Raw genomic sequence first — 144,179 nt, 5'->3', positions numbered from 1 at the left:
TTATAGTATAGCGGTGGAGATAAACGTAGAAACAGAATAATTTCAATACCTTGAGATAAAAGAACGTGTGTTATGGGAAAACAGTGGAATTCACTCTTGATAATGTGTAAGTATGAAGCAGAAAGTGTGAGAAGTATGGGGTGAGAAGTTAGGCACAACCCAGATCGTGGAAAAACTGTCTTATAGCAGAAAAGCATTTCATGTAAATTAATACAACATATATGGGGGGGGTTGAGTAATATACAATATGCAGTAGTTACATCCTGGGCATGTTGGATGGACATACTGCTTTTATGAATCTGAAGCTCAGACAAAAGTCAGGAACGGATATTCACATTTATGAGCTGGTGGATATGAATAATAGATAAATCATGAGAAAGAATGGATTGTGCAATATACTATACAGACAAACTGAAAAGAACAATGAGCCAAAAAGAGGAGTTAAGAACACATTTATTAAGAGTCAGAAGAGCAAAAAACCTACCAGGAGATAGTTTATAAGGGTAAAATCAGAAGACTCCTAGGGCACTGAAAAGGAATTTTTCCTTTTTTTTTTTTCTCCTGTATCACAGGATTCTTTAAAAATGTTTGATAAAAATATAAGGGTGCTTGTCCAGAAAAACACAAAAAAACTGCATAAAGACTAAATAAGGCATTGTGCTTATTTGATTTCTTTTAAAATAAATTTAAAATGTAAAATAAATATAAAGTAATTTAAAATAGAATATGTAAGTTTAACTAATAACATAGTATAATTAATATAATCGGTATCAACTTGTGGAGTTAAAACAGTTTGTATAATCAGTTATGGAATATAAAAGCAATATCAACTAATAGTTATATCCTCGCCACTCTAGTTTCATAGTTTCAAATACAGAAATTAAAGTTGGAAGCAAAAAATAAGACATATTTAGTGGAAAGGATATTATTTGAGTCTCAGTTTGCAAAGTAGACTTCTATGTGCAAAATAAATATTATATTTGATGGTAAATTAATATTTTTACTTTATTTTATTTTTTTTTCAGTGTTCCAAAATTCATTGTTTATGCACCACAGCCAGTGCTCCATTCAATGCGTGCCCTCCTTAATACCCACCACCAGGCTCACCCCCACCCCAAAACCCTCAATTTGTTTCTCAGAGTCTACAGTCTCTCATAGTTTGTCTCCCTACCCCGATTTTCCCCATCTCACTTCTCCTTTCCATCTCCCAATGTCCTCCGTGTTATTACTTATGCTCCACAAGTATTTTTATTTTAATTAATATTTACTCTTAAGAACTAAAAACTTTGCCTCACAAAATGACATAATTACATACGGGGGGGGGGGAACTATGAAGTCTACTTTGCCAGAAAAGCGTAGACAAGTGTAATATCACATCAGATTTTTTCGAAGACCTTAAGCAACACTCATTTCAAAGTCTGTCCTGCTAATGATATGTGCTCGCCACTTGGCAGCTGTCCTAGAAACCGAGGAAGGTACTTCAGGACTTCCATTTCTCCCATTTCATCTTCAACAAAAGCTGTAGACACGTACACTGATCTAGATGACTTCTCCAATAGATTTCACTGAATTTCAATATAATAAAAAATAAGACCATATAGGTAAAAATTAAGGAAAAAGCCAGTCAGTCTGTGAAAAACATGTTGACAATTAATGCAATCTGCAAGGAGTATGTTAACAAACTATGGCTGGTATGCAGAAAGATTCTAGCTCAGCTGGCGACTAAGTATTTAGAAATCCTTAGCTAAATGTTGTCTAAGACAGTCTCTCTGTCCTCCTAGATCTTCTATACTTGGCACGTTCACTCTGTCACCAACGATAAAAAAGTATATTTCATTTACTGTGCTTGTAATAACGACCCAACAATGACAGTATGGTAGGAATCACTGCTAATTAGTATTTACTAGTCATTATGCTCAATATTATACATACACCATTTTATTTCAGTTTTATATCAACTTAATGATAAGTGATTATATATTATTTCCCCTTTCAAGAGGATAAAATGAGCCTTAGCTATTTAATGCTATTTAAATGTAACCTTAGCTTAAGGTTACATTTAAACCAACACAATCAATGTCAAGAGCCTCAGCTCTTACTAATGAGATTAGGAGGTCAGGGGAGCAAATAGAGGAGATTGCTGGTACCCAGGCTTTCAGTGCAGGTAGGTTTGCTAGAGGTGATTTATTAGCAAACTCATAAGGGAAAAGGAAGAGTTAGTTACAAAAACAAGAGAAAAAGAGTGGGAGTATGAAGTCCATAAGCAATCTCTAAAATCCCTCATGATTTCGCAGAGTAATGTGTAATTTCGGCTTTTTCTGGGTGCACTAAATAAAGTTGCTGAGTTGATAAGATTGCATTATAGACCACATGAAAATAATAATACTAATAATAACAAAAGCCTCAGCCATTTATTAAACATACAATAACTTTAGGAGGCAGACATTATTATTATCCCCATTGTACAGATATAGGAGAGAGAGGTAAAGACAAGTTAAAATAAATTGCTCGGTGTTACCTAGTTGGTGAGCGGCAGGGCCGATTTTCAAAACAAGTCATTTTGATTCCAGGCTCATGCCCTTAATCACTGCACTGATTTGCCTTACATTGTTCCTCCTTGAGTTTAGTGTAATAAGTCTCAGAGCAATGGTGGCCTGGCCCAACTCAGTCCCTACCCAGGTGATTGCCCATGCCTTGAATTCAAACTCTCCAAAGGTGAGGACATAATGGGTTTACAGAATCAGCTTCTGTCTGCCTTGGAGCCTCCTGTGATGGAGCCCACTCCCCCAAGTTCATATATTGAAGACAATTGTGAGTGTGACTGTATGTGGAGGCAGGGTCTTTAGGAGGTAATTAGGTTAAATGAGGTCATAAGGAGATTTGCAGATGACTTCCTTCTCTCTGTGTCCTCATATGGTTGAGAAAGAGAGAGATCATTCTCTTCCACTTCTTACAAGGTCACAGACCAGATTATGGCCCTTCCATCCTGACCTCCAAGACAGCTCCAGTACCAGAGCACAAAGTATACTAAGCTATAAAATATGGCCCTCCTGTCCCACCCCCACTAATGGTCTATCCTAGTTGCCAGGCACTTGTTTGGGTTGAAGTAAAATACTTGCAGGTTCCAAGTTGTTGGCAATACTTGCCAGCAACTTGTAACCCATGAGCTCATGTCCACAGATAGAGCTATAGTGTTCTTTGGAGCTGGGGAGGGCCTCCTGATGGCCCCCAAAAACATCTTTCCAGCTAGTCCTGTAGCATCTGGGCAATCCACTGATGGTGTGGTATGAATTATGGACACAAGACTCAAATCTGTTTGAATTTTCCTATGAAATTCTGATATGAATTTTTCTATTGCATTTATTATAAAAATCCAACTTATGGGGGCACCTGGTTCAGGTCATGATCGCAGGGTCCTGGGATCAGGTCCCGCATCTGGTTCCCTGCTCAGTGGGGAGTCTGCTTCTCCCTATCCCTCTACTCCTCCTGCCTGCTTATGCTCTGTCTCTCTCAAATAAATAAGTAAATTCTTTTGTAAAAATTTCAACTTACTTTAAGGGAAAAAAAAAGAACTAAGCAAAAGATTTTCTATTGGGTTGAAGAACATCATGAAGTCAATGAGAAGATTAGATATCATACAGAGGACCAGGAAGCTCTCGTGATAGACGACAGTCCTCAGAGGGTACAAACTCTGTGTTTGGCAGCAACGCTCTGCTGTTTGTAAAGATGCAAACGGGTCTACCTTTTCTCTGGGGGATAGAGACCTTCACAGAGACTAAGAAGAGAGTCACCAAAAATTTCATTTAATAGAGTGATGATAGTTTATCTTTAAAGGCAGTCGCTATCTCACTCAAAGAGCCATCAAAATATTTCCAATTCCAAGTGACTGGGGCCAAGGACAATTTAAAGGCATCTCAGAAGCCTATAGAACTATGTCAGAGTTGATGGAAATGCTCAGCTTCAGGAAAGCATAAAACTCTTTGCCAGAGAAGATGCTGAATGGCAAGAAAGAATGTGGAAGGTAAAGAAACAGAAAAAAAAAGATACTTAAAAACTTCCACACACAATGGGAACTGGTCATAAATGATAAATCACCCTCTGACTGAAACTCTCCTGAGGATGATAAATGTGATTGTCTCTCATTAGAGAAGATCACATTGATGGGACCAACTTGAAATTAGAGAAAAAAGAAAAATGAGAATTTAAATATTAAAATACTTTAAAAATTACGTGAAGGCAGTCAAGCGAATGAAACAAAGTTCAAAGTTTCAAACTGGGACAGCATCTTTACAGTGTGAAATGCACACTTTGAAAATGTGATTCAAAAGCTTCAGCTGAGAGCCCCGCAATGGTGCTTCAACTATACCGTGAATATGTCAGGCAGCATCTCATCAATTGATGGGGAAATTTATACCTTAAGATGGAGCAGAATGCGTAGAAGAGAAAGCAATCTGAAGATGAAGGCAGAGATAGGAACAATGTGGCCACAAGCCACGGAATGCTGGCAGCCAGCAGAAGCTGGAACAGGAAGGAGGGAATTCTCCCCTAGAGCCTCCATGGAAAGCGAGGCCCTGCCATCTCCTTGATTTCTACCCAGTGATACTTATTTCTGACTTCTGGCCTCCAGAACTGTAAAAGAATACAATTTCTGCAGGTTAATGGAGAAAGGGGGCAGGGAAAGAAACAGAATAGAAACTTCCCAATCTTCTTGAAAACATCAACCTTACACATTGAACATTTGGCAGTAAGATGGCCAGAGACTTGGAGATAGAATTGGAAATATCTATTTCTCTTATGACAAAAAGTCTGAAGAACATTTGCCTAACAGCTCTGTTGACTGACAGAAAGCTCCATGATCTAAGGGAAGAAAATGGTCAAAATGACTCAGAGCTTAGGACCCAGCTTTTGCCAGTGACCTTTTGTATCTGCTAGTCCCCAGGCAGCCCTGGGCAGTGACCGGAGAAGATTAGGGAATTCCCCACATCCTCAGGTCCACAGGGAGAGGGAAGAGATCCAGGGTAACATATAGGTCTGAGTCACGTTTACAGCAGGTGAGTCTGAACATCCATATGCATGGGGGGACATCTCATGGGGTTTTCCTTTTTTTTTTTTTTAAGATTTTATTTATTTGACAGAGAGGGAGCAGGAGAGCACACCAGGGGGAGTGGCAGAGGAAGAAACAGGCTCCCCACCAAACAGGTAGCCTGATTTGGGCTCGATCCCAGTACCCCAGGACCACGACCTAAGCCAAAGGCAGTTTCCTAACCAACTGAGCCACCCAGGTGCCCCGGGGTTTCTTCCCTTTAAAGTAATTTTGATTACTTTAAATAATCAGTTCAGTTGGTTAAGCATTTGCCTTTGGCTCAGGTCATGATTCCAAGGTCCCGAGATCCAGTCCCGAATTGGGCTCCTTGCTCAGTGGGGAGAATGCTTCTTCTGCCTCTGCCCCCTCCCTCCTGCTCATACTGTCTCTTTTGCCCTCAAATAAATGAATAAATAAATAAAACCTCCTAAAGTAATTTTGATTCAGCTCTTTTGAGTGTTAACTGTTGCCCTATAGCTAATGATGCACATTCTCTTTCAAAGATTTTGTATACAATAACTCCTAAGACAGTGATTCCCAAATATAGATGATTGAAATATAATTCTTATCAATATATTATTTTCATTTCATTGGACCTTCTAGAATTAGATTATATAAGTATTGTATTTCTAAAGGAGTACATTGGCCCATAATTACTTTAGCCATACTTGAAGTTTGACATGACCAGCTGGAGGTATTTGCAGCATTAAAGTCTATTTCTCTATATATCAAGTATACTAAAAAATCTGTAACTTAGTATTTACTTTAATAATTGGTCATGGTTTAAAAGTAACAGAACCCCCTCCCCCGCAAAACACAAAACAGCAAAATCCTAGCAAAACTGATTAATGTTTTGTTTCTTCATTCTCTTTAAGAATTTTCCTCGTTTTGGGGGTGCCTGGGTGGCTCAGTTGGTTAAGTGTCTGCCTTCAGCTCAGGTCATGATCTCAGGGTCCTGGGATAGAGCCCCACATCAGGATCTCTGCTCAGTGGGGAGTCTGCTTCTCTCTCTCCCTCTGCCCTCCCACACCCCCTCCCTCCATGCTCAAATGTGCTCTCTCTCTCTCTCACAAATAAACATATAAAGGAATTTTCCTCATTTTTTAACATATGCTTATCTTTGGCAGAATGCATCCATTGTCATTTGGTTAAGTTTTTTGCCCAAGCCCCAGCAAAATATATTAAGTTGTTTATTGGTTTCAGTAATAATTTTATAGACCAATTTAGGGGAGTTGAGTCATAGCCGCAGGAGAACATACATATATATTTAATTAAGACTTCTTTTATATATTCTTTAGCATTTTTTTATCCATGTGCTCCATGTTTATTTTTAGACTTGCTTTTAGATAGTTTAACTTATCAATACTTATGAAAATATAATACTTTAAAATGTTAATCTTTGTTTCCTTCATTTGGGGGAAATTTTCTTTCCTTGACTTAGACTCTTTGTGTAATTTGGGATGTATTTTCTCATAGGTTGATATTAAAGAATGAAATTATTTGTGGCTTTGATTTTTACAATTTTATGAAGTTTACAAAGGGCACATATGGCACACACAGCTAGGTATAGGCATATCAGAAGTACCCAGTACACAGTAAGGAGGGCACTTGCTGGGATGGGCACTAGGCACTACAGACAACTAATGAGTCATTGGATGCTGCGTCTAATACTAATGATGTACTACTATATGTTGGCTAACTGAACATAAAAAAAAATTTTTTTTAAAAAGTACACAGTGACCATGTGAGGACCAAGGAACCTTTCCCTGTTACAGCACCTTAACCAGTAGAAAGACAACTGGGATCAAATCCTCCTTAACCTTCTTACCCTTTGCAGTGCTGGGAAGCTGAACCACAAATAAGATTTTGGTTCCTGGGTATCAATCACCAATGTGGCTGCTGCCCAAAGCTTTTGTATTTTTCCTTTTAAAATAACAAATTCCCTCCATTAAATGTACGCTCTTTGTGTAGAGCTCTGAGAGTTTCTATGACATGATGTGTGTACCTGCCTCTCTCAGCAAGGTACAGAGCAGGAATCTCACCGCAGAATGTACCTCTTGTTAATTTAAATTCAATGGATCCCCTACCCTTGCTAATCTGTTCTTTGGTCAGAGCGTATTTCCATTGCAGTAATGACATGTAAATGACATCTAACAGTGTGTAGCCATTTGAATCTGTCTTCCTTCACACAGCATAGTACTATTAAGGAGATTAATCCTTATAAAAATGCCATATTCACTTTATAGCTCTAGTGCTACCTGACCAGCAACATCTCTTTCCAAACACAGCCTGCCAGTGTCGCTTATTTGTAAGAAATAAATCATTTTTAATGTTGGAGCGAGACATATAAAGTTTATTAAAATACAGCTTGACAATTACTCTGCAAGTATGGATGAAGATTAATGGGTACGACGACGAAAGGGCTGAGAGCAGTGAATGTGACACTCTAGAGATGACTTCCTTTTCTTGGCATGGAATTTATAACTCCTTTATCACTTATTTCAGCTGAATCATGAAGAGGAACTTGTCCGTAAGAAACAGTGGCAAAGGCAGTTTAGGCAAAGAAAACAGTGTGAACAAGGGTATGGCATTGTGAGAACACGTAGTACATTTTGATGTCACAGTGCAATACAGCGTGGTTACAGAAAACAGTGAGCATCAATCTCAATTTCCTAAACCAAATACAAGACCTCTTTACCATCTGATGGTCTGTAGTCTGGATAGCCTATCACTGAGTTACATCATGCTAAGCGAGTATGTAACTGGAATTGTACTGTCACCTGAAAAACAATGACACATTTTTTGGTAATATAATTAATTACTGAGCATTTTGTTGACCTGTGTTGGTTCATAAATTGGCCTCCATGCAAAGAGGGCAAGGAGAGAGTGAAGAAAGAGGCAGGCCACTCCAGAGGGCAAGCTTAATAAGCAAGAGAACAAGGCTTGTCTTGGGTGTACCCCCTAGAATCTTAAAAGGTGATCGAGTGGTCTTAACTGGGTTCAGTCACATAGAACAGCCTGATTGTCTCAACAACACATTACTCCCTCAAGGCTGCGTCCTTGGGACAGTCCCAGCTATGGAAACGGCGAGTAGATCATACATTCTAAGGACAGAGGAAGAAGTGAGGAGCCACGGGTTCAGTACTCCTGTCAGCCAGTGGTCTGTCCTCTTGATGCCCCCCTCCAACAACTTCGCAGGCAGACAGAGCCGATTGGCAGTGATTATGTATCAACTTAGGGTTTTTCCTTTTGTTTTTAAATGCTTGAGGGTGGGGAAAAAAATAGAGGACTAAGCAGCTGAGTTTTCAAACAGGTTATCTGGTACCAAAGCCTAGTCTCTCTCAGCTGGGGTTGCAGAAGCAACTCTGTCTTCTGAGACCAATAAAGGGCCTTATTCCTAACTCTCATGAACCTACTGACCTACCGTTCCTCATCATTCTTCGTCAGCACAATTCATACTATTATCATTTCAATTTTATTTATTATTTGTTTGTTTGTTTAAAGATTCAGAGCGAGCCAGCACAAGTGGGGGAAGGGGCAGAGGGAGAGAAAGAAGCCGACTCTCCGCTGAGCAGGGAGCCCGTTGCGGGTCTTGACCCTAGTTCCTCTCTGCAATTTCTAGAACTGCTAAGGCATCCCCAAACAGCTGCATTCAGCGAGGTGCTTGGCGCTCAGCCCCACACGGGGAGCCTTCCCTGAGCTTGAGCGCGGGCCGTGGGGTGCGAGAGCGACAAACAACCAGCAGGAGGGGCTGGCGGGCGGGCTGCGGGCCTGCGGGCGGGGGTCGCGGGCAGGGGTCACGCAGGAGCCCCGCGCAGCCTCACTTGGCTGCTCCGGCCATGGGCCGATTAAACCGGGAGCCAGGACCCCTGGCCAACCCGAAATGTAGCAGGGACGGCGGGGAAGCCCGGAGGTGGATCCATCCTCCCTGTCTCCGCGGCCTGGGCTCTGTGACATCTTTGACTCCTGCCCCGGCCGCAGCAGCGATTGGCGGAGCCTGGCCGAGGTCACCGGCAAGGTCGGAGAGGTAGGAGACCGAGTGGGGCGCAGGGCGCCGCCTGGTGTGCAAATCGGGGGTTTACTGGCAGGCGACAGGAGGACTGTCACGGGGCGTCTTTTATGGACGGCTGGATGTTGAGATTGGTTTTGACCCAGGCGCCGCTCCTGCCTTTGCAGTGATCCCTTTGCCCTCGGTGATTTTAGTTTTCCCGGCGGTGGTGGTTGCCTCCTTGCGGTCTTGTGTTTTTTTCCTCTGATAGCCTACTCCTTAAAATCTCTTTAATAAAATCTGTGAGAAACTTCTGCTAGATCCTGAAGGCATCCTAGTGGCGGAACTTCTACTTCTCAAGAATAATCAGTCACTGATTCTGTTACAATCCCTTTTGCTACTGTAAATTAGATCTCTGTTGTGGAAAGACCCTCCCGCCCTCAACTCCTTTAAGCTAGCCAAAGAAAACCTGGCCTAATACACAGAGCAGCAACAGTGTTCCGTAGTCATTCCTACTTACTGTTCAGTAGTTATACAGAATATTAAAGTTACTTTGTAATTTTCCAAATACTTTTAGGTTTTACAAGTTTAAATCTGTCATGTATGGGAAGTATAATTATCTACAGCTTTAAAAAGGTTAAGTGCAAGACTTAACTGTTTAGGATATGATCTTGTCTTTTTATTGGCTTACTGATTTTAGTCTATTCTATTAAGGTCAGTTTGATTTGTAAAAATAGGAAGCGAGCCTCTAACCCACCACACAATTTAAAAATTGAATATTAAACCCAGTTTATTAGATCATATCCTGAAAAACCCCTGAGTACAAGTGCTTTCCATTTTCTCCAATAGAAATACCATGTCTTCATAAAGAATGTTTAAAAGTGGATTTATGTAATATAAAATATGCATTTATTGTAAATAGACAAAATATTTTGCAAGAAAATGTTTGACCCACGTTTAAAAAGAAAAGAGACGTTAAAGTTTTTTGTATTTTTACTATAGACCACATACCTCCTTTTCAGCGGTCACGTAAATAGTAATGGCACTCTCTAAGACAAATATTATCACCAGGTTCTAAGCGCCTCTGAAAGGAAAGTGGATAATATCCTTCTGTTTAATTGAGTAGAGATACAGGGGGAAGTGAGAAGAAAAATATTTATTGAGTACCTTTTATATTTAGCAAGCATCATAAGAGCATTAAAATATTCAATTAAGTGGGGTGCCTGGGTGGCTCAGTGGGTTAAAGCCTCTGCCTTCGGCTCAGGTCATGATCTCAGGGTCCTGGGATTGAGCCCCACATTGGGCTCTCTGCTCAGCGGGGAGCCTGCTTCCCTCTCTCTCTCTCTGCCTGCCTCTCTGCCTACTTGTGATCTCTCTCTCTCTGCCAAATAAATAAAATCTTTAAAAAAAAATAAAAAAAATAAAATAAAAAATATTCAATTAAGTAATCCTTATTAAACTGGGAGATAGTTTCAGTTAGAGTCATTTACAAGTCTCTAGCACCAGAAATATAGAAGATTTATCATTGAGATGTGTTATTAGAGAACACCTTGGTTTCACAGTATGTGCAAGCAATAATGGAGTCAATGTCTTTTTATATTGTGATAGTTGCTTTAACAGAGTATTATCATGGAATTATAACTGATACTTCCTTTTAGTATCAAAATAAAATAATAAAGATAATAAATTTTTATTGAAATCTCAACTCAGACCATTATGGGAACATTTGTATGGGGAATAAGCTATGTTTCATTTGTTCTCCTGCAGGAGAAGCTGCATAGAGGAATTAACTATAAGTCAAAAGAGGAGGAGTTAGTTAAAATGGTTAACATATTTCTAATTGTAAGACATATTCTGAAGACATACAGCAGGCACTGAGGAAAATTCTCTTACATGTTTTCACTTAAGATTTTTTTTGTTTTTATTTGTTCACATGTAAGGAGTTAATAGTGTTCTTGTCCTTTCTTTATTGTATATTTCTTATGGTTTTTTGAACAGTTAGCCCAAAAATAATATATGACATTATTAAGTATTTGCAATCATCACAATCCTAGTTTACACACTAGTACTATCTTAGAATTTATTCAAACATGGTCAGAACTAATAGAGACTTGAAAGCAATCTTCATCTATTTTTCTCCTCCCTTGTACATACCTACCACAATGAAGATGCAGTTAAAATATCCCAGATCTGAGGCTTTACATTAGAAAGTGAGTAGAATTAGCACAAAGATATTAAGTGGCAAACTAGTTGTTTTGCTCCCCTTTAAAAAAAATATATATATGTGTGTGTGTATATATATATATATATTTCTAGGTTATTTTGTACTATCAGTAACAAAAACATTTTCTCTCTTGTCTAATCTCTCATGTTTACATGTGGATGCCATTTGTAATAGAATATAAAATTAAGGAGCTATTTTGTTGTATTCCATAACGGGATTTTTTTGTATAAGTTTCTTCTGTGTCAGAGGGCACAGATGGGTCCTTTTTGGATATGTCGTAACAGTGTAACTATCCATGTGAAAATGTAGTTTTCCAAAAATGTAGATATTTTTGATGACTAGAATTATACTGTATTATATGATGAAAAGTAGAGTGTATTTAATGCTGCAAAGGAAGTTTACTTTTGGCATTCATTTATTTATATAATTTTACGTAGTATTAGAGTTTCTGTAAACTTGGCCATTAAAGCAAGCTTTTGAACCTTTTAAATTTACATTATATTTCACAAAGCTTTTGAGTCTCAACTTCCTGAAGAATCCCGACTGGTCTTACCAGAACAAAGTGCCAATGGTTTTGGTTTTGAACCCACAAGTTCTTATAAGTAGCAGTATGTTTGATACACTTTTTCTTCTTTATAGTTCTTCATCGTATTCTGTGTTCTGTGCATTTAGAGTTTGAATTTATGTCTTCTGCCATCTCAGTGAACTGAATGAACAAAATGCATTTATTAATTCCACTTGTATGTTGAGCACCTGTTGTGGATTTGTTCCAGAGGAAAATAGACAGGAATTGGGAAAAAAGAAAAGCAATGAAAATTATCCAAATGTTCTGTTTTCAGGAAAATGTATAGCTAAATGAGGAAAGTAAAATGATACATGTGACTATTGAAAAATTTGATATTGATAGTTTAGGACTTTTAATTTGTGCTCCTGTTGTTGCTGCTGTTTTAATGTTAGGGTTATTCAAGACAGAGCCCAATTTAAATGGAAAAGGAGCTGGAAAGAACTTGTGACAAGGGACACCTGGGTGGCTCAGTGGGTTAAGCCGCTGCCTTCGGCTCAGGTCATGATCCCAGCGTCCTGGGATCGAGTCCCACATCGGGCTCCTTGCTCAGCAGGGAGCCTGCTTCTCCCTCTGCCTCTGCCTGCCACTCTATCTGCTTGTGCTCACTCTCGCGCTCTCTCTTTCTGACAAATAAATAAATAAAAATCTTTAAAAAAAAAAAAAAAGAACTTGTGACAATTTTAGAGATAAGAAAACTTCTCAAATTCATATAGTGTGTTGATGTTGGAAAAGGGTTAGAATCATATGAACCCAGTAGTCTCAGTAAATGGTTGTTGACTGATTAATTGATTAAAATTGTTAATTTGTCAAATCTGTTAAGTAGCCAATCCAATTTGAGTGAAACAGATGAACATATGGATTTTTTTTGCAGTCTAATTTAGCCAGTCTACCTTTATTTATTTTCTTTTTTAAGATTTTATTTATTTATTTGACCCAGGAAGAGCAAGTGAACAAGAGGGAGAGAGAGAGACAGAGAGCAAGCACAAGCGGGGGCAATGGCAGGCAGGGAAGAAGCAGTCGCCCCGCTCAGCAAGGAGCCAGATGTGGGGCTCAATTCAGGGCCCCTGGGCTCATGACCTGAGCTGAAGGCAGGCACTTAACTGACTGAGCCACTCAGGTGCCCCCAGTCTACCTTTAGATAAAAAGAATGCTTATCACCATCTTAATATTGTTATTCTAAAATTCTAAAACTCAACCATTATCCTTGATCTTCACCTTTAGTAAACTTTGTTTCTATTTAGCTGCCTTATTCTCTGTGTGGATTTCTTATAATGGGAATTTCTTTAAATGTTGTTGGTTTGTGGGCTCAGCAAAAAAGGATAAGCATCACGTTTCTTTATGCTATGTAGTTTATGGACTATAATTGTAATGAACATTAATCAAAAGAAAGAATATGGTTATGTACGACTTGATTAATACATGAATTTATTTCCTAACATTACTATCAATATAAAGTAGACTTAGCAATAACAATTAGGCTCATGCTTCATATAACTGAGGTGTTAATAAGTCAATGAGAAATGGGACTTGACTTTAGTATAACAATTCAGGGACTGCTGCCTTGATAAGAATAGCTTCCCGTGTGGAGCCTGGGTGGTTCAGTTGCTTAAGCGACTGCCTTCAGCTCAGGTCATGATCCGGGATCGAGTCCCGCATTGGGCTCCCAGCACCATGGGGAGTCTCCTTCTCCCTCTGACCTTCTCCCCTCTCATGTTCTCTCTCACTGTCTCTCTCTCTCTCTCTCAAATAAATAATAAAATCTTTAAAAAGAAAAAAAAAGGTAATATTACAAAAAAAAAAAATGAATAGTTTCCTGGTTCTCTGATGGTGGAAATATACCTTGTTGTTGAAAGGGGAAAGAGGGAGAGTAGAGTATCCTTCCAAACTGTGAAGGCACTTTGAGACTGAAAAATGAAGCAAACCACTCCATACCACTTACACCGAGTTTCATTCAGGGTAACTTACTGGCAGTGGTGGCGGGGACAATCCAGGAGCTGCACAGCTATTCTCGGCCCATGGACACCTTAATCCACGGACTTTATAGAGCTAGGAGTGTTTCAGTGAAGTCTAAGGGCAATTATCTAAGGTCGGGCCTTCTGGGCACCCGTCCTCTCTATTACTTATCCAAAATGGAGACTTCTGTACACCACTTTAGGGAAGATCAGAACAAGCCTTCCTGAATTCTGGTCAGGGCATACATTAATCTCCAGGGTCCTGGAAAATATACCCCTGAGGGAGATCATTCTGTGGGCATGAACAAGAGGCAAGTCCAAAGATAAGAGTCAGTGCTGTCAGCACTCCCACAACTTGGGCCTTGTGAGAAAGCTTATCCTCAAGAAGTAAGTAAGGATGATAGTAATGAATGTTACATTTATTTGGATTCTGAATACAGACCCAACACAAAATGCTAGATTTCCCTTTGAACTAGTAACTTAAGAAGAATGCCCTAGAATTGTCAAGACATGGCCTAGAAGGGACTGGTTATGCTGTGTTTGCCAAAAAATCAAATTGAGAAGAGTCTAGCCCACCAGAATGTCCTGCCTACAGTGAAAAGAGGAGAAGTTGATAGCACAAGCTACTTCTTTCCTCATCACACCCTAAATATGTGTATATATACAACTGTATCTGTATCTTTTTTGTTTCCTTCTTTGGAGCTTGGTGTTAATGATTGCCCCTGACATGTTTTTTTCTGTATAGAGTAGCTTGTATCAAATAATAAAATTAGCTGCTTGAAGGCATCAGAGTGTACTGAAACAGCTAGGACAGGAGGGACCAAGATCCTGAAGAGAAGAAAGTGTACTGAAAGTGATGAAGTTCTAGAATATAAGTGAGGTTTGGTGGGGTGGAGTCCAGAGCAGATGACCAAGAAAGAATTCTCGAGACATCTTTGGTGCAAAATAGTGGTTTATTTAAAAAAGGGGACAGGACCCATGGGCAGAGAGAGCTGCTGCCTGGAGGTTTTGAGGGGTGGCAGGTTATGTATGATAGGGTTGAGGGAGGTAAGGAAAAAGGGAGGTTTCAATAGAACTTTCCTATACTAAAGAGGACCTACAAGATACCAAATACCAGAGGCCTTGCCACTTTCAAGGTAATTTTTCTCTTTTTAGCAAGCTATTAACATGAAGATGGTTGGGAGATTCCTAAAGATTGTCACATATGTCCCACCCAGGAGTGAGGGTAGGGGAAGGTTGCAGGGTGTCTGCTTTTGCTTTGTCCTCAGCCAGACTTCTGTTTCCTCATCAAAAATAGCTCTTTGGGATGCCTGGGTGGCTCAGTTGGTTTGGTCACTCTTGATCTCAGCTCAGTTCTTGATCCCAGGGTTGTGAGTTCAAGCCCTGCACTGTGCTTCATGCTAGGTGTGGAGCCTACTTTAAAAAAAAAAAAAAAAAGGTATACTATCAGTATACCATCTGACGTGCCATGAATATGAAGAAGGACAACTCTCATGCATTGCTGGTTGAAATACAAATTATTATTGCTTTCTGAGGAATTCATTGACAAAATTAGACCAGTTTTTAAATATAGTCTTGAGTAAGCATTTTCTCATCTAAATACAAATTCCACAGATATAAAAAGTCCATATTAAGGGTATTTGGAAGAGATCTTTATAACAGATGTAGGTTTGAAATAGATTAATTTTAGTTTGATCCAGTTCAGTTCAACGATGTTTTGGTCATCAGTGTTAAACATAAGTTAGGCATTGGGTTCATTGGGTTCATTGGGTTCTGAAGATGAATAATAAGCAAGATTCTTCTCCTTATGGAGCTTAGAGCCTAGCGGGTGAAATAAAACTTGAAACAGATAAAATTTCAACACAGTAGATAAAAGCAGATGTATTGGAGATGAGAACAAAGTTTGTTTTCATGGGGTCTACGTGTGAAGCAAGAAGTATGAGTAGCTGAAGCGGAGGATATACACACACCCAGATCATGGATGAATGTATACATTATAAATGAGCTAAGACTTGGTCATGTTGAGGGCAGTTTCTTATTATATGAAACTGAAGCCCAAGCAAAAGGTTGGGACTTAGAGAAACACATTTGTGCTTCAGTAGATATGGAAAACAGATAAAGCATCAGAGTTGATGGATAATGTAAAAATATTATACATGGGCAAAGTGAGAGCAATAGGCCAAGGAGAGAAGTTAACAACATCATTGAGTAAGAATTAGCATTGCAAGAAACCTTTCATGAAATAGAAAAAGAAAAGAACAGGAGATGCCAAGAGCACTTTCAGAGTTTATTGCTGTGTTCTGTCTTCGAGAATCAGGTAAAAAATTTTGATGAAAACATAAGGTTCTTGGGGGCACCTGGCTGGCTCAGTCACTAGAGCATGTAATTCTTGATCTCTCAGTCATGAGTTCAAGCCCCACCCTGGGTGTAGAGATTATTTAAAAATAAAATCTTACGGGCATCTGGGTGACTCAATTGTTAAGCGTCTGCCTTCAGCCCGGGTCATGATCCCAGGGTTCTGGGATCCAGCCCTGCATCAGGCTCCCTGCTCCACGGGAAGCCTGCTTCTCCCTTTCCCACTCCCCCTGCTTGTGTTCCCTCTCTTGCTGTGTCTCTCTCTGCCAAATAAATAAATAAAATCTTTAAAAAAAAATAAAATCTTAAAAAAACACAAAACATAATGTTCCTTTCCAAAAAGTCTTTATGTAAAATCCAGCATACAGAATAAATCATACGTTGTATTTTTTATTAGATGGTAATTCCTAAAGATTAATATAAAACAATATACTATAATGGAACACTCAATATTAACTAGTAGTATTTAATATAACACATAATAAATATGAACTAATACTCATTAATATAAGAAAAATAATCAGCATTTATATTAACGCCATTAGGCATGGCTGGGAGTTTTCTTTGGTAGTTAAAAAGGGAAGAAAGAGGTCTATTCCAAGGCTTCATTTTATTGAAAGTCTATCATTAAAGCCCTGTTCAACATGACATTATTTGTAATAAGTACCATGTTTCCCCAACATTTTTTAATACTCTTGTAGAAAATGACATTCATTTGCTTACACATTTTGAACTGTAGTTTCTTCTTGTTCGGCATTAAGCAGGTGTCAAGTAGTGAAGGTGTCGCAGAGATACTCAGTGTGTCACTTGTTACCTGCTAGGCAGAGTCTCCTATATGACTTTGGTGGACTTGCATGTTCAGTGACCTATGTGGTGAATTACAATCTCATCCCCTCCCTTTTTAGAAAGAGCCACATAAACCTATGGTGGGTGTTTGTTTTATTGCAAAAGAATACACAAATGTATATTTCTGATCTATGTGATAAATTTGGGAGAAATTTATTCTTTAGACACAAGGGAAAAAGCATATATATTTATAATCATGCTTACCCAATGAACCTGATTAGGCCTATACTTTCTCTTTTCTCACTATCTCACACTCAATTTTTTACCTCTATCTAAAATTTAGTAATACTTCAGTTCATCAGGTGATTACTGTATGCAGGGGTGAGGATAATGCTTTCCATTTACTATATCATTTCATCATCACCACAGACTTGTGTGATAGGCATTTATAACTATTATGTTAGAAACAGACAAATTGAGACATAATAGGACCCAGAGCTGGAATTCTGGAAAGTTCTGTCCAGCTTCAAAGTCCAGGCATTTAACTGCTGTAGGATTAGCTCAAACCTCTTCTCGAATCAAAGATAATATGTTATCAAACTAGCATTTGGTTACTGAGGTCGTAGAACCATATGTCAGACTTAACCCAAGTTGTGAAGATTTCTGATTCTCCATTCCCTCATCTATACCCTCTCGAGTCGAGATTGCTAATTGGCAGTTGCCTTAACCAGATCTTTCTTTTTTAGATTTTATTTATTTGTTTGACAGAGAAAGAGAGCACACATGAGCAGGGGCAGAGGCAGAGGGAGAAGCAGGCTCCCCACTGAACGAGGAGCCTGATGTGGGACTCAATCCCAGGACTCTGGGATCATGACCTGAGCCAAAGGCAGCCACTTAACCAACTGAACCACCCAGGTGTCCCTCAACCAGTTCTTTCTTTGGCCAGAACAAGGTTGTTGTTGTGTCTAATTTTTTAATTACAACTTATTATTAAATTAATTGCAGCTTAAAAATTAAAATGTACTATAAAAAAAGAAAAGGGTAAAAAAACATTTTTTAGTTTTTCTTGAAACATCTGACAAAATAGGACCACATTCCAGTCAGCTGGGATGGACTGTTCCCTTTAAATTGCCAATGTACTTTCGACTTCCTAAGTCCTACTTCTTTCAGTTGCCTTGCCCTGAACAGAAGTCAGCCATTTACATCTTGGGCACCACCTGTGTGGTCATCTAAGGATTCATTGGGGCCTCATGTCATATTTTCCAAACTGCTCTCTGCATAGGTGGCAGGTAAGACTCCAGAATTCCCACACAATCATCCACCAAAGCCATTGTCACATGCAATTAACTTTGAATAAATCTTAACTAAGCTTAAAAACTATTTCCCCAAATACTTGAAATGTCTTATTTCTTACTTCTCAAATTCTCCTATGTATTTAATGTTCTTTCTAATTTGTTTTTAAAATTATTATTACTTCATAATACATTTATAAGTAATTATTTATAATTACATAACACAAGTTCATGAGTATAATCACTCTCCATTCTTTTGAAGAATTTCCCTTATAATTTTGGTATATTTAACCATCCAACACACATTTTAGGTTATTTTAGAGGACTGGCTTTTTTTTTTTTTTTTTTTAAAGTATACTCTACCCCCAGTATGGAGCCCAACACAGAGCTTGAACTCATGACCTGAGATCAAAACCTGAGCTGAGATCAAAAGTTGGACGCTTAACCACCTGAGCCATCTGTGCGCCCCAGAGGACAGACTTTTTTTTCCTTATTAACATATAATGTATTATTTGTTTCAGTGTACAGGTCTGTGATTCATCAGTCTTACACAATTCACAGCGCTCACCATAGCACATAACCACCCCAATGTCCATCACCAGGCCACCCTATCTATCCCTCCTCATGCCCCGTCAGCAGCCCTCAGTTTGTTTCCTGAGATTAAGAGTCTCTTATGGTTTGTCTCCCTCCCTGGTCCCATTTTGTTTCATTTTTCCCTCCCTTACCCCCACGAGCCCCTGCCCAACCTCTCAAATTCCTCATATCAGAGAGATCATATGATAATTATTTTTCTCTGACTTATTTCACTTAGCATAATACCCTCTGGTTCCATCCACGTCGTTGCAAATGGTAAAATTTCGGGGTTTTTTTTTTTTTGTTAGCTGCATAGTATTTCACATCTTCTTTATCCCTTCATGTGTTGGCGGACATCTAGGTTCTTTACATAGTTTGGCTGTTGCAGACATTGCTGCTATAAACATTCAGATGCACATGCCCCTTTGGATTACTACATTTGTATCTTTAGGGAAATACCCAGTAGTGCGATTGCTGGGTGATAGGGTAGCTCTACTTTCAACTTTTTGAGGAACCTCCACACTGTTTTTCAGAGTGGCTGCACCAGCCTGCATTCCCACCAACAGTGTAGGAGGGTTCCCCTTTCTCCGAATCCTTTCCAACATCTGTCATTTTCTGACTGGTTAATTTTAGCCTTTCTGACTGGTGTGAGGTGATATCTCACTGTGGTTTTGATTTGTATTTCCCTGATGCCGAGTGATGTGGAGCACTTTTTCATGTGTCTGTTGGCCATCTGGATGTCTTCTTTGCAGAAATGTCTGTTCATGTCTTCTGCCCATTTCTTGATTGGATTATTTGTTCTTTGGGTGTTGGGTTTGATAAGTTCTTTATAGATTTTGTGTACTAGTCTTTTATCTGGTATGTCATTTGCAAATACCTTTTCCTATTCTATCAGAAAAGATATTTTGGTTTTGTTGACTATTTCCTTTGCTGTGCAAAAGCTTTTTATCTTGATGAAGGAGGACTGACTTTTTAAAATGCTGCTTTGTGTCCATAAAAAAGGGCAAACTTTTATACTTCCTGAAATCATTCTTCATATATTCATATGCACTCTGACTGTAATTAAACTCTCCAGAATTAGATTAAACAAGGATTATATTTTAATTTAACTTATTGCTCCACCACTTACTTAAACCATAATTTAAATTTTACATGACCAGGTAGTCTGTAACAAAAACAACAACAACAACAAAAAGTCTATATTCAGAAGTGGTGGCATGCTCAGAAAGTGTGATCTGGAAGCGACTATATTGTGCTGCAAGGAAGTACTTGCTGAGTCCAGGTAATTCCAAGCTGCCTATTAAGGCTGGAGAGCCCTATTGTGATAGGAGACTCCAGAGAAATAGGCGGGAGTGCAGCCCCCCAATGAAGAGCCCTGCAAGCTATCTTATGGACAGAGCTAAAGGGACTGTTAAAGGGACTGCAGGACTGTTAGGAGGCTTGGGGATTGGGGGGGAGGGCACGAATGAAGACAGGTGAGTTCACATACTCATCAACACTAGGAGGGGCAGTGGTGAGCTATGCTAATGTATTGTCAGTAGGAAGGTGAGAAATGAATGGAATTCAGTGATATTAAAGAAAAAGACAAGTTTTTAAAAAATTTGTATTTATTTATTAACAGAGAGATAGAGAGCACAAGTAGACAGAGCAGCAGGCAGAGGGAGAGGAAGAAGCAGACAGCCTGATGTGGGACTCCATCCTAGGACCCTGGGATCCTGACCTGAGGCAAAGGCACCTTTGCCGACTGAGCCACCCAGGTGCCCTGAAAAAGACAAGTTTTTAAATGCAGTGGCTGCAGGGGCGAAATAGAGGCAAAGATGTCTTTTCTTCAGGCGGAAAAGAATGTGAAGAAACAGCTTCTCTGTGACAGGGCTTACTTCCGGTGCCCTGGCTTCAGTTTCTTGAGCATCTGTGGGCATTAGAGTGAGCCTGGTGGCCACACTCTCTTCCATTGTCAGTCTATCAACATTTCTGCCATTTGGAGCAGTGCTGGCTGCTGCATAGGCGGGGGCACTGTGGGCTTCCTCATCTCCACCTACTGACCGCAGCTTTGGAGAGAAGGTAGTGGGTCCTTCCAGTCAGTATATCCAAGGCAGCCTCTTGATTACTCACATTTCTGACACGGGCAGAGAGAGGAACCTGCTCATCAGGGCAGATCTTCTTGCCCTGAGATTCCTAGGACCCAGACTGAAGTCTTTTCCTCAGTCCTTGCAATGATTGCAGGAGCATCAGATTTCTCCATTAAATCCCTTTGAATTACAACATCACAGTGCCATTGGTTTTCAGCACCACAACTTAACTGACACAACTTTATCACTATTTTTAAGTGGCCCATATATTATTTATATCTGTTTCCCCTGTGATACCCAACCAATCATGACGTACAGACGAATTTAATTAAATGAAAAACATAATAAATATTACTATTTTGATTTCTTAGGAATTTCTCTCACAATTAGGAGATACAAAACATGACTGTGCTGCCAATTTGATAATCACTCTATTCTGCTGTTTTCCATGATTCTCATAATGAACAAGTCACGATGATTTATTAAAGCAAGCCTTTCACTGTTTAAGTAATCAGGTTTAAAGAGGACCATAAAAGGAGAATTTTTCTGCCAAGGACTCCTGGGAGTCTTCTTGTTTTAGAACCTGCTTCTAATGGTGAGCTATACATTTGATTTTAAGAAATGAAACATGAACCTAGTGATTTGTTTTTTGAAACCTTTATTTAATTCAGATAATGTCCTCTATCATCTACAAAATCCTTTTATTACAGTGCTTTGGTGGTATGTCTTTTTCATTACTGTCTGAAGTTGAAATTGCCACTCAATAAAAACAACTTGTAGCTCTAAGAAGAAACCAACAGGAAATTCAAGTTCCCTGAAGCAAGACGGGGGATTTTTCTGATAGTTAAAGGGGAAGAAAGGTCTTTTCAAAGGCATTATTTTATTGAAAGTCTCTCATTAAAACCATTGCTCAACATGATGTAATTTACAAGAAGCCATATGTTTCCTCAACATGACAATTTCTTTAGTGTCTTTTTGTAGTGAATTATATTCCTGTGTTTGCTTATTTTGAGGTGTAGTTCCTTCCTCATCTAGGGTAAGTGTTACAACATTAAACATGAAACCTAGATATATAATGTTTCACTACGACTTGGAAGACATGAATTGTCAGTGCTACCTATGTGGAGGGCTACATTCTCATTCCATTCCCCCTTTGGAAACTTCCAAAAGTACACAAAGTACACATTGTCCTTGTTGTTTTCTTGATTGAAAACTAATATAACTAAACAATTTTTATTTGTGTGATAAGACTTTTATTCATTCTGTAGACCCAGAAAGACAGAAATGTATATATGGACATAGTTACACTTAACCAATGAATTAGACCTATACTTTCACACTAATTTCTTATAAAAATTTTCATTACTTTGTAAAATTTAATAATAGCCCCATTAATCAAGTGACTACTGTATGTCAGGAATGGGACTAAGTGCTTTCCATTTACTATCCCCCTGAACCCTCACTACAACCTTGGAAAAGATGCAATTATCCCTTTATGCTACAGATGAAGAAGCTAAGATATAATAGGATCCAGAGCTGGGATTTCTAGAATAGGTCTGCCCAGCCACAAAGTCTCCTCTCTTAACCATTGCATGATCAGCCCATTTTCCCAAGTCAAAGACAATGTGTTAGTGAAAAGGACATTTGGACACTGAAGTCAAAGAACATATGCCAGCCTTACCAAAGTCATGATTTCTGATCTTCCATTCTCTTATCCATGAAATGAATGAGAACCTTGCTCCTGAGCAGAAGCTGCTGATCAGCAGAATTGTTTCTTTGGTCTGACAAGCAATGTTTTCTTTTGTTTGTTTGTTTTAAAGATTTTATTTATTTGACAGGTAGAGATCACAAATAGGCAGAGAGGCAGGCGGGGAGAGAGAGAGAGAGAGAGAAAGGAGGAAGCAGGCTCCCTGCTGAGCAGAGAGCCCGATGCGGAGATCGATCCCAGGACCTGGGGATCATGACTTGAGCCGAAGGCAGAGGCTTTAACCCACTGAGCCACCCAGGCGCCCCTTCTTTTGTTTGTTTTAAACTAGTTTCTGAATTTTAGAATTGTAGTGTTTAATAAATACAAAAAAAAAAAAAAATTGGGGCACCTGGGTGGATCAGTTGGTTAAGCATCTGCCTTCGGCTCAGGTCATGATCCCAGGGTCCTGGGATGGGGCCCCACATCAAGGCTCCCTGTGCAGTAAGAAATCTGCACCTCCCTCTGCCTCTGCTGCTCCCCCTGCTTGTGCTGTCTCTCTCTCTCTCTGTCAAATAAATAAAATCTTTAAAAAAAAAATAAAAGAATGGAAGAAGAAAAACTTTGCTTTTTAGAAAAAAGGAGAGATGACCCAGCAAAGTAGGCTGGAATTCTGTTAGTATAACAATCAACTGGTGGTAGCACCTACTTCTATATAATCGATGCAACTTCATGCCCTAGTCCCCACCTCTCCCAGTTGTCTTACACTGAACCATTGTCACATATTTATCCCTCCTGCCCTGCCTCTGTGGAATTCTGAGTGTGTACCCTTACCTCAAGCCATGTTTCCCAAACTGTCCTCTGCAGAGCTGGTGGGGAGTGCTTCAGGACTTTCACTCCATTTTCAGTTAGAGCCTTTGGACAAAATGTCTTAAAACATACTTAAAAATCATTGACCTTGGTGACTTCTCCAGCTCTAAAATAGGTAAATATTTTTAAACTGTTTTTATTAGTATACAGGTAAGAAAATATAGAAATTCTATGATAGGCTTAAAATATTCCAACAAAAAAGTAAGATCATATATTTAGAGATTAAGAAGGAAAGAAATTTACTATGTACATGCAAGTAGATAACAATACAAATAATATTTTAACTTCCTGTGAAAGATCTGCACACCATGGCCCACAAGTCAAATCTGATTGCAGTCTGTTTTGGGGGATACAGTTTTGTTGCAACACAGCCATACTGAAAAATTTACAATTTATCTATGATTGTTTTCACTTGACAGTGAAAGGAAAGTAGTGTCAACAGAGACTATGTTGTCTGAAAAATATTATATTTGTTCCTTTTTCAGAAAAAGTTTGCCAACCCTAGAGGAAAAGCTGGGCAACATCCATAGAGCAGAATGGTTCGAGCTCAGATAGGACTAAGTCATTATATAGATTTGCCAGTGTTAAGTGATGACTAAGACACTGTTCCTCCCCACTTAGACTACATATTCTGATTGGTGCATTCACTCTATCACAAAATACTGACTAGGATATTTCAATAAATGGTGCTTATTATTAATACAGATATATACAGAATATAGCTCTGTTACTTAGTATTTGACAGGCATTAGGCTACATATTATGTATAGATAAATATATAGTATATATATATATATGTATTTGTAATTTTATTTAATATTTATGCCATCACAATGATAAGCACTATTATATTATTTCCATTTTCCAGATAGTTTAAGTAGCAGGCTTAATGTCACCTTTAAACCTAGGGATCAGGGTGCCTGGGTGGCTCAGTGGGTTAAAGCCTCTGCCTTCCGCTCAGGTCATGATCTCAGGTTCCTGGGATGGAGCCCCACATTGGGCTCTCTGCTCAGTGGGGAGCCTGCTTCCTCCTCTCTCTCTGCCTGCCTCTCTGCCTACTTGTGATCTCTGTCTGTCAAATAAATAAATCTTAAAAAAAAAAAAAATAAACCTAGGCATCAATGCAACAAGGTAGTTACAGGAGTATATATGGTAGGAGGGGGGAATTTATTTTTTTAAAAGATTTTATTTATTTACTTGACAGAGAGAGAGATCACTAGGCAGAGAGGCGGGCAGAGAGAAAGGGGGAAGCAGGCTCCCCGCCGAGCAGAAAGCCCGATGTGGGGCTCGATCCCAGGACCCTAAGATCATGACCTGAGCCAAAGGCAGAGGCTTAACCCACTGAGGCACCCAGGGGCCCCAGGAGGGGGGAATATTACCTTGCCTTCACTCTCAGAGAAATTTGCTAGAGGTGTTGTTGTATTAGCCAAATTATAAAAATTTAGAATAGGAGGGGTGCCTGAATGGTTCAGTTGGGTAAGTGTCCAACTCTTGATCTTGGCTCAGGTCGTGATCCCAGGGTTGTGAAGTCAAGCCCCATGTGGGGCTCTGGGGTGAGCATGGAGCCTGCTTGAGATCTTCCCTCTCTCTCTTCCTCTGTGTCTCCCCCGCTCCCAGGGTGTCTCTAACTGTCCCCCCGCCAAAAAAAAAAAAAAAAATTTTTTTTAAAACTTTACCATAGGAGGGGCACCTGGGTGGCTCAGTTAGTTAAGTGTATGCCTTCAGCTCAGGTCAGAATCCCAGAGTCCTAGGATGGAGCCCCACATCAGGCTCCCTGCTCAGAGGGTAGTCTGCTTCTCTCTCTCCTTCTGCCTGTCCCCCCTGCTCGTGCTCTCTCTCTCTCTCTCTCAAATAAATAAATAGATAAATAGAAAAATAAATAAAATAAAAACCCTTGGGGGAAAAAATAGAAATAAAGTGAAACATAGACGTATCACATGACCAGCAACTCCATTCCTAGATCTCTTTCTAAAATAATGAGCATACATGTACACACATTGACTTACACTAAGTTGATGACAGCATTATTTACATGACCAAAAAGCAGAAACAACCCCAAATGTCAACTGATGGCTAAACAAAATGCACCATATCCACACAATGGAATATTATTTGCCAACAAAAAGGAATAAAGTAAATAAAGGAATAAAATAAAATAGAGTAAGATAAAGCTACAACATGGATAATCTCAAAAAGTGGAAGAAGCCAGTTACAAAAGAACACATATATTCCATTTTTATAGGATGTCCAGAAAGGCAACTATATGGAAACAGAAAAGAAATTAGTTGTTGCTTAAAACTCTAGGTTGGGATGGAGTGCAACTCTAAGTTAGCATGAGATTTATCCTTAGAGTGATGGAAGTGTTCTAATACTAGACTGTGATGATGTTGCACAGTTCTGTAGATATGCTTACATTCATTAAATTACGCACTAAAAGCAGGTGAATTTTATGTTTATGTTTATAATAAAGATACCATAAAAATTACTTCGCATCTTATAAAATTTTGGTTTATTTTAAATTGGATTAAGTGTGATTGGGAAAGTTGGACAAAAGCTAAACTTACTGATATTTATTAGATTTTTTCATAAAAAATCCATTTCCTAAATAATGGAATTTCTGCTTTAATATTATCAAAGTTCCTTCTATAGTTGCAGAATTTAACTAATTATATATTGCAAGTTATAATTATGAGGCTCAAAATGCTTCATGATTTAGAAAGGGATGATAACATAAATCATATAAACAAAAATAGAAATGTTACATAGTTTTCCCACCTGCTACAACGTTTTATTTAAGTCTTCTAGAAGAATCTAAATAACATTCAATTATAATCATGATACTTACTAGGAAGATATTTCAGTTATAAAGGCATTTTATAATATGTACTTTGGAAGCAAACAGTAATACTTATGTATATGGATGGCTGTTGAAAGGGATAATATACACCTTTTCCAACTCCATTCAAAGGAACTTTAGTATTCTAATCTCATTTCTAAATCACATCATGGAAAAGATTAAGTTGAAACAAGTTAATTTCTTGATTAAAATAACTATTCATAAAAGCTATTTTTATTGTGTACAAGTGACTAAAACAAATCTTTGAAAAGTAATTTCTCAGTATTATATAAAGTATTGTGACCGACAAGATAGGAAAACTGCTTAGCTGGTAAATCTTATGACCCTATGTTGCAATTTATGTGGTTTTGCGTGGCTGGTGGAGGTGTAATCAATTTGTCAACCTCTGAGTATGAGTTTATGTCTCAAAGTAAATTCTGTCAGAGGTTAAGCTATTTTTACTCAACTGGACATTTTCAAAAAATCTCCTTCAAGCCAATAATGTTGAGATCTGTTTAAATAAAAGGTTTGCTTTCTGGCTGATGGGTGAAAGATCCATTCATTTTACTTGTTTTCTCCTATTGTGGCCAAATATATGTGATATAAAGTTATCATGTTAATCATTTTAAGTGTATAGTTCAGTAGGAATAAATACATTCACTCTATTGTGTAGCCATTACCACCACTCATCTCCTGAAGTTTTTTGTCTTTCCAAACTGATTATTGCCCCCACCCCAGTCCTTGGGAACCACCATTCTACCTTCTGTCTCTATGAACTTCACTACTCTAGGTACTTCACATACATGGAATCATACAGTATTTGTCCTTTGAACTGGCTTATTTCAATTAGCATAATGTCTTCAGGGTTCACCCATGTTTTGTATCAGAACTTCTGTACTTGTATCAGAATTTGTATTGTATTGTATCAGAATTTCTTTCCTTTTTAAAACAATAATATTCCATTCCACGCATATACCACATTTTGCTGACAGTTCGTCCATCAGTGGACACCTGGGTTTCATCCACATTTTAGCTATTGTGAGTAATGCTACTTCGAACATGGGTGTGGAAAGATTCATTATAATAACCAGCATTCATGCCAAGGCAGACAGCCCCCCCTCTCCGAGGTTTTCCACATTATTTCCTAGAGGCATGCCCACGATAAACACTATAAAATTCACAGTTAATGGATATTCTCAGTGAATTTTCTTTAATGTAGCACATCTCTAGTTCACTCCTCATTAAGAAAAAGGAACTTGCTAGTCTTGGGAGCAAGATATCTATTCCATTTAGTGTCTCTGTCTGGGAGCAGTAGCCTCCTGATACAAACTCAGATTCAGAGCCAAGACATTAATTTATGAAGCTTAAGTATTGATTTGGTAATGCCATTATCCCCCCTCCCCACCCCCCCCCCCCACCGGATGCTTTTGCCAAAAAAGGTAGATGTTTCTGGGAGAGAGCCAGACTCTCTCATTTAGTAAAACACACACTGGCCAAGGAATTCATATATTATATAAACCTGTGTTTTCAATAAGTGTACTCCAAATTATACTGTACACTGTTACAGGCTAACACTGAGAAACTATGCACCTTTATATAATAACAAGATACAAGAAAAAGAATAATTATGTGGTGTTGCGCCTTTATTAACAGTACACTATTATATACATTCACTTTAGTTACTCTGAATCAGATGCTAAGTGCTCTCTCTTCACACTCCTCCTCAGCACCCATTCCCACACATATACACACTTTTTTTTCTTAAACTCTGTGCAGTAGGTTATTACTATCATCATTCCCATTGTGCAGAAAAATGAGGTTAAGAGACATTAAGTATGCTGTCCAAGGTTACACAGCTAGTAAATAGGTGGCAGATCTAGGATTAGAGCCCAGGTGTCCTGACTCCAAGGTTAGTACACTTAATTTGCTCTGTCTTCTCGCGTCCCCTTGAGGGGTTTTACCCAGACAAGTTCATTATCATTTTGCAAATGAACATGACAAGTGCAGAGTTATTTTCTCCCCTTCTCCCCCGCAAAAAATCATCATATGGAAGTTTCTGTTGGTGGGCTTTTCTCTTTATTCAAGTTACATTATACTTATTAACTCTTGGCTTCATTTCATTTTCCTCCAGACATTCTATACTATTTCTCTCTCAGTGATACCTGCCATAATTTCCCTGGTGTCATGGATATTTACACTAGTGGTACTATGCATCCACTGTTTTTTCCTCCTTTTAAAAAATAAAGGGAAAGTGAAAAAATCTGAATCTTATACCAACTTTTGATGAACTTTACTAGATATATGTTAAAACATCATTTTTATTACTCTGTTTTTTCCCACAATCCTGTAACTAATTTTTATTTGATATATTCTTACAGATCCACACCAGAGTAGATAAATTTTCCATTGAGATTTGGAAAACAATTTAAATTCATTTTTTTTTTCTATCTTAACTCACTATATCAAGGAAAAATGGTTGTTACAAGTCTATTATAAACTCATAAAATAGTATTCATTAGTCAAAAACTGAGGGGAAAAATGGGACCCACTGTATTTTAAATTATATAATTTGTTTTAAGTTGTATAATTTGTTGAGAATTAGGTAAGTAATGTTGTCCTCCAAGAAAATATAAACGTTGCTTGCATTTCTACAGATACTGTTGGACAAAAAAAATTTACAAAAAGCCTTTTACAACTTTATCTTGTTTATAGCTATTACTTTATTCCTTGTGATTTCACAAATAAACTGAGATAATTGATGTTTATTTTTATGCCCCAGTTTTTTGTTAAACATTTATTCATTTATTTGAGAGAGAGAGCTGGCATGGGGGTGGGTGGGTAGGGTGGAGGAGCAGAGGAAGAGGGAGAGGGAGAGAGAGAATCTCAAGCAGACTCCCCACTGAGCATGGAGCCCTACAAGGGATGGATCCCAGAACCCTGACCTGATACTGATCTGAGCCAAAATCAAGAGTCGGTCTCTTAACTGAGCCACCCAGTTGCCCTTCTGTCCATTTTATTAGGACTTAATATGCTGAAATAAAAGATGTACACTAAAAAAATCTCTGGGTTTTCATCCTGCTCACCTTAAATTTTTCTTCCATAATTAGGTCTGAAGATGAAAATCATCTGCCCAACCCCACCAAAAAGTTATATTTCACTTTTGTTCTATATCTATAATTGGGTGCCTTCTTTGCATGTAAAAGGGGACTACATACAAGTTATATGCAGCGCAAAGGTTTTTTTTTCCCCCAAAATGAGTTAATACTTACACTTTTGGAAACAGGCTTAAAATTCTTTAATTGCAATTTATCTTTCAAAAAAAGTTATAAACTATTTTTTTTAAAGATTTATTTATTTGAGAGAGAGTGAGTGAGCAAGAGAGAGCACTACCAGGTTGGAAGGGCAGAAGGAGGGGGAGAAGCAAACTCCCCACTGAGCAGGGATCCCAATGGGGAACTCAATCTCAGAACACTGGGATTATGACCTGAAAGCAGACACTTAATGGACTGAACCACCCAGGCACCCAATTATAAACTATTTTCAGAAGGACCTCTTTTGGGCATCTCCTGTGTTTATCATCATGCTTCATCCAAGCCTCAGTCCTCCAAATCCATAAGTGGAACTGTGGACTGAATCCTGGAACCCACCAGGACATTAGGACTACTTTCTGTTGACTAGTGTTTTCTTTTCCCTAAGGTACTAGCTCTGAGGGCAAAGTCCCAAGTGATGGCTAAGGGGACTCAAGAACTGAGGCTGCTGAATAGAACTAGGAAAGTGAGGTTTCATTTAAAGACATAGAATGATGAAGAAACAGTTGTGGGGTTTTTTGGGTTTTTTTGTTTTGTTTTAAATTTGTTTTGTTTTGGGGCGCCTGGGTGGCTCAGTGGGTTAAGCCTCTGCCTTTGGCTCAGGTCATGATCTCAGGGTCCTGGGATCAAGCCCCACATCAGGCTCTCTGCTCAGCGGGGAGCCTGCTTCCCCTTCTCTCTCTCTGCCTGCCTCTGCCTACTTGTGATCTCTGTCTGTCAAATAAATAAATAAAATCTTTTAAAATTTTTGTTTTGTTTTGTTTGTTTGTTTGTTTGTTTTTTAAGGCGGGCACCTGCTTCCTCTGCAGAGGCAACCACACATATAAAAATAACTTCAGAAGAAAGACCATCCCCCCTTGGGAGTCATGTGACCATGTGTGGCAGGATCCTGGGTTACTGGGTCACCATTGGACAACTTGAAAGAACACTGGAATCACCAGCAAATATAAAATGGGTAACCCTAGGTGTTTGGAAGTCTCAATGTCCTCCCTTCCATTTCTTAAAACTGTCATAGAGGCAGAGGAGGAGATCTACCAGTGTTGGAATATTAATCTCCGCTCCCTCCTTCCATCCTTCATCACCGAGGCCTGAGGTGAAAGGGGCAACATCTGAGAAGCATGTGCACCTTTGGAGGCAAACCAGCACCCCCAATTACCAGGTTAAAAATCCGTCTATAGGAGTAATCAAGGGCACTGCCCCTTCCAACAGAACCCCGCAAGGCTGCTTTTATTGGAGGTCCATCTGAACAATTTCCAGAATGATCAAGTTGTCTTAAAGCATTTGTTAAAACAGTGAGACGCGAGGGGCCATGCTATACCCCCTGAGCTTGTCCCTTGGACGCGACCGCTGTTGAGATACAAGGTGGTGGAGCCACAGCAAAGCGCCAGACGCGGCCTCCAGGGAGGGGAAGTGGGCGTGGCTTCCCGCCTGGTGGGCGTGGCTTCGGAGCGGGACGTAGCCGCAAAGCGGCGGCGCGAAAGACGCTATTCCTGGGAAGGACTGCTGCGCCCCAGAGCGAGAACACGCAGCGGCTCTGAAGAGTTAGCAAGAACCGGCCGAGAGAGTCCTGTGATAGGTCTGAGGTGTCCCCATCCTGCCTGCGTCCACGGCTCCGGGCTCTGCGACACTTTGGACCCCACGAGCGGCAGCAACGATGCTTGGCCGACTCTGGGCGCTGGCGCTGCTGCTCCTGGTCCCGGGGCAAGGTCGGCAAGGTAGGGCACCGGCGGAGGGGAGCCCTGGGACGACACTCCGGCCTTAGGGAGAAGGGGGCTGAGTTCTGGATGACACGCGGAGGGTCCCTGCTCATTTTTATGGCCGCATCTGCTATTTGTCCCTCACCGCCCTCCGCCGTCCCCTACCGCAATCCTTGAATGGTCAACTTGCACCCTTTGGGCGCTCCGGTTTTTTCCTGCGTTCAGGAGGTTGTCGCCTCCTCTTCTCCCGCTGTGAGACCCTCAGTACTGTTACTGTTCCTCTGGTTGTTTCCTGCTGATATCCTGGTCTTTGGGTCCCTTTAGTTTACTCTAAGCAACTTTTACTGCATCTGCCAGGCATCCTTGCGGAAAGTGAATCCGTATTATTCGAAAAGAGTTCCGTTCCAAACGGCGCGATTTCTGCCCCAGTCCCACTCCACCGCTGGAAATAAGTAATTGGTGAACGTTTATCCCCACAATAAGTTGGGGCGCCTGAGTGGCTACTTGGTTGACCTACTGCCTTCGGCTCGTATCATGATCCTGGAGTCCTGGGATCGAGTCTGGTATCGGGCTCCCAGCTCCGCGGGGAGTCTGCTTCTCCCTCTGATCTTCTCACCTCTCATGCTCTCTTTCACTGTCTCTCTCTCAAATAAATAATTAAAATCTTAAAAAAAAATAAGTCAGTAAGTTAAGTTTTGTGTATGACTTTTTAGTTTATCTGTTAGAATCCCTCTTCCTGCTGTAAGAGATCTCTACGAAAATAATAGCGCCACTCCCTCCTCTTTAATCCATGACAAAGAAAACCGTTTAGAATTCAGTGAAGTTAAAACAAAACATTTATTAGGTCTTCCTTATTGTTTTTTGTGTATATATAGATAAAAGTATTAAGTGAAGGGTAACTTATTCTTTTAAATTTCCTTATATTTTTCAGAACTAAATCTGATCTGTGTACAACTTCGAAAAAAGTTATGGGCAACTTTTATAATTGCTTAGGGTATAATTTTATCTTCTCATCTTGTTAATCTCAGTATTTTACTAAGTTAAATTTAACTCTCTAATAAGTTAAAAAAGGGAGGGGGAAGAGCAAGCAATCTTTCCCTCATGAAAGAATTTTAAAATAATATTAAACCCCAATTTATTATTTCCTGAAATGATACTTTTTTTTTTTTAAGATTTTTATTTATTTGTCAGAGAGATAAGAGCACAAGCAGAGGGAGCTGAAGGCTGAGGGAGAAGCAGGCTCCCTGCTGAGCAAAGATTCCCAAGGCAGAACTCTCTCCCAGGATCCTGGGATCGTGACCTGAACCAAAGACAGACTCTTAACCAACTGAGCCACCCAGGCGTCCCTCCTGAAATGATACCTTAAAAAGGTATCATTCCTCTATACCTTCTTTGGTTTGCTTACAGATGTACTAGATCTTCCTGAAGAACTGTTCTTGAAGAACAGGTAAACATACATGTAATAACATTAAATATGCATGTATTATGGTTAGATAAAATATTTCCAGAAAAATGACCAGTATTTATAAAGAGAATCTGCTTCAGTGTTGACTATAGATCACAGAACCCCTTCTTGCCTCCATATAATCTCTCTACTGAAGGCAAATATTAACCCTTACTAGGTTTTAACTCATATCTTGGTAAAGTTGGTAATTTTTTAATCTTTAATAGAGTCAAGATAGGAGAGAGGAAGTAAATATGAGTTCTTTTTTTTTTTAAACAGTATCATTGAAATATAGCTTATATACCATATAAATCACTCACAGTGTGCGATAGTTATTACTGTGTACAGTGATCTGGGTTTTAGCATATTCACAGATAAATGCAGCCACTATCATCAGTTTTAGAACATTTTTATCACTTTGAAATACTGTACTCTAGCTTTCGATCCCCTATTCCTTCCATTACCCTCTCGCCTTTCCAACTAAGCCATCTCTGACCTACATTGTTCTATGGATTTGCCTATTCCGTGTATTTTATGTAAATGGGATCATATACTATGTTGTCTTTTGTGACTGACTTTTTTCACCTAGCATCATGTTTTCAAGGTTCATTCACGTTGTACCATATTTACTCCTTCATCTCTTTTTGTAGTGGGATAGTTTTCTGTTCTGTGTTTACCACATTTTGTATGTACATTCATCAGTTGATGAACATTTGGGGTTTTTCCACCTTTGGGCCATTATAAATAATACTACTTTGAACATCCTGGTACAGGTTTTTGTGTGGACACATGATTTCATTTCTCCTAGGCATATATGTAACTGGAGGTAGAATTACTGAATCAGGGAATAATTCTGTTTAGCCCTTTGAGGAACAGCCAGATTGTTTTCCATAGTGGCTGTGCTGTTCTATCATCCCATAGAAGTATACGAAGGTTCTAATTCATCCACATTCTTGTCAACATTGAGATTTTGATTTTAGCCATCCTGTTATGTATGAAATGACATTTCTTTGTGGTTTGATTTGCATTTCCCTGGTGGCTAATGATGACAAGTGCTTTTCATGTGCTTATTGGATATTAGTATATCTTCTGTGAAGAAATATTACTCTGATACTTCAACAGTTTCTTTTAATTGGGTTGAGTTATATGAGTTATTTTTGTTGTTGAGTTGTATGAATTATGTATGTATTATAGATACAATTCTCTTACCAGATACATGATTTGCAATTTTTTTCCCATTCTGTGAGTTGTCTTTTCACATTCTTAATAATGTCTTTTGAAGCATGGAAGTTTTAATTTTAATGAAATCCAATTTATCTTTTTTTTTGTTGCTTGTGCTTTGTTGTCATATCATGGCATTTGTTGCCAAATCTAAAGACATGAAGATTTACCCCAGTGTTTTTTTTTTACCCCAGTTTTTTTTTTTTAAGAGTTTTATAGTTTTTGCTCTTGTATTTTGGTCTTTGGTACATTTTGAGTTAATTTTTATATATGGTACAGCATAAGAGTCCAATTTTATTCTTTTATGTGAATATCCAGTTTTCCCAGGACCATCTGTTGAAAAGACTGTCCTTTCCCCATTAAGGTGACCTTGTCACCTATGCCGAAAATCAGTTGAAAACTAGATGGAAACGTGGGTTTATTTCTGGACTCTGAATTTTATTCATTGATCTGTGTTTATCCATATATCAACACCATGCTCTTTTGATTGCAGGTGCTTGTAGTAAATTATGAAATGGAAAATATGATTCCTCCTATTTAGTTTTTCTTTTTCAAGATTGTTTTAGCTATACTGTGTCCCTTGAAATTCCATATGAATTTCGAATTAATTTGCCTATTTTTACAAAGGAGTCCCTTGATATTCTGATAGGGATTTGATGAATCTTCATATTAATTTGGGAAGGATTGCAATCTGAACAACGTTAAATCTTCTGATCTATGAACAAGGATGTTCATATTTCCATTTACGTAGATCTCCAGTTTCTTTCAGCAATATTGTGTGATGTTTAGAGTGTAAGTTTGGACTTCTTTTGTTAAATTTATCCCTAAATATTTTGTTCTTTTGAGGCTATGTAGGTGGAATCGATTTTTAAATTTTCATTTTCAATCTGTTCACTGTACATGTATAAGAGATAATTAAGTTTTGTATCTTGATTTTGCATCCTAAAACCTTGTTAAATGTGTTCATTTTAACTTTTGTGTGTATGGATTTCTTAGGGATTTTTACATAAAAAATCATTTCATCCGTGACTAGAGATAGTTTTACTTCTTCTTTTCCAATCCGGATACCTTTTATTTATTTATCTTGCCTATTTGTCCTAGTTAGAACCTGAAGTACCATGTGGAATAAAATCAGGGAGAGTGGGCATTCCTAATTTTGTGAGAAAGCACCCAGTCTTACTTCATCAAGTATGATGTAAACTGGAGGGTTTTTTTTATATGTTAGTTTTTTGGTTTTTTTCTGTTTGGGGGTGTGTGTGTGTGTGTGTGTGTGTAGATTCTTTCTCTCTCTTTTTTTTTTTTTTAAAGATTTTATTTATTTGTCACAGAGAGAGAAGTGAGAGCGAGCACAGGCAGACAGAGTGGCAGGCAGAGGCAGAGGGAGAAGCAGGCTCCCTGCCAAGCAAGGAGCCCGATGTGGGACCCTATCTCAGGATGCTGGGATCATGACCTGAGCTGAAGGCAGCCGCTTAACCAACTGAGCCACCCAGCCTTCCCATGTGTAGATTCTCTTTATCAGGTTGAGTAAGTTCTATTCTATTGCTAGTTTGTTCAGTATATATATAAAAAAGGGGGGTTAGATATTTTTCAAATTATTTTTCTGGGTCTTTTGAAAGTACTTGAAAATTTTTTTGTTTTTATTCTATCAATATTAGTATATTATGTTGATTCATTTTTGGAAGTTAAATCAATCTTACATACCTGGTTTAAATCCCACTTGGTCATGGTTTATAATTCTTTGTCTAATTTCTGGATTCATGTTGCTAGTATTTTGCTGAGGATGTTTGCATCCATATTCAAAAAAATGTATTGGGGGACGCCTGGGTGGCTCAGTTGGTTAAGCAGCTGCCTTTGGCTCAGGTCATGATCCCAGCGTCCTGGGATTGAGTCCCAACATCGGGCTCCTTGCTCATCAGGGAGCCTGCTTCTCCCTCTGCCTCTGCCTGCCATTCTGTCTGCCTGTGCTTGCTCTCTCTCCCTCTCTCTCTCTGACAAATAATTAAATAAAATCTTTAAAAAAAAAAAATGTATTGGGGCACCTGGGTGGCTCAGTGGGTTAAAGCCTCTGCCTTTGGCTCAGGTCACGATCCCAGCTCCTGGGATGGAGCCCTGCATCGGGCTCTCTGCTCGGTGGGGAGCCTGCTTCCTTCCCTCTTTCTGCTTGCTTCTCTGTCTACTTGTGATCTTTCTGTCTAATAAATAATTGGAAACTTAAAAAAAAAAAAGATGTATTGGTCTGCAGTCTTCTTTTCTTGTGATATCTTTTTTTCTGGTTTTTGTATCAGTAATACTGGGTTCATAGAATGAGTCTGGAAATATTCCATCCTTTTATATTATTTGTGCTTGTGAAGAATTGGTATTATTGTTTAAGTGTTTGGTAGAATACAGCATTGATGCCATCTGAATTTGGCCTTTTTTTATGGGTGTGTTTTTTTTCTTAACTCAATATTTTCACATGACGTATCTATTTGGATTGCTTATTTCTACTTGAGTCACTTTTGTCATGTCTTTTTAGGAATTTGTCAATCTTATTTAATTTATCTAATTTATTATAATATATTCCTTTTTAAAAAATATTTATTTATTCTAGAGAGAGAGAGTGCACAGCATGTTGGGCAGGGGAGAGAGAGAGGGAGAGAGTCTTAAGCAGATTCCATGCTGAGCACAAGTCCCCATGCAGGGCTCAAACTCATGACCCTGAGATCACGATCTGAGCCAAAACCAAGAATCCAACACTTAACCTGCTGTGCCACCCAGGTACCCCTGTAATAATATTTCTTAATAAAATCTTTAGTGGTGTCTTCTCTTTCATTTCGGATTCTGGTAATTGAGTCTTCTCTCTTTATTCCCAGTCTCTTTAGAGATCTGCCAATTCTGTTGATTTTTTTTCAAAGAACCAGCTTTTGGTTTCATTTCATTTTCTCCATTGTTTTTCTATTCTCAATTTTATTAATTTACTCTCTAATCTTTAAATTTTCTTTTCTTCTGCTTCCTTAAGATACAGTCTGCTTTTCTTTCTCCATTGTTAAGGCGCAAGGTTAGCTTGTACTACATTGGGATCTTACTGTTGTCTAATGTAGGCATATATAGCTACAAGTTTTCTGCTAATTTAGCAGCATCTCATAGATTTTGGTATACTGTATCTTTGTTTTAATCTTTTCAGTATATTTTCTCATTTTCTTACTAATTTCTTTTTTGACCCATCAATTATCTAGGTTAATTTCCAGATATTTGTAAGCTCTTTAAATTTATTTCTGCTGTTGATGTATAATTTCATTCCATTGTGGTCGGAGAACACATTTTTCATGATTTCTATCTTTGAATTGATTGAGGTTTATCTTGTGGTTTAGTTTACTGTCTATCCTGAAGAATGTTTCATGTATACTTCAGAGGAACTTCTATTTGCTGTTGTTGGCAGGTGTGTTCTGTAGATGCCTGTTAGGGTAAGTTGGTTTATAGTATTGTTCTAACTCTATTTCTTTGTTGACCTTCTGCCCATTTTTCTATTCATATTGAAAGTGGAGTATTGTGGAATGCCTGGGTGGCTTAGTCATTTAAGCATCTGGCTCTTGATTTCTGCTCAGGTCATCGTCCCAGGGTTGTGAGATGGAGCCGTGTCAGGCTCCATGCTCAGGGTGGAGTCTGCTTGTCCCTCTCCCTCTGCTCTTCTCCCTCCCACCCCCACTCACTCTCCTCAAATATATAAATAAAATCTTAAAAAAAAAAATGAAGTCCCCAACTATTACATTGAAGTAGGTATTTTTTCCCTTCAATGTGTGTGTGTATTCATAACTGAATATTTTCCTCATGGACTGAACCTATCATCATTACAAAATCCCATCCTTATCTCTAGTAACATTTTTAAAGATTTTTTTGGTCTGATATTAATATAGCCAATCCTGTTTTCTTGAGGGTGCTGCTTGTATGTTATTTTTCCATACTTACTTTCAGTCTATTTGTGTTCTTCACAAGAGGCATTCAGTTTTGCCTCTTGTTATATGAAGGAGGGCAAAGTAAAGAGATAAAGCAAACTAGTCACTCTATCAGACCTTGCTTTATAGTCTTCTGTGTTGTTGCAGAACTCATAGTCTTATTTTGAATATCAGAAGCCTTAGGGAAGCTATACAAATTTAAAAAAATCACAAATATTTAAAATTACTATAGAGCAATACATCAAAGGTTTATGATTATAAACTCAGGTATAATGAAGTAGCTGTCTTCAGGTGTTAAGCATATTCAAAACGGTGATTTATCTACTTTCCTAATATATTTGTTTGTCTACCAGTTATGAATCTTAAGGAATCTTGGCCATTGTGTTAAAATTAGAAAACAATCTAGTACAGATCATTTTATATCTACAAACAAAAGTAGAAAACCATTTTCATATTGTATCATTATGTACCTATTATTTATAACTTGGCAAATTCTCCCAAAGTATTTGAAATCCAGGTATTACAGATTCTATTATATACTATCTAACTTATTTGAATCCTCTTGGGAAAGACAGAATAAATAGAAATGTCAATTTTAATATATATTTTATATGTACTTTTGTTATGAGGGAAAAGTTATATTGGTAGTTTGCTAGAAAGCTTAGCACATCATACATGTCATAAAATTGACTAATGAGTGAGCTCTAATTGTAGAGCTCTTCTTTTAGTATTTGAGGAGCTAAGTCCCCAAATTTCCAAATGGGAGCCCAAACCAAGGATGGGATAGGATGGGAATTATAAGGATAAAATTCTCACTTAGTTAACTGTATGTTGCATTCTAGAGTTAAGGTTATAATGAGGTTTTTAAGAGTGTGGGTTGTTTATTGCTAATAGATTTAAAAATTTTCTGCAGAGACCTTTAACATTTTTAAAAAGACAAGTAGATTTTTTGGGAAAAAAATGAAATGAACAATACAAAATATGGGTTACTATTATATGACTTAAGAATTTACCTCTAAAATAAATACTGTATAAAAATAAATAAATTAATTTTTTCTCTGTAAATATTACATAGTTCTTTAGTAATGTTTGATGTGGGGAACAAAGGCAAAAGAAAAAAATTAAATTTCCTTATTGCCTAGAGCCCACTGACATGTCCTTAAGATAGGCAGAGTGATTTCCTCTAAGAACTCAACTGTCTCAATGTTAATACTTTGCTAAGGGCAAAAGGCAATTTTACATTAATATTAACCCAACCTCCAGGATCCTTTAAGTCTCCTTTAACATAAAAAAATTCCTTTGAAAACTTCCTTTGTCTCTGCCCCCCAAGATACATGTTAGCAGTTATCCCCTAAGCATATGGTCCACCAATACATGAGACACTTTAGGGGTCTTATGACTAAGGTTTCACTAGACAGTAATAAATGACCATTTCCTAACAATAGCTATCCCCCTCAAGGTCCTAGAAACCTTGCCTCCAAAATTCGTTATAGGCCTTCACTATCCCTAACCCCCTCCCAACTTAAAAGTATATAATTGGTCACAACCTCAGTGCAGCTGTTTCTGCCCATGGGTCCTGTCACCATGCATTAATAAATCCACCTTTTTGCACCAAACACATCTCAAGAATTCTTTTTTGAACGTTTGCTCTAAACCCCAACATTTCTGCACACTGTTGTTGTTACGCTGTGATTGCCAGTACATTTACTACATCTTTAGCTTTGATTTAGAAAACAGTTATTCGAAGTGCAAAGTCAGAGGAAATGTGAGCACTACAGAAGCATTAAAGGAGAAATACTCTTCAGAATCAAGTTAGAGTTAGTGACTTTTTTCCCAAGACAAAATTCTTTCAGGAAAGAGATCAGTGAAAATGTTTCAATAATTCATGCAAACCTCACTAGGAATCTTTTTTTAAATATTTTCCTTGGTTTCTAACCAGGTACAATGTTGTGGTACTGATAGGATCTTAGAATTATTAAAATTAAACGAAATGAAGCATGTCTCCTGAGTTCTAGCCATACACATTTTATGAAATATTTATCTAATGTTGACAGTTTGATATCATCAAAGTCAATAGTATTTTTTGGATTATACTTTTCTGGGGATGTTGAAAACTTGTGGAGCAAGAGATAAAATGAGGAGAAACCTTTTGTATTCATTCCTAAATTTTTCTACTATGAAAATTTCTTTGGGAATGTCTTTTGTCTTGGAGAACAATACATTTTGTACAATTCAATTGCTATCTCTGCCAACAACAAAAAGCAAAAAAAAAAATTATAATAAGTTTTTATAAGCTACATTTATGAGATTGACTTATAAATTAATATCTCTAGTTTATTGGGCTCTTACTAAGTTAAGTGATTTTTATTTAAAAACACTTCTGTAACTTAAAATTATGTAATAAATTTTGAGAGTTTTTGTTCAGTTAGATAATTTTTTTCCCACAGTGAGGTACTTTAGTAATGATTGAATTTTTCTTTCACATTTCTATTTTATAGATATTATCTGTATTATAGTAGTTTCCTTCGACATACATAATAGCTAATATTTGGAGATTTTATACCTACTGTATCAATAAGAATCTCTAATATTCAAATAAGGACAGTTCTTTATGCTTCCTATCATTTGAGAGTATGGGAACTTCAAACAAGAGTTATAATTCTGGTTATATCTCTAGGATATATTTCTAGGATTACTGCCTCTGTTTCTCTCTTCTTGCTGGAAGAGGAGCTTTATGTTCTGCCTCTGTGGGTTTGACAGAAAAAGTATCCTCCAGGCCAAGTGCTAATCAGAAAATGGCTTCCCTAAAAAAAACCTACAGAGTCTCCCTTTCTTCAGGGTCTTTTCTTGTTTCTCCTTCAAAACTGTTCTCCTACACCCCTTTCCTTTTCCTGTGCCTGGTAATAAAAAGGGACTTCAATACTTTATATTACAAAAAAAGAAAAAGGAAAAAAACTGAAAACTATATTCTTTCCTGTATTCAAAAATGCAGGAAACTTCAGTAGGAGGGCATTTTGCTAAAATTAGGTTGGCCTTAAAAGCTTAATTTGTTGCCTTCCAGGACTTGGCAGAGATGGGATATGGGGGGCATATGGCTACTGGAGAGGGATGTGTGTCATGAAGGGTCAGTAATGGCATTCAGATCTGGAGGGCTGCTCTCAAGAGGCATCTTTGCAGGGTCTGTGACTTCAGATGATAAGAGTAAACAAATCCTAACTCAACAGTGAGTAGCAGTATTGCTTGTCCAAATTAAATGAAAATAAAGTTCTTGAAATTTAAGTACCTCAAAAATACATTCTATAGTTTATTGATTGGTTTATTGCATTTATGGAAAATGCAAGTCATCTTTGACTTACTAAGAGATCCTGACATTTCATATGGTCATTATGTGCAGTTGTAGGTTTTTGCTTAATTTGGGAGGAGAATCAGTTTTAACTGAGGAATAAACTGTGTTAATGAGGAAAACACATACATAAGACACTGTCTTTCCATCCTAGCTCAGGAGTGCTCTCCTGGGGGACACCGGTTTCTTCAGAGTCCTTACAGAAGTGTACATTTTGACTCAATGCACCTCCAGCATTCTCCCTCTCAAGACCTGATATGTGACCATTCTCTCTCTCCCGGATGGTATCGGTTTCTCATCTTTGACAGACCTGCTGAGATGCCAACCAAATGTGTTGAGGTATTTCAACTCACTAAGAACTACATGTTTGTTTTCTTATGTATTTTTTTGTATGAGCATTGAATCTTGTTAAAACCAATTTATTTCTCTCTCTGGAATATGATTTTACTTTTGTGTCAAGATTGAGTTAATACAAAGGAATATTGTGCCATGTTCCCTGTTGTAATAATAATAGTAATAGCTAATGTTACGCTCATGCAGTCCACCAAGGGTTTTTACCTACACTATCTTACGTAGTTTTTACAACCCTAGAATAAAGTCTGTTACCCTTATTTCCATCATAGAACACAGGACACACAGATTCTTAAGAGAAACACCCCTGCTAGAGTTATCCAAACAGCCACGTTTCGATCACAGGCCACCAGTCTCCAGGGTTCCTGTACTTACCTCTAAGTAACTTGCAAACAGTAAAATACTGTGTTGTCTAAGTGCTTCAAGTTCTTGTCAGTCTTAAATAGAAGGCTCCTTCTATGTGAGGGCTCTTCATTCTCCTTATTGTTACCTACATTTTGTGAATTATGCAGAAGCAGGAATTATTTTCCCTTTCAAACGTAATGTAAAAAAAACTCAGGGAAGATATCCAAATTTTAACAGTATTTAAGCTGTGACACTGTGGCCATCTTATTCTTTCCTTTTTGTTTATTTGCTTGTCACTTTTGTGACATTTTGTTTGTAATAAACTAGAAAAATCAGAATTTAGAAGTAAAATTTGAGGAAATTACAGGAAATTCATTACATCCTTAAATATTTGTGTTTTTTTTCCTTTGGCTGAACTAGTTATAATTGAATCTAGAACCTCACACAAATGTAAAAGTGAACTGATTTCACTGGGTCTGTGCCCCAGGGAGAAGTGATCTCTGCCCCCACTCTCTCATTCCCTACTTGATTCAAAGCTTTAGAGGAGCCACCTGGAGAATCCGTAGGACTTTTTTTTTTTCTTTTCTTTTCTTTTTTTTTTTTTTAACTCTAGAGGATAATACAAGTCTGTGTAAATAAAAATGTTTATTTATGATGATTAAAGTAATTCATGTACATTATAGAAAACTTAGAAAATGAAGGACTATTAATAGAATAACATTCATTCATCATATACCCACACAGTCATAGTACCATAAAAACATTTTGCTATCATTCCCTCTTTTTATATTGTTCTGTAAGGTTCATGCTACATGTCCAATTGCATAACATGCTTTTTTCAGGTAGTTATAGCATTAGCATTTTCCTATGCTATTGAAAATTCTTTAATATTAATTTTGAAAATAATATTCTGTCATATGCATATACTGTATTTATATAAACCATTGCATGTGTGAGCCTTTGGGCTCTTGCTATAATAAGTAATTCTGCAATTGGTAAACATGCATATAAATCACTTATATTTTAGTGTATTTATTAAGATTATTTTATAATTAAAATTAGTAAAGGTTAATGTCTTTTTGAAGTTTTTGATACATATAATTGTTTTTTTAAAATATGCTAATCTCGGGGCACCTGGGTGGCTCAGTGGGTTAAAGCCTCTGCCTTCGGCTCAGGTCATGATCTCAGGGTCCTGGAATCGAGCCCCACGTCGGGCTCTCTGCTCAGCAGGGATCCTGCTTCCCTTCCTTTCTCTCTGCCTACTTGTGATCTCTGTCTGTCAAATAAATAAATAAATAATCTTTAAAAAAATATGCTAATCTCTCATTTTAGGAGCAGTAGGTAAAAATACCTTTTTTAATACTGGATACTTTCATGTATTTATTAGACATCTGTATTTCTTTTGTGAATTATGTGTTTGTGTCTTTTACCCATCTATGATCTTACAGTTTTTAAGTGGATAATATTATATAATTAAAATAAAATAAGAAATATAATAATGTGACAATAAATAATACACTCAATATAATGTTATTAAATAGTTCTTATTTAATTCTGTTTTTTTTTTTAAGATTTTATTTATTTATTTGACAGACAGAAATCACAAGGAGGCAGAGGCAGGCGGGCGGCGGGCGGGGGGGGAAAGCAGGCTCCCTGCTGAGCAGAAAACCCAATGTGGGGCTCAATACCAGGACCCTGAGATCATGACCTGAGCCGAAGGTAGAGGCTTAACCCACTGAGCCACCCAGGCGCCCCCACTTCTTAACTCTTATTTGTCTTATATTTTTAAAATTATTATTTAAACATAACTATCAATCTTTTCCTTTATGGTTTCCGTTGTTTTTAAGTATAGAAATCATAATATTGAGTATTATAATCTGGATAACAATCTGAAAAAAAAAACTGAGTCATTGCTATGTAGAAATTATGTTATGTACATAATTATGTTTATACCTTACCATAGCACATACTACAATCCACCTAGAACAAAAAGGAAAGATGCTGAGTGTCTTGCCTGAGGTCATGCTTTTAGCAAGTGCCTGCGTGTGTCGTTCCTAAATCATATGTAGTTTATTTTTCCTGGGTTAGTTTCCTATTTAATTCCATTTTCCAACTGGAAATGATTTTGATAATTGGCTTTAAGGGAGACTTTTCTTTCAAATTGCCAACCAATTGTTTCATCACTGGATTTGAACAGTCCTTTCCTTTTCCCCTCATTTTTGATGCCTCCTGAACTATACATTAACTTCTTTTTTTTTTTTTTAAGATTTTACTTATTTATTTGACAGACAGAGGTCACAAGTAGGCAGAGAGGCAGGCAGAGAGGAAAAGGGGAAAGGAGGCTCCCTGCTGAGCACAGAGCCTGATTGGGGGGTGGGGGTACTTAATCCCAGGACCCTGAGATCATGACCTGATCTGAAGGCAGAGGCTTAACCCCCTGAGCCACCCAGGCACCCCACATTAACTTCTTTTTAAAAAATTATTTATATAAGTTCAATTTAGTTAACATATACTGTATTATTAGTTTCAAGCGTAGAATTTAGTGATTCATCATTTCCATATAACTCTCAGTGCTCATTATATCAAGTGGCCTTCTTAATGCCCATTACCCAATTACCCTATACTCCTCACCCCTCCAGTAATCTTACACATACTACATCCAGTAATTTTAGAATAAATTTCCAAGGTGAATTTATCTTTTTGCTCAATATTAAGATGACTTCAGATTCTCTTGTCTTAGAATGTATCACTATGGTGGTAAGTTATCTGATATTGAATTTGTCTTATTTACATTACAAAGGTAATATAGAATAAATTTAAATGGAATAAGATTATATTAGTTATGAACACTTAACCTTAAATTTAGTATTCTTTAAATTTAGTAACTATATAAATTTCCTCTTACAGTACAGGTACAAGTTATTAGAGTTTTTAAATAATAGTTTATTATTTTAAAGGTTGTTTTGAAGAAAATGCAAAGTTGACTTATGTGTGAAAATAAATTGGATTTTCAACTTTTGTTTTCTCTGTTGCAAAAGGTGAATCACTGTGGAACACAGGCCCCCATCTGGCTATCTCTGAGAGATTCAGAGACACTGCCTTCACCTGGAGAGATCAAGCAACTGACAGCTTGTGCCACGTGGCAGTTTTCATTTAGTGCTACAAAAGACTGCTGCTTTTTTCAAATCCCAGTGTCTGTAAGAAACTGTGGAAACTTTTTTGTGTACTTACTACAGCCCACTCAGGGATGTATGGGATATTGTGCACAAGGTAAGAAAGTATGAGTGATATCCATGGGCTGTTAATCACGGAACTGTTTGTGTTGGTGTTTTGGGGCCATTCTTTGGATGGGTTGTGTTGAAATAATACAGATCTCAGGAAGAGTCTCGGTCTGCCACTGTTTGTAGGGTGAAGCTAAATTTCTGGTTTAAATTAGCCAAACCTATTTAGGATTCTTTCCTCCCTTTGAACATGATGATTGAATGTGTTAAAAATTCATTGGTTTCCTCATGTCCCTTTACTTTTTCAATTAAGAGATGAAGAATGGTGAGTAAAAGAGATCATGAAAATATGTTTGATATTATTTCATCTTTCATTCATTAATATGGATTGAATGTTTATCCTTTGCCAGGAATTATTTTAGGACCTAGGGTTATGGTAATGAACAAGACAAATGGGTTATCTTACCTCATGCAACTCATATTCTAGTGGAGTGCCTCAGACAACATACATAAATGAACTGAATATGACCCAAAGAATAAAATAAATATCCATGAGTCCCTACTATATCAAGGCATGATTAGAGAAATAAATTGGTGGAGGAAAGGAGATAAAGCTTTCTTAAGGACAAATGCAAATGTGTGTAGCTACTATCCTACCTATAAGGTGGAGTCTAATTCCTTTTGTTTTGGTTGTGGGCTGTACTTAGTGACTTCCTTCCAAATAATAGTATATAGGAAGGAAAATACAGTGATTTCATAGTGGAGAAATCTAGTAGACACTTTATTAATCAAGTCACCAAGGTTAATATCACTAGTGATAATGTATGTTGATATTGGGCTCCTACTAATAATATGCAATAAGATGCTCTTCTCTTTTGTGGTGTTTTTCCCTAAAAGCCATTACCCTGGTATAATCATGAGAAAATTCATGTAAGTCCAAAGTCAGAAGCATTCTACAAAATACCTGAACAATACTTTTCCAAAGTGTCAAAATCATGAAAAGCCATGAAAGAGTGCAAAAACTGTCACAGATTAGAAAGGACTAAGGAAACATGAAGAATAATGCAATATGATGATAGCCTGGATTTAATACCAAAACAGAAAAGAAAACTGGAAAACTAGTAAAATCCAAATGGAGTTTTCAGTTTATTTAAGAATAGATTCCTAAGGTTAGTTTCTGAGTTTTAATAAATGTATCATGGTTTCATAATATGTGAACATTAGTGGAAGGGGTATTATTACAGGTAAAGATCCATATTATTTTCATAATTTTTATGTGAGTCTAAAATTAACTTTAAATAAAATGTTTTATCACAACCCAAAAATAAAACAAAAAATAAAATTAGTTTTGAAAGCAGTATGTGTATAAATTAGAGAAAATAGCAATTGACTGGCACAGGGTTGCTGTCTTACAAGAATGCCTAAAGAAGGTTTCTCTCAATAGATGATGAACTTGAGCTGAGCTCTGAATGAGTGGAATAAGTCAGCCATGGAAATATACGGGGAAAGAGCATTCTGTGTAGGAAAAACAACAAATGCCAGTGTCCTAGGATAGACATGAAGATGGCCGTTTAAGGAACTGAAGGAGGAACAACGTGGCAGGACGACTGAGTAGATGAGACTTTAGAGATGAAGTCAGAAAAGTAGGAAGGGGACAGAATCTGTAGGAATTTGTAGGGTCTGTAGACCATGGTAGGAACTTAGATTTAGTCATAACTGCAGTATAAAACCTTATGGGATTTAAAGTAGGCAGATGTGGTCTAAGGATTGTATTTAAAGGGCCACTATTCCTGCAGTAAGACTCCGTTTAAGAAGCTTTGGAAAGATGGTGGTCGCTCTAAGGTTGCAGGGGGGGAAGGAAATGGTTTATACTATGTGACAGAGGGAAGAGGTTATTGAGTTGAGATGTCGTTTGGAAGTAGAGCTCATACACTGGGTATGGGAGAAGATGGACAGAAAGGAACTAAGGACAAAGCCTAGGTTATCTTCTTGGGCAATGGAAATGGGAAAGTAAGACATCCTTTGGGAGAGAAATGGAAAGTTGCACTTTAGTCTGTTCTGTAAGAGGGAACATGAGATATAGAGACATAAAATGTACACCAGGTTCATGAGCCTGCCACTGATATGGTATTGACTAAGGATACTGGGGAATAGGGGCGCTTGTGGGGTAGCTCTCATAATACACCATCATGGAGCTCACAATAGATAATTGAACTTACTGAGTTTTTGTTTGTTTGTTTCATTCTCTCTATACCCAATTATGACTGTGAACATTTTGAAGACCATGTACCCTTTACATCAGGGTCTCAAAACCTTGTGTCCTTAACAAAGTAAGGATTCAACAAATGGATGTTTAATAGAAGTTGTTTGTTTTTTTCTTTTAAGATTTCATCCACTCATTTGTGAGAGATGGGGAGAGAGAGAGAATGAACAGTGAGGAGGAGCAGAGGGAGAGAGAAAGAGAAGCAGACTCCCTGCTTAACCGAAAGCTCCATTCAAGGCTCGATCCCAGGACCCTGAGATTGTGACCCAAGCCGAAGGCAGATGCTCAAATAACTGAACCACCCAGGTGCCCTTAGAAGTGTTTTATAGAACTAGTGACCCAACTCCTCAGATAGGAGGAGCTCAAAATAGAAACTACATAATCGTGATTTTTTTTTTTTTTTTTTACTTGGGCTGCGTAGATAAGAATGGAACCAACAATTGAGGGATTTATTCTTGGGGTAGAGGGAGTGTGCTGATAGGTGACCAGATTATGGGAGGAAACCAACTTCCCCTTATGTTATCTGGACTCCTTCATATGTAGTCGATTGAAAATGCTGGGAGATACTGTTGTAGATCAGCCATCTTAAACTAGGCAAACACTGGATTCAGCAAACAATAAAAATTGTATGAGTAACACCTACGAATATTTTCCTCCTGAGGTCCTTAGACTCTCCAGATTAAAATAAAAATAAACAAATATAAACGAATAACAGATCGGGCAAAACAATGGCAAAGAGTATATATGTGGAACCACAAATTGCAATGAATGATGTGAATGAGAAGATTAAAAGTTGCTGTAGCTAAGAACACCAGAGGGGAGGGAGGGTGAAATTTATGAGATGCTGAGAAAGCCTCTACTGAGAGCAGGGCATTGACATTGAGAGTTTGAGGGTAGATAGTCCTGGGGCAGATAGAGAGTGTGGGGAAGAACCTCCCAGAGAGCAAGGGCAGCACGTGAACAGCCTTGAGGCAATGAGTGTGGTGCTGCTCTCACGAGCAAAGCAGCACAGAGATGTTGGATCGCAGAGAGTGAGGGAGAGCCTAACAAGACATGGATTTGGGAAGGCAGCAATGCCTGATCCTTAGGGAGCTCTTCATTTTATTCTCTGTGCTATGAGAGGTCTTAGGAGAATTATCCTGAGAGCATGAGCCAGTAAATCTTCATGTTTCTTACACAGCTGCTGGCCAGCTAAACCTGGCGGAAAGCAGTACGTTCACTGAGGAAGGACAGCATCTGCTCAGCTAATAGAGCTAGTGTTATTCATTGGGAAGGGGAAAATCCAGATAGATGCATCCATTTCATTGAGTGGCCAAGTTGAGGGATTTTGAAAAATGTCTTTTAAGTGTTTTTCAATATTTGTGTCATTAAAAAGTTAATTTTGTATAAAATTTCAAATAATATTGCCAAGTATTTGTGGAAAATTGTGTAGGTGTTTCAATGGAAAAAAAAACAATAATATGCCTACATTATTTTAAGAAATATTGATTACTGTTAAAAATGAAAACAAAACTTTCATACCAGAGAATATCATAAAATAAAAACAACCAAGTCATCAGAAATACTGTTTACATTGAATTTATAAACAAAATACATGAAATTTGCTTTTTTATGGCATACCCTTAAAACTTAAAAAAAATTCCTGTAGATGCCATTTCCACCCATTCAGTTTCTCAAGCTTGAATATTCGAGAATTACTTCTCTTATTCTCCATATTCAAGTCCTGCTACTGGTTTTAATTAAGGAGAATTTTGGGGAGAAGATTGTTATTTTTTACTCTTTGTGTGTAAGTTATTAATCAGATGAACACATGAATTATCCTCTCTGATGTGCCAATTAAAAAAAAGCTTACCTTAAAATACTATTTAGACTGGAATTAGACTTCATGGATAGCAAACAAAAATGAGTCACTTAATCTGCGTTGTGTCTCTTTTTCTTGCTTACCAAGAATCTGTAGCAAATGTTCCCAGTTGGTGGTTTGGCCATGTTACAATGTCAGGCTGAGGACTCTGTGAGTCTCTAGGCTTTTGCTTTTCCTTCACAGTGAGGGGATGAAGGTCCAGTTTAAGCCCTTTATGTGCATTTTAGACAAGATGAAATGGGAACCCCTAAGGGTGGAAAGAGGGCATGTGCTAACTGAAACACTTCCCTTGAAGGAGTTGATTCAGAAGAAGTCTTATGACAGCTACTTTAGAAGAATTCTTTGGCTTATCTCTGTTTTCAAGAGGCAGTCTGTGAAATGTACTTTTTTACTTGGACAAACTTCTGCTCCCAGCTAATGGGCAATTGGATAGGCAACAATCAGTCAGTCATATTTAGCTTAAAAAATCATGAAAACAGCAAAAATTAAAGAAAAATGTTTCACTTTAATAATATATTCTCATGACTGTGTTTTGTTTTTTAGAATTTGTATATAAATTTCACACAGTTTATCTGCACTTTCTAGAAGCCAAATAAGAAGGTTAATTCAAGATTATACTTATCAATACCATTCAAACAAAAAGACTTATATATAATTATTAAGAATTCATTGGGGGATGCCTTGGTGATTCAATCAGTTAAGCATCTGCCTTTGGCTCTGGTCATGATCCCAGGGTCCTGCTCAACAGGGAGTCTCCTTCTCCCTCTGCCTGCCACTACCCCTGCTTGTGCTCTTTCTCTCTCTGACAAATAAATAAATAAAATTAAAAAGAAATATATAAGGTCTAAACACCCCAATTGAAAGTCAGAAATTTTCAGATTGGATAACAAAAGCAACAACCAACTACAGGTTCCCCAGAAGAACCCATTTTAAATATAAAGAAAGATGAGATTGAAGATGTAAGGATAGAAAGAGATATACTTAAGTACCACAAATCACAAGAAATCTAGAGTAGTAATATTAATATTAGACAAAGTAAATGATTGAGCAAAGGATATTACCTAGAAAAACAAGGGTCATTTCCTAAAGATAAAAGGGTCAATTGAACAATAAGACAAAAGAATTCTAAAGATTTGTGTATCTAATAATGGAATTCAAACTACATGAAGCAAAACTTACAGAACTTCAACAAGAAATAGACAAATCTATGGTTCATGTTGGAAATTAGCACCCATCAGTTGATAATTGAGCACATAGAAACAAAAACAAAAAAGTGGAGGAGACTAGAAAACTCTATCAACCAACTTCATCTAAATGACATTTAGAGAAGATTCCACAAATGATTGAGTAGCCCACATTCTTTACAAGTGCACAGGAAGCATTATCAAGATAGATTACATTCTAGACCCTAAGTAAGGAAATTAGAATATTAGAAAAAGTGATGTTAGTAAAAAAAAAAAAAAAAAAAACCACTAAATATACAGTGAAAACAAAGTTTACAAATAAAAAAAACCTCAGCTTATAGTTAAGATTATTTGTTTATTTTAGAGAGAGAGAGTGAGAGAGGGAACACAAGCTGGGGGAGTGGGAGAGGGCTTCCTGCAGAGTGGGGAGCCCCACGTGGGGCTCGATCCCAGGACCCTGGGATCATGACTTTAGCCAAAAGCAGATACTTAACAACTGAGCCACCCAGGCAACAATCAGTTCATAGTTAAGAAATTAGAAGTAGCAGCGCAAATGATACCCAAAGTAAGCAGGAAAGAAATAATGACCAGAGTGAAAATCAATGAAATAATACACAAAACAAAAAACTTAAGATAATCAAAAGCTAGTTCTTTGATAAATTCAATAAAATTAATAATTCTCTAGCCAATTCAATCAGTACAAAACGATAAGACAGAAATTTCCAATATCAGGATAACAGAGCTAATACAAGTACAGACTCTATGAATATTAAAAGAATAAAGAAGAATTACGAATAACTCCCAGTACATTTGACAACTTAAATGAAGTAGACAAGTTTCTTGAAATGCACAGATAACAAGAGCTCACTCAAAAAAGATAATTTCAATGGCCCTATATTTATTAAACAAATTATATTTCTGGTTAAAATCTATCCCATAGGCAAAACAAACAAATGAAAAACCCTGGCCCAGATGGTTTGGGAATTCTTCCTAATAATAAAGGAGGAAATAATGCTAATTTTACACAACTTTTCCAGAAAAATGAGTAGTAGAAACTACAAGACTCCCCAAGTCCCACATTACTCTGACACTAAGAGCAGACACACATGACAAGAAAACTGTGAAACAATATCACTCGTGAATATAAATACAGATGATATCATCTATTTAGAAAACATCCAGTGGAATCTACAAAAAACTACTGGAGCTAGCAAACAGAGATACTGACTAAAAAGATCAACATATAAAAGTTATATTTAATTCTTTATATACCAGCAAAAATTTCGTCTAAAAATACCAATTATAGTACTAAGTATATGGAATACTTAGGAATAAATATGGAGAAAGATGTATAAGACCTATTAAGTAAGAACAGTAAAACTTTGCTAAGAGAAATTGGGAAACTTAAAATAATGGAGAGATAAACCATGTTTATGGAACAATGATTCGATGTTAAGAAATCAGTTCTCGGGGCGCCTGGGTGGCTCAGTGGGTTAAAGCCTCTGCCTTCGGCTTAGGTCATGATCTCAGGGTCCTGGGATCAAGCCCCGAATCGGGCTCTGCTCAGCGGGGAGCCTGCTTCCTCCTCTCTCTCTTATGGTCTATCTTATGATCTCTTCCTGTCAAATAAATAAATAAAATTAAAAAAAATCAATTCTCCCTGGAATAATTTATAGCTCTAAAACAATCCTGATCAATATCTCAGTAAGTTTTTTTGTGGACATTGAAAAATTAATCCTAAAATTTTTAAAGAAATACAAGATATCAATATCCACAACTTTAGTGATAAGGAAAAGATTTGGACAATTTATGCTAACTTTTAGACATATTCTAAAGTTACAGTAATCTACAGAGTATTGCATCAAGATAGACAAATAGATGGGTGGAAAAGTATAGAGTCTAGAAATAAATCAACACACATAGTTAACTGATTTCAACACAGGAACACAGTCAGTTCTTAAGGACAAGTTTCAACAAATTGGGTTTCCATATACAAATAAAATGATCAAAATGCAAATAAAAAATAACTCACAATGAATATTAGTTTGAGTTGCAAGTAACAGAAAACAAGTAAAAAGAATGTTTAAAAATGATGGACTGTAACAATTTTAGGATCTGTCATTGAATCCAAGAAAGAGTTAATAAATAAGAAGTCCTCAGAAGGTATGGGCAATAGAGCAGCTCCCATGATGTTGGCAGTAAGAGTCTGTAGACATTCCTGTAGAGCTTCATCAGTGACTTGACCCAGTTTTCAACTCCTGTCTGTAGGTTCAAATTCTAAATTTTTCCAAGAAGCAATATGATGAGCCTATCTTTGTTCAGGTAGTTACCCTTATCCCAATGAACTGAGTTTGGCATTGAGAATTATTATACAGTTATAGTTATAGTTATTACCATGATAGCTGCTGACTCATTTCTGTAATCCTGCACATGGTTAGAGGGGAGGCAAGTTACATGGAAGCGGTTCAAACCAACTCTCATATAAATTTATGGAAATTGTAGTTTTGTTATTTAATAATGTAGACTAAAATTTAGAAAACAAGATATGAAAGCTGCGGTTGTTTTAAAATATGATTATAAATTATCTCCATTTAATCTCATCTTGAAAAGGGAAAAAATTATTATTAAAAAAGAACTATTAAGTCTAGGTCTATATTAAAACATACTTCTCCAAAGAATTGTCATTTCAGATATTTATGTATTTATATCTTTACGCTCAACTGAATAAGGATACAAATCTGAACCTTTTTCAGCTATTTCTGATGCAGAATTATACCCATGTCATCCTGATGAAATTGAAATAGGAGGTGTCTGTGTTCCTAAGTACCATATTTTATTTTTTAATAATTATTTATAAACTAATAATTTCAATGGGTTTTTATATACTGTAACTTACTTTAGATGTTAATTATACTATTTGAGAGAGAGAGCTAGTGAGAGAGAGAGAGCACACACCAGAGCACGGGTGAGGGATAGAGGGAGACAGGGAAGCAGACTCCCTGCTAAGCAAGGAGCCCAGTGTGGGACTCCATCCCAGGACCCTAGGATCATGACCTGAACGGAAGGCAGATGCTTAACTGACTGAGCCACCCAGGTACCTGAAATCAAAACACATTAGATCCCCAAATTTAATTTTGCAAATGACCAGAGATAGAAACTGCAAAGTCTTCCTAAATTTCTAGAGAAAACTTCAAACATTTTTAACATCAGAAAAAATGAAAAGACTAAGACTATTTTTTAACACTTGATATATTTCACTGAACAGTATAAATCACTCTTGTGATGAGCAGCTCTTTCAATCCACAGTAATGATAAGTTGAGTTGTAAGAGTAAATGATAAGAGTAAAACAGTGAGTCATTTAAATTTACATTATAATGACTGTTTTTTAAGTGAGAAATTATAATGTAAAAGACCTTAATTTTATTGTTTGCTCTGTCTTAGAAAAGGAAATCTTTCAGAAATTGCTTTAAAGGAGGTAAATTACTTTTATGTCCAAGAGCTAGACTCTTCAAGAGTAGACACATCCAACATGCATTAATATAAACTTGAGCTGATAATTTCTCTGCTGTCAGTATTTCTGTGATTATGGATCAAAATAAGAACATGCAACTTTGCTGATTGCTAGAGAATAATTATTTCTCTAAGTGCTATCTTCCTTTTCCTAATATAAATCCCTGAATTAGTCTCTGTGAGTTTTCCCCATCACCAAGTCTCTGTTCTTTAAGATTCCCGACTTCAGATGATGCATTTTCTCCCATCAGGTCAGCTGTCTGCCTCATTGCCACCACCACCCCCAGAAAGGCCCAAAGTTGTGGTGGAGCTGATTGGATCCAGGCTTTTCTGTAGGTGTGCTTTTGAGGTTTCCTCTGCAAACACCTCAGTGGGATTTCTCATAACTTGGTCTAGGCTTTCTTCTCAAGAAGTGAAAGAAGAGCTGAAGCAAGAGACCACAGTTCAGGCATCCTCTCTTTTAGAACTGGATGGCATAAATCTCAGGCTCGGAGATAGGGTATGTTCACAAACAATTGGATTTTCTTTTCTTTTCATGATGTGTTAATTTTCAAAATGGATTCTTTTTAATATAACATATCCTAAACATACTTTTGGCCTCAGAATATAAAGTACTATTGTTTTTCTTTTTCTTTTTTTTCTTTGCAATCGTGCCAACTCCAGTGATAATTGGATGAGTCAATAATTTTAGTGACTACATGTGAAGATCCACTGTTGCGGTTGGCTGGATTATCAAGGAACCGATATAACTGCATATCTCATTCTGGTTTTAAAATGATACGTTTTTATTCTAGAAAGATGTTTTCATTTTTTTAATGATGCTATCACTTACTATCTACTTTTAAATATATCTTAAAACACAAAGTCTACAACACTTTATGTTGAGGTTTTGAATAGCTAGTATTTTTAAATGATGGACTTTTTCCCAGTTTTCAAGCAAGTTTTAAAATTATTTCATTTCTTATTATCTTGTTTGCACTATCTACCCAAAGTACTTAATTATAATAGTTTACGCGTATTTTCTCCATAATTTTATTGCTAAATGATTATTTGTTAATTGTATTCGTAGATATTCTGTAGTGCTTCCGTCTTTTTATTGGAGAAACCACATGTACAAAGTTTAGCCATCGAAAGCCAAGAATTTTTTGCAGGCATTAAGGTATGTAGCCATGGGGGTGGATCAGAAAGATTACTTCTCTATCACTGTGTTTTCCATACTGCGATCTGTGGATGCTGGTTCTAGGACCTCATCACCGACTATTGAGATCCCAGAGTCTGTATTTTTGAAAAGTAACTCAAATGACTGTAATGCACAATGATGTTTGAGGACCCCGTTAATGAACAAAAATTGGAATATATTTGCATATTTTTTTCAGAAGTAGCTCAGATTAGAATAAAATAAAAGTTTTATTCCCATAATTCATTCCATCATATAACTAAAAGTTAGAGTATTGATATTTAGTTATGCATTTGGAAGACAGGACAAGGTCCGGTACTGAAGCCTCTGACTGGAATAGAATTGACCCAGGGATCTGTGCTCTGTGAACTGTGATGAGGGGCCTCATTAAAGGAGGCAGCATCTGTGGTCACTGCTGGTAGCACAGGCATCCAAGAACAGGTGAGCTTTTGCAGCAGACGAGCAGGTATGGCAGCGAATCCAGAAGGGGTGGAAGGAATGGGGGAGTATCAGGTGGTCTAGGCAGGCAAGCACTGAACACCCTCTGCGGTCTCAGCCACGGTGCTGGAGTTTGGCCTGGATTCAGCTCCAGTTAGGGGACAAGATGGGATGATTGATAGATTGTGAGATTAATACTCAGAACCAGGGCAGAACCTGTTCCTGGAGTATGTCCACTTATACACAACAGGGACCAGGGTAAGAAGGGAGAAGAGTAACCATGTTGTCGAATAGCATAATTACAGTGGACGGAGAGCAGAGCTCAGACCTTGGAGCACGGAACCTTTGGATCTCCATTGGTGAACACTCAGCAGACATCAGGGTTCAGCGGTCCGCCGCCAGAAAATGTTTCTGATTAGGCCAACAGAGAGAAAATATGGTGCGAAGAAGCATCTGTTTGGAGAGCTAGCCAGGAACTAAGATGGATTAAAAACTTGCTGGTTCACAAAAGGATTGGCCTATGAACTGGACAGGACCGGTCCTAGATTTTCAGTACTCAGTAATCCAACTGAGGAAAACAGAGGCAGTGAAAGAAGCTGATGGTTGAGATATTTAAAGTGATAATAGTATTTTGATTTATATATTAAAATATACATAGATTTCTATTTGCAGCGACGTGAATGGAGCTAGAGTATGTTATGCTGAGCCAAAAAAGTCGGAGAAAAACAAATGCCATATGATTTCATTCATGTGTGGAATTTAAGAAACAAAACAGATGAAATATGGGAGGGGGGAAAGAAAGAGAGGGAAATAAACCATAAGAGACTTTTTTTTAAAAATTAAGATTTTATTTATTTATTTGAGAGAGAGTGAATGAGTGCACAAGCAGGCAGAGAGGCAGGCAGAAGGAGAGGGAGAAGCAGACTCCCCACTGACCTGGGAGCCCATTGCAGGGCTCAATCCCAAGACCCTGGGATCATGACCTGAGTCGAAGTCAGACACTTAACTGACTACGTTTAACTGACTGAGACACCCAGGCGCCCCATAAGAGACTCTTAATGATAGAGAACAAATTGAAGGTTGATAGAGCAAGGTGGGCAGGGAGTGGGCCAAGTGGGTGGTGGATATTAAGGAGGGCACTTATGAGGAGCACTGGGTATTATATGTAAGTGGTGTATCACTAAATTCTACTCCTGAAACTAGTATTGCACTGTATGTTAACTAATTAGAATTTAAATAGGAGTTTGAAAAAAAAAAAAACCTTACATTTTTAATTTATGTTAGGAATGGATATTAGTCCCTAAGAATAAATACACTCTTACCTTGGTGAGTCAGTAAACGTTGACAAAGCAATGGAAGAATATAGTCATCTTTGTCTCCTCCATTCTCCAGTACCCATCCCAGAACCAGAATCACTAAGGCAGTACCAGGCTGCCTAACGTGTTGGGGAACCAGATTATGGCTCAGCTTGGAGCAGTCCAGCAATTCCACGTGCTGCCAGTGTTTTTAAGGGTTTGGCTTTAATTGATCTTGTTTAATTAAAAAATTCCAGGGCTTCAGTTATTACTCCTAGCTTATTTAGCAAAAATACGAGCTGTCAAGAAAAATGCTCTTGCAGAATTTTATCTTAGGAATAAATTCTGTTTTGACATGACTGCTCTGCATGCTTTCTTTTGCCAGTTACACCCAGAGTTAAGCACTATATCAGAAGATGGGAAAGAATATCAGTTGAAGATAGCGAGCACAGTTCCTGTCATTTGTTCTGAACCCAGTGAGCTTGGCCAGCAGTGCAAAATCTCATTAAAACTGAAAACTGTTGATCAAGGTAATATTTTAAATTCACTTAATTTTATTATTAGATTTCAGATAATAATTAATGCTTTTTTTTTCTTCTAGAAAAAGTCACTGGAGTGTGTACATGTAATTAATTATGTTGTGTGTTTACATCAAGTTATGGCTCACTCATATTAATACTTCTGGGCTATTATCATGACTGTCAAAACAATCTATTGCAGTTCTCATTTATCCCTCCTGGCCTGGAAGCTTTTGTTAAAACCAACCAACCAGCCCAGTAATGAGCAGCTCCTCCTCTTATTCTCTCCTCCTCTCATTCTCTTCCTCCTCTCACTTATTATTTTTTTTCTTTGCTTTGTTTTCGGAGATGGAGGGACAAACTGCTCTTGAAGATTTTCCAAATACCCCGAAATAGGGAGGTGTGATATGGAACTTATGCCAACATAAGTTCCAACTTAGGCAACGTGAATCTCCTAATGCATTCTTTACTTCTCTCTCCCTAATGTAAGCTTGTGTTTGAGATCTTTTGTTTTAAAATTCTATTTAAATTACTAATTATATAGATTGTAGGATGCATGGCTGCATATATGTCACTGTCACAGCCTCTAGAGAAAGGTGAAATTCTCCCATGAACATGATAGAGTACGAGAGGACAAACCATTTATAGCAATCATTGGGTTGATTAGATTCTGTTTCTCCCCCTAAGACTCCGATATAGAGACCAAAGCACATAAGAGATACATAAATTAGAATGCAACTTTTAAGAGAGATTCTGTTTATACACCTTTTCACCATAGGACATAAAATGTTATGTATATTTATTACATACAATATATACAATACAATATATCTAGGTCTTCATGTCTGTATTACACCAGATTATATGGCTGCTGAAGCGAGCACCGTATTACACCAAATTAAACCAGAGAAACAAAAGGATAAAAAGAGAGTCTGATGGGAATGAATGCTGCACCCAGTAAAGAGATGGATATGGAAATAGAAAGAGGCATCGAGAGAGGCCGTCTCCAGGCAGTTGACAATAAGCAGGCTGAGGTCATACCCTGCTACGTATTTAGATTTCTGGGAGCACCATGAGCAGTATTGTATTTTGAAATTCAGCAGAGAAATATGAAATTAGACCCTCTCTCACACCACTTGACATAATTCTACTTCAGACAACCTGTGAAAAGCATATTTTGTAAATTTTGTTACAGTTTACGGGGACGAATAGGAAGAGGAAGATGTTACTGGTATTTTCCAATTGTGTTAGCCAAAGATTTTCTCCAGTTGCAGGTTTACTTTGAGTTATATTTGTGTGCTCTCAATTCTTTCAACAAGACAAGCATTATAATAATAGAAAAGCAATATATTTCTACATTTTCAAAGTTTGCATGTTCCTGTTATCTGTCAATTAAAAATAATTTCCTTTTTTTCTGGAGAAGAATTTCTGGATTTCATTTTGGATATGTTTCACCTTATTTTTTTTAAGTGTATCTACTTCCATAGAGAACAAGTTGGTCTCTCCTAATGTATTTCTACAATGACTATGCTGCTTTATTACAGGCTTACAGAGAACAATACTTGGCCCTCACACCATAGACTGAGGAAATGATGTCAGGGGCTATATCCAAGCCAGATGTTTTCCATGATCACCTTAGGGAGCTGGCTAAGAGTTTAGATGTTTTTGTTAATTTTTATGTGTATAGGAACAGTATGTATTTCTAGGGGGGAAAATGCATGAATAAGAACTTTTTTTTTCTTTCTCAGGAATTTGTAGTCCAATACAGTGTTCTATATCAGACCAATATAATTTTATACCTTAAAATTATGTGTCGAAGAAAAGAAGATAGAAAGTTTTTAACAACTGCTGCTTTTTTCTGGATCTCAAAAGGATTTTGTAATCAATAATTAGATAGGAGAGCAAACTTCCCTTTTTGCCAGTTTTTGGAGCAATCTATCCTTTTTGTTTAGTGGTACATTCCAGAAGTTCCTTTTTCCCTCTTCTCTTACCATTTTCTTTCTAGATTATTATTTTTTGTTCTTTTGTTCTTTTTTTGTGTTTTTGTTCTTTGTTCCATAGGAAAGGGAGCATCTCAATATATTCAAGGTTCTGAATATATTGGGACATTTGGGAGAAGAAAAGGAATAGAGAGTTTATTACCATGTGGAATTACTTAATTTATGTTAACATTTCTGTTTTTAAGATGATGATCCAATAATCATCTATACCAACAATCGTTGCTATCACTCAACAATGGATAGGACATGAGTACAAACCCTGTGAAATGTCACAGACATATCAGGACCGAAGGCACAATTCTTAGGCAGAAAGAACATCACATTATGTTTCTTGGTGGTGGAATCATGATTTTTTCTTACAGAAATACAATACATTTTCTATACTGCTTTTGAATTTTATGCAGGTACATATGGATTTATAGCATTATTGAAAATAGTACTGTGTATGTACATATATGTGTATATATTGAAGTTAATTAATTCATTGTAAAGATTGGGTAGGGTTCAGTAGCTTTGTTTTTATTTAGACAAAATTACAACCATATTTTTAAATAAGAGAAAAGAGGAATAATCTCTCAATTCAGTGTTCCATGTTAATCAAGTTGTCACATGCTTTGGTTGGTATATTTCCTTTAAAAAAATGTCGATGTATTTTTTCACAAAATAGGTACAGAACAGCGAGGTTTAAATTTGGCGCTGTCTTCCTGTCACGTGGACCTTCACTGGACATCGTCCTGTGCTAACGGATCATGTAGCCATGCTTTGGTTTACTACACTGCTGTGACAGATTTTTCTCGAGATGGAGACAGAGTGACAAACATTGTAGTGGAACCTATAGTACATGAGGATTTCCTGTGGAATAGCTACATTCCAGACAGCATCCAGGTTGACAAATTACAAAAAACACCTTTACAATTGGAGCTTTAAAAAAGATATATTTATTTGATCAGTACATCTTGTAAACTTTTCATTTCAAAATTGTTTAATAAGCTTTTTCCATTTTTAAATGAATCAATTTCAATAACTGGTAAAAACAGTAATGACAAAGTCATTGAGATTGCTAAGCAATTTATTGTGTATCACTAAATACAATTAATGATAATATTTACCAAAAATGTCTTTGCTTTTAAGATCAAAGTGAAGGATGTCCCAACTGCTTACTGCTATTCATTTACTGACCCACATATAATTACATTTGATGGCAGGTAATTTCCTGAAAGTTTTTTTTTCTTTTAGTAGTTTTTGTTCTTTTGGATTTTGCTTTTGTTTTCTTTTAAACATCTTTCTATTTTATTGTTTCTTCATCCTATTCATTGAAAGATTAGATGGGAAGGCATGTATGGATATCACTGGCTTGTTTCAAAATACTAATTTATTTATTTTTTTTTTAATTTTTTTTAAAGATTTTATTTGTTTATTTATTTGTCAAAGAGAGAGAGAGAGAGAGAACACAAGCAGGCAGAGCGGGCAGGCAGAGGCAGAGAGAGAAGCAGGCTCCCCACTGAGCAAGGAGCCCCGATGCGGGACTCGATCCCAGGACCCTGGGATCATGACCTGAGCCGAAGGCAGCGGCTTAACCAACTGAGCCACCCAGGTGCCCCAAAATACTAATTTATTTGTGTGGAGTTTTTTTGCCTTCAAATTTGGCCCTTGATAAGTACACAATTTAGTTATGAGGCTGAATTAGTAAAAATGAAGATTCTTACAAATACAAATAGTCCTTTTAACTTGATTTCATTATCTTTAATAGTGGTTAAATTCTTGGCTCTAGAGATATTTACTATATTGCATTTCTACATGATACTGAAATAATCCTTAAGGTTTAGGTGAGATGATTAGGCAAACGCATTATAATCTTTTTAAAAACTGAGTATTTCTATTTCATGACAAGGATACTCAGGGGAAAACTATTGTAGCCATCATGAATACCTGGATATCTGCCCCTGGAATGCAAGTAAAATGGACAAAATGATCAAAAAGTAATCTAAGCTATCTTGCTATTAATATCTGCATATGAGGATTTAAACTCAGTTATACCGTTCTGGGGAATATCTGATTTTAAGATGTCCCTAAAGAAAATTATAAGAACAACTTTTTGTTGAGTCAAAATTGTCTTCATCATGTAAGGTAAGATAATTTATTCGTTTTAAAAAATTTTAATGTGATCATAGTCAGTAAAATTATTCAGTATGAGCAAATAAATACAGAACTCCATAGCAAATGATAATCAAAAAGTTTGAGCAATTATTGAAAAGTTGTAGAAATTGATCCCACATGCAAGATTCCTTTATGGTTACAATAAAAATCTTAGAAGTTTTAGTGGAAAAACCTCTAGAAAGCATAGTGGGGATTAATTCAATTGGTTATAATTCAACAAGATTAATTGTGCAACAGGTGACAAACCCTGTTCTCAATGCTGGGGGTATGGCAGTTCATAAAACAGACATCTCCTGCTGTCACGCAGCTCACTTCTGCATAGGTAAAGAGATATGCACAGTTGATAAATAAAATACAAACTGTATCTGAGGAACATGGGTCCTATGAAGAAAACTATAGCAGGGACAGGAGGAGAAGGCTCTAGCAGGGTTGACCAAAGTGGTAAAAGGAAGAAACAAGTCATAGGATTAGGTGTTTGTCACTACTTTGTTTCATTCAGTGCTCTAAACTAACACGAAGTAGTGGTGTCTCGGTGGCTCAGTCGGTCAAGCGTCAGAATCTTTATTTGGTCTTCGGTCCTGATCTCAGGGTGGTGGGATCAACTCACATGGGGCTCCGCACTCTGCGGGGAGTCTACTTGAGATTCTCTCCCTCTCCCCCTCCCACATGCATGTGCATGCTCTCTCTCTCTCTCTCAAATAAATAAGTAAATCAAAAAAATAAAATAAACTAATATGAAGCTATTAGATACATGGATTTTTCATTCTTGTATCAAAATACATTGAATGTGTATAAATAAATTGAACACACATTTTTTGCTTATAACGTATTGTGGTATTTTGTACAGTTCTTAATGCAGTTGATTTTTGTTAACCATAGGGTATATGATAATTTCAAAACTGGAACATTTGTGCTTTATAAGAGTGTGTCACGTGACTTTGAAGTCCATGTACGCCAGTGGGACTGTGGAAGCCTTCACTATCCTGTGTCGTGTAACTGCGGGTTTGTTGCCAAAGAAGAAGGTGATGTTGTTACTTTTGATATGTGCAGTGGTCAGCTACATGGATCACAGCCATATTTATCTGTAAAGAGCCAAGATGTAACCAGCAATATCAAGATAAGTGAATCCTACTTAGGAAGAAAAGTCACAGTATGTATGATTTTTTTAAAGTATTTGTCCTCTTTTTCCTACAGATTTTGGATTAAAATCTGAACTTCTTTTCATCTCTATTAAATTAGGAACTATCATATTTTAACATTAGTTTTCCCCCAGAAATAGCTTTTTGACAACTAATACTGATCTTAGTAGGAATAACTTTTTTCTTTTTCTGGCTTAGCACACACGAATAGACACAACATAGTTAATACTTCATCAAATCTAACCAGCCTTACTTTAAGATTTCAGTGTAGTAACTTGGTGGGTTATTCCTATAAATTATTTTTGACAGTTCTGAGTAAATAGTATATTACACAGAGATGAAATATATAATTAAGAATAAGTATTCAGGGGGGTGCCTGGGTGGTTCAGTCGATTAAGGATCTGCCTTCAGCTCAGGTCATGGTCCTGGGGTTCTGGGATCCAGCCCCACATCAGGCTCCCTGCTCAGCAGAAAGCCTGCTTCTCCTTTTCCCACTCCCCCTGCTTGTGTTCCCTGTCTCGCTGTGTCTCTATCAAATAAGTAAAATCTTTTTAAAAAAGTAAGTGTCCAGGAGTAGTTAGCCAATTTTTGAAATGAATACAGGTGGTTCTGTCTCAGGAATAGGCTGGTAGATACATGGAAAAGATTAGAGATCATTAATATTTTAAAATAATAGTTCGTGTGTGTAAGCTATTTATATTATAATGTCATTTTCCTTTCATCTTCCAAAAAAGTATATTCCAAGTGAATAAGATTCAAATTTAAATGAAAGTAGTAGAAAATACAGATGAATGTTTCTATAACATTGAGGTAAACAAGAATTTTTAAACATAATGTTATGTATTTAAATTCCATCCTTAAAAACTAAAATGCAAATGAAAAACTGGGAAAATATTTTCTACATATAAAATATACAGTTAATATAAAAAACACTCCTTTTTGGAAGTATTTTTCTATTTTCCTGTCTTTTTGTTTGTTTGTTTGTTTTAAGAAACTCTACACCCAACGTGGGTCTTGAATTCATAACCCCAAGATCAAGAGTCGCATGGCGCTACTGGGCCAGCCAGGTGCCCCTAGAAAACACTCTTATACATCACTAACAATCAGCACTTCAATTAAAATGAGCAAATAATATACACAGGCAATTCACGAAAGAAAACTGTAAATATATCCAAAAGTATAAATAACCAACAAAAATATGAAAACCACGACCTCATTAGTAATCGAAGAAATGCAGATTAAACATCTCATACAATGTTGGCAAGAATAGAAATAGTAGCTACAGTCTTTCCAAAGGACATAGCTATATTATGCATGCACACAACCTACGCATGTCATTTTTCAAGAAATTTTACTTCTGAAAATTTACTGTAATAAGTATATTCAGAGTCCTGATAGTGTTCATTGTATCTCTCCTTCCAAGATCAATGATGAATCTTGTAGTTTAACCAAAACCCCAAGTAAAGTGATGTCACACAATAGAACACTGTCTAGTCATGAAAATTTTGGAGTCAATTGTATTAATTGGCAGGCAAAGATATAGGAACATATAGGAACAGTTTTAGAAAAATCGGCACCAAAATCTTAACATGAACTAGCTCAGATTGAATGGTAATGTAAGGTTTGTTTGCTTTTAAAATGATTTTTGGGAGTGAGCACTTAACGATTTTTATAGAGAAAAAAATGGCATTTTTAAATTAAAAAATTGAAGGAGAAAGAGATGAACAAACATAGATCGTGTATCTTCAGTGACTTTAGAAGAGAGCATTTCTCAACATTCAGGTCCCTGATCTGGGAGCAGCGGTTGGCCTGTGAGGAGGATCATGGATGACACAGGCTATTGAGATAATTTGACAAACCCCTTACTCTTATTCCGACTCCCCAGGTATGCCCTGTTTATAATTTGGCTTATGATTCTGTTTGCCTACTGTGAAGATGAGAATGTTGATTAGCCACAGGAACATGTATTCCTCTGGAATTACATTTATCTGTGTAAATTAATTACTTGGCAGTCTAGTTCCATACTTAATTATTATCAGAGACATTACTTGGTAAACATAATCCTCAACATTTATAGCTGTTTTGATTGTATAAAATACCCCACCTTAGTTTAGAAGAAAAGAGGTTTGAAAAAAGAAAGAGGTTTGAACAATATTTTGCAATAAAAGAGTCAATATATAGATCAGATTTCAAGTCTGCAAAGTGTAAAAGCTATTGATTTGACACATAGCATTAAAAGAAAAATTGTAATCTGAAGAAAATCAGTATTCTGTTCTCTCTTTATATTGAAGGAATAAATGAATTTGTTTCTTCTCAAATAGTTTTTTTTTCCTTAATCCATATTGAATATTGCTTAAGCATCTTTTATTTCTGTATTTCAGGTTTGGTTTTCTTCTGGAGCATTTATCCGTGCTGATCTTAGTGAATGGGGCATGAGTTTAACAATCAGAGCCCCTAGCCTAGACTATAGAAACACTTTGGGACTTTGTGGCACCTTTGATGAAAACCCAGAAAATGATTTCCATAATAAAAATGGGATAAAAATTGATCTAACTTTTGATAATTGTGTTGCTTTTATTAATGAATGGAGGTAAGAAAGTAAACTGTTTTCATTTGTTACTGTGTTTAGTGGAGACACAATACTCTGCCTTTTTTTTTTTTTTTTTTTTTTTTTTTGGCAACATGTTACTGAGAAAAAATGTTCTTGTGCAATTTATTATTCTTTTCTGTTTTTCACCTGGAAGGATTTTGCCAGGGAAAAGCATGTTTGACACAATGCCAGTTTCTCCGCCTTCACCTGGAAAACTGTCCTATTGTAGCTGCTCATCGGACACTAATTCTTTATATCCTTCCAATCGTCTGGACAGTGCTTCTCAACAAGAGATTGTTTCAGGTTGCAGAGATCTCAAACATGTCAGATTCTCTTTCTTGATACCAGAACTAGATGTCACCTCTGAGTATATTAGTTCAGAAGCTCTTATCAGAGGGATAAATGAGTATACATCTGGAGAAGAAAATAATTCGAACTTCCTGCCTCAAGAAAAAAATCATGTGAACCTAACCAAACTGGAATTACATTTACAAAAACATCCTGGAAATGAAAAACAAGAGGCACCAAAAACTCTGGACAATGGGAAACATACATGGGGCGAGGGTAGCCACAGCCAGGAAATGAGGCGGGATCCACAAAACAGATGGAAACGGCAAAACTTTTATGAGTTTCTTCCTATGTTTGCTTTCCAAAGTCTTAGCCAAAGTGACCTAGAAGAACTTGCTTATTTCTTCCCTGAGGACCATATTGAGGATGTCCACCAGGAGTTTGTCCCTACATGGCCCACACCCTCTGGTCTCACCGAACACGGCACTTTGTCGCTCTGCCAGCAGACTCTTGCCAACTCTAGCATAGGAAGACACTGTCTCGCCTTTCTGGGCAAGAGCCTAGATACTGCTATAGATATGTGTGTTCAAGATGTTCTTCTAAAAGATGATCTTAGCTGGGCAGAAGCCGGTGTGGCTCTTTTAGAAAATGAATGTGAAAAGAGAATTTTGGAAGAGGGGAAACACAGCACAGAAGAATACAGCAAGTCAGTTGAAGACATTCTCGAGGTCCTCAAATGCCCCAGTTTATGCAGTGGCAATGGGGAGTGTGTGGAATGGGGATGCGCATGCTCCCCAGGCTTTAGTTCCTATGACTGCAGTGATTCACACGGTGAGTGAGAACTCTACAGCTTTGATATTGCATATGCTATTGGGTTATGGAATTCTTTGTTCTTTTTTTACTTTCAGTATTTTAACAGTGTTTATTCAGATTATTTAGGGAAAAGAACCCCAATTAACTAATTGATACAGTCATAATTCTTCCAAAGCATCTCATCTTAGAGTAAAAGCTGTGGTACTTAAAATAGCCTATAAGGCAGGCTGTACCTCTTCAAACTCATCTCCTACAACTAAAACCCTCACTCATTTCACTCTACCCATTTTGGTTTCTGTAATGCCAAGTTTTCTTGACCTCAGGGTCTTTGCATGCAGTTCCTCCCTCCTGTTGTAGAGAATAATCATTTTTTTCTAGAACTCAAATTTAGTATTTTTTGGATACTGTGTTTCTAATATTCTGCTAATTATGCCAGTTTTCTTAATTTTTTTCTCTAATCCACCTACATGGTGCAAACTATTACGTCCCAATATGTAAGAGAAAGAAATTTTTAAATATCAATTTGAGGGGCACCTGGGCAGCTCATTCAGTTAAGCATCTGTCTTCAGCTCACGTCATGATCACGGGGTTGACCCTGTGATCCAACCAGCATGGGCATCAGGCTCCCTGCTCAGCGGGGAGCCTGCTTTTTCCTCCGCCTCTGCCCACCCCCCTGCTCTTGTTCTCTCTCTCAAATAAATAAACAAAGTCTTTAAAAAAAATCAATTTGATTTCATTAGCCATTAAACCAGTAATTCCAGATTTTCCTTCTACCCCCACCATCCCACCCTTGTATCTGAGAGACTTCGCCGTCTCAGTAAATGCAAACTTCACTCCCCTGACTGTTCACGTTAAAAACTTAGAGTCATTTTGACTCTTCATCTTTTTTTTTGTTCATGCCTCAGGCTTAATCTGTTAGTAGCAAATCTGGCTCTAGCTTTAACAATTTTCATCTCTTTCCCAGCTACAATTTAGTCCAAGCCACCTTTATTTCTCATCTGGATTATTACAGATTTTCTCAAAATTTATTCTCCATGCAGCAGCTAAAGTGATCCCTTTGAAATGGTAGTGGAATTATAGTACTCCTGCTTAAATCCCTCTCATGGCTGTCCTTCTCCTTCCAAGTAAAACCTACATTCCCTACCGTGGCCTAGAAGACCTAATGCAGTTGGAGCTTCCTCTCTCACTGAATTTCATGTCATTCTCTCCAGAGCTCATGGCCCCACAGTGTTATTAAGTGGTTGCTTTGCTGTTTCTCAAAGAGGCCAAACCTGCTCCTACCTCAGGACTTTTGCATTTACTTTCCGTCTCACTGGAGCATTCTTCCAACATCTATCTTTGTGATGGACTTCCTTCTCTTCTCTCTTCAAATGTTATTATTTGAGACATCTTCCATGGTCATTCAAAATAAAGTAGTTTCCTTCACACACCCCATAGTCTTTATGTCCCTTCATATAGTTAATATATAAGTTTTCTTCATAGTCTTGAAAACAATTATGCAATATACTTTATTTTTCACTTGTTTTCTTTTTGTCCTCCTATATTAGAATGTAAGTTATAAGAAGGCAGGAGTTTTATTCTGTTCATATATCCTTGGTGCCTAGAATAACATCAGAAAAATAGAAATTGCTCAGTAAACATTTGTTGAATATGAAAGAATAAAGTAGCAAATATATATTTTTAATTTTCACAAATATTTTAGTGTTCTGAGCACGCAATTTATGATCTTATATTCCACTGCTAGTAAAGTTATATCCACTTAGATTTTGCCAGTACTTAGAGAACTGTTACTTTTATATGCAGCATTTATCTATTTTGACAGCCAGATCTTGCTGATACAGATAGTGTATCATCTTACTGAGACCAGAATCAGATATGTAACAATATGATAATCAGTTAACTCTGACAGCTAGGAGAAATTTTTTTCCAGTGATTGAAAGTACACCTAAGATTGTGGTGGCATATAGGATAGCAATAATACATAACATTAGTAACATTTTCATGAAATTTTGATAACTCTTATACTGTTTAAGAATTTTAAAATTTTAACACATTAAATTTTAACACATTGCTAATTACACTGTTTTATTACAAAAGTATTTTTTAAGGTTTTTTTTTTTAGGGATTTTATTTATTTATCTGACAGAGAGAGATCACAAGTAGGCAGAGCGGCAAGCAGAGAGAGAGGGGTGAAGCAGGCTCCCTGCTGAGCAGAGATCCTGATGCAGGGCTCCATCTCAGGACCCTGAGATCATGACCTGAGCTGAAGACAGAGGCTTTAACCCACTGAGCCACCCAGGCACCCCTACAAAAGTATTTTTGGTATAACCCATTTCTATGGCATAGACCAAAATGGCAAGAACAAAACACAGGCCATTGTAGTAGTAATTTCTTAATGCTTGTAAATAATTGGTATTAAACATTATTAAAACATTAATTAAACCTGTATATTTAGGCACTGGTAGTATCTTTAATGCTATTTTTATTGCTTTGATGGTGGGTCACACTTAACACCAGATTTCTCTTAATATTTAATAGTTCAGGGGTGCCTGGGTGGCTTAGTGGGTTAAGCGTCATGATCCCGGGACCTGGGATGGAGCCCCTGGTTGGGCTTCCTGAGCTGCTCAGCAGGGAGCCAGCTTCTCCCTCTCCCTGCCACTCCCCCTGCTTGTACTCTCTCTCTCTCTGTCAAATAAATAATATCTTTAAAATACATACATACATATATATATACATATATATATATTTGTTTAATTAATGTACTAATATTTGGAGTAGAGTTCAGAATATATTTTCCGTATGCTTTTAACTTGGACCTTGAAAATAATTAGTTTATTTTTCTGGAATTAAAGAAAATTTGTCCATTTTGTTTTATCATTCTGTCCAAAGACAAGACTCCTGAAATTATAGAACTTGAGAATGCTGGATTCTGTAATATTCGAAAATATAATTGTATGACAGTGAGAGTGTTTGGTCAAGGCTTCAAAGAATCACCTTCAATTAAATGTGAAGTTACTAAACTGCAGGTATGTTAATTATAGTGTTGAAAAACAATCAAGTTTATGATTTATTCAGATTAATTTTATCTTGAATTAATTTAGTCTGTCAATTAATAACATAATCTCAATGGATGTCATAGCCACAGAGCGCTCAATAGGAAAATGGTTGAATTGCTTGACCTTAAAGCTTCTTCCTTATTTGTTAACTCTATTAAGCTATTTTTATTGCAGTATTGGTTCATTATTCTAGTTATAATAAAAAATTAAAATAATATTAAGCTTGATATGGAAGCTTCTGTATTTATTAAAATGTAAAACCACAAAGAATGGAGATCATTTTTATCCAAGCCAGCCTGTGTGGCTTAAGGGGCACAAGGATATGAACAGTTCCCTTTACAAAACAAAATGTTGAAGAATAATTGTACTTATCCCTTATTTCAAAAAGGAAATAGTGTTTTTCTTTCTTTAGGCCATAAATAATGGACATGATCACTCAGTTTGAACACTGGTGTATCAAATTACACCTTATTTTGACGATTATTTATATGGTCTTCCTTCTCTTTATTCAAGTGGATTTTTATTTTAAGGGAAATTCTTTTAAAGCACCTACTTGGATAAGCTGAAAACTTAAGACAGCAAATGACATTTTAGCATTCTTTTTACTTTTTCTCTAAATTGCTAAAGCCAAATGGGATCCTGAGATTGAGAATTTAAGGAGGAAATAACTTTTGTATCTGTCTTTATCAAATATTTATACAAGAAAAATATGCTTATTTCCAGATTTTTTTAGTAGAGCTTTTCTAAATAACCATGAAATATTTTAATCCTAATGAAATAATAAGACACACAATAGAAAATGGAATATATATATAATTTTGTTCACTTAGTATTACTCAAGAGAGTAGACATTATATTGTTTGTGGCAGAATGAATCATATGATATATACTACCATTAAGTGATTTGCCAAGAAAGAGAAAGTACATTTTGTACTTACTTTCAGATATATTATTTGCTGTGATATTTATTCTCATACTACCTTTTTTTCCCCTAATCATTTGATAAAGAGCACGCTATGAAATTTTCTAACATACTATACAGAACTACAGAAAGAAATATCGATGTTCACTAGCCCAAACCAAACTTAATTAGATTAGCTATTTTCTTTAGCACCCTGTTCAGGGTATTTATATATTTCATTTGTAATACAATTTTTTTTAAAGATTTTTATTTATTTATTTGATAGACAGAAATCACAAGTAGGCAGAGAGGCAGGCAGAGAGAGAGGAGGAAGCAGGCTCCCCGCCAAGCAGAGAGCCCGATGCGGGGCTCGATCCCAGGACCCTGAGATCATGACCTGAGCCGAAGGCAGAGGCTTTAACCCACTGAGCCACCCAGGTGCCCCTTTTAATGTTTGTATTCCACTTTGAATATCCTCTGCACTCTGGTTGATTTTAGTTATGTACTTATTTGGAACGTATACAAAATACTATCATGGTTCTGAGGGTTTGCACCATACGAAAGGTACACACAGAGAAATGTCACCGTTTTATCATCTCTACCACTCTGTCCATTACCCTTTCTTTCCATCCCATTTCCATCTATCCCCTGAAAGTATCCACTCTCACTCTTCTCTGGTTTATTCTTACTGCCTTTCTTTTGCACAAAGGAACAGATAAATCCCTTTTTTTCACATGAGAGGTAGCATATTATAGATGTTCTTTTCTACTTTTACAGTAGTAATTTTAAACAAGTTTTTATCTAGAGATGCAAGCACCCACCCAATCCTTTCTTTAACTCCCTGCCCCCAGACCAGGACTTTACAGAATCCAATTTTTAAATACTTAGAGGATTAAATCCAAATAGCTATCCTAAAAATGAATGGCCCTTTGTGATCCAGCTCTTGTCTATTTTTGCAAACTTGAACCTCCTGGATATGCTCTACTAAAATCTCATGCTGTCTCATGGATCCCCACATTTCACTTGCTATTCCCTCCAAACAAATTGAATAGCACTCTCTCCATTTCTGCTCCCTGTGTCTGAATAGCAGTCTCTTCTACTTTCAGGAGGAGAAGCCTCTCTTGACTGCTAGAGTCAGTGGCTTCTTTCTCTTTCATTAAGCTTTATTTGAGTCTTGGTTACAGTAATATTAAAACTATTTTGTCTGTCTTTTCCTCTGTGATCTTTTTCATCAGAAAGTCCTCAGCACCTATAGATACTCACAAAATATTGATCAATGGAAAATAAATAGAACTCTGTTTATTCCTTATTTGGGGGAGGCTTCTCTAAATGTGGGTGGAAATGATTTCTCTATGAAATCTCATTCAATACACAAAGTCCTGTATCCATCTAAGTGTCTTTATCATGACTACCCGGAGACATTGTTGTTAGTCCCCCTCCATAGGGGGGTACCACTGAACTGACCTGTCTGTAGGGCCAGACTCTACACATCCCCTTAAACGTGGAGATTTCTACTGTGACCTACTCTGTCAGTCATCAGTATTTAATATAGTTTTAATATATATAGTATTTAATATAGTTTCTGCTGGCTACAGATGACCGCATGTTCTTGCCTTCTTTTCCATCTCCTACTGACCCTCAGTATGGCAGCATCAACATGCTCCTTGCCCATTTCTGAGCAATTGAAAGCATTCTACAGTCATAAATTTTTAAAAAAATGTAAATCAAAATATTGTTAATAAAATATGGCCTTTTAGTTTTCTATATAGTTACCAGTACCAGAAAATTATTCTGGCTTTTCTTCTTTAGGCACCAATGCATTTTAATACTGAAAAGTAATCCCTTAATATAGATTAAGTATGATTTGCTACTGAGTTATTAAGTAGAGTGAACTGGTTAGAATTAAGTTTTCAGTTACGTAAATTTATCCGAACTATCTTGAGCAAAAATGGTACTTATTATGAGGACAGTACGTTTTTCACAGAATCAGGATTAGAATGTAATTGCCGACTTCTCAGGAATAACTTGAATTTGGGACTTGAACACATGAAAACTCAGTATGTCTGCATTTGTATGTGTGTGTAGTTATCTATCTCAGTTCTTTTTTTCTCTGTGGCCTTCATTTTTCCCTTTCATTAGATACTGGCTTTCTCCACATAGTGAAAAACAACAGCCACCCATAGCTCCATAACTTTGTGTCTTGCACCTCAAGCCACCAGAAGCAGACTGGTCCAACGTGCCCCCTGGGACAAAGTTAAAATAGTCCAAGTAATCAAAGCATTGGCTCAACTTAGATCCACCCCTGGAGTGGTTACATGTAGTCAGGAAGATGGGTCATATAAGAACTTGAGAGGGCTCTGGGAACCAGACAGAAAGAGCAATTTCAAGTTGCAGTAGAAGGTTAGGAGCTTTTGCAGGAGAAATGACTTTCTGGGTAGGAAATCAATCCACTGTTGGCCAGTTATGTAGTCGAATGTGTTTCCTCTTGCTACAAAACTCATGGCATGGTGATTCATTATATATGACTGATACTGGTAACTTCTTTGATTTGAACTCACAAGAAATGCATGAGGTGTCGGAAGCAGTTTACATCAAATTAAAGTGTATATGGTTTTCATTATTCTGGATAAAATTCAATGTTGATGTCACTTTTATTACTTCATTATATATTCCATTATACCAGCCATGCATTTTAAAATTTATCTTTTGATTATATGTAATTCACTAGCAAGGAAATTCTATAATTAAACAGAGGTTAATTGCCTTCTCATTATGCCTTTAGTATAATAACAGTAAATGGGTCCTTGGAAAAGCTGTCTACACGAATACTGTTTTTCAAAATAGCAGAACCATTGATTGTCAGCTGCCCCCTGATGTCCAACAGTCTGATACCGTAAATCTGATGGGGGAGAAACCAATTGCAAAGTGGCAATTAAAGGTAAAAGAGAAAAGACATAAGTAAATTTTATATATTAAAATTTCATAATGAATTTATGAAGCTACATTTAGAATAGATCTTCTAATTATAAAACTACATCTTACAGGTATCTAATGATGGTTATAAATTCAGTAATCCCAGAATAATGATCATATATGATGGGGCTTGTCAAGTTTGTGGTCTCTATGAGAAGGACTCATGTACTATAAAGGTATGCATTTTTTTCCACTTATTTTCACATTTATACAGTTGGTATTTTCATTTCCTGTGCTATTGGCATATTAATGGCATATTAGTTTTTTCACCTTCATATCAGAAATACTAATGGAGAAAAGCCTTTCTCAAGTTTATATACAGTTAACTAAAATTGTTATTCTGCCCATAACTGTTGTTGAAATGGCAAGGAGAAGGTTTCTACCTTGTATGTTTTGAAATGGCAGTTTGTTTATTCCTTAAAAAAATTCCTTAAAAAAAAAAAGAAAGGAGGTTCAGATTGAATTTTAACTCTTACATATATTCCTTCTGAAATAGTAATAATGATTTTCCAGTAAGATGTCTCTCCACAGTTACCTAATCTTCTTTGTAACTAGGGACATGCAGGATGGAACTTGTAAAATGTATAAGGCTAGCACTTTTATAAGGAGGTTTTTTGTTTTGGGTTTTGTTTGTTGTTGTTGTTGTTGTTGTTTTGTGGCAACTAAATTCATTGGACCTTGCAAATCTCCACCACTGAAGGGATTATGGAAGAGCCCAGCCACAGCTGAATCCTCACAGCCACACCCTCTTCATTTAGCTGCAGTCTGTTGGTTTATCAACAGATCTTTCTCACAGGCCAGCTGCTGATGTAATAGATACGAGGGATCTAATATTACTTGGCTCTTCAAAACTGAGAAGCATATCAAATAATATTTATGTAGATAAAAATTTAAAGTATTGAGTTTTAGATCTTTCTTGCCTTGAGATTAGCAGCTAGATGTTATCAATAAGAAATTTCTGTTTCTGAAAAGTTGTTTGATTCTTACTTTCCCTTAAATATTCCATTTCCACATGTCTTATAAGAAATACTTTTAAAATGTTACAATTCACAATTGTTTTAAATTGTTGGGGCTATTTTGTTCTTATTTTTGTATCGTGTTCTAAGTGACATCAGAAGAGATTTTTGTCAAATATGCAAAGTTTATATATGCTGAACAAAATTTGGTCTTTTTCTCGGGTTGAAAATGATTGCTACATTTAATGTTATTTTTTTGCAGATCAGCTTCTCTACTAGTTTATATAAGGATATCCATTGTCAAATGTGGATAATTATATCATAGTTCTTGTTCAGTTTCACCATACTCAGAGGACATAGTGGGCTCCTAGAGCAAGGGAAAATCGTTAGAAACTAATGTGTTTCTATAAGATGAGCAGGGGAAAAATTATTTCATTTTTTTATTAATAGAGCATTTCCAGCCTGAGTTAGCAGTAAAAACAAAACAAAACAAACAAAGAAAAAACAAGAAGAAAAGACAGATTTTCTTCCTTGTTATTTATAAACAAATTCTACACAAAGATAAATCTACATATATGTTTTCTTATTCCCTCCATATTGATCAATTCCATAGGTAAATTACACAAAAGGAAAAGATTTGTTTTCTAACATACATTTATGATGAGGATATATGAAAAAATGTTTCCTAACCAGAATAGACTTATTATATGCTTTCACTGGAATCACCAACATTTATAGTATTACCTTTCTATGTACATTTTTTTCCCTAAACACTAACTATAATGACATCTTAATTGTTTTTCTCTTTTTAAAATTTCCATTAGGAAAATGTTTGCATTATTGATGGGCTCTGCTACATTGAAGGAGATAAAAATCCTACCAGCCCTTGTTTGATTTGTAGACCAAAAATTTCAAAATTTACTTGGTCATTTTTAGAAAGTAAGTTAATCTTTATTAATCCAGATATTTTCTCTACAAGATGTTTTTAAGTGATTTTAGACCATGAGGTACATAGTGTATATATGTACATAAATATATTTAAGTGTGTGTTTAATTTAGGATCTTTCCTAACTGCATGACTTACTTTGCTTGAACATAATATAAGATGAAATGTTATTTCATGTAATTTCTATGATTATACTACAATAGGGCATGGGATTTTCATTTTAATATTTGATACTGAAAGCAAATGTGAATTATTAATGGTAGAAATGGGAATGGCTAATTCAGTTACACACAGTCTGTACAAGTCAAATAGCTACTAACAAAATAGGCTCTCAAGTACTATATAAGTACATAAAACGTCCATCAGTAAAGTTGCTGGGTTTACTGGAAAGAGAACATTACTTTGAGACCAAAGCTCTATATCCTATCCTTAGCCTTATTTCTTTTTAGTTTTGTGACAAGACATTTAGCTATTTAAATTCCAGAGGCCATGCATTCATCAGCTGTTAAATAAGCCTTCCTGGATTCAGTAATCTATTAAGTGCCTTACAGCCCTACCTTTCTGTGACTCCGTGAATATAATAGTGGGTCCAGATAATGTCTGGATACTTAGTTTCACCCGAAAAAAACACCCCACCTCATAGTCATGTACCATATAATTTCCTCACTTCCTTAAGTACAGCTGTATATAATTCCACATAGATGTTTCTTCATTCTCTTTCCTCAATGAAAAGACCAGGCATCACAAAATACAACAAGATACATTTACTCCCTGCCCCCATCCCCGTGTAATTTTATCTGAGTCATAAAACCTTTTATTTATACTGTGCTTTGTAACATCACTATATATATTACTGTATATACAAATTTCATGACTGCATTAGACCATTTGTCAGATGATTCATTGCTCAGGTGCAAGACCCATGGGGTGTTATGGGAAGACAATGAAAATTTGGAGAAGAATTTAGTGCCAGGGACAAGGGAAACACACTATAACTTCTGAATTGGTATCTGTGTTTTTAATGGTTTCGGTATGACTGACTCATCATAGATTTACAATGTTCAAGGATACCAGGGGTTTGGAAATACCATCTGTCCCAAGTTTCTTGTATTGAGGGATGAGGAAATTAAAATCAGTAAATTGTATAAAGATATATGAGGGCAGAGCAGGAACCAGAACTACACTCTCTTGGCATCAGTGCTTTGTTGATGCAAGTAGAGTGTGTTTGTGCCCAGCACAATGGAAAAGACTATTCTTCCAATCTGTTAAGCCAGTTGGCAAGGGAGGGAGCCATTTTTTAATGTGACAATGTAAAAAGATGTTTTAAAGCATTACTTGAGCACAAAAGGAGTGCTCTCTGTCCTCTCACAGAGTTCCAGCAAGTGAGCTTGGCAGCAGGAAGGATCTCTGAGGAGCAGAGGGTTGCTGTGACTCTGTGGCCCCCAGTTATAAAGGGGGAGACAGGTACAGTGAGGAAGAGTCAGGGGAGTCAAATGAACCGTCCAGACATGGTGGAGAGTAAAGGAGAAATAAAGAAAAGAAGATGCTGAGAGGGAAAGTAAAGCTGAAAAGGGTAGAGGACAAAGAAGAGTGAGAGAACAAGCACTGAGTTGGTCGACATGGAGAGGTAATTGCAGACAGGAAAGAAAGAAGAGGCATCCAGTTTGGGGAATGCAAAAGTGTTTCTCTGTTCAGAGTGCTTTTACAGTAACTCTTGTGGCAAAGTTTGAAGTCTTGCACCTGTGAGTTACTTTTACATTTCCTCAGAATGCAATTGAATTTATTCTGAATGTAAAAAAAAAATAGAGCCAGGGTAGGTAATGGAAGTTTTAGCTGAGTTTGAACTTCATCAGAAAGTTCCAGTAGGAGCTCTCTCTATTGTACTTTCCCTTTTCCTTTTTTTTTTTCTACACGAGTACAAAGTAAATGTTTTCTCTGTGACAGACAACCAACCCCCAGTGATTCAAATACCGCAAGACAAATTGCAGACATTTTTGGGGGAGAACTTTGTGTACCAGTTCACGGCCTTGGATCCTGAAGGTTCTGACATCCATTTTACCTTGGACTCGGGTCCTGAGGGAGCAAATGTTTCCTCTACAGGACTTCTCACATGGAAAACAGAGTCCCAGACTCCACAGCAATTCACTTTACTCTTTAACGACGACTGCAATGCTGAAACGAGAGTCACAATTATGGTAATATTTATCATTACATAAATGCCACTGAATTAATTAGCAATATCGGTATCCATTTTAAACTTGCAATATAATCCTTAATTTGTGAAGAGGTACTAAATTATTCAACATTTCATGGAAAATTAAACTGCCAACATGCTGTTTTTGTCAGAATTTAAAATCTTATGGAGAATCTCAAGTCTAGAGCATGGAGCTAAAGGACTGACTCCTAGATCATTTTCACCTGTACTTAACTATGATAAGGATAAAGAATGCATTCATTTCTACCTCTCTGAAAGACCTGTGCTTAACCTCAGGTTGATAATTATACCCTTTCATTCAAGTAAAGTCATTTTTTATTGACCATTCTTTAGATATCATCAGTCATGAGCTGTTAATACTATTATTTTTTTGCACTGTATATGCTCAACATTTGGGACACACTCATACAGAAGTAATGGTATGAAGTGCAGTTGTGTACAATTTCATGGTAACCACATAATTCAAGTGATTCTTTACTCTCTGTATTTTGGGATAACTCAGGTGACTGACTGCTTTACTCTTTACGGATTTTTGTTCCGGTTGTGGTGCGTGCATTATAGAAATTGATCAATCATCTCGTAACATTTTAAAAAATTATCCCCAGCATTTATATTTTGGCTATGCTCTTGAAAGTTGGCATAATTACTTTATTAACATATCTTTTTAAATAGTCTTTTACATTAAATATATATATTTTTTTAATTAATTTATTTATTTTTGTAAAACTTGTTATCTGGTCTTGTACATAAACATACATGCCAATCACAATTTCTGGAGCATAAATTGAAGTTAATTTTATTGAAAAATAAAGCATCTTACTTTTTGTTTCTTTTGGAGGTGACTGTGAAGTCTTGTGATTGCTTGAATGGTGGATCATGTGTGTCAGATAGGAAGTTTCCTCCAGGAAGTGGAATGTACCTGTGCATCTGCTTGCCTGGCTTTGAGGGGGTTCTCTGTGAAGTGAACGTCACTGAGTGTCAATCGAACCCCTGTGGCCTTGGCAGGTGTATTAGTGGGTTTCCCAGTTATTCTTGTGTATGTCCACCTGAACTCAAAGGTGAGTTTTGGTTCTTCACGAGTCAAATTAGTATGTGATCAGATTAGAAAGGAAAGTTCTGTGGCTTTCCAAATAATCTACAGATTACTCAAGCAAGTGTATGTTCCTAAAGATTTTAATATACATTTTAAAAAGTGTAGTAATAGTCATCACAAATACATTTGCTACCAATATCCTTTTATTATTGTACATTGCTTACAGAAACTTATAATTTTGCCCATTTTTGTCATTTTAATGGCAATATTCTATGGCTGTATTGTATTTTGCAGGTTCCTAAACATTTCTGTCTAAATTTGGTAGGTAGAAATGTATTTAAATGTATTCTATTGAAATATAACATGGATAATGAAGAAATTTGCCATGGGAAATGTAAAAATTATCATTTAAGAAAGGTTTATAATTCATTTACTTAAAAGATCATGATATAAAGTTAGAGTTGAAATCAAATGAAATTTGCTAACTCATTAATTATCCTCAAATGTCTGATTCTAGAAACCTCAACTAAGAGTACGAATGACACCTTTTAATTTCCCAAAGCTTTTTGCAAGTCATACCAATGTTCCCTCTAATTTAAATACATACAAATGTTAAATAAGTAAATATGTAATTATTGAGCTGCAGTTTTTTTCTCTGAAGGCATCTATTTTAACATAAAAATGTTAGAGGTGCCTGGGTGGCTCAGTCAGTTAAGTGTGCATCTCTTGATTTCAGCTCAGGTCATGATCTCGGTCTTGAGATCAAGCCCCACATTGACTCTGGGCTTCATGAGGATTTAGGCTTGTCCCTCTCCCTCCTCTTTGGCCCCTCCTCCTGCTCAGTCTGTCATATAATAAATAAAATCTTAAAATAAAATAAAAAGTTTATCATTTGGGTCTGTTAGGCTACAGACTACATTTGATTGTTTCATGATTTTACTCTAATGAGTAAATGACTGAATATATTCATTCAGATAAGTTTTTGAACATTTCAAAGAGCAACACTTGATCACAAAAAATTTTACGAAGAAAGACTAACTTTTCCTAGCACGCTATAAAATTTTCATGGACTTTCACAGCTAATGCAATGACTGCCGTAAGTTGTCCTTAAGCTAAGCTGGCAACCATTCTAAGACCTTTTTAAAAATTCCTGGAGTGTTTTTAACAAAGTAAAAATTGCTGCTCTAATATGATAAATTTTTGCCTTAAAATATTAATGGGTTTTTGTCTTCTTTTTTATAGGGAAAATCTTATGTACTTGAAGGGTCTTGTTTAATGTTAAATAGAATCTAATTAATGACTATGTTTAACTCTGTTGTAAATTTTAAAATTAGTACATTCCTCTTAATATATTACAGCTTTTCTGCAGTTTGTAGGGCTTACCTTAATGTAATAGAAGTAAAGATATCTTTTGGAAAGTAAAAGTAAAATATCTTCAAGCAAAAGAAATCAATCAATGAGCACTTAACAAGACACATAATGTTTTTCAAAATAAATAATTTGAACTCTCAATCTTTATTTTGTTTAGGCAAAAATTGCCAGGAAGATGTTGATGAGTGTGAATCCAGGCCTTGCTTTCCAGGAGCAGAGTGTCTCAATACCTTTGGCTCCTATCATTGTGGTGCATGTCCAAAAGGATTTTATGGTGATGGGAAAATATGTCATGGTAAAAGTCCCTATTTTCTGCCATGAAATATTTTTTGCTCCATTTAATTAATCCAAATCCATCAGTTCTATTATCTCTTTTACTCCAGTATTCATTCAGTGTATATTCATTAAGTGTCATGCACTAAGCTGGAGGTGGAGGATGCAAAAATAGGTAAGACATGCCCTCTGACCTAATGGGTTTGAGTATGATACCAGGGAGTCTGATGTAATCACCATAGTTCAATATGGCATTCTATGTCTGTTGATAGAAGTGCCTGGAGAGACTAGCAGGAATACTACGCAGGGAATCACGTCTACCTGGAGGGATAATGAAAAGTTTTTTAAAAAGAAGTGTCATTACAGCTAAATCTGATGTATCCAATCAAGAGAGAAAAAGCTTTCGAGGCAGAAGAAACATCATGAACAAAGGTAGAGAGGCATGTAACATCACAGCACACCTGGGCACTATGAGTAATTAAGTGTGCTTAAAATATAGAGGGTAAGAGGGACTGCTTCAAGAGTTAAAGCTGGAGTCCTAGCCAGTGACCAGATCACCGAGAAACTGTGAGAAACATGATACAGTTTACAGTCTACTCAAGAGCAGTATGGAGGATGGACCACTTATGTGTAAGGAACTGTGCAAGTCTGAAGGTGGGAAGAAAAGCTAAGACAGTATTACAAATAAACAGGAAAGACATGAAGATAGTCTGACCTTTTAGGAGGAGGTAATGGTTGAAAGAAACACTAAAGTAGCAAGGTGATGGTCCATGGTCAGTGATTGGGATTAGCATGGAGAGAGAAAGAGAGTTACTAAGTGCCAAGTGCTCAGTTTAGGTGAATGGGCATGTAGAATTGGCTTTCATATTGCTATGCATTAATAGTGTCACCTGAAAATTCATATGTTGTGTCCCAAAACCCCATTGTGGCTGTATTTGGAGTAAGCAGTTGAATGAGGTCATAAGGGAGGATTGGGATCCAATAAGATTAGTATTCTTAGAAGAGGATACACCAGAGAGCTTCATCTCTCTCTGCCATGTGAGGACAAAGGGAGAAGAAGGACACAGGGAGAAGGTATGGGAGCCAGGAAGAGACTCTCACCAGGAACCAGATGGGCCTGCACTTTGATCTTGAACTTGCTACCCTCCAGAACGATAGGAAAATAAACTCCTTTTGTTTAGGATACTCAGTCTATGGTATTTTATTAGGCAGCCTGAGCTGACCAAGATACATGACACACATGACATCTAAGTAAGAAGAAGGGGTTTTGGAAGGGAAAGAACGAATTCACTATGGATACATAGAGACCAAGGTGACTCCAAGTGGAGCTCTGGAGGGAAGATAAAGTTAAAGATACAGTTCTTAAAGTTATCAGTCATGGGTGAAATTACCCAAAGAGAATACGAAGAGAAAGGAGGACAAAAATTGGTGGATATCAACCTTTTAAAAGCTTAAAAAAGAAAAGTTAATGATAGAAGACAGTGTCAAAGAACTGTATTTTGTTACCTTTAAGTGAATAAGACCTCATATTGATGAAAAATAAATCAGTTTGTGAGTCAGATTGGAGTGGGCCAGTCTAGCACTAGAGGTAACAGATTTAAGCCCAGTGCAGGCTGGTAAGGGGAATTCCCTACTATCTCAGCCACTCACATTTCCCCTTCAATACCCAGTTCCAAATACTCAACAGTATTGTACCCTTTACTGTGTGCACTAAAGTGATCTAAGATCAGCCTTTTGCAAACAGAGACTCATTCCCTGAATAAAACCTGTATCAAGTGGAACTTAAGAGGAAAACAAGTTGAACCATGTCCCATTACATATGAGTGATTAATAAGTTCCTTAACTCTGTCAGAGGCATTTGTGTATTTAGGAAAATGCTTGTTAATACAAAATTTTTTTTCTTATTGGTATTGTTTACTTAGTTTTATGGCAGACACCAGAGTCACTGATTATAAAAGTCAATACAGCACAGTTCTTATTCTTTAGATTGCTGACTAGAAGAGGAAAAAGACATATGAGTCAATATCAAGGACAAAACTCTGTGGGAGAATACAGATGGATGAAATTGGGTGGGTGGGTGTGTGACTATAGGAACACCTGTTAGTCACATCGGACTGCCATAACAGAATAACAGATAGGATGACTTAAACAACAGAAATTTGTTTCCTCAGAATTCTGGAGGCTGGAAGTTCAAGACCAAGGTACCAGCAGGGTTGGTTTCTGGCTTCTCTCTGTGGCTGATGGATGGCCCCCTTCTCACTGTGTCCTCACATGTGCACCCTCCTTGTGGTTCCTTCTGTTCTTAAAAGGACACCAGTCATATTGGATTAGGGCCCCAGTCATGACTTCATTTAACCCTAATTACCTCCTTAAAGGTAATACAGTCACATTTAGAATTAGGACTTTAACATAAATAAATTTGGGAGACACAATTCGGTCCATAATACAAGGATTTGCTGAAGAGGTGACATTTAAGCTAGTTCTGTAATCTAATTTGTGAAGAGTTCAATCCAGGTGACATTTTTATTCATAGTAATTTGGTTTTATAATGGTGTAATCTGTTTTTCACGTATACATCTACAGTTGAAACACAGTTTTTACATGAGTGTGCCACACATACTGTAGTTCTTACAAGTTCTAACAAAAGTGAAACTAAGGAATAGTATGGTAAAAATGCCATACAGAGAGATAGGCATTTTAAGTCAACAAATAGAAATGCCTCTAGTAAGTAATGGTCTTGCTAAATAAAATCAAAGGACAAGTAATACCTCTCATTTATTTTCCAGAAGACCAACATATTTCTTCCTTAGGAATTTTTCCCTTTAGAAAGATTGCCTAAGATTATACAATGCAGTTTACAAATTATTCTTTTTCTTTCTAATCCATTCACTCCTTGGCTTATAGTCTAGAAAAACGATGCATGTTGTATAATGAACAAATGATATCTAAGGTGATTTCTGCGAGGCTTATGATTATAAGTGACCATTTCAAAGTTACATTTTATAACTCCCTGGTCATTCAACATCGACTTAAACCTTAAAGACTAGAAGAAACTCATTATTTCATTAGGCCTTTTCTTTTCCACAGTGCTGTCCTTATAACTCTTGATTTATTCAATTAATATTCTGATTGTCTTCACAATGACCTTACACATTTTACATAAGCTTTCTTTATGGTTTTGCATTTTATAATATTAGCTATTCATCTTGCAAGATTATCACTGCGCTTATTTTGCAAGATATCTTTATCAATTACTGCAATATAGGAAAACTCTTGATTTTAATTTATTCATGCATCCAGTTGCCTTATTAAACACTCTACACTTTTTTTATAGTTGATTCTTTTTCTTGGTTTTATAAATAGACAACACCTCTTGCCAATAGTGAGTTTGTCTCTTATTCTTACTTACTTCCTTATTATAATAGTAATTATGATTTAATCTATATTTATGATATGCCAGGACAAATATTTATATACTGTGTCATTCCATCTTCTCAATAGCTATAGACAGTAACAGTTATTATTTCCATGTTAGTCATCTGTACAGAGGCATAGATGGGTTAAGTATTCTGTTCAGATACATACAATTTGTAAAAGAAGAGAGATTTGAACATGAGCAGTCTGACTGCAGTCCCAGCTCTCAAATTTGAGCCCTCATTGTAATGGCTGGACCTCCAGTGTGTAGGCAGAGAATTGTTTTTAATGATTTTAATGGAAATTCTTCTCATGTTTCACCATTAAGTATGATATTACAGTAGGTTTCTGCTAGAAACCCTTCATCCAATTAAGGGATTTTCCTTTTATTTGTTGCTTTCTCAGAATTCTCTTTAGATTTAAGTTAGAAGTGGTTTTTAGGGGCGCCTGGGTGGCTTAATGGGATTGAGCTCTCTGCTCAGCAGGGAGCCTGCTTCCCTCTCTCTCTCTGCCTACCTGTGATTACACTCTCTCTGTTAAATAAATAAATAAAATCTTTAAAAAAAAGTGGTTTTTAAATTTTATCAAATGGTTTTTCGGCATTATTTATGACTTGCTATAATTTCTATTAATGTTTTGTTAGACTAACTTTTTTAGAATGTTTTCAGGAGAAAATCGTATCAAATTTTTAACATTTTATATTTTCTTTATATTACAATATCATAATGAAATTATGTAATGTAATTCGGTAAGTAGAGATACAAGTCCATTTCATCCTGATGTTGTAGTCTGTAACTACACTGCTTCATTTCATCTGGTAGTATTTCATTGAAAATGTATATGTATTTTCATAAATGATACTGACTTTAGGATTATGTCACTTGATCAAATGTTTATAAAACTTTTCATCTCGGGGCGCCTGGGTGGCTCAGTGGGTTAAGCCTCTACCTCCGGCTCAGGTCGTGATCTCAGGGTCCTGGGATCAAGCCCCACATCAGGCTGTCTGCTCAGCGGGGAGCCTGCTTCCTCCTCTCTCTCTGTCTGCCTCTCTGCCTACTTGTGATCTCTCTCTCTGCCAAATAAATAAATAAAATCTTTAAAAAAAAAATAAAAAATTTTCTTCTCTTTCTGTGCATTGCAAGAGTTTTATACAATATTCTTTCCTTGATAATTTGGTAATTTTTTTTCCTATTAGGTCATCTGTCTTAGCATCATATTTAATGACTTTAGATTATTTTAGATTACATAGATTTAGATTATTTTTGTTTCTCTTATTGCAATTGTTCTATCAACTCCTCTGGCTCTTCTTCAGTCAATTTAACTATATATATTTTGAAAAAAAATTTTAAGTCTTCATTTAAAATTATACATAGTATGTTTGTATGATTTAAAATTTGCTTCAGATTATTATTATGAATTGCTCACATGTCAAGAATACAAACGTGAGCAATTTCCTTTGCTTTGAGCCTCAGTGTATGAAGTGGTCAATAAATGTTTGTTGGCTATTTCTAACTCTTAATAAAATTATTAATTATTGTTCTTTAACTTTTACAATGTTTAACAGTCTGGGTACCTGATATATCCAAAGAGATTGTAAATTCTTTGAAAGCAGAAAGTGTATGATGACTTCTTACTACTGCATGGTTCTTAGTGTAATGGCATACATGTGATAGGCATTAAATGAAGGAATGAATTACTTAATAAATACTGGGGAAAGAGAATATTAATAAATGTTATTGACTGACATTTCTTTTTCTTTTTTGGTTCTTCAGATATAAAATTTCAGTCACTGTCATCAGATCATTCATCATCCGGTGCAAGCTTTACCCACAGGCCTGCCTCTATCAAAAAGTTCTTGAACACAACCAGTGACATCTCGCACTTCTCATTAAAATCAGTTACAACTCAAATGAATAATTCAAAAAACATTATTTCCCATCAGCTACCAGGGTTTGAACAGGCGGATCATACTATCAGTACAAATCTCAGTCTGGAGGAATTGGGAGTGTCGACGAAAAACCATATTTCTTTAAGCATCAACCCAAATGGTTCCCCTGGTGAAGTAAAGGATGTTAAACAGAGCACTATCCAGACAGAGGCTGGAGGGAATAATTCTCAAATTAACAGGCCTGCCAAAGGTTACACGCAGTATAAGGATGGGTTTGCCTCATCAGTTACTAGAGCCATCACTATTTTGCCAGAAAAGCCTGGATGGACCAGAATATCAACTTGTGCTGACTCACCTTGTTTTCTTGGTGTTTCTTGTGTGCCAACCACAGATGGTCACTTCCGGTGTGGACGCTGCCCCCTTGGATATTATGGAGATGGTATCAATTGTAGAGGTAGTATGAAAATTCTTGAGAAGATGCAAAGAAATTATTTAGTTCACATTTAAGTGATTAAAAAGAGAGGCCTCTCTATTAATTTCTGCTTACTCCATTTAGTTCACCAATTTCTATTCATTGTATTTATTTATTATTTATATATATCCTCTTCATATTTCAAAAAAATTAACATGGCTGTTCCTGAGTTATTTTTAAAAATTAAATCAAATAGTACTATAACTATATAATATATTATAAATATGTTTTGGGTACATGCTGTGTTCCAAGGTTTATAGACACATTCTTTATCAATTATGTCATATAATCCATAAAGACTCTGCACATTGACTATTATTTTTCCATTATCCAGATAGGAAAGGCAGAGCCTTACAGGGCTAACTGACTTGCCTAGCATTAAGCAGATAAAGAGAGAAAATAAGGATATGAATAACATTGTGGTCTGGATTCTTTTTAGCTCACAGTGGGCATTTAGCACTTTAAATTACTAATTTGGGTGTATTTGCTTATTTGCATAAACTGGGTTTCTCTGTAATTCCTCCAGCTCTTGAGAATAAAACAAGTTGGGCATCACTTTAGTTTTGAAAGGAGTGTTTGCTTCTTTTCACAATTATCAGTATTGTTTTCTTTGAGGCAAATCAAATTTTTGGCTTTGATACTGCAGAAGCTATTTTGTGTTGTTGGTATTTTGTTATTTTGTTGTGTTTTGATTTATTTGAGACCAACTTAATTAAGCAATAGAGCTGTTGGGGTATGTATTTCTTTGTTCTCAGTATTACTGAGAGGTACTTTTTCTGTTTGTTTTTGGGTTGTTTTTTTTTTTTTTTTGTAGGAATAGTGATAATAATAACAACTTTCAATACTTACATGTTTATAATATAAAATGTCATATTGTTAGTAAGACAAAACAATCATACATTTTGTTTACCTCAGAAAAATGTTAGATGCCTAATAAAATATATCAGGTAGTTAAGCTTAAGGAATATAAACTTATAAACTTATGACGTGTTTCTAGCATCTTGTTCTTTGGAATTCTGATTATTCCCACCATTTACCAACATTTGTCTGATTAGTTTCTGAAACTTTATTGACCCCTGAAAAAGTGTAATCCTGTTTATGGCTAGCAGCCACCTTCAATTCAACATCAGGCTTTGCTGTGGGAGTAATGACCTCATATGGTACTTCTTTCTGACTGTATTAGTCATGTTTCTCAGTCATTCTAGTAGTAAAACAAATTCAAAGGGAAAAATAATTTTATAGATAAATGCAGTGGTTATTGTTCAGTAAGCCGCCTCGGAATTTTCAAATTTCAGAGAATTTGACTTTTCTTATAAGTCAGTCTGTGGGCAACATGTGTCTATTATATCAGCAGTTCAACCTTCTTTCCTTGATTTTTGCAGCCATTTGTAGACACCCATGTGGAAAAAGCAGGGCGTGTGTTGCCCCAAACATATGCAGGTGTAAACCGGGCTACACTGGTTCTAACTGCCAAACTGGTAGGTACAGCACTCACTAGTTTGTATAATGGATTTAATTGATAACGGGCATTTCTAAAACATGAGCTTTATTTTATACAGCTATATGTCATCCTGATTGCAGAAACCATGGAAAATGTATTAAGCCTAACGTTTGTGAATGTCCGCCAGGGCATGGTGGAGCAACATGTGATGAAGGTGATCGTTCAAATTAAAAATCAAATAAGAAGCAAAATAACACTATTTTCTCTAAAGCTTTTTAGAAAGATAATTCAGTTTTGCTGTGTCTATACTGATACATCTTAATGCTGGCAGGGAAATTAAGTTTTTTAATGTTTATTAAAAATAATTTATTTGACGCTTCTAAACACTTAAGTTTCTAAAATTAGATAGCCAAAGAGTCACAGCTTATTTTTCCTTGGTAAAATTGTCCTCAGAAGTAATATTTTTGAGATTTAGTTGTAAGGTGCCATATCCCGATATGTATTTTTTTTTTTTAAGATTTTATTTATTTATTTGTCAGAGAGAGAGAGGGAGAGAGAGCAAGCACAGGCAGACAGAATGGCAGGCAGAGGCAGAGGGAGAAGCAGGCTCCCTGATGAGCAAGGAGCCCGATGTGGGACTCGATCCCAGGACGCTGGGATCATGACCTGAGCCGAAGGCAGCTGCCTAACCAACTGAGCCACCCAGGCGTCCCCCCGATATGTATTTTAGTTTCAAGCAGGGGACTCCTGTTATTGAAAGACTTGTCAGACATGGCTCCAAGAAAGTGCTAAATACCAAATAATTAGAAGATATTAGGTGGTAAAAAGAATCCTAAAAAGTTATTTTTAACAATGTGTATATAGGGACGGCTGAGTGGCTTAGTCAGTTAAGCGTCTGCCTTTGGCTCAGGTCATGATCTCAGGGTCCTGGAATTGAGTCTGTGGGATTGACTTGCTCAATGGGGAGCCTGCTTCTCCCTCTGCCTGCCTCTCCCCCTGCTTGTGCTCTCTCTCTGTCTCTCTTTCTCTGACAAATAAATAAATAAAATATTTTTAAAATAAATAAAAAATAAAAACATGTCTATAGCCATATAATTTTTTTTTTGGAATCTTAAGAGGAGAGTTTATGAAATGGCATTTTCAAATGGATAATATTTTAAAAGGACACATTTGTTATCTTTAATATAATATTCTATTTATTATTTATTTATTTTTTAAATATTTTATTTATTTGACAAAGACAGACACAACGAGAGAGGGAACACAAGCAGGGGGCGTGGGAGAGGGAGAAGCAGGCTTCCTGCCAGGCAGGGAGCCTGATGCGGGACTCTATCCCAGGTCCCTGGGATCATGACCTGAGCCAAAGGCAGACGCTTAATGACTGAGCCACCCGGGCTCCCCTTAATATAATATCTTAAAGAATATCTTTGATAAATGGTACAAATAACTATGAACAAGCTAAGAGCCACACTAAATACTTCCATGACAAGGCAAAGTACAAATTAACAAATTAAAGTAAATCCAGAGTGAACTAATAGAAACAATATCAATGATGATGAAAATAATTGTGGAAATATAGGAGTATTCCTTTTTTTAAAAATTTTATTTATTTATTTGACAGAGAGAGAGATCACAAGTAGGCAGAGAGGCAGGCAGAGAGGCGGGTGGGGGAAGCAGGCTCCCTGCTGAGCAGAGAGCCCGGTGCAGGACTCGATCCCAGGACCCTGAGACCATGACCTGAGCCAAAGGCAGAGGCTTAACCCACTGAGCCACCCAGGTGCCCCAAGAGGAGTATTCCATTTTTAGGACAGGAATGTGTACGTCCAGGTCTCACTCTTAAGAAGAAACCCAAGATGATATATTTACATGCTAACCAAGAGATTTATAAACCAAAACATGCTGATGATTTGTTGGTGTTGTTAGAGTATAAACTTGTATAGTCAATCCCACAGAGCTAAATTTCGTAGTAAATGAGAGTTGAGTTTACTATAAACTGCTGTTAGAAGAAAGTGTATTGTGGCTGTGATTCATAAATATCAACTGACCTCTTCCTAATTCAGAGCTGACTTAAGAATATAATCTTGTGTCTGCAGAACACTGTAGTCCACCTTGTCAACATGGCGGCACCTGCTTGGCTGGAAATCTCTGCACTTGTCCTTATGGTTTTATAGGACCAAGGTGTGAAACAAGTAAGCAAAACTCTCTTGCAGCCTAATGTAAGGAAACTGCTCCTTTGAGTAGTTGGTGGCTTTAGTACTAACTAAAATAAACCCAATACCTACTTAAAGGACATATTATTCATGATATGTTCTGACAGTTCTCATTCTGCATACCCCTGGGAGCCCCAGGTGCCAGTACTAAGATAAACAAGTTTATTCTTGGAAGCAGCTCTCTTCTTGACCCTGTCCATGACCATTCCTTGAGATAATAATAAGAATTCCAGTTCGTTGGTTTGCATATAAGTTTATCTTGTTTAATTTATATCTATGATTATTTTCATTACTAATAATTTTCTCAATCGGCGAACTCTTGTTTATCATTCAGCTCAATGACTTTCTTCCTTCCCCAACTCTATTAGCAAAAAATAGCTGAATGTGAGAATCAGAGACCATTTAAAGCCAAAGAATAAGTTATTTTTCTTTTTCTCTCTGATCCTATTCATTAGAGGATGTGATTGGCAATTACAGGCTAACTAGGTAATAGCCAATAATATGGCCAGTTCCAAGCCTAATCTACCTTGCTTTTATTTTTATTCTACGACCTTAGTGGTTTGTAACAGGCACTGTGAAAATGGAGGTGAATGTCTTACACCAGATACCTGCCAGTGCAAGCCTGGCTGGTATGGACCTACTTGTGGTACAGGTAAAATCAGAAATATGTTCAGTGAATAAATCAGTTAAAACAAATGTAAAGTGCACCGGTCCTGAAGACCAGCACCCCAAAGCATAAAGCTAATGTGACAAGACTGGTATGAAGTTTTATTAGAAACCTGCCTTTTGTCTTGATTCTTCTTCTTCTTGTATCAGACCGTAGAATTTCAGCTTTACTGTTACCCAGACCAATCAGTACTTTTTTTTTTTTTTTAGCCTTTGTATTTCCATCATCCACTTGCCTCATAGTGGAGAGAAATCTGTGTTACATTTCCTCGATCTCTTTCAAGTTTTCTATCACAGCACAGACATTCTGTTTCATGAAACATTCAAACAGTTAAAGGACACCATCACGGTATTTGTGTCTTTATCACAATATCAGGCTTACTTCTTTGCCAGCATGTTCGTGGTTATCTATGAATAATCGAAGCCATTGTGATCTAATGACTTTTCTCAACATAAATTTAATTTAATGCTTATAGCTTGCCAACCATGTGTGAAGCATGATGCAAGGGGACACAAAGATCAATTTGATTTTTGCCCTGACTTCCAGTAGCACATCATTAGTGAAGGAGACACAGGATACACTTATTCAAAAAGACTATCATACAAGTTGGATTATAATAAGTAATGTAATTAGCGCATTGCTCCTTTGGAGCAGAAAAGACAAAAATTCATTCTGGCAATTACACTTTGGAAGAAAATAGTATTGAGGTATGCTTTGGAGGATGGATAAAGTCTGGGTTGAAAAATGGATTTGGGGGTGACTCTCAAAGTGTAACAAAAGTAAAGAAGCAATAACAGAATGCTTTTGAGCATGCCAGGACTTAAACACAGTGTTCCTGTTTGAATTAGGAAGGAGACTTAAAGAGATACACATGTGGCCCCATGTATTTGAGCAGATTAAAGACCATCCAGTTAGTGCTGTTGACGTGTCTTCCAATTTCCCATCATTTTTTCAGCTTACAGAGGGCATTCTGAATTCTAATCATAACCTCCATATTCTTAGTGTGGTATTATTTGTAAACTTAATGAACAGACTCTCAAAGCTATTATCCAGTTATTTCATTCCTCTTATGTTTGGCAAAGTCAAATTAATTATAGGTTATGGGTTTTACTTGCAGTAAAAATAAAATATTTCATTATGCACCATTTTGTACTTCAGTGCAGCTTTCATTTTTTAAATAATAAAACCTTTATGGTCTCTCTTCCCCCTGCTGTTCATTAGCTTTGTGTGACCCCGTTTGCCTCAATGGTGGTTCCTGTAATAAGCCAAACACTTGCCTTTGTCCAAATGGATTCTTTGGTGCACAGTGTCAGAATGGTAATTATTCTTCTTTCTTTCTAAATAAAAAGGGAAAGGCATAAACAGAACTCAGAGTAAACCTAAGACAAGTCTCAAAGGGGAAGATGCCATTTTTTTTTTTCTCTACTTCTTGTGATGTTGCTGTTGTGGTCACCGAATGATCAGATCATGGAAATGTAGGAGTTCTTATGTAAAATATTTGTATTTCTTCCCCATGTATTAGGCTCCCGGCCTCAGCACTTGGCTGGGCAGTTTTGTAGGATCAAGGTGTGAACCAAACAAGCAAAGTTCCCTTGCAGTCTGCTGTGTGCCGTGGTGCCATTTTTATTGCCCTCACAGCAAAAATGCTTGATTTGTGGCCAGTCCAATGTCCACTATTATCTCATGGTCTCTCAACTTTAGTTTTGTTAAACGTTTATGAAAAACTATGCACAGCACTGTGCAAGGTGATAGGGAGACAAAAAGACGCATCATTTCCCCCCTTCACGTCTTGCTATTTTAACACTTTCCCTGTTGTTATTCTAGAAAAAAATCTGTAGCATTGCTATGAGCTTGTCCTGAGGCTGACAGTGTAGGCATGAATTAATGTCAATAAATGAAATTTAAAATGTATTTTCTATATCTTCATATCTTTGAGTTTATGCAAAATGCAGAGTAGATTTTTAGTAGAAACATGTCAAAACCTGTCATAATTTAATTCCTAAAACCTATACTTTCCTTGCCATGTTATACTTTGATGTGATTTCATCTTTTTTATTTGGAGGTTGGCTAGGATTCTTAGGTTGCAGTCGAGGTAGAAAAGAAGCCATCGCTGAAGTACTAGTTACACAGGCATAGCAAATGAGTTTTTCTAATTAAGATTTTCTTTAAGGAAACGGCTTGTGAAAAGGGAAGAAGTAAAGACTAAGTTAAGGCAAACCTTGAAAACCAAGCAGCTACATCTAAACCCGTATTTGTGAGCTGTAGGTGTAGCTGTAGGTGTTGACTGAGAACGTAAGAAGGAAACAAAAAGCTGATAACCCCATGCTCCTTGCTGTAGATGTAAGATATAGTGAGAAAACGTCTCTATAATTTATATGCCAACCGAGTAACTGGGAAAGGAGGAAATCTCTAGATTATTAAGTATTGCACTAAAATGTATTTGTTGAACATATGTCATGTTAGCAGGTTTTGGAGTTAGGTAGCCTCTAAAACTTCTAGCTGGCATTGATTTGGGGATTGACTTAAAGTCTCCAGGATCAGACTTTCTGAATTTTGGATTTGAACTAGACAGTTGACATAAGGATTCAGTGAGACATACATACTGTAATGTATGTATGTGGCTAGCTACCAGAAATAATAGTACAATTGTTTGGGGGGTTATTTTTTTAGGGGAGGAGGGGAAGGGCAGAGGGAGAGGGAGAGAGAATCTTAAGCAGGTCCATCCAGGGCAGAGCCCAGTGCAAGGCTCAATCTCACGAGCCTGAGATTCATGACCAGAGTTCTTGACTCAAATCAAGAGTTGGACACTTGACCGACTGAGACCCGCAGGTGCCCCAGTACAGTGGTCTTTAGGACATGCTGCAGAAGATGCAGAAGAAATAAAAACATGATCTTTATTATCATTTAGGGAAAAAATAAGTTTTAAAATTTCCAGGCAGGGGGCGCCTGGGTGGCTCAGTGGGTTAAGCCTCTGCCTTCGGCTCAGGTCATGATCTCAGGGTCCTGGGATCGAGGCCCGCATCGGGCTCTCTGCTCAGCGGGGAGCCTGCTTTCTCCTCTCTCTCTATGCCTGCCTCTCTGCCTAATTGTGAACTCTCTCTCTCTGTTTCAAATAAATAAATAAAATCTTAAAAAAAAAAATTTTCCAGGCAGGTTTGCTTATCATTTTTTTTTAAATAAAGGCATTTATTGTCATTTCTGGAAGAAACATGAAGCAATAAAAATCCTCTCATAAAAGATAATAAATACTAACTTTTGAATTCCATGGAGCAGAATCATATACACAGAAAATACTAGTACAGTGTAGTCAAGGTTATCCAATAAACAGTCCTAACAAAGCCAAGGAATTACTGTTAAAAGGACTTTTCACTAAGCTTTCACAGAAATAAGGGACATATAAAGCTCTGCCTTTATGACCTCAGCAGGTGTTCAAAAGTCAACTTAAAATTATTTTCCAAAAATCATGTGTTAGATTGTTGAGATTTTTCTAATTTCTACAGGCGTAGATACATCTCTTATTTTGAGCCAGGTTTTGACTTATTTTCTTGGTTCTTCCCCAATCATTTCACTTTTTACTTCCAAGAATGGTAAAATATAAGACCAGGTTCGTAATTTAAGCACTATCGTAGCAAGATGCCGTTTGTTATGAACAGTTCATCGATACATTTCAAATTGTGCTAATCCACAGGCTGCTTAGAGCTATGAGCATTGGATTTTATGATTTAGAAAGGATGATTTTAATGACTTGCAGTTGTGATCTTTTATTTTAATAGCACATTTTTCTGCCTTATGGCCCCATAGATAACAAGCACATGAGGCAATATGTAATATGTAATATGTAATAATCAGAGATGTAATATTCACAGATTGCGGCCATGTGTTCTTTCAGCTCTCTGTCACCCTCCCTGTAAGAATGGCGGACGCTGCATGAGAAATAACGTGTGCGCCTGTCGTGAGGGATACACTGGTAGGAGATGCCAAAAAAGTAAGGCACCACTGAAGGTATTGCCAGCCAGAGGAAAAGCCAACACATGAAATAGTAAAGGATTGCTACTTGAGGGCTGTTTTCATTCTTTTCCCTGAAGGTATCTGTGATCCAGCGTGCATGAATGGAGGAAAATGCATGGGACCAAATATTTGCTCTTGTCCTTCTGGTTGGAGAGGGAAACAATGCAACATAGGTAAGAGGAACACTCTTAAAATGTTAAAGCCTCATGAGAACATAAAGCAGAATTTACTACAAAGAGCATTTTCCTTGTTTTTGTTGTGTTTTGTCTTTGTTTTTTATTGTTTGTTCCTACATTAGGGGATCCCTTTTTGAAATAGAGTAGAATAAAAAGAGCTCTGAAGTCATTCTTTCAGGTTAGCAGAGAAAGAGGATGTTCCATATTTCCAGTCTGTCCACTATAATTGCCAGGATAAATGACAAGTCTTTAAGTCCCATCTCCTTGTCTTAAGTAGGAGCAGGAGAAGGTGTAAAAAGTTACTGATTCCTTGACCCCATTTCAGACCAGCCAATTCAGACTTCCAAGGTAGGGTGCCACTGCTTTTAATCTGGCTAGGTTTTGAGGTGATAACAGCTCTCCTCATTCAAATGTTTCATTTTTTTCTTTCTATAAATTACCATTTAAAATTACCAGCTATTATAATCTATTGGTCAAAGTGAAAAAAGAAGCAACATAAATGCCCCCACCTTGAGGAAAAGTTAAATCACCACACATTCGATCAGTGGAATGTTACATAACCTTTAAAGTCGCCTTATTCAAGAATCATTGTGACATTGAAAAATGTTCTTGGTAAAATGTTAAAGGAAAAAAAATCTCCTTTAAATCATTAACTTTTAACTGGTTCTCTTTTTTCTTTGGTGAAATTTTTTGTGGTTTATTCATGAGTATTTGACTAGCAAAATAAATTTTTAATTTGTTTATATTTCTCTTTGCAGCTATCTGCATTCAGAAATGTAAAAATGGTGGTGAGTGTATTGCTCCCAGTATATGCCATTGTCCTACCACATGGGAAGGAGTGCAGTGTCAAATACGTAAGCCTACAGAATTTGTTTGTTACTCTATCTTCTGAACCTGAATCTGTTACAGTTACTGAGCAAAGTAGTGTGAGGAGAAATCATAGAAAAAAACAAATCCCAGCATGCTGATCCATTCAAAAAATGGTTTTAGAAATAAAGAAAATCTTCTTCATTGAAATACCCATTTAAAAGAAGAAAATATGGTAAAATATATTAAGATTTTATGTGACACAGGTAACTCCTAATTGTGGTCTGTGCATTGCCTTTGAAGTTCTTTCAGGTGTGCTGGAGATGGTTTTTAATATACACTTTAAATATTTTTTTCATATTATGAGAAAAATACACATCAATCATGAAAATCATAAACCATATTAAAAAGTTTTAAAAACTAAATCGCCCTAGATTCTACCACCCAGAACTAATTCCTATTATGACTTTAATATGTTAATACATTTCACTTAGTTTTAGTCATGTGTATTACATAGATGAGGTCTCAGGGTATTGAGGAAAATCAAATATTACATAATTTTAAAATGTATGAAAACTTGAAATAACATGTTAAAATATTAACGAAGATTAACTGAATGGGGGAAAACTGGAAATAACCCCCAAATATTTTTTCTTTTTTTTTTTTTTTTTAAGATTTTATTTATTTATTTGACAGAAATCATAAGTAGTCAGAGAGGCAGGCGGCGGTGGGGGAGCAGGCTCTCTGCTGAGCAGAGAGCCCAATGCAGGGCTCGATCCCAGGACTCTGAGACCATGACCTGAGCCGAAGGCAGAGGCTTAACCCACTGAGCCATCCAGGTGCCCCTCCCCCCAAATATTTTCAAATGATCAATAATTACATCATTTCAAAACTGGTGATCCAAGTGCATTATAAACTGAAAATACATAGTTACTAAACTGAACCATGTGATTTTACTGGAAATACCTGCCCTGTTTTTTTTTATGTTTTATGAACTACACTTGTTTCCATGTATCATAGATTCTGCATATAACTCCCATGACTCTTTGACTTTATTTTATTAGTAATACCTATTATAACTTACACATTTTTCTTTTTTTTTTTTTTAATATTTTATTTATTTATTTGACAGAGAGAGAGAGATCACAAGTAGGCAGAGAGGCAGGCAGAGAGAGAGCGGGGAAGCAGGCTCCCTGCTGAGCAGAGAGCCCCATTCGGGGCTCGATCCCAGGACCCTGAGATCATGACCTGAGCCGAAGGCAGAGGCTTAACCCACTGAGCCACCTAGGTGCCCCAAACTTACACATTTTTCATCTTAAGAAGATATTATCAAAGAATTCACCAAGTGCTAGTATCTACTTAAGAATTATCTGCTCAAAAATCAATAATTCTCTTTGGAAATTAGATGTGATAAATCGCTAAAAAAGAAAAAAAGCTATCACCCTCAGTTTGAGCTGCTTATTCTGGAAAGAGGGCTATGTGGTCCACAGGTGAGAATGATGAGATGTTAAAAGCACATTAGTGTTGGAAGGTGCCCCAGTGAGTGTGGGTTGGGGTACTCTGCAGCCTCATGATCTGCACTCTAATTTTGTGCCTTGTAGCACTTCTATATGAATTTTTCAAAGTCCCCATTCTCAAAATGTTTTATTTCCAACTGTCCAGAAATTCTGAATATTGACATTATTTGAACAAGATGTCTTATTGCCATCTGCTGGAAAGTTATTGTAACAAATATTCAAATCTATGATGTCTGTGATGTGAGAAGTTCTTCCTTAGCTGTGTGCATTACACAGCCTGCCCAACCATACCCAACGGCATGGTTAAAAACATAACCTTTTAATGTTGCACTTATACCAAAGCGAATAATATTCTTGGGTTACACAAACTTTCCTAATGAGCTATGGAAGAAGATATCTCTCCCATGAAAAATAACTGTATTGTATGTAATTTTATATTATACTTATTTTCACTCAGTATTACTTAAAAGTATTTTCCATGTCCTTCAAAACATAATTTTGAATGAAATATTAACTTCCATAACATATATAATATAATTTTAAATATATAATTTATACAATTCACTTGACTTTTGCCCTTCTGTTGTTTGTGTTATTACTCTGACAAGCATTTTCTGTTTGTAAGTGGATAGGTGATAATAGATACAGATAATAGATGATAATATAGGTGGATAGAGTAGGTGGATGATAGAAAAATAGATCGATATTGAGGTATGTTGAGATAGATATAGGTATTTTTAAGTTTCCTGAGGAGAAATTTTTAAGGAAGAAATTGCTAGTGTAAAAATGTTTAGGAAGTTTCTAAAACAGTTATTTCACATTAAACTTCCAATGATAGTATATTAAATTGTCAGTTTTTCCATACACTGGCTGGTACTGAATTGTTTCTTTTAAATGCTTGCTAAATTAATAAAAAACAAATTATGAATGCTATTTTATGTTATAATTTGAATCTCCTCTCTAAAGAAAGCAAGAATGTACACCAAGTGTTTAAAATGTAGCCAATGAAAATTCTCTTTGCTTTAACAATATCTTTAAAGAATAGTGAAACTGCTGTGTTAAGTTCTGGGTGTTTTGTTTTTTTATGTGTATGATGACTATATGTGTGTGCTCTGACCACACAAGGATGGGAGTGTAGTTGGCCATTCATAAAGTCTTACAACTATTTTATAGTTGAGTTGCTGAATGGCTTCTGAGCACCAGCATAGACTATGTCCCAAGCATTGGTGTCAAAGGATGTTAATGGTCAAAATTTGTGTATTGCAGCAATTTGCAATCAAAAGTGTCTTCATGGAGGCAGATGTGTATTTCCCAATGTGTGCTCTTGTCGTGATGGATATTCTGGAGTCAAATGTGAAAAGAAAGTACAGGTATTTTAAATTTTAAACAGAAAATAAATATTGACCTCTATCTACTCAGATATTTTGCTTAGCAATTGATACCTATCTGTTAATGTTTATTTTATTTCCAAATTTTAAAAAATGCAAGGATTTACTATTTGCCCTGAAACTAAAAATAATACCATTTTTGTGTCATGATAGAGTTATCTTCTTATTCAAAAGTTTGATGTGCACTTAAGGAGTTTTAATGTATAGGTATAACTGTCAAGTGTAATATTCTATTTCATGGCATTGGAGCTGAAAGAGAGCAAATATTCCCCAATATGGATTTAAGATACCACTAATTTATATTTTGGTCAAATACTAGATAAAAAGACTACCTTCACCCCCCCCCCCCCTTTTTTTTTTTTAATCTACCACTTTTATATCCACTGCTTCATTGATTTGAGGATGGGTTGTGTGCCACTAAAACCTTGTCTATCCTCATTCTTTTCCCAGACAGTATTTCTTTCTCTTTACTTGCTCCCCAGTCCATTAAGGGATGCCTGGGTGGCTCATTTGGTTAAACCTCTGCCTCCTTGCTCAGCAGGGAGCCTGCTTCTCCCTCTGCCTGCCGCTTGCCCTGCTTGTGTATGTGCACTCTCTCTCTCAAGTAAATAAATAAAATCTTTAAAAAATAAAATAAAATCCATTTCAGGGAAAGCAATAAAAAACTCTTCATATCTTTAGAATTAGGATTTATTTTTATTTTAAAAAAATCAAGAAAACAAAGGAAAAGTAGACACTTTCTTAGAGTTCCTGATATTGCCTCACTCTTAGAAGGCCAGTGCTGTAGAAACATCTATTTTAAAAGTTTCCATGATCAAATCTGTGCTCATAAGATCCAACTGAACTTTACTTTGTCTCCAATCTTAAGTTTCTGAATATCTACAGAGATCTCAAAAATTTCTTAATCGATATTAGTTTTAATATAAAAAGCAATTTTACACACCTCAGAAAGCCCAAGTGTTGTGAATATCAAAGTACACTGGAGTGCTATAATTTGAAAAATGACAAGGAATTTTCTTTTTGAAGTGTGATCCTAGATCAGTCTGGCTCAGAGGCAAAGTGCATGCGCACATGTGTTTCTACTTGCACAGGAGTTCAGCCTGGATGCATATGGCCTCCATCGTGAAAACAAAGCAAACAAGCTCATGACAGTACTGTGGTTTGAAAACCAGAAAACATAAGTTATGGAGTACCTCTTGGATCAGGTGTTGTTAAGAACAATAAATGTAAAAATGTGAATTTCCTGGCCTAAAGGCAGGGTACACATGTATTATTTTATTTAATTTGGAGATTTTTATGGCATAGAAAACCCTATGACCTCAAAAGCTTTCAATTTCATCCGACATACCAAACTAGGTGACTTAGTTATAATCTGTTTTTATCTATTTCTTTACTACCTGAATCCTTCCTCAGATCATCATCATCCCCACTAATGGTACTTCTGAGACTGCATCTGGAACCACATTAGGGAAGGAAAAGGAAAACAAAAAAGAGATTAGCTCGAGGACCCCATGTCCTGCTTTCCTATATAATCAGCTCTTCTAAATTCTTGACTTTAATTCTTACTTGAGTTTTACTCTGTTGCTCATTGGTATCAGCGCTTCGTTTGTTTTTTTATATTTCTTTGGCTCCAAAACAGAGGATAAAAATAACTTTCTTTTTAATAGGAAACAAACAAACAAACAAGTACCATTTATGAGCATTCACAGAACCTTCCCTGACTCCTACCCACTCCTTTCCTGCTTCTTGGCCCTTCTTCCAGCATCCTGAGGTACTGGGTGGGGGTGCGGGGGGGGGGGGGGGGAAGAAATGGAAGAAAGTGATTGAGTTGCCAGCATTTCAATGAAAACAACAACAGAATGAGAATTACTAGCTAGAAACAAAGGACACAAAGAAAAGGGAAATTGGGCGAAGGAGGTGCTGAAGAGAGGGAGGTTTATGAAAGACTTTCTGAGGCTTCCGAACTTGCTGCCCAGCTGCTGTAGGTACAAGTTAGCATTGGCCCTGCCACTTGTTCACTCTATGACCTTCAGCAAGGTATTGAACTCCTCTGAGCCTCAGTTTCTTCATCTGTACTGTGGTGCTAGTAACACCTAATCACAGAGTTGTTAAAGGACTAAATAGGTCACCGCAGGTGGCTGGTAAGTAAAAGACACTATGTAAGTTGGTTGGTTGGTTATCAGTTATTACACTGAAGAGAAGAATAGACATAGAGAAGGAAAAGAATGAGGAAAGAGACTGGAAAGAAACGTTGCCATGAATTGAAAACAGTCTTTTCCTGAAAAGTATCAGGAAAAAAAATGTACTGGGTTTTATTGAGCAAGGCTGTTTCTTGAGTGTAACCTTTGGTCAAGATGGAGTCATGTAGTCTCTAAGCTCCATTTAGTCACAGCCTTTTTGATATTTAAATATGATCTGGATTAGATCTCAGTTTCATGAAAGCAGTACTTAGTCTCCAGTGGCAAACACAGAACCAAGAGCTTTCTGTATCACGCCAGAGAGAAGTAGGTGACAAATAATGAGCAAGGGTTAAACAGTTTTCTAATATTCATTGAAACTTGATTTCCCTCTTCTTATTACAGACAAAACGCCATTAATATCAAGTATGTGAATCACAAGCCTGTCATAAGAATGAAATTTTTATTCAGAAAAAGCTGAAGATAATTATTTGAAGTTTATTTGAACATAATTTTAAAAATTATTTTAAAGACTGAAGAAACTAATAACACATAGAATGATCTTACCTATCATTGTTAGAGAAAAGCAAAGAAGAAATCCAGGTAATCTGAATGGACTTTGAAATGTGATTTGATATTTACTTATTAAAATGATGTATCTGATATTTAAGACATTCACATTATCTAATAAACTGAGTATTTCCCAGTTCTTACTGTGATGGTGTCTTTATCATCAGGGATCAGTCAGCATAACTGAAGCTATTTGATGTATTCAGATATAAAGTGTTTAATGCAGAATTATGAACTCTCGGGACTCTTGGAAGACCTGGGGGTGAATGTGGGGAGAGAGGGAGATAGAGGTCCCGAAAGCAGCTGCTGAAAGTCAGAGAGGTAGATATTGAAGATGCTAGCCTAAAGCACCAAGCAGATGCTTTTCATCTTTCTTGGAGCTGCTGCAGTACTTGAGAATCTTTAAAAAACTCCACCAACTTCTCAAGCAAAGCGGGTCATTATAAAAAAAAAAAAAAAAAAATCTGTTGGAAGGCCACTGAATCTTTTATCTATCCAAATATCTAGCTGCAAACACCTTTGAAAAAATAATGACTTTCCATTTCCATCTTATGTCTCCCTGGAAAGTTTTTGTCATCAGCAAACTCTAACCCAGAACCACACAGGAAAGGGGATTCCAGAAAACATAGCTCTACCCTTACACGGAACTGACAGTCATGAGGAGACGATAGTGAGCTAACATAGGACATACCCTGCATCTTACTGCTTTGGACTGTATTCCAGATACTGAAGCCATCATTTTTCCATGATAAAAACACCATATTTACTTTTGCCTGTTTTTCCCCTCCAGTTTTTCTATTGCTCTGACTTGTACATTTCTGGACAAGGTGGAAAAAAGAATGAAATTTTGGTCTTAGAAGACTTACTTGGTCACTGTGCTGATATGTAAAAAGAACATGAAGATGTCTGTTTCATTTTTCCATTCTTTTGGTACCTTGATCTATTTTGGTGTAGAAGCAAGAGAAAAACTATCACAAAATCAGATCCTTCTACAAATACCAAAGGAGAAGTGAAAGCTAAATAAAAGCAAAATTTAATGGCATTAATTATTGGGGAAGTGGGTAATATCAACAGGTATATACATATAATTGAAAGATTTGTCTCAGAGATAAAAATTACTATAGGTTATCTATAGTTATAAATCTTTCCTCTCCTATTTCATATTTGACCTCACACTGTTTGTCTTTTTCAGAAAATATTTTAATGTTTTTAAAAGATTTTTACTTTTTATTTATTTACAAGAAAGAGGGACGGGGGAGAAGCTGACTCCCTGCAGATCCCAGGACCTGGAGATCAAGACTTGAACCTAAGGCAAATGCCTAACCGTCTGAGCCACCCAGGTGCCCTAGAAAATATTTTAACTTGATTGTGTCTATTTTAAATCACAGAAGTTCACAAAACTCATTTTGTTCTTTTAAGTGGAAATACTGAACATTCCTAAGCCATGTTTAAAGTATCAGATAAAGCAAGACATTATTAGAATAAAATTATGCTAACTTTGATAAGAATCTTGTAAATAATAGCATTCAATGTCAGAATTAAAGAGATTTTCGTTTATTTCATATTTACTGAAAGATAGTTTTAAAGATTTAAGAAAATATAATGTTTCACTGTGTTTTATTTTGTTACCAAAAGTACGGATACATAAATGTAAAATAAACCTTTGACTATTAGTGTGTGCTTGAATTTTTACGCTCTTACAGAAATAGAAGTCCTAGAAAGAAAAAAGCAGTCTAGATAAAAATGAATACTTTTTGAAAGTTAATCATTAGAATTGAAATTCCTACAATAATAGTTGTAATAAAAATAGATGTAATTTGAATATTCATCTCTTTGTCACCTTTGCTCAGTATACAACATAGCAGCTTTATCAATAGCCTTATTAATTTTCAATGTATATTTTTATGGTTAAAAAGTTATAATTGCTCAAGGACTTATTCTGAAATGTCTAAACCAACACTTTTAAATCTTTCATAAACATTTTCTAGATCCACACCAAGAATCCCAAGCTACAATTAAAATATTCATCAGTAGACTGCCCATTTATAATAGATTTAATGGGCCCGTACATGCTAATAATGAAGATATGCTATGGTTTACAGATTTTATATAAAAGCACTCCTTATGAAAGCTAATGACTCATGCAAATGAAAGTAATGTTTTAGAAATATAATGTGAGTTTAGAAAAGCAAGTAATTTGATTAAATTTATGGAGAAAAAATTTAATTTTTTCTTATTCTTGTTGATATTTTCACATTTATTAACTTTAAAATTTTTTATCCAGAATCTATTGGATAATACTTTGAAGATAAAGCAAAGGTGCTTTAAAATATGTACCTTTCAATGTTTACTTTATAAATCATTTTCCAAAAAGAATTCAGATCATAGACCTTGTTTAATATGCTTGGTTATTTTGTATTTATTTATGTTAGCATTTAAATGAAAGGTTTGCATCCAATATTATGCATCCAATATTCTGACCCTTTCTTTGGCCCTCTTTAAAATACAAACTTCCTAAACTTTAAAATAATGCTGCTAGCCCTTACTCCAAAATATTAAAGTATCGTAATCTTTTTGATAGAATTAGAAATATATCTTATTTTTCATATTCACAAATTGTAAAACTTATCTAAATTGCAACATACATAATAAAATTTTAAATTTCAGATTAGAACTACTTAGAAATATTTAGAGCCTATAATGGAACATTTTATTTATATATAATATAATATATATATATATAAAATAAGTATCATTATAACCATGTAATTGTTTTTAAAGCATTTACATGCTAGAGGTTTTTTTCTTTTCTTTTTTTTTGTTTTAAAGATTTTATTTATTTATTTGATAGACAGAGATCACAATTAGGCAGAGAGGTGGGGTGGGAGGGTGAAGCAAGGCTCCCCACTGAGCAGAGCGCCCGAAGCGGGGCTCCATCCCAGGGCCCTGGGATCATGACCTGAGCCGAAGGCAGAGGCATTAACCCACTGAGCCACCCAAGTGCCCCACATGCTACAGTTCAAACCACGTGTATTTATATTAGTTAAATGAATGTAATATTTTCTTTCCTTTATGTCACTTAATAATTCATTCCTTATGATAGGCATGCTACTCATTTCTAAAATGAGATGAAGTGACCTAAATATTAAACATATTAAATGGGGAAAAAGCAATAAATACAGAAAACCTGAAAAAAGAAACACAGTATTGTATCTACAATGTTATAAGTAAGAAGTAAATAACAGGCAGTTATAAGATTGTATTTTTTTAAAAAGTGGAATAGCCATGTGTTCATATAAAGCTTAGTAGATGACCTAAGTGGAATGTATTAATTCATTCTTATATAAGAGACTTGGAATAGCACTGTAGCTGATATTTTCTCAGTCGCTGTTTGCAAATGATACTGAAAACATCAACTCACTTCTTGTTTATAGAAAAAGAAAAGCCTGATAGTTTTAAGATTGCATAAGTCTTCAGCACATTTTCCTCATCTGATGAAGTGGATGAAATGGTGTACTTGTGAACAGCAGTAAAACACAGTTGTGCTGAAATTACTAATATTTAATATAAAATAAGAAATACCTTACAAAGCCTTTTCCTAGATACCTTCCATTTTTCATAGAACTCAGCCCTTAACCCTGAAAATGGGTTGCAAAACCTGAGCCTGTTGATGACTTTGTCAGTTTTACCCCCCAGTTTTCAATTTGCCTCCCAAGGACCTCCTCATGTAACTCTTCATGGATGTTGAAAATGATGGACAGCATCGCTGACACTGCATCTATACATCTATTATCTGTTCACAATGGCCTGAACTGCTCCGGAGTTTGCTGTGGACAAGTATGTTGGACAGCTACCTCTCCCTGGTGTTGAAGAGTGGGTAACTGCCCTCAGTTTCCTTCATTTTCCGTCTTGTCTCACTTTGATAAAAACTGCCTCCCTTCTCTAAGGTACGAACCATCAAGTTGAAGTTTTACATTTGACTAAACTCAGTAAAAATGGTGACTTAGTGAAAAAGGATATAGAAAATGTCGCAGAGCTCAAAGGCAAGATGCAAAGTTGGGCTTAATGAGAACGGAAAATAATCAAGAAAATAGATCCACTCTTTTCTCTATTCTCTCTACTCATTGCTATCCTTTATGATCCACCTCAGGATCTCACAAGACTGCCAAGTCTACCTGGAAATCTTTCAGTTCCCATAGTGGCCACCCACTGGCTAGAAAACATGTCATTTAGTTCAAAAGTCAGAGATAGAAAAACCTCAGAAGGTAAGGAAGAGTCAGAGGATTGGGCAGGTTTGAGGCATTGTCCATCCCTGGGGGTTAGCCATGATCACAGCTGCAAGTCATATGGATGGAATTGTCTGTGTTTAGGCTAGGAGGAAGTTCACGTTCTGAGGTAGGCATGTAACACTTCTGAATACTGGAAGATCCCAGTATGCCTTCATTTCCAGAGTTTGACTTTTATGATGTGGAAATTAATTGTAAATAATTAAACGTTTGACTTTTGTGATGCTGAAATTAAATGAGGCACATAACTAGGCCAGAATAACATTAACTAAATAAATTAGGCCCACTAACATTAATTATTTAGACCTCACAAAATTACTGAGATAAGGAGACTCATCCCCATTTTACAGATGAATATCCTAAAAGTCAGAAGAGTTCAGTTGTTTAGTAACCTGCTGCTTACGTATTGCAGTGATTGTATTCGAATGCCTGTCTGAAACCAAAGTCTATTATTTAACTGCATTGTATCACTTATTTAAAAAAAAAAAAACAGGGGCGCCTGGGTGGCTCAGTGGGTTAAAGCCTCTGCCTTCGGCTCAGGTCATGGTCCCAGGGTCCTGGGATCGAGCTCCGCATCGGGCTCTCTGGCTCTCTGCTCAGCGGGGAGCCTGCTTCCTCCTATCTCTCTGCCTGCTTCTCTGCCTACTTGTGATCTCTGTCTGTCAAATAAATAAAAATAAAATTAAAAAAAAAAAAAAAAAAAAACCAGGAATTTTCAGTGCCTTTTAATGGCTCAGGACCACTTGATAACTTCAATAAAGGATTCCTCTTCAGTATCTCTTCCCCCATATCTTTTTGATCCACAGTATGCACTGATATAGAAAGCTATGCATGTTAAAATAAAATGTTTTAATTTATTCACTAATCCAGCAAAAAAAATTTTTTTCCATTTTACTTATTTTTATCAACCTATAATGTATTATTTGCCCCAGGGGTACAGGTCTATGAATTGCCAGATTTACACACTTCACAGCACTCACCATAGCACATACCCTCCCCAATAGCCATAACCCAACCACCCTCTCCATACCCCCCCAACCCCCAACAACCCTCAGTGTGTTTGTGAGATTAAGAGTCACTTATGGTTTGTCTCCCTCCCAATCCCATCTTGTTTCATTTTTCCTTCCCTATCCCCCAAAACCCCTGCCCTGCCTCTCAAATTCCTCATATCAGAGAAATCATATGATAATTATCTTTCTCTGATTGACTTATTTCGCTCAGCATAATACCCTCTAGTTCCATCCATATTGTTACAAATGTGAAGATTTCATTTCTTTTGATGAATGCATAGTATTCCATTTTGTCTATATCTATATATCTATATCTATATCTACACACACACACACACACACACACACCCCACATCTTCTTTATCCATCTATTGATGGACATCTAGGTTCTTTCCACAGTTTGGCTATTGTGGACATTGCTGCTATATACATTTGGGTGCACGTATCCCTTCAGATCACTACATTTGTATCTTTAGGGTAAATACCCAGTAGCGCGATTGCTGGGTCATAGGATAGCTCTATTTTCAACTTTTTGAGGAACCTCCACACTATTTTCTGGAGTGGCTGCACCAGCCTGCATTCCCACCAACAGTGAAGGAGGGTTCTCCTTACTCCTCATCCTTGCCAACATCTGTCGCTTCCTGACTTCTTAATTATAGCCATTCTGATTGGTGTGAAGTGGTATCTCACTGTGGTTTTGATTTGTATTTCCCTGATGCTGAGTGATGTGGAGCACTTTTTCATGTGTTTCATGGCCATCTGGATGTCTTCTTTGCAGAAATGTCTGTTCATGTCTTCTGCCCATTTCTTGATTGGATTATTTGTTCTTTAGGTGTGGAGTTTGATAAGTTCTTTCTAGATTTTGGATACTAGCCCTTTATTTGATATGTCATTTGCAAATATCTTCTCCCATTCTGTCAGTTGTCTTTTAGTTTTGTTGACTGTTTCTTTTGCTGTGCAAAAACTTTTGATCTTGATGAAGTCCCAACAGTTTATTTTTGCCCTTGCTTCCCTTGACTTTGGCCATGTTTCTAGGAAGAAGTTGATGTGGCTGAAGTCGAAGAGGTTGCTGCCTGTGTTCTCAAGGATTTTGTTGGATTCCTATCTCCCACTGAGGTCTTCTATCCTTCTTTGTGTGTGATGTAAGGAAATGGTCCAGCTTCATTCTTCTGCATGTGGCTGTCCAATATTCCTAACACCATTTGTTGAAGATACTTTTTTCCATTGAACATTCTTTCCTGCTTTGTTGAAGATTAGTTCACCATAGAGTTGAGGTCCATTTCAGGGCTCTCTCTTCTGTTCGGTTGATCTAAGTGTCTGTTTTTGTGCCAGTACCATGCTGTCTTGATGATTACAGCTTTAAATAGAGCTTGAAGATGCCACCAACTTTGGCTTTCTTTTTCAACATTCCTCTGGCTATTCGGGGTCTTTTCTGGTTCCGTATAAATTTTAGGATTATTTGTTCCACTTATTTGAAAAAAATGGATGGTATTTTGATAGGCATTGCATTAAATGTGTAGATTGCTTTAGGTAGAATAGACATTTTCACAATATTTGTTCTTCCAGTCTATGAGCATGGAATGTTTTTCCATTTCTTTGTGTCTTCCTCAATTTCTTTCATGAGTACTTTATAGTTTTTTGAGTACAGATTCTTTGCCTCTTTCGTTAGGTTTATTCCTAGGTATCTTACGGTTTGGGGTGCAATCGTAAATGGGATCGACTCCTTAATTTCTCTTTCTTCTCTCTTGCTGTTGTTGTATAGAAATGCAACTGTTTTCTGAGCGTTGATTTTATATCCTGACACTTTACTGAATTCCTGTATGAGTTTTAGCAGTTTTAGAGTGGTGTCTTTTGGGTTTTCCACATAAGTATCATATCATCTGCAAATAGTGATAGTTAGACTTCTTCTTTGCAGATTCAGATGCCTTTTATCTCTTTTTGTTGTCTGATTGCTGAGGCTAGGACTTCTAGTACTGTGTTGAATAGCAATGGTGATAGTGGACATCCCTGCCGTGTTCCTGACCTTAGGAGAAAAGCTCTCAGTTTTTCCGCATTGAGTATGATATTCGCTGTGGGTTTTTCGTAGATGGCTTTGATGATATTGAGGTATGTCCCCTCTATCCCTACAGTTTGAAGAATTTTGCTCAAGAAAGGATGCTGTACTTTGTCAAATGCTTTTTCAGCATCTATGGAGAGTATCATATGGTTCTTGTTCTTTCTTTTATTAATGTATCATATCACATTGATTGATTTGCAGATGTTGAACCAACCTTGCAGGCCAGGAATAAATCCCACTTGGTTGTGGTGAATAATCCTTTTAATGTACTTTTGGATCCTATTGGCTAGTATTTTGGTGAGAATTTTTGCATCTGTGTTCATCAAGGATATTGGTCTGTAATTCTCCTTTTTGATGGGAACCTTGTCTGGTTGGGATCAAGGTAATGCTGGCTTCATAAAATGAGATTGGAAGTTTTCCTTCCATTTCTATTTTTTGGAACAGTTTCAGGAAAATAAGTATTAATTCTTCTTTAAATGTTTGGTAGAATTCCCCTAGGAAGGTGTCTGGCCCTGGGCTCTTGTTTGTTTGGAGATCTTTGATGACTGCTTCAATCTCCTTACTGTTTATGGGTCTTTTCAGGTTTTCTATTTCTTCCTGGGTCAGTTTTGGTAGTTTATACATCTCTAGGAATGTATCCATTTCTTCCAAATTGTCAAATTTGCTGGTATATAGTTGCTCATAATATTAAAAATATTAACAAACAATAATAATTGTTTGTATTTCTTTGGTGTTGGTTGTGATCTCTCCTCTTTCATTCATGATTTTATTTATTTTGGGTCCTTTCTCTTTTTGATAATCAAGTCAATTTTCTGTTCCTAGAATTGCTGCTCTTCTTCTCTTCTATCTCCTGTTGAGTTTGTAGGTGTTTGGAATGGTTTGATAACTATCTAGCTGAACTCCTGGGACCTAATGATATTTCAGTCTGCTGCTCCTATGCCATCTTGCTCTAAATCTCCCAGCAAAAATATTTTTGAAAGGAACACATTTCAAGAAGACTTTCTGAATTAGTAGCCTGTTTGATCTTAGCTGTGGAATATCCATCTGTATCTAGAAAGATGTCTGGTAAGAAAGAGGGTCCTTGCAGAGGTAGGACTAAAGCCAAGAGAGCAGCCGGACATTGCGCTATGATTTAGAGTTAGGAACTCTCAGTTTAATTCAACCCCAAATCCTTGTTCTACCTCTTCCCAGTGATGTGGACTTGCACAGAGAGCTTCACTTTCTTCTATATTTAATTCCTTCATTTGTAAAATAGGAGTAAATAATATTTATTTCATGGCATTACTGGGTATTTTTAAGTAAAAAATGAGATTATTAGAAATGATTTTTCACAGTGACAATCCAGATGGCAATCTAATAAATGCCAAATATATGGGTTTGATTATTAATATTTATCAGTATTACTGAAAATATTGATGTTTGTTTTTAATATATACTATTTATATTATTTCTGTTGCTGAAAACAAATCTGTGCAACTAGCTGAAGAAAGGATGGCAGGCAGACTCCCCCACTTGGGCTTTAGGTTTTCCAATGATTGCTGTATATTGATGAGTCTTGCTCCCTGATTAAAGAATTTACTTTTAAAAAAGCATTGATTAAACAGTATGTGGGTTGAAAACAAGATAAAATAAGTGAATGGAAATTTTACTTCAAGTCTGGCATATGATTAGTAAGAACGAGGGTAAACAGGCTTTAAAAGCAGCTGGCACAGAGTGAGTACAGTTCTCGAGCTGTGTGTGTGTCAGGCTGGGTTGTGAGTGCTTTCCAAAGGGTTCGGTGGATTGTGCCTCCTGACGCAGCTGTGAGGAGGTGTGTGCCCTGTAATTCTTCATCATGGAGGCGGCTGGGGGCCCTAAGCCCTTTTGTCTTCCGGCCCCTTCCTTCACATAAAAATATTTAAAATGATATTCTACAGATGGGTTGGTAAAAAGGCCAATGTATTTATATTTTAAAACATTTTCTTTGAGCTAAAAGGTTTCTTTCCCCTGATTTTAAAAGAAAGGAAAAAACATTTTCTTGAGCCTTTGAAAGTGCTGTGAACCCTAGTCACTGTGCCTCTTGTGCGTGCGCAGGAAGGTGACCCACTGGCTAGCGTGGCAGCTTGTGGCCCACACACCGTGTTAGACCACAGTACTTCTTAAGGAGGCAGTCTGCATGCTCTGAGAGAAGAAAAGAAAGGGAAGACAAACCAGATGCCATTTCACTTTGCATTTTTATTGTAAGGACCACTTTTTTCTTTGGAGAAACAATTTTGACCTCAGTGGGAAAGCTTTTGTCAAACTTTCGACTGTCAGATGAAATGAGCCAATTTTTGCCTGCAGGTGGTGCTAGATCCTCAGTTCCCAGGTAACACACCAGAAATGCAAAAGGACCACTTCGGTGAGAGCATATTAAATATTTAATGCAAACAGGATGTTCTTCAAAATTAAAATTCATCATTAATACGATATCTGTCTTTCCTGCGAACTTAGATGTCTTCATCTCACCTGGTGAGTAATCAATAGTAACAGCCACTTGCCTGAGTGCTCTGAACAATTCATTCAAAGAAGTGGTGATTTACCCAATTTGTACTAGATTAAAATTGTTGTGAGTGGTATTAATGTAAGCAGAAAAACATTTTGCTTTTCATATATACATTGAACTTGGAAAATTCTCACAATTAAAATAACCAGCAGTTTGAGGTATTTCAAAATTACGATTTATTTTCCCGGTCTTTAACAAATAATCCTAAGTCAGTATGTAGCACACCCTGTGGGGGAGAGAAAAAAAAAAAAATCTTTGTAAAGGATTCTTTCATGAATGGGCTCCTTCTTGGCACCATCATTTTGTCTGAAGTAAGTAAGGTCCCCCCAGCTACACATATTGTATGTGACAATACCTGAAAAATCTTTGACTCAAGACACTAGGAACTTGAGAAAAGTAATAAGACTTACTGGATACAAATATTATAGTGAGAATAATCCCAATTTATTTTATTTTTCAATTCCCTCAGATAGACATGACCAATACATAGATCAAAATATATAGAGTGGCTTCTGATATCAGACTTCAGTTTTCCTCATCATGGAATTGGTGGTAATCCTTGTTAATATGGCCAAGAAATATTGTTACTGTCTAATTTGGATTCTCATTCTAGGATCTAGGGATCTTCATCTGCATTTCCTTCACTGTTTTGGCTCAGTGCTGCCAAAATTGAGATGCTCCTTTCTTGGTTAAGGGCTCTGATTACAAATCAAAGGAAATTTCTTAGAGTTTGCTTATTGCATGGGTCCAAGTTGTGGGTTTTTATTATTTTTGTTTTTCTTTATTTTTAAAAAGATTTATTTATTTATTTAGAGAAAGAGAGTGCTTGGGAGCATGTGTGAGGGGAGGGGAGGGGCAGGAGAGGGGAATGGAGAGAGAATCTCAAGCAGACTCCCTGCTGAGTGCAGAGCCAGATGGGGGGCTTGATCCCACGACCCTGAGATTATGACCTGAACATGGATCAAGAGTGGGACATTTAACTGACTGAGCCACCCAGGCACCCTGCCAAGTTGTGTTTTTTAGCAGTCAAGACCTGTCACTCATTTTTAAGGAAGACCTTGATGCTGCCTTGATGTTGGTTAATACAGATGGCAGGCGAAGGATGCCTCATCCCCCCACCTGACTGTTTTTGCCACCTCAGCATTCTCGCTGATGACTGACAATTTCTGAGGACTGTAAAAGTGGATAGGATTTTTTTATTATTATTATTATTTCAAAACCCTTCTGGTGGTAATTTGCCAATTTCTTCTTTGGAGTTGACCTGAATCCTGTCTCCCCGTATCTAAGAGTCAAGCCATATCCAGCGTAATGTCATAAAGACAGCCCGCTGCAGCATTACAAAAGAAATGAGGAAAGCATTAGCAATGATATGTATACTCTGACCACTGTGTTTCCTACAGACTGGACTACATAGAAGAGTAGAATGGGTCAATCCAGGAGAGAAAAAAATCACAAGGCACCAACAGAGCTTGGTGAAAAATGTGGGTTCCTTTACAGAGAAAATGTATTATGATTCACATGAGTTACAGACAAATACTTTGAAAAAATATTTTAGTTTTATTTGTCTCCCCATAAAAGAAGAAATAGCTATAGGAAATGGAAATTTGCATTACCAGAACATAAAGCCTGAATTGCTCATTTTGAGGGTTTGGCATATGGCTGTATGCCTGGCTCTGCAGAGCAAGAGTGGGATTTTTCTAGAGCCATATGGTTGAATCAAGAAGGGCAACGGGCTAGAGCAGACAGAAGGCAGTTTACAGTTAATGATAAAGTCCTGATGCATAATAAATTCTAAAAAGCTTCCAACATTAGAGTCACATTAAAAAGGAGGAGGCTGCCAAGGAATAATTGTTGTTGTTGTTGTTTTTCACCTGAAATGAGAGAATGAAGATCCCAAACAGAACACTATTTGTGAGCTCTTTTTAGATGACCTAACCTTCCTATCACTGTTAAGCCAAGCAATTAAAAGAGAAAATTCCTGTTTGTAATTGTTTTGAACACGAGTCTTCCAAGTGAGTAAATACTGAGTTTCCACTAAAACAAAAAACTCCTTTACCAACCCAGGCAGGCAGGCCGATTACAAGCTCTCCCTGTCCCTATTACTAAGCACCAGTGAGAGAATCTGCTAGAAAGAGCGAATTGATAGGCTTCCTACCCCTTAGAGAATCCTAAAAAGACAAGAGTGGTTGAAACCAAAATGAATAATCAGTGTGTAACTTGTGAAAGAATACTCATGCGGAAAATATACGTGTGAGATTTTAAATAATGAGGCTCCAAGCTCTTTGTAAAAGCCACATTGCAATTAATTAAGATGATTGCTACTCATTATTTTTTAAAAAGCAAAGTAAGTTCCTTATTAAAGGTATAAAACTGTCAGAAGAGAGCAAATACTCTTATACTACCATATGATAATTTTTATGCTAAACTAGATAAAATTGGCATATGATTATAATTACTTCAGCTAACATATAATAATAATTGAATGAACAAATGAAAATTAAAATCAAAATCCACAATCTTTCATTGAGGCCCAAATTTAAAGAATTATCACATCTACTGTTAAGAGCAGTGCTATAAACTGGGAACTGTCAGTGAAAATTTGGAGAGATATGGCCATTTAAGAGAGCACATGGAGATTTAAAATAACCCCTGATATGTTACTTTTCTGATAATTTAATTATTAGGGCAATAATTCCACTTCCAAAAATGTTTATTGTGGCACAGTTTCCAATATGAAAAAATAAAAATAAATAATATTTTAAGTGACTATCAATAGGAAAATAATTAAATTACTACATACTCATCATTAGAATAAAATAATAAAATAAAATAATGATTCTTGCAGAACTATATCTTATATCTTGTAAAGATAGCTATGTTATAGCAAATGAAAAAGGTAAGGAGGCAAATTTCCAGGTAATAATTACAGTATACTTTCATTTTAAAATATGTATGTTTGCATATGTATAAAAACATGTATATTTTTAATATGTATTAAGTATAGAAAATTTCTAAAAAGACAAATATCAAATGTTTAAAACTAAATATGTCAGGGAAATCGGATTGGGAGCTGAAGAATGATAAAGGTATATTTTAGTTATTATTTCATAAATGTACTGCTTAAATTTTTATAGTGATATTATTTTTGCAATTTATATTTTTGCAGAATCTCCAATTAGTCCTAAACAATGCAGCTTTCTTGAAATGCCAATTAAGAGACATTCAGAATAATAGGAATTGAAAATCAAAAGAACCAATATGTAATTTTCTTTAACTGAAGAGAATAAAAATTAATTAAAAATTTAATATGTTCTTTGTATAAAATTTTAGCAATGGTACTTATATACCTTTCAGAGAAAAGATTTTATTAATTCATTATTGCTTATGTATTTAACTTGGAAACTATTGTATTTAAATTAGGGAGAATGGTTTACCATCCCGTGAGTATTATCGTAAGATTAAAATTAATTGCTTAGAATTTTCATATGAGGCCAAACTGGACAGGTAATCAGTCACAGACTAATGTTATTAGCTTGATTCATGTTATCAAACTGTATTCCTAATACTATCAGGCAAGGAGGTGGGCAGGAGAGAAATATACTACATATGAAAATGATGGACCCAGGTTCTTTGTCTGCATTAGTTCTAATATTTAGAGGTCACATTTACAGCTAAGATTGAGCTTATTACCTGAATAATTCAAGCAAAGAGCTCACATTTGCTTGAATTTATGGGAGAAAATATACCACAAAATAATGTTTTATACTTAAAAGTTGTAGAGTGCCTATTATGTAAAAATTTTGGAACCTTTGTAGGAATAACTTAATGATACTTTAAAATGAATTAATGAACATTTACCTTACAGATAGAATTCAAATGCTCTGTTCATTATATACAGAGTATGGGGCAGACAGAGATGAAGCAGCCATCCCAAAGACTCATGAACCAAATGAAATGCAATGGCTAATTTTCAGTAGAAACTAAAGAGGTCAGTTTTGAATAGGTAGTGATTTGTTTCAGAAGAGGACCAGTACCGATCTTTTTTAAAAAAATATGTTAAGTGCATGGACTCTAGGGACATATTGCCCTCTGGATTTGAATCCTAACCTTATTCCTTATTAGCTGGGTGACCTTGAGCAAATTACTTAACCTCTATCCTTTCCTTTCCTTGCCTGAAAAATGGAGATAGATAGAATACCTACCTAAGGAATGACATGAGGTTTAAATAAGTGAATACTTAGAAGCCCATAACAGTAGTTGACATACAGCTATCAGTAAATCAATAAGTGTTCCAACTTCTTTATTCCTAATAATGCTTTTTGCTTAATGGTTATTAAAGGTTATTAATAGCTATTCCATCTTTTTTTTTTTTTTTAAGAATTTTCCGGGAAAAAAAATCTTCCCGATTAATCTTTTTCTCTTGTATTTTCAACCTTTCTTTCTCCTTAGGTTTCAAGCATATCTCTTGAATTCAAAGTATAGCTGGATTTCTTTTAAAAAATACAATTAGTCATTCTGTCTTTCAACAGGAAAAAATTGAATATTGTGATTATAAATACTTTGACCTTTCTATCGTTTTGTTTTTGCTAGTTGTCACATTTTTACTATTTCCTCCCTTCCTTTATTTTGGATTGACTGAGGTATTTTTTTTTTTAAGATTTTTTTTTTTAAGGTTTTATTTATTTATTAGTCAGAGAGAGAGAGAGAGAGAGAGCACAGGCAGACAGAGTGGCAGGCAGAGGCAGAGAGACAAGCAGGCTCCCTGCTGAGCAAGGAGCCCGATGTGGGACTCGATCCCAGGATGCTGGGATCATGACCTCAGGCGAAGGCAGCCGCTTAACCAACTGAGCCACCCAGGCGTCCCTTTTTTAAAGATTTTATTCAATTATTTGTCAGATAGAGAGCACAAGCAGGGAGGAGCAGACTCCCCACTGAGCAGGGAGCCTGATGTTGGACTGATCCCAGGACCCTGGGATCATGACCTGAGTGGAAGGGAGATGCGTAACTACCTGAGCCACTCAAGCATTTCTTGACTGAGATATTATATTTATTTAACTCTTGGTTCATCTTTTCCCTTTAACTGTCTTGGGAGTGATTTATATTATATTTTGATCTTTTTGATAATTTTCTTGGAAATTCTCAATTGATGAACAAAATATAAATCACTTTCCACTCTCATTTCAAAAATATATGAGCCATTTTCACCCTCTTTCCAAGTTACATGTTATTGTTGTATTTTAATTTTATCCTCTTGTATATCCTAAATAAGAAATTATTACTGTTACTTTATTAAGACAATTATTTGCTAAAATTTAATTAAATGTTTATCAATTTGCTCTCCATTCTGCCTTGCCTCTTGACCCTCTTTTTGCCATTAGTTTTCTTCCCCCTGAGTTACATTCATTTTGAAGCTCTTTTAATGAAAGTCTTGAATATAAACATTGTTTTTATCTTAGGGTATTGCTGTGATTCCCTCATACCTGAAAATAGTTTTGCTTGATACCTAATTCTACATTCATAGCTATTTTTCTTTTTTTAAAAGTATTTTATTTATTTATTTGTGTGAGAGAGAGAGAGCATGAGAGGGGGAAAGTCAGAGGAAGAATCAGACCCCCTGCTGAACAGGGAGCCTGATGCGGACCAATGCTGGGACTCCAGGATCATGACCTGAGCTGAAGGCAGTCTTTCAACCAACTGAGCCACCCAGGTACCATATTTTTCTTTCTATACATTGGACTCATTCCAGTGTTCTTAAAATTTCTGTTATCAGTCTAATTGTTAATACTGTCTTTTATTGTGGCTCTTTCTTCTTCTCTTTTTATTTGGTATTCTGCAGTTTGACTAAGAGGTGAATGTCAGTTTATTTTTTGTTTATACTGCTCACTAATTACTGTGTTTCTTGTATCTGTGGATTCATGTTATACCCACTCCTAAGATTGTTACAATGATTAAATTAGTTGATGTCAATACCCAGCACATAGAAAATGCTATATATGTTTTCTATTATTATTATTATTTCTTAAAGATTTATTTATTTGAGAGAAAACAAGTGTGCATAGAGGAGGAAGAGCAGAGGGAGAGGGAGAAGCAGACTCCCCCCAGAGCAGGAAGCCCAATGCGAGGGCTCAATCCTAGGACCTGGAGATATGACCCAAGCTGAAACCAAGGGTAGGACACTTAACCAACTGAGCCACCCAGGCACCCCTGTGTTTTCTATTATTATTGGAAAACAACTACTTTTGTTATCATCTCCTTTAATAGTACCTACCTCCATTATTTGTGTTCTTTTCTCTAGAACACCCATTAGAAATATAAAACACTTGTCTATTCCATTCTACATGTCAATTAACTCATATTCCTTATTTTCCAAATCCTGTCTCTTTCTGCTGCTGGATGATTTCTTCACACCTGTCTCTCAATCAATCATTATCTTTTAAATTTGTTTAATCTGCTATTTAATACATCTGTACTGACTGTCAGTCCTTCTCTGCCTCTGTGTCCTGCTGTTGATCTTTACAGAGCCCCTTACCTAGGTACCAAGCACTGCAGCTTTTGGTGGGGCTGAGACAGTGGGGGTCAGCAGCAGTAGAGATCTAAGCCTGGAAGGAAGAGATGTCAGGGTATTCTGTCTCCTTTCTCTCCCTGGGGTATCATCGCACTTGCATTTTAATGATTTTAATGGAGTTAATACTTCTTTCCAAAGCTTGGATTTACTCTTCAAATGTGAAAGGCACAAAAACACAAAGGGTGTTTCTCCTCAGACAAGAGCGAGTTGAATTCTTCAGAATAATGACCAATTCCCAAATAAACCAGGAAAACAAAACACTTTTGCTTCACCTGAATACTGCCATGCCCGTCATCACTGGGTATTTTCTGTGAGATTGCTTCAACAATGTTAAAGATAAGCAAATCTTTTTCCCCTCTAAATAGGAGAGGCAGAGCAATTCTCTTTAGATGTAGCACATCTGGTAACAGAATGGGCATTGTTGAATGAAGATGGGGAATCTGATTACAAAATAAAATTTGTTAAATGCTTAGAGATTTGGTGTAATGGATCCAAAGTGTTTAGAAAAGGAAAAAAATAAAGACTGCTGAAAAAGTGAATTTATAAGCTAAAATGTTCCCCCCCGCCTTGGTGACATAAAAAACAGATGCTAATCATAAAGATGCTTTGCTACTCTTCTGTACTAGTTATTATTATTATTTATAGACCGCTACTGCAATATTAATGCCACATATAAGGTAGAAATATTGCAAGTTAACTTCTAGATTTAAGAAGGAAGAACAGAAATTTAGAAGTGACATACTACAAAGGAAACTGCTGCATTAGCACAAACTTTCTCCATTCCTTCTGTATTTTACAAACTTTCCCCAACCATCTACATGTAGTAAGTATGAGAACAGGCAATGCCATCATCCAGGCTCATATTTAGTTTCCTTAGGAAGCTCAGCGGAACTGAAGCATGTATACGTCATTACCAGAGTTGTTTTTCTTTCTCAGTACTGTTCCTTGGAGTTAGTAGCTGGAAAGCTTAACCAACTCCCCTGTGCTGCAAGTGATCACCTCCCAAATCCCAATATAATAGTATCACTGAAGTCCTTGAGACCAGAAATAACAAAATCACTTTGTCCAAGGCACCTCTAACCAGCCCCCTCCATTCTTGAACTTTCCTTCTGACCTAACTGTGCTTTTAACCATCCTACAGTGACAGAAGTAAAATAGTAATGACATCTCATAGGACAAATGTTGACCTTGATATGAATGCTTTTAGTTGCTAGGTCAAAGATGTCTTATTACTTACATAAAGAAAATTATCTACAATACTTAAGTGCATATAAAACAGTTCAACTATTAAATTATAAAACATTTAAATCAAGAAAGAAAATCTAATGAGATCTGCTCTATAACAAAGATGCTAAAAATTACTAATATTCATGTGTTGGAGTTGGCAAATTAAGTTTGTTTCAGAAGTGCTAGATTTATCTAAAGAGATCTTAATTCAGAGTATTATTGACTAATGCAATTGTATGCTACTTTTGATAAAATGACATTTAAACGGAGGTTTGCTTCAAACCAACAAAGATATATATTGTGTGTTTTGAAAGTGTTAAGGATGGGGCAAGTATGAATATTTCTAAAACCAAACCCAATTTATTCTAATTTTAAATACATTGACTAGAGTATAACATCAAGGAAGAAATGGGAAACAGCACTCTGTGTAGCTTTAAGTTAGACAGGGAAACTATAAACAAATATATCTGTCTTGAAAAATATATAACCGAACTCAGCAAACTCAGTATTTTTTTTATCAATTATTAAGGATACATATAAAGGGAATTTCTCTGCATACTTTCCTTCTCCCCTCTGCCATATAGCTTTAAAAGTTCTTTGTTCCTTCTGATTTATTGTCCTGTTTGTGCATTCCAGCCCCAGAGTCATAGTTAAGGGGACAGCTAAAATTAAGGGACTAAGGAATAGTCTGTCAATCTTTGCCCTTTGGGTAGAAGCTGCTGTAAAGCAAATGAAAAATGAAGCATCATTAAGAATAAATTGTAGGTTTTGAGTATGTTCCTTTATTCTCAAAATGGTTTTTCTTTTTTGAGAATCATCTCTTTCCATTTGAATTGGCTTGTATTATAAGCTGATTGTGGCATTCTGTTTTCATCTGAGTCTGCCCAGATGTTCCCTCCATTTACAGGAAAAATTTCCACTTCATATACAAAAATTCTGTATTTTTAAGCCCTATCTGATGAGTTAAGTTTCAAAGTCTTAGTAAAGTTTTCAGAAACTTTTTTTTCCTTGACTCTACATTTTGTTTTCTAATTTGAAGAGACTTTTGTTGATTATTTTGTTTTGTTTTATTGAGCTGTGAAAATTATATTGCATTTTACCAGTCAGTTTAGTTACACATTTCAAAGCAGGATCTTTATGTTAAAAACTGTAACCTGAATATTCAGCTTTAAAATGTGTTAATAGAAAAAAAAAATGTGTTAATAGCTTTATTTTTACTTTTTGTTTCCATTGATTATTATTATGGATGGAAGTTTTAATGGTTTCTTTCTAATTATATTCAATTGGTAAATACAGAAAACCATATATAAATGAATTAAATATCACAGTGAGCTAAGTAAATGGTGAAAACACATTTATAATTATGCACGAAAAGCAGGAGGAAAAAAAAACCTAATCTTTCATTATTAAAAGCAATTTTAATAAAAATTTCATTAAATAATAATTCTAAGTTAAATCAAAATCAATGTAGTTAATCTATATATTTAATAAGGACCTCAAAAGAGATTAAAACCGAAAGGAACATTTTGTCTAATACACATAACATATTTAGGACCTCCTTTTATGTTGATCATAAGAATAAAGCAATTTTTCAATACCATTTAGTCCCTTAGTTTCTGAATGTTCCTTGAAATATATAAGAACTTTTCAAACAGGCAAAGCAGTTCATCAGAAAATACTCTCAGGTTTATAACAAAGATGTAAAAAACCTTGGGTATAAAGCTAAATTCTCAGAATAAGAAACATAAATGAACTAAATTTAGAAAGAATATTTCCAAGGCCCTTTTATGTTATCTCAAAATGGGCCTTTAAAATTTAAATAAATGCAACTCTTAAATTGATTTATCAATAAACTGCTTTATTGTGGTGATCGTTGTGCAATATATACAAATATGAAATCATTATGTTGTACCTTGGAAACTAACATATCAATCATATCTTAATAAAAATATTAAAATGAAGAAATAGACTGCTTTGATAATTGGAATCAGTTATATTGAGGAACATATTTAAGCAAGGAATTTCTTAAATGAACTGAACACAGATTAATAAAGGTAAATATAATCAATATTATATATATACTTTATAATGCAGTGCGTAGTGAATGTAACGTTATATATATACTGTATTTGTAAAAAAATGTAAAGTAACAAATAGGAAAAAGGGGGGTAAAGATAATAAATTCAGAATAATTTCTTTTACACATAATAGATATCTAAAGGACAGGACCTCAATTTCTATGATTGTACCCAGATTCAAAACTTTTTAAAACTTCCCTTGATTTGTGTACTTGATAGTAGGACCCAGGAGCATTTCTAGTCAAAGATAAAGAATGGGATATTTTACATATCAAATTTATGGGGTGAAATAAATACCAGCATATCAATGATAATGAAATATTTACTACTCTCTTACTATTTTTACTACAGTATGATTTTTCTCTACAAACAACAGAAAGATCTTCAAAGTTACATGAAATTATGTAAGAAAAAAAGTTCATTAGTGCCTGATGGTACATAACAAATGTTGTTAAATCTAACACTAGCTCTAATCTGTGTTCAGATACCCTGAATATGCACTAACCTGTGGTCACAACCAAAATTCATTATTAAGAGCAACCTAAGGAACACAATACAAAATTAACATTTATTTTTTAAAATCCAAGTGAACTTAACCCAATATTAAAGAAGATATTAGAGGTTAGTATTCTGTGAGCATTACCATGAAATATTCTTTGACTTGAGGATCACGGAAAATTCAGTTTCAAAGTAAATTTCATTATATAATCTGTATAAGCTTTATGTCAGTTAGTGTCTCCCAGTTCCTTGAGACAGACATATCAATTCAAACCAATGTCATATAACCTGGGCAAAATCCTGGGCAAAGAACAGAGTTGGCTGCTTCTCTCATCTTTTGTTTTGTGATCATCCCTTCATGTACACATAGCACCAAGCATTGCCCTTTTTTCTCTCTCCCTCTCCAACTAAACCAATAATCCAAGATTTGCAAGGAGCAGACATTTTGCTCAACAATTACACTGCACTCAGCAAATAACAAACATCAATTGGACATGCTTGTTTTGAATATTTCTAAAACCATCCATACCACTAAGGTATTACCATCATTTTACTCCACACAGAATTCAGCCTTCAGCCTAACACTCTCTCATTGCCACTTTTATTCCATTCTCTGGCCTTTCTTTCCTTTTCTGTTTTTGTTTTTGCTTTGCTTGCAAGAGCAGGAAAAAGTAAAAGTCCTCTTTCCCTTCTGCAGAGTAGTGAGCATTCTCTTTGATTGCCTTGGGCCCTGCTAAATACTACCTTCCACCCTAAGTAGCTCAACATGGTCTTTCTTTTCCTTGATAGTGGCAGTTGCTTCCTAGTAAGGATTTGACTGGTAACTGCTGTGGTTAACTGTTCTCCCTACTGTGCATATGTTTGTAATTTCATGACCTAGAGTTACTCACACAACCATTGTTTCATTTGAGGAAAAAAATATATTGGCAAACCATAGTAGAAAAGAAGCCTGGTCTTATCCACAAAGGGGACTACCCTACAAAATAGAATGGTAGAAAGGATTTCTCAGACCAGTTATTACAGGAACATCATTGGGATCAAAGTCAGGAATTTACAGAAGCCGTTGCACCCATGTTTCAATATCCAAATACAAAGAAAAGGAAAACTCTTCACCCGATCCCTAGAAGCTGGTGGAAGGCTAATGCCCAGACTCCTGCAGTGGCAGGAAGGACTGGCCAGGGCACATCAGCAAGAACAAGAGAATAACGAAGACTCTACTGTAGCCTAGCCATCTGCCACAGTGTGCCATCCTCCAGGATCTTGTCATAATATTCAGTGTCCTCCTCCCTCCCCCAGGCTTATTTCCCTGTCCCCCATGCCACTAGGCTCAACTAATTCGCAGTTGAACTACTAAAAATCCACAGATTAATTTTTGTTAACCCTCTTAGTTCTGGTTCAAGTTTTATCTTCTTAACAGTTATTTCCTGGCTCCTCTGGGCAGCTTGAGTATCTTCCTTCCCAGAGCCTTGAGTATATTTTAGCTATCTCTGTTTTCATGCTTCAGTATAAGCTCCTAGCACTAATCATCATTCCTTGTGTATGGGAGGTGATCAGAAACGTCTGGTATATTCATGAAGGAGTCAATAGAGCATTTTCATTCTATTTAAACCATAGATTGACACAAGATTTTAAAAATTAAAAGAATGTGCTTAATAAACACTTGGCTACTGTGATAAATTGATGTTATCTTAAGGAGACATGTTCTTTTTTAGAACATATGTTAAAACTTTAAAAAAACTGTGATTTCTATGAATATAAGTGATTCCAGTATTACTTTAACTGATTAAAATGCTGTTATAAAATTTAAAAAGAGGCCTAATCTTCAGTTACCCAGTGCAAATTGTCAGGCCATCAGTTTTCACCATACTGAAATTAACAAGAGCGTATGATTTTTGTTGTAAAGAGGCTCTGAGGTCAAATTATAAGTCGCTCTACAAGAATTATATTCTCACTGTGACTGGAAATATTTCTTAGGGGGAACATAGTTTAAACTCAAACAGTTTTTAGCTACAAAGTGTTACCTACCAATCAAAGGAAACTGAACATTTTTTTTAGGCTCTCAGTAACCTAGAAGACAAGTGAAAAGGGGAACTGTAGAGATTTTCATGTATAGAGTTGAGTTTATTTTTGAAAAGAAACTGATTGATTGATATCTTTATAGTAAAGGATAGAGAATTAAGACTGTTAGCCTAGCCATATTTATTGACATGTGATCTTTTCTTTCAAATTACTCTGGCTTATGCATATTATCCCCCTAACTTATTATGTTTTAGTGTGATTATCCATTGGCAGTTTTTTTTTTTAAAGATTTTATTTATTTATATATTTGTCAGAGAGAGAGAGCACAAGCAGGCAGAGAGAGAAGCAGGCTCCCTGCCGAGCAAGGAGCCCGATGTGGGACTTGATCCCAGGACCCTGGGATCATGACCCGAGCCGAAGGCAGTGGCCCAACCAACTGAGCCACCCAGGCATCCCCCATTGGCAGTTTTTAAAGCACTTCCTGTGTCAAGATGGAAAGAGACAGCACACAGGGAATCTACAGGAGGTACAGATCTCCTAAGGACTTTTGGGCTTCTTCAATATGTGCTGATTTAAGAATTGGATGACATAGGCCATTATACTCTTCTTTCCACACCTTAATGGCAATTATCACCAACCAACCAACCCCACAATCCTCATCTCATATCCCATTTCTCTTAAGTGCTAGTGATACTACATAAGCCTATGCGTCACTTTCCACTTGTATGTCACCCCCGTTCAGGTGAAGGTTTTACTGTTGCTACAGTATCCCGGGGACAATCACATCCTATTTGCTACTGGCAGTGGGATCCTGCTGGCATTTACCTGATGTGTGATTCAATTCCATTATTGTGTCCCAAGGTTTTACTTTTGGTACTGTCTTAATTTTGCTTCTTCCTACCCCAAGTCGACCTTAAAACAAGGATTTGAGTTCAAGTAGTTTATTGGAAGGTGATTTGTAGGGTCGTGGAAAAATGAGGGAAAGAAGGAAAGAAAGTCGATTAAGAGATTTTTTATTGTGGTCAGCTGAAGCTTGGTCTCACACACAGTGATGGCTTCATATCTCAAACTCATTCACTGAAGTAGCAGTAGTATTTATCTACAAATTCCCACTAGTCATTGTTTGAAGGGTGTTATGGGAGACTAGAAGGCAGGCATTCGTTAAGTGCCATTCCAGTGGCATGGGCAAAGAGGAACAGCTAGAAAAATTCCTCTGGCAAAGAAATACACATGTTAACAATTAGAAGTAAGATCTCTATATCAGGCTTGTTCTAGAAGCGAGATTGAGGAGTAACCAACAAAATCATTTCTCATTTTATATGACTCAGAAATATCAAGAGTAGGCGAGTAGAAGCCTGCTACAATGGAAAAATCATGGATCCATTGCCTAGTTTCTAGACCTAACCCATTTCTCTTTCCCAGTTGAAAGGGATGTTGAGTGCTGTTATGGAAAGATCCTGTAACAATATGGCAGGTATAGTAGGTATTCCTACTGTTCCTACTCTGTCCCCAGAGGGATCCATGACATGTATCCATGTAACTCTACATCCAGGGAAGAAGAATACTGAGATTCCTCAAGACTATTGGACACAGAGTTGAGTTGTGACTGATACTGATGACCCATTCTGTGGCATAGGAGGTACAATAGACAGCATATGTCCATGGACCCCACTGGTTCTACTAAACTTATCACCCAAAAGCTGCCAGGGTAGTAAAATTGTGGAATGGCCTCTTAAATGCCCAGCTGATGCTTCAGCCTTTGGATGCTACCCTGAGTGGTTGGGGGTTAGGATATCATTCTTGAAGATGTAGTATATATGTTAAACCAAAAGCCATTGTATGGTGATATTTTCTCAAAAACTAGAAATGCATGAGGCTGAGTCCCAGGCAAGAGAGCACAGGTAACTCTCTGATCATCACTCCTACTGACCCACTTGAGGAATATGTGCTTAACTTTGCCCCAACTTTAGGCTTTGTAGGATTTGAAATACTGGTTTAGGGAAGAGTAGGGCAGGGAGTGCTTCTGTCAGGAGACACAGCAAGGCTTGGCTACTAAACCTGCAGTTGTGGTTGCCACCTGGATATTTTGGATTCCTAATACCCAAAGACAAGCAGGCAAAGAGTTACTATAGTGGGAGGGGTAAGGGACCTGATTATCACAAAGAGGTAATGCTACTGCTAGTAATAGAGGCAGGAAAGACTAAGTTAGAAATTTAGATGGTTGTGTTGAAGGCCTCCTGCTGTTTTGTCCCCAGTGATAACCAGGAGTGGACAACAAACCATACACAATCAGTTATCACACTGGTGAGGAAAGAACAGCATTTTGATGCTATATTGATAGAACAAATGTTAAGAGACCGAGGAAAAAAAGTTTCTAAATTCACTTGAAATGTAAAAAACCTTACTTGTTATCCTTATTATTTTTCAGTATCCATTATCATTACAGAATGTGATTTTTTAAATTAGAAAATGGGTTATGGATAATGTACAATTAAAAGGGGAGGAGGTTTTATATACAAAATCGACTTTTCTTTAATACCAGGGCATGTTTGAAAAGCTACAGTGTAATAAGACTTCAGCTGAAAATTGAGATGGTTAAGCTATTTGTCAGAGAACATCTATTTCTAATTTCAAAGATTATTAAAATCAATTGAGAAACCTGCTTTGCCTCCACCTCTCATTCCACTTCAGAACTTTCATGTTGATCCCCACGGGGCTTGGACAGTCATGGCAAGCCAGCTATCACGCAGCATCATTTTAAAGCCTGTTGGCTTATTATGTAATCATGTATAAGATTGATTTTCTTTCTAAAGTAATTTTCATATTTCCGATTAAACCTTTCCATGGACTTACTTAAAAAGTTTTGGGACACATCAGTGATGTCTGATAGAGTAAATTGAGCCCAAATTGAAACCTCACTTAAACCACTATATGATATTATGGGGCACCTGGGTGGCTCAGTGGGTTAAAGCCTCTGCCTTCGGCTCAGGTCATGATCCTGGGGTCCTGGGATTGAGACCCTCATTGGGCTCTCTGCTCAGCGGGAGCCTTCTTCCCCCTCTCTCTCTGCCTGCTTCTCTGCCTGCTTGTGATCTCTCTCTGTGTCAAATAAATAAATAAAATCTTTAAAAAAAAAACCAACTATATGCTATTTTAACACATTTAACTAATTTACTCCTGAGAGAGTTATGTTTTTGAGAAGTTCCTTTTTGTTTTCCTTCCATGGCTATGCTGACTACCTGCCCATATCCCTGCTGAGTCTTTGCCATCTTGCCTGCCCTGCATTGGGCCTCAGGATGCTAAGCCCAGGAGGCATCAGTGATTCCCTGGCTCACAGGATTTGGCTTCAGCCAATAGGACAATGCCAGGAGATTGGAAAGCATGGGGAGAGTAATGTCAAGACAGGCATTCTTTTATCTTCAGTACCTGGCTGTCCATGATCTGCTGAGGCCAGCTTGTCTATACAACTTTCCTCCCTGGTTAGTTGTGGTTAGTTGCACAGGCATGGTGCTTCACGCCATGATGCTCTTTCTAAACCATGCTTTCACCATTGTAAAGTCCTTTGACGAAAAGCTCTCCTTCATGACCAGACTTGAGTGTACCTGTGTTTCTTACCAGGACCTTGACTGATAAGATTACTCTAAGTATATTTCTCTTCCCCACACAAAAAGCTAGAAAAGTTATAGAAGGCAATAATTACTTTAGAATTCATGACCCATAAACCCTACACTTCATCTCCTTAGACACACTCTCCTGAGTTTATAAATCCAAGATGGGTGACTGAAGTTCTTCCTTTACAGATGCAACGCCTTTCTTCCAATTTTCTCAAATCAGTTTTGTGATCGGTTTAGCTTGTGCTTCTCTCCTCCTATTCTCTTCTTCCTCCATGTGAACCAAGGATCTATAGTGTGTCAGCCCCTCTCCAACTAAAGCCTAGAATAACAGTTTCTCAGTTTGGAAACATCTGAAGTAGTTTTCAAGTCCTTCCTTTAACCAATGTCCAAATGAATATGATCAGTTATCTGCTGGACATTTCTACCATGTTCTCAAGCACCTCTGTTTTAATATGCTCCAATATTATCTTTATTTTCTATCTGGTCTGCCACTTTTCTTGTATAATAAATGGTAGCATCATCCTTACCAAACAAGAAAACCGTGTTCATTCTCAACTTTACATTTTTTTCCTTCTCTGATATCAAGTAATAATGCTTATTATAATGATAGCACCAAACATGCATTAATTACCCTTTCTATCCAGGCTCTCAAATCAGTACTCCACATAAATTATCTTATGTAACATTTATAATAATAGCTAATATTTATTGGGAGATTATATTTATCAGATACCATGTTGGGTTTAATTTGTATTAGCTCGATTTTCATAACATCATTTTGATGTTAAATATTATCTTTGTCTTACCCAGATGATACTGAAGCACAGTAAGTTATATAATTTCCCAAAGTTACACACATCATAGCTGTCATGACCTGAATGCAGGTAGTTTGAAGTTCAAAAACATGCTATTAACCACTACTTTTTTTTTTTCCTTTTACTCCATATAGGAGAACTATTATCCCAGTCTCACAGATGGGAGAATGGATTTCTGAAGATGCTTAATAAATCTGTCCAAGATTATACAGTCAGTTGGAGAGGAACACAGGTACAAGACACAGTTTTTTCTTCAAAATTCCCAGAAACTTAACTTTCATTAGAATTTGCTCATAGGTTTTACAGAGAAGTTTTCTTCTAAAATGTCCAAATGTCTCCCCTTAGCATTTGAACAAATCTGGATTGAAAAATTGTGAGCAATCACAGTACCTGGAGAGGTAAAATCTGACTTGCATATGTCTCCCTGGATGAGACTAACTGAAAACCGAAGGAGGAACGCCCAGAACCCTAGACCTCCTTTAAAGTTTCTTGGCTGAAAATAAATAAATAAATAAATAAACAATCAAGTTTCTTGGCTGAAAGCAGCCAGATTCCTACAGCGGCTCCAGGTTCTCATCTAGCGAGTAAATATTTAAAATACAGGTACCTGTAGTGGGCGCGTACTTCATTAACTCCTTGCCTTGCACGTGGTGCATTGATTAAACTCACAGTAAAGGTGGAGACAGAGTTTGGCTTCAGGCCTTTTGCCACTAAAACATCTGTCTGGGTGCCAGGCCCTTTCCTTTATTCTACTAAGGTGTCCAATCTTTTCTTTTTCTTTTTTTTTTTTTTTTATATTTTATTTATTTATTTGAAAGAGAGAGAGAATAAGCAGGGAGGAGGGGCAAAGGGAGAGGGAAAGCAGGTTCCCTGCTGAGCAGAGCCTGATGCAGGGACTGGATCCCAGGAGTCTGGTATCAGGACCTGAGCCAAAGGCAGCCACTTAACCAACTAAGCCACCCAGGCGCCCCTGGAGTAATCTTTTCATTTGCTGTCTCAGGGTTTGCTTGCCAAACCCAACAAAAAATTGTATTTACGGACCATTTAAAAAATTTTGTTAAAGATTTATTTATTTGAGAGAGAGTGAGCATGCATGCCGACGAGTGAGAGGAGGGGCAGACAAGGAGGGAGAGGAAGCAGAGAAGCAGACTCCTCACTAAACTCAGAGTTGGACTCTGGGCTCCATCTTATGACCCTGAGGTCATGCCTGAGCCAAAACCAAGAGTCAGTCACTTAATTGACTGAGATTCCCAGGTCCCCCTGGACCATTTTTTAATAAAAATTGTACAGTTATGTTTTAAAAACACCAATATTTGGTTATCCCGCTAGCAAAAGGAGAAGCGAGGATTACAGCTTACTCTGTCTCAGAGCAAAGCCCAACTCCTTCATCTGTTCTGTTATTATCAAATATAGAAAACAACTCTTTAAATTTTCCCTATTTTCTCTGTATTTCCATCACTACTGCCTCACCATTCCTCTTTTTTTTTTTTTTTTTTTTTAGGATTTTATTTATTTGACAGAGATCACAAGTAGGCAGAGGCAGGCAGAGAGAGAGGAAGGGAAGCAGGCTCCCTGCCAAGCAGAGAGCCTGATGCAGGGCTCAATCCCAGGACCCTGGGATCATGACCTGAGCCAAAAGCAGAGGCTTTAACCCACTGAGCCACTCAGGCGCCCCTCACCATTCCTCTTCTTGACTTACCCCAATGTTAGTAATGTTCTTCCTTCTTCCATCCTCATTCCTCCCAATCAGTGGGAATATCTGTAAATCATATATCTGATAAGGGGCTAGTATCCAAAATATAAAAGAACCCTTACAACAAAAGAGAAATGACCCAATTATATCATGGTCATAAGATTTGAAGAGACATTTCTCTGACGACAATATAATTATGGCCAATAAGCACATGCAAATAAAATCAACATCACTAGTTTACTGGCGTTATGCAAATCAAAACCACAGTGAGATATCATTTCACACTCACTATGATTGCTTATATTCAAAAGGATGGGCAGTAACAACTGTTAGCAATAATGTGGAAATTCTGGAATCTTCATGCATTGCTGGTGGCAGTATAAAATGGGGCAAGATGCTTTGGAAACAGTCTGTCATCTTTTAAAAAAATTAAACCTAAAGTTACCATTTTACCCAGCAATTCCACTTCTCACAGTAGACCCAAGAGACCTGAAAATACATGGTCACAAATGTTCATAGCAGCATTATTCATAATAGTCAAGAAGCAGAAACAACCTAAATGACCACCAGTTAATGAATGGATAAACAAATGTGATGTATGCATGCAGTGGGATGTTTCAGCCATAGTAGGAATGAAGTACAATGTGGAAGAACCTTAAAAACATCATTCTAAGCAAAATAAGCCACTCACAAAAGGACACATTTTGTATGATTCTGTTTATATAAAATGTCCAAAATAGGCATATCCATAGAGTCAAAAATATATTAGTAACGGCTGCATGCGAGGAGGAAAAAATGGGGAGTGACTGGTAATGGTTATGGGGTTTCTTGTAAGTCAAGCCTTTCACAACTGTTATAGTACATAATATAACCTAACAGAGTAGGTAATATAACCCCATAGGAGTCAAGGTAGACTTGGTAATCCTGTGGGAATAAACCATGGAAAATCTCAGTACCCTAATACAATCAAAAGTTAATTTCTCACAAATGCTGTAAGAAATCTCTATTTAATATCATTTACTAGAAAAAACCAACTTATGAAACCACTGGTGAAATGTTAACTGTATCACACAGATAATAAAAGGAAAGATAGAATTGCTTTAACCTCCCTTCCACTGATAGCATCCTTAGGAAAATATATTTTCACAATATAGGGTATATTTTGCCATTTTTTTTCCTTAAAAAATCCTTTAACTAACTTATTAAATTTGAATGAAGCCCTGAAAATTCATTGCTCTTTAATGACCTATAAAGGCATTTGTCTTCCTAGTTTAAACATGTTTTATGCCCAATTAAAAATAAAATAAGCATGTCTCATGTGGTGAATTTTCATATCATTTTATTACAGAATGAAATAAAATTAAATTTTGTAGTCAACAGCCTGCTAATTTTTATAGTTTGGTAATAAAAGCTTAGATGTAATGAAAACATGTAGTAATTTACCTTATAAATAATCAAATGATCCAGTCCATTAAAATAATTTAAGGACATAATTTTTTAGTATAAAGTAATTCCTATTTCGTTACTCTGAATAAATAACCAGTCAGTTAAGACATTACCTCTTAAACTTTAAAAAGTATTCAAAAGTTCTTAGCAGCAGCTCAAATTTTAAAATTGCCATATTTCAATAAAATTTCATTATATAATGAGACAGAAATTCTGTAACAGTAGGATCAGCCTATTGGATAGAAAAAATAAGGATTGGTCTATATGATAAAATTTGAGGGTACCTCTCCAAAGACACTCCTACTTGCTATTCTGTCTTACATTCCAATCAAAGATTCAGTCACACAAATACTCATTATCTACTATGTATCACACTTTGTTCAAGACTTGAGAATTCAACAGATAACAAAAACAAAGACCCTGTCCATTTTTTGGAAACTTTATTCATTGTCACTTTGATATGGTTTGCTGTGTTTGTGTGCATGTGTGCATTGTGTGTGTCATGAATTTATTATCTCATTTGAGAAAAAAATAAGTCTAGGCTGAGATTATTAATAAGGGAAAAAGAGACCCTATCATTGGTGTGCTAGACAGTTTTTATTTCCTCAACTAGAAACACTGTGTTCACCCGACTCTGTATTCTGGAAAACTGGACTTGTATGGATTATGTCAACAAGATCCCTTGTTGTAGGACATCCTAGTCAATTGGGTAAGCCCCAGTGGGAGGTTAGAGGAAGGGAGGAAAATGAAGTCTGAATATGTTTTCTCCCTGGCCTCCTTCCTGTGGGATGACATGAATTGATGGAGTCCCTTGACTAGATCTCAGCACCTGTCAAGAATTCCTCTCAAAATGGGGCACCTGGCTCTGCTCAGTGGGGAGCCTGCTTCCTCCTCTCTACCTGCCTCTCTGCCTACTTGTGATCTCTCTCTCTGTTAAAAAAAAAAAAAAAAAAAAAAAAAAGTTAGGGCACCTGGGTGGCTCAGTGGGTTGAGCCTCTGCCTTCAGCTCAGGTCATGGTCTCAGGGTCCTGGGATTGAGCCCCACGTCGGGCCCTCTGCTCAGAAGGGAGCCTGCTTCCCCCTCTCTCTCTGCCTACATGTGATCTCAGTCTGTCAAGTAAATAAATAAAATCTTAAAAAAAAAAAAAAAAAGAATTCCTCTCTAAACAGCCCTTTTTATCCTTTCCACTTCTGTCCTAAGGGTGGTATTTGGGCCAGGATTTACTAGGCCCAAGGTATAGCACTATTTCTTGTGGTTTCCCTATACTTATCCACATACTTTTAAAAAGCAGGTCATTTTGTTAAACATTCCTCAAATTACCTTATTTTTAAAGAAAGATTTATTTATTTATTCCAGGGGTGGGGGGGAGAGTGTGGAGGGGAGGAGAGGAGAAAGGGAGAGGAAGAGAGAATCTCAAGCAGACATCCCCCTCTCTTGCCCCCCTACCCCAGCTGAGTGCAGAACCTGACAGTGGGGCTCAATTTCACAACCCTGAGATCATGACCTGAGCTGAAATCCAGAGGCTGATGCCCAGCCAACTGAGCCACCCAGGTGCCCTCCTCAAATTACCCAATTTGAATGTATCATCTTTTCTTCCCTGGTAGGCCCCTGACTAGCTTAGTCATTTATCTTCTGAAAAACTTCAGTGGTTTAGGACCAAGTATTCAGCACACACAATTAATCTTTCATAAGGAGACCTAATTTTAAAATGATATTTTACCCTAATTGTTTTGTATTTCAGAGAAAACACTTTGCACTGTCATTAAAAATTTGGGTCCTTGTTCTCTATTTCATTATAACTTATGGTCTTTATTTAAAGGAGGAAAAAAGTTTGGGAAATAAAACACAATATTTCAAAAATAGCTAAAATCTATTATGTGATTATAAATACATATAAAAATGATTTTTTTCCTTATAAATTAGTGTTCAAAATTTAATGACTGGTTCAGGCTACTAAGGAACAGCTGGGAACAGGTTTAAACTCCCATTGTGACTATAATAAAAACTGGAAAAAACTTCTAAATTTAGAAAACAATTAGCAGGCAATGAAGAGCTATCACACAGCGTTACCTCTGATCCGTGAGCAAAGGAAGGAAGGTAAGGTGAGCCCCACATTCACTGGCTTTCTGACTGAGGCATTTTCCTCACAATAATTCAGGAAAACACAGCCCAACTAGAGACTACAGTTTCACGGAGTGAAAGAAAACAAAGATCAAAGTTCAGAGTTACACAGTCAGTTGGGATTTAAGAATCAGGGTAACTGCACTAAGCCCCAAAAATCTGCATAAAAATTTCCCTCTAATCTTTGGCCAACTCAAGCTTTGCATGTGTAGTAAGCAGCACTGGGAGTTCTAGCAGAGAAGAGCTGGAGTTGAGTAGAGATATTGGAAGCTTCCAGAACTGTGCCTTATGAGGACAAAAAACTAGGCGGAGGAAGACAGCTAAGGCAGATCTTCAAGACGTAAAACAGTCAACAGATTCAGACCCAGAGATAACTAAGGAAATGAAGTTGAAGAAAAAGACTGCAAAATAACTATGATTAATATATTAAACATAAGAGAGGAATATGAGGAAATGGGTGGAAAATTAATCATTTCTGTAGAACTTTACAATCTATAAAAAATTGAATGGATATTTTAGGACAACAGAACAGCAAAACAGGGTACCTGGGTGGCTCAGTCAGTTAAGCGTCTGCCTTTGGCTCGGGTCATGATCCCAGGGTCCTGGGATTGAGTCCCACATTGGATTCCCTGCCTATGGGGGAGTCTGATTCTCTGCCCATCCCCTGCCCACACCCCGGCGCTTATTCTCTTTCTCTCTCTCTCTCAAAAAATAAATAAAAATACTTAAAAAAAAAAAAAAAAGAACAGCAAAATAGTATCTGGAATTAATCACATTGAAGAGTTTTAGCAGCAGACTAAGCCAGGGAGAAGACAAAATTAGCAAGCATGAAGATAAAACTTGTAGATAAAACCCCAGAAAAGTAGTTCATGTTCTGCATTCCACAATTCTTCAAAGTGACATTTAAGTGTTCTTACCAGTTTGCAACTCAGCTTCTGTTGCAGGTAAGCTGATTTCATCTGGGATTACCTGGATTTGCCTCTCTATAGATTTTGCATGGTGGTTTGCTCTGCACCTCAATTCTCTGACAAGCCCAAGATAAATCATGATTTTCATTTTTTTTTTCAGCATTTTTCTTGTTGCAAGAACCTGAGTGACAGTTTCTGAGTTCCTTACATGTCAGAGTTGAAACTGGAAGTCTGCATACATTTTTAAATAAACTTTTTATTTTAGAACATTTATATATACTTTTCAGAGTTCATCTGTTAATTCAAAACTAACATGTGCCCTAGTATCAAACAGACATTTTTCAGAGTGTCCCTTTTTGGTTTTCTTTTCTCCCCCTGCCTTCTCTTCTCTCTTTGGTTTTTGTTTTTTGTTATTTTGTTTGTTTATAGATCAGTTTCCTCCAAAGGAAATGCTGTATCTGTCCTTGTTTCTTGCATGTATCTCAGCTACAATTTGGGAGAGACATGATGATCTCCATAATGGTGTTGGGTCAACTGTTTTATGCATATTTTTGTTTTTAAATAAAGAACCTAAACCCAGGTGCTTGTGTGGCTCAGTCAGTTAAGCATCTGCCTTTGGCTCAGGTCTTGATTCCAGGGTCCTGGGATTGAGCCCCGCATCGGGCTCCCTACTCAGGGGGAAGCTTGCTTCTCCCTCTACCCTTCCCTCTTGCTCATGATCACTCACTCACTTTCTCTCTCAAATAATAAATAATATCTGAAAAAATATAGGACCTAGACCCTTATTTTATACCACATACAAAATTATTTCAAGGTTGGTCACAGAGTTAAATGTAAAAGCTGAAACAACCAAACCTCTACAAGATACAAAGTCAAATATATGCATGCAGTAAACCATAAAACTATTGACATTTGTTAAAATTAAGAACTTTTGTTTATTAAAATTAAGAGACTGAAAGGTAAGCCAAAACAGAGAAAATATTACAATACATATATATCAACAGGTTCACATCCAAACCTCCTAAAGAACTCCTACTATTAAATGAGAAAAAGAACATTCAATTATTAATGAATAAGAATTAAACACTTCCTAAGAAAGTATCAAAAGAACCAATAAATATATAAAAATATCCCAAAATTAGTTATCAGAAAAATGTAAGTTAATACCACTCCACATCCACCACAGTAGCTGAAATGAAAAAGACCAAAAGAAGATGGGATAGGATGTGGAGCAACTGGAACTTTTATTATTATCACCAATTTGAAAAAATTTTGCCGTTTCTACAAATGCTAAACATACTCCCTGATCTACCAATTAATGCACAGCAATGAAAAATAACTAATTACTGACGCACACGACATGCATGAATCTGACAGACTCACTGTTGAGTGAAATAAGCCATATGCAAAAGAATACTTGCTGTATGACCCTATTGATGAGGTTCAAAACGTAACAAAACTGATGTAGTGATCAAGATCAGAGTATGCTGTGTGTGGTGGTGGTGGCAGGGGGAGTACTCGGGGTATGGCCACAATGGAATCTCCAGGGAGGTCTATAATGTTCCGTATCTTGATTAGGGTACTGGTTAAAGGGGTAAGTCAACATATAAAAACTTCATCTGTATATTTAAGATTTGAGTACTTTATTTTGTGTAAGTTACATCTCAGTTTTTTAAAAGACACATTGTCCTTTCCCATGCAAATGAAATCAATATAAGGTTGAAATCTTTCCTCCCCACACAATCAATTTTTAGTGCTGCTGCAGACAAATTGGAAACATTATCTTCAAAATAGAGTATGAATTTTCCTTTAAAATTTAATTGCTAATGTATTTTTTATGATAATAATGTTAAGCTTCCTTTTAATTGTTCATGTTCTAAAAAACTGAAGCAGCTCCTTGCCAAAGTATATACAGAACCATCTACCCTAATGTTTTTGTCAAATACTGAGAACTGGGTGTAATACTAATCAGAGATTTAAAGCACACATATTTTTAGGATTGAATAAAAGTTTCTGTTGGATATTGCCCCCCAAAAGAAAACACTTTATTTCAGCAGTCCCCTCATTGTCTAGTGACAGTTCTCAAGTAAAGAACTAAGGACCGTGAGTACCCAGTTAACTTTTTATACACAGGATTCCTTAGGTTTGCACAATATTTGCTTAGTAACAGTCAGTCAATTTCATCTAAACCAGTAAGCAATCATGTAACAAACCAAGAAATGTAGAGATGTTGGACAGGGGAATGTTTACCCTAATTTAACAGAAACATGACCCATGTATAAATTAAGATAGTCTGAACAGAAATATAGTCCACATATGATATTAAGTAGCTTTGGGGGGCATTTTGTATTAATGACAGATCAGCCATTTGAGAGGGTTATAACACAAAGATACTGAGATTAGGAATCTGGCACCAACACTATTCAATTATGGGGCCTTGGCTGAAGCTTTGGGTTTCAGCTCCCTCGTATATATAAAATGAAGGGTTATTTCTTAAGTTCTTCTATTGCCTCAGAGAAAGTTCCATAATACTTTTTATTACACTGTATCATGACTTTCTACATTAATAGTCACTTATAAATGCGGATTAGGAATTTAATCATTTTTCCATTTTCTATATAGATCAGTACTTCGCTAACTTTGAGAGAAAGAGTCATTTTGTTATGGGTGGTAGCACAGTTCTAGGAAAACTTCACAGCATGCATGAGATTCTGCCATTCTCTCTCCCTTTTCTTGCACTGTAGCATGAAAGTATTACAAAAATACTCATCTGAATCAGTAATTTCCCCTCAGTCATATACCAAAAGTAGTACCGAGTAAAGCCATGAATGCCCTGTTAGGTAATCAGGTCCAGCTGTCCAAACATAAAAGATACAATAAATAAGCCAACAAACTGTTAAGTATTTACTACCTTTGTAAAAACAACTACAGCTTTACAACAATTTTATTTAATGTGAGAAAAGGAACAGTAAGATGGATAGCATAATTTCAAATTAATTTCATTTTTCCCCAAAAACATTGCGGAGCAAGGTAGGGAAGAGGAAAATTTCTTGAAGGCTTTAAGGTTTCTCTTTACCCCACCCAGCCCAGGCCTAGACTCCTCTGACCACTTGGTGATCCCAGGCTCTACCTCCTGGGCTCTTCCTTAAAAAACCTTGCAAGAAGTCTAAGGCTGAAAGACCATATTCTATTTGAGACTTTTCAGAGTTTTCTTTGTTCTACAACTAAATGTAGTAATGGCAGGAATTGGTTGCCTCTGTCACCAGCTCTCCATTCTACCCCGCACTCCTCCTCCTCATTCCTTCCCTCCCCAAGGGCACTCCACACTTTGAGGGCACCCTCAAATTCAAGATTCACAGACATTCCTGCTAACAGCTGTCTCTTCACCTCTGAGGTGTGAGGATATGTATAGTCGGCTGAAAAGTGGGCTCTGGGTTTGAGGAACAGACACATCCAGAGTCCTAAGTACCCATGGAATGGTCTAGAAGGTGGAACATGGTCTCTGGATAACCACATGCCCTTAGCCCTGTAGGGAGTGTCATGGTGAAGGACAACTCCAGCAGCTGCTGGGATAGAGCACTCTGTCCAAATCTAAGAAATGTACCAGTCACACTGCTACCAGAGCGACAGAATTTAGGACGTTCAACATGTAGAACCATTAACTGTGTTCATTATTATTTTATTATTTTTCCTTTCCTTCTAGAAATTCCCTTTATCTCAAGTAAAGTGATGTCACCTAAGGGAAAGACAAAATGCAAGGATGGGAAGAGCAGGCTCAACAGAATACTCTCAGAGGGTTTTTTATTTTAAAAAGATGATACTGAGAAAAATTCATCTTTCGTTGGTGGAGATCATGCAATTATAGCAAAACTTGTTGCAGAGATTGTTTGGGCCAATGTGCTCTCTCTTTAGCTACCTAAATTTAAATGAGGTAAATACTACAATCATAGTGGTGCATCTTGGAAAATATGGTAAGATACACAGGGTTTTGAAGATTTTTTTAAAACCTAGGAACATTAAAAGTACTAGTGTATTGTGTAAGCAATGTTAGTGGTGGAGGGAAGACTGAAAAGGAGGAAAAGAAGATGCATAAAAATAATTATATACAATGTCTATTAAGTAATAAACAGAAAATTATAATTATCATTCTAATTTCTTCAGTGTAAAAAAAATTAGCTGTCTCCTCCATTAAGAAATTAGTTCTTTCAAATTCTTTATAGTCATTTATATATGGTCTATTCCAGATTTTCATTTTCCTACTTTACAACCCAGGAATAGAAGTGCAATTAATGACTCCATTCTCTTCCACTAATATGAGAGTGTAATTATTTCATTGGAAATCACTACTATGTATTACTTTGTGCTTTATTTCTTCCATAACTTTGTTCATATATTAGCCTCATACAGTGCCTACCTTATAAGATATTATAAGGTAAGAAATTATCAGGAGAGATGTAATGCAGAAATAACTATGGTATATGATATCCCTACTTATTCACTTATGCTTATATAACTTTGGAGGTACTCAAAGGGTTCCACAAATATTGAGTCATTAAAGCTTAGTACCCCTGTGAGGTGCACTTGGTTATTATCATTATAGCTTATTATTATTCCTACAGATCAAGTTTCCTCCAGAGTGCTGAATGGTTCTTACAGAAATCACTGGCTTTTTAATATTCTATATCTGAGAATCACATTTCTGGTTTATAAAATTAGCTCATTTTTCTTTGCCTCTTGTGAGTTACCAGCAGCCATCATCCACTTCAGGTAACGTAGCAGAAATAGTGTCACCCAGTTTCAGAATGCCTTCTAGTTAAAAGTTTGTTTTGTTTCCTATCAGGGCATTTTGTTTCCTATCAGAGATACAGATAGAAGGCAAAATACTTGAGAGATAAAAAGTAATAGTGGGTGGTTTGCTTTCCCATACCACCATGCAATTCTCCAATTTTCAGTGAACACCAATTGGGTATCCCACAAATTTAATTCAATTCTGACAATCTGCTTGAAGATAGCATCAGATCCCGCAGGTTAAAGCCTCAGTCCCACAACACTGCCCCCACTTCAGACACCCAGTTTCAAGTCCAGATTGTCGGCTCTACTTTGGACCTACTGGCTAAAACCTGGGCTTCCCATGACCCCTTCCTTGAATTCAGTCATTTTGCTAAAATGTCTCACAGAACTCAGGGAAACATTTACTTACATTGACCAGTTTTTTATACAGGATATGGATGAGCAGCCTGATAAATTGGTACATGGATGAGGTACAGAAGGTCCTCAGTACAGGTGTTTCTGTGCCCATAAGAACGGAGATTTGCCACCGCCTCAGCATCTGCATGCCGTCACCAACCTGGAAGCTTTCCAAGCTGTGTCATTTTGGGTGTTTATAGAAGCTTCCTTATACAAACATGACTGGTCACATCACTGGCCACTGGTAACTGAGCTCTTTCTCTAGTCTCTCTCCCCTCATCTCAGAGTTTGGGTTGACAGTTCCAACCTCTAATCACATAGTTGGTTCCCTCACAACCAGCCCCCATCATGAGGGACTTTCCAAATACCACCTCATTAACGTAAACTCGGTGTGGTGGAAAGGAGCTTGTTATAAATAACAGAAGGCACTTTCATCACTCTTATCACTTAAGAAATTCCAAAGGTTTTAGGATATCAGTGCCAAGAAAGCGATGAAGACCAAATCCACGACTTACTATAAATCACAATCACAGTAGGTGACAGGAAAATTACTGGCAATTTAAATAGTATCAAAATGCAGATTACGTAAATGAATCACTGTGGTCTTTCATACAATCTTTATACAGTAAAATGTCAGTGTGACTTACAGTAGAAGTATACACAAGGAATGAGCTGACTTTTTGATACAACAGCAATGTCTGGCCTCCTCTCTGCATCAGGTCACAGATGCCACCACTGAAGTCACTAACGGTAAAGTAATGAAACACCCGCTCTATCTGGACTGTGTTTTCATATTGACTATGACAAATAAAAGGCGTTGTATTAAAATAATTGTTTAGATTTTCTTCCATTGATGAGTATGTGAGTGGTAGGTAAGTCACTGAATACTGCAGCAGTTAATAGACAAAAATCCCTATTCTCGTGTTTACTACACTCTAGTACTGGTATTCAGACAAACAATTAAATCAGTGAATATGGTGATTGGTGCTATGGAAAAAATAAAAGGGACAGAAAGAAGAATTGGGGGATTCAACGGTTCAGGAGTGTTAAAAGCATCCCTGTTTTTTGTTGTTGTTTTTAACCAGGCATAGGCTTATAAAAGAAGTTAATTAGTATTTTAGGAAGGAATGTGGTGTCTAAACAGGATGTCTCTGGATCAGATGGGGGGCCCCAAATGTGGAGCGATTATCAGGCAGAAGCCGGGGTCAGGGATAGGGGCACAGCAAGTGAAAGAATTCACCTAAAGCTGAGCAAACAAAGTTTACTGAATACCCTGCAAAGGAGCAGCAGGCAGGACAGCAAGGGAGAGGCTGTGTGAGAGGAGGCAGTGGGTGGGGACTCTTTATAAAGGGGGAAGATGAGGAGGTCTAGCAACATATGGCATCTTCCCTTTTTTGGGAACTGTGGTTTAAGCAGCCCACTGGTCAGTTAGGGCCTATGGATATTTTGAGGTTTTGAGCTGTGTAACCTGAGAGGCCCATCTCTATTCAGCCAGGTCATCCCTGTGGCCCGTTGCTGGAGCCTGTTTGCCCCAAAGTGGCCTCTACAAGGAAGATGCTGACTGAAGAAGGTGCTACTTTTAAAGTAAGTGTGATAAATAATGAGACTATTCAATAATGTAGTTTTAGAAAATTCCATATTGCTTAACCTAAAAAAAAAAAAATTATCTGCTAAGGACACAAAGTTAAAACATAAACAAGTAGGGATGTAATTTTTAAAAATTAATGTGAACAAATAACTTGGGATAAAAGGTTTTCACTCAAATTAGACAGTTTTTTTTTTTTTTTTTTTTTTTAAGACTGATTGATTTGACAGAGAAAGAGACAGCGAGAGAGATCATAGCAGGGGGACTGGGAGACGAAGAAGCAGGCTCCCCACTGAGCAGGGAGCCCACATGGGGCTCGATCCCAGGACCCCAGGATCATGACCTGAGCTGAAGGCAGACCCATAGTGACGCTTAATGACTGAGCCACCATACATGAACATTTACATCTAGTAAACACTATTAAAAAAAAAAAATCTGACTTTAACCTTATTCTTAACTCTACACAGGTTGTTACATATGCCTGGTATCTCCATTTGTATTTGTTCTATACAGTAGAAGAAATTGCTCACAAATTATCAACAAGGCAAAAAACTCGGTTGTTTGGAAAGTATACCCTTTAAAATGTAAGAATTAAATATCTGAAGCAGATATGGGATTAGAATTCTTTGTAGTTCTAGTCTCTTGTGGTAATTAAAAAAATATTATCAATATATTCTATTCATGAATCTAGAATTCATTAAACAAAACTAAATTCCTTATATAATCACTTTAAGCTGATACACATTGGCCAAAGTCTCAAATCTTTTTTTAAAATTCCTTTTGAAAACTAACCATTAGAAAGATATGTAAAAATGGAAAATCACTAGTTAGAAAGTTAGGAATTCCATTTTCCCCTTCATTTTCACTTTTAAGGCTATCCATAAAATATACAGTTAAAATATAAACTTAAGGGGCGCCTGGGTGGCTTAGTCATTAAGCAACTGCCTTGGGCTCAGATCGTGACCCCAGAGTCCTGAGATCAAGCTCGATATGGGCTCCCTGCTCAGCGGGAAGCCTGCTTCTCTTTCTCTCACTCTCTCTGCTTGTGTTCCCTCTCTTGCTATCTCTCTATCAAATGAATGAATAAAATCGTTAAAAAATATATATAAATTTAAGCTTGTATTTCCCCAGTTATTAAAAATGTTCTAGTCATACACGAAAGGATTTTTGTTAAGTTGCTCTAGGTTGTCACTAAAGAAGTGGCTGCACGTTGGTTTCAGAGGCCATTGTGAAGAAAAGCAGTCATGGACTGCATGTATTCTGTTCCCAACTAAGTGGTTATGTTCTGCTCCTTCTGTCTGTCAAATAAATAAATAAAATCTTTAAAAAAAAATTTTTTTTTTAAGTTCAGTTCAAGCAAAAAGTTTTAAGTTCAAAAACAAAACCAAAATCTTGTGATTGGATAATTCTTTCAAAAATTGGGACATAGGGGCGCCTGGGTGGCTCAGTGGGTTAAAGCCGCTGCCTTCGGCTCAGGTCATGATCCCAGGGTCCTGGGATCGAGCCCCGCATCAGGCTCTCTGCTCGGCGGGGCGCCTGCTTCCCTTCCTCTCTCTCTCTGCCTGCCTCTCTTGTGTCTTGTGTCTCTGTGACAGAGATCTTGTGATCTCCGTCAAATAAATAAATAAAATCTTAAAATTAAAAAAAAAAAATTGGGACACGTACGGAAGATAAGTTACCAAATGTCTGAATATGGAGGAAGAGCTGGAAAGTCAAGTGGGGCACTTGGGCTGAACACAAGAATAGATAAGATTGAGGATTAAAGAAAGGGTCAAATAATTTTCTCAGAAAAAGGGAACACAATGAGCAAATCATGGATAATGGAAGGAACTATTTCCAAGGAATTGCAAACATCTCAATTTGGCTGGGACACAGGTGAGGGGCAATGACAGGGAAAAAGAATATGAATTTAGGTGTGGACAAACAATGAAAGGTTCTTAACACCAACAGTAAGGAATTGGGCTCTTTTTCAGTAAAATAATGACAGAGTAATAGCAATGGAGATTTCAAGTATGAAACAGGTTCCAGAGATATTATAGAGGTAGAAGAGACAGCATTTGACAAAAGAATGAAAGCTAAGTGGATAAAAGAAAAAGAAATTAAAGATGATGCAAAAGTGGAATTCAGGTAAGAACTGAAAGGATTTGACAGCTTTAAGCTAAACAACTTTCAATATCTGCACTGATTTGTTTATGTCAAGGGAATTTTTAAAGTAAGACCAAGCAAGATACTTGACTGATACAAATTTATTTTTCATGCTAAAATGTTTACAAATTTTATTCTGTCATACACAATTACAAGAGCAACAGTTACAAGTAATTAAAAAAATAGCATTTGGGGGCACTTCTATTCCTTTTACTAATATAAGCATGTTTTGTTACCTGAACAGCAACAATAATTACAATTACAGAACTGCTCAACTTGGAAATTTAGTGTGTTATGATGGAAGCTAACACATGATAATAGCAAAGAGTAAGTGCCCAAGCATAGTCTGTCTTTCTGTATTATTCTTTATTCCACAATTAGAATCATGGATTAGAATCTACCCGGTAATGCCATCATTCAAATATGTGACCAAACAGATCAAGTCAGCAAGCATTTTAAATCCTTTTCCAAAATCTTACTTTAGTTCTACAAAGGAAATATACAACAAAACATAAGGCATAGCTCGCTGATATTTTATGCCTAAAACAAACCATTACAAAATGAAATTATGCATCTTTTGTAACTTTGCATTTGTTCCATCTCACACAATAATTAAAAGATGAATAGTACTTACTTACAGCACTTAGAATCACCTGACCACAGCTGATACAGTATCTCCCAGACTTCTAGTTTCTAAAATTCTGGGGGAGGTGGGACAATCTGAACAGTTAATAGTCTACATGGTAGTAATATTACCTCTTGGCCATTGGCCCAATACTAATCCTTTTTGTTTTTTTAGTATATAAAATATGCTGAAAACATTTCTCTTAAATACATTTCAATTAATGTAATTAAACAGAAGGCAACAATTTCCTTCTAGAAGAGCTATTAAGCTATGAAAAACTTTCCAAATATTTGTTAAATTAATTTATGGAATATTTTTAGGGTCAACATATGTATTTATTTTAGAGCCTGTGCTAAACATGTGTAAAAAGAACTAAAAACATAATCACACTCATTTTTTTAAAAAATGGAAACTACCATTTTCATCCCTATAGTAATTTTATAAATATATCACTTGCTTTAATTCAAAGTAAGGATAAATTTCAAAAATCCACTGTGAAATTTACATTCTCACTAAGCACAAAAATACACAAATATTAGTTCTAATCAGAAATTTCAGCTAAGTGAAAATTTTTACTTTGAAGTAAGTAGATCTGGGATACAGAAGTAAAATTTTTGATCGAAGCACATCACAAATATATTGTTTTCATGTAAAAATAAATTTTTTTAAAGAAATAATGTTTAACAGTCTTTTAACCCCATCTTCTCAAACACATATATTTTCCTTAAAATAAGTTTCAGATAAACATCTCATTTAAAATCTGATTTTATAAAAAAGAGAAATAAAATTTAGTTATCCTTAGATGTATTTGAGTCAAGTAGTTGCTGCTTCCAGATATTATGACCTAAAAATCATGACACTATAATAAGTAACCTTTGGTTTGCAACCTAATACTGTGAAATTCAATTCATACTGCTTACCAATGAAGTCTGATGTATATTCGT

At 36.6% G+C, this 144,179-nt stretch overlaps 1 protein-coding gene across 2 annotated transcripts; it reads left to right on the top strand.

Moving 5' to 3' along the window:
- The first annotated feature begins 31,102 nt into the window (after positions 1-31,102).
- LOC111147427 (von Willebrand factor D and EGF domains) lies at positions 31,103-101,308 on the top strand. Of its 2 annotated transcripts, XM_022503434.1 has the most exons (30): positions 31,103-31,300; positions 41,377-41,561; positions 44,957-45,188; positions 54,210-54,457; positions 55,028-55,117; positions 57,254-57,398; positions 60,054-60,271; positions 60,518-60,591; positions 62,423-62,693; positions 65,064-65,272; positions 65,427-66,391; positions 69,263-69,399; positions 73,113-73,268; positions 73,375-73,479; positions 75,084-75,198; positions 77,150-77,400; positions 78,259-78,478; positions 79,982-80,119; positions 85,284-85,853; positions 87,254-87,349; positions 87,431-87,526; positions 89,406-89,501; positions 90,079-90,174; positions 91,411-91,506; positions 94,079-94,174; positions 94,275-94,370; positions 95,132-95,227; positions 97,964-98,067; positions 99,753-99,856; positions 100,668-101,308. In XM_022503434.1, exons 1-29 carry the CDS (start codon positions 31,240-31,242, stop codon positions 99,804-99,806), a joined length of 5,316 nt encoding a protein of 1,771 aa, XP_022359142.1. In that variant the 5' UTR covers positions 31,103-31,239; the 3' UTR covers positions 99,807-99,856; positions 100,668-101,308. The 2 variants fall into 2 exon arrangements, with proteins under 2 accessions (XP_022359142.1, XP_022359143.1); XM_022503435.1 differs by lacking the exons at positions 31,103-31,300; positions 41,377-41,561 and having other exon boundaries at positions 45,109-45,188; positions 54,355-54,457.
- Positions 101,309-144,179: the final 42,871 nt, after the last annotated feature.

The sequence above is a fragment of the Enhydra lutris genome, unplaced genomic scaffold (genome assembly GCF_002288905.1).
Source record: "Enhydra lutris kenyoni isolate GAN:26980312 unplaced genomic scaffold, ASM228890v2 scaffoldscaffold16, whole genome shotgun sequence".
NCBI lineage: Eukaryota > Metazoa > Chordata > Mammalia > Carnivora > Mustelidae > Enhydra > Enhydra lutris.
This window is presented reverse-complemented; position numbering and strand designations above follow the sequence as displayed.

What these genes read in the sequence shown, in the direction of transcription:
- LOC111147427 (XM_022503434.1), top strand. Translation starts at nt 31,240, where the DNA reads ATGCTTGGCCGACTCTGGGCGCTGGCGCTGCTGCTCCTGGTCCCGGGG. An exon ending in TACTTGGTCATTTTTAGAAA is followed by an intron (nt 75,199 to 77,149) that starts GTAAGTTAATCT and finishes TCTCTGTGACAG; the next exon opens with ACAACCAACCCCCAGTGATT. An exon ending in AATGTGAAAAGAAAGTACAG is followed by an intron (nt 98,068 to 99,752) that starts GTATTTTAAATT and finishes TCTTTTTAATAG; the next exon opens with GAAACAAACAAACAAACAAG.